This window comes from Myzus persicae, unplaced genomic scaffold (genome assembly GCF_001856785.1).
Source record: "Myzus persicae strain clone G006 unplaced genomic scaffold, MPER_G0061.0, whole genome shotgun sequence".
Classification (NCBI taxonomy): domain Eukaryota; kingdom Metazoa; phylum Arthropoda; class Insecta; order Hemiptera; family Aphididae; genus Myzus; species Myzus persicae.
The window spans coordinates 507,314-651,492 of record NW_019104278.1 but is presented as its reverse complement, the minus strand read 5'-3'; the positions used below and the strand labels follow the sequence as shown (position 1 = coordinate 651,492).

Below are 144,179 nucleotides of genomic sequence, written 5' to 3'. Positions count from 1 at the left end.
TGTTTTTTTTTTTTTAAATAGTAATTACGTAAATATAAAAAAAGAAATATATACTTAAGGTATGGATATATTTTAAGCATATTATTAATTTATTGTAAAACAAATAATTTTAGTGTATAATAGTTAGGTAGTTAGGTCTTAAGAGAAGATCTCATAATATTGTCTTTGTCTATTGAATATTTGTTTTCTCTCTGATCCACATGCAATATAGGCAAAAAACCGCATTCACGCAATATCGGTTTTTGGAATGGTTATGAGTAGTCTTAAAGTAAAATCACAGATTAAAAAAACTGTCGATGATAATATTTTATAGGGTTTTATGTATTGTTTTTGTGTTTTATTTTTCATTTGACTAAAGCAATCAACATTTTTTCGTAATTTTAAATGGACCTTAAATTTGTTGAGACTAAATACCCAAAATTATGTCAAAACCTTAAAAATTTATTATTTTTAAATTTTCCAATCATTTTACTCTAGGATCACTGAAAAAAAAAATAAACAACGATTTTGCATGAATGCGTGTTTTGCCATGTTGCTCGTGGTTTAGAGTGGTGTTTCTTAACCTGTGTTCCGCGGAACGCTAGGGTTCCGCGATTTTCACTTAGGGGTTCCACGAAAGCACTTTATCTACATCATCTATCATTTATACTTTTTTAAAGATAATTTTCATAGGGCTTCCGCATAAAAACAATATATTTGTTTGGTGTTCCGTGATATCAAAAAGGTTAGGAAACACTGGTTTAGAGAGAAAAAACCAATTATGTTCTGCTAACATAATCTAAAATTACCTACTTTTTATATATTTTTATTAAAAAAAAGACTGAGACTGGCTAATATACAGAGACTTATTAATTTACATATTTTATTCAATATATGTATTCAACTCAAGTGCCTTTAATTAATAATTGATTTATACAGTTAGCAGTTTTATTTTTAATTTTGACATCACCTAAATTCTGATAAAGATAAAAACCTCACACAAATAGTTAATAAATAATAAGAGACATTTTAATAATATAGAATATAGGTATATAAAATTAATACTTTTATGATTGTTACTATTCAAACATTAAAAAAAATATTTAATTATACATCTTTTTTTGCTGTTGAAAGCCACCGCTAAAATTGTGGGTATTTAAAGATAATTAGAAAAAGAATAAATGATGGCTATAAAAGTATTGTTTTATTCACAAATTAAAAAGTATCTTTTAAGTAAAATTACTTTCCTATAGTTATTTATTGTATGATTGTTTATTTACCTTTATGTGGTATCCTTTTAAACAGTCTTACTCAAATGTAGAACATGCACATTGCACACTTTATCCTCTATCGACTCTTCATACAAAATGAGTAATTGTTTAGTACCATAGTTGAGTTCTCTCTCTCTCTCTCTCTGTCTCTCTCTCCGGCAAAAAAAATTAAAATATGAATACCTACCATATGTGAAAATATTTATATATAATTCATGATTAAATATTAGGTAATCATAGTTTGAAAATGTTGTTTAAATTGAATGTACATTAATATTTAATTACATAAGTATATTATATAAAATGCTTTAGATAGGTACCAAAATTGGTTATAATCATTAAAATATTTAATTAAATATGAAATTATATAATTTAATTGATTTAAAAATGTATAAAGTGGTTATTCAATGATTATTATATTTCTAAATTCATGTTAATGATTACAATCAATTTTGGTTTAGATAACTATTTTGGTACCTATCTAAAGCATTTTATAAATACCTACTTATGTAGAATACTTGAATGTTGGATTCACAATATAATGTATTGTACCTATGCATTTTTTTTTCAGTGGATCCACTTCAGACATTGGATATTTGCCATGAGATTGTCAACATGACGTTTTGTTCATCAGACAGACCTTTTACCTTAAAAAAATGTACAAAAAAAAGATGTGTTGATAGGTATGATAGCTCCGAAAGTTCAGACAGGTATGTAACTCATTTACAACTATTATTTTAGTTTGGTTAGCTTAAAATTTAAATAAATATTGTACACTCAATTGTTATATTATAACAGAAGTTCAGAAACTTTGAATACTAAAATAATTAAGAAGATACTATAATGTTTACAATAGGTTTAATAATAGTTACCTACTCATATAACATCTATTAAACATTCAAGAGGTTAATTTTTTTATTTATGATCTTTTCTTATTTATTTATGGTTAAAACTTCTAATCATGGTATTAGTGCCACTATGAGTATTAGATATGATGTACTCAATTTTAAACAGATTATGTTTATATTAATTTATGTTTTTGATATATACTCTAACTTTCATTGGCATCAAGGGCTATAATACTTGGTACCTCTATTAAACATTTGTCACCCCCTATTCAAGGCTCTGCACATACTGCTTACATAAAAATAAAATAAATAAGTTATATCTTATGCATTTACTTGAAATTTACAAAAATTCTTTATCTTAAGAAATGATTTATAAAAAATACTAGATATTCAAAAAGGGTTCATAATATTGAATCAATAACCACAGGACTAATGGAATATTGAGTATATATGCAGTGGCGTCATTTTGTCCCTACTGGGGTGGCAAGGTAGGCATTTGTCACTGTCTGATTTTAGAAGTGGCATGTTGGGCTGATGTCTAGTTGTTTTTGTTTGTCCATTATTATATTTTATTAACTCAAAAACACACCTATTTTTATTATATTTTGAAAAAATATTATATTGTGTACTAAAAAATTGTCTTCACGTAATGATAATTTGGCAATTACTAATTTATAGTTGGAACATATTTATATTTAGACACGTGCGGGGATGTGTATGAAAGTTGGTAATTGGTATTACATGTGTGTTTTATGAAGGAAAAGGTACATAAAGGTCTTTGCAAGCTGTTTTTTTAAGTTACACTTTTGGGCTGGTCAAAACTTTTGCCACCCTCTATTAAAAACTGAAATGACGCCACTGTAAATGTGATCAGCATACAATAGGTCACTAACTATTGGGTTGACTATTCCAAATATTTAGTAGATTTATTTTTTATTATTGTATAAACTTTATGCATTTTATTATACAACATGTAATAAAACATACATCAAACATTTTGGTACCATATAATACAATGCACGTATATTAAAAAGTTAATATATAATAATTTTACGTTTCAGTTAGATTTTAAGATAAAAATAAAATTTTAATTTTTTGAAACATCCACATTTTTATATTAATTTTAATTTTAATTTTTTTATAGTTGAATATTGTTGTATGGGTTTTTATAAGTATCCTTTAAAGCAGAGAGTCTCACCCTTTTTTACTCTAATCCTCATTTTTAGATATATAAAAATTCCCTACCTTCTTATTATAAATCAATTTATGTGACTTTTGGTAATACTTGGAATTGAGTTGGTGATTAACATTTTTTTAACAAAAGAAAAAAAAATATTTTTACTGATATTCTATTTGCAGGTACATTTTCAATTATTTTTTGTATAATGATAATTAAAAATATTTTTTGAGAAATTACATTTCACCTCGAAAATTCTGTATGGTCTCCTCTTGTGTAGGAAAAACTGCTTTAAATAGTCAATAAATAGTCTTTAATTATTCTATTTGTTTGTTTTGTACTCATGTATAATTTCTTTACACTATTTTCAAATGCAGTAAATTGTTTGTTTATGGTAGTAATGGGATAATTCTTTAAAAAAATTAAGTTTTCAAGTTCCAGTGCATTGTTTTCAAAATTAACTATAATTAACTATATTTGGTGCTTAACAGTAAGTTATATTTATGAAAATTTAATTGCAATCAATTGCATTCAACAAAACATTCAACAATAGTGAACAATAAAAAAATAAAATTAATAAAATTAAGTACATTTAGTACACACCATAATCAACTAAGGCATGTACAAGACGTGTTGTGTACACATACAGTACAGACACTTTCACAGTCAGACAATTGGAGAATTAGGTGCAGGATTTTGGGAATAGATATGGACATATTGTAATAACACATTGGGCAGCCAAATAACTAAGCCCAGACCATAATACTGTCAATATGGTGAAAGTTATTTTTTGCATGTGCATTTCATACATTTTTAAAAACATTATATACTGAATTGCTGCATTTTCTAATAAAGAATAGAATAATTATAAAAATAACTGTTCAGAGAAATACTGAGCTCTGTATAAGTCTCACAATATATTGTATACTTAATCTTAATTTATTATTTGATCTTATGTCTTAAATATTGTACTTTTATCTAAAAGTTATTGAAAATATAAAATCCGTGACATTTATTTCTTTGATAAAAATACAATGACTTTTTCTACTTCAATTTTTACTTAAAATATCTTTTATATATTATGATAAACTTGTCCAAAAAAAATTCAGACTCATATAAAAAATAAGAATTTAGTTCTCATTCAAGTTCATTCTTAGAAAATGTGTTCATTTGTAGTTCATAGAAAATGCACACCATCTTTTACTTCACTGGTTTTTGAGATATTGATTTATAAGTTAAATCTAATTCAATTTGTCCCAAAAATATTACAAAGTTCATAATGCATTAAAGTATTAAACTGTATGCATTTAATACAGCGTTTCCCAAAGTGTTTTCCGCGGAACCTTAGGGTTTTTTATTGAAATAATAAATAATAATCTATTATTCTCTAATAATTTTTGATAGAAAATTTTTTTTTTAAACTAGGTTTGATAATGAAAAGTCATTAACAGTATCGTTAAAATATTATTTAGATTTGAGAGTTTAGAAAATTGGTTTATTTAGAAAAATTGTAGTAGAGTTGGATTTGACATTGGGGTTCCTCGAAACTCAAACAAATTTTTTAGGGTGCCGTGGCCTTAAAAGTTTAGGAACCACTAATTTAATATATCAGCGATCAGCCACTGTTACTCTTGGCATAAAAGTTCCAATAGCTGTTATCTCTCTGGTCTTAATGTAAAAACTTAAAAAGCTCAAAAATAAAAACACAAATAGAATACAATTTAAATAGAAATATTTTAATTAATTTAATTCATGAATTAAATTTATCTTTTTATTGATCTTCAACTAAGGTATGGTATGAAAGTTGAAAAAGCTGTGTTGAAACATTTTTGTGTAACAATATTTATTTATTTATTATGTTTCTTAATACATTTTTGACTAGAAATTAAAATATAATTTTTCAGTGGTGTTGCAACATTTATTACTGAACTTGGATCACCTTTGACTCCAGATAGTCGGGTTAGTGAGTATTCTATTCCTTCTCCAGATGAATGTGAACCCATAATGGCACCCCCACCACCTTTAGCAAATTCTGCTGATGAAATTGATTTAGCATGTTGGCCATGGAGTGAAGAATGGGTAGCTGATTGTTCTAATATTGAATTATTTTCTGATGCCTGTGATACTACTGATTATTGCAAGACAGATACAAACATTTCCAATATTGAACTTGATCAAAATGTAATTGAGGATGAGTCATGTAATGACAAATTAAACATTTTTCAAAATTCATCGAAAATAAATGACTTGTTTAATTCATTACCATTAGCTCAATGTAAACTTATAGAGTCTTCCGATATCAAATCCGAGTGTGACTTTGTTCCTGCTAAAAAGTTTCTTGTGTCTGATGAAGAATCGCCAACAAAATTTACACTTCGTAGTTCTGATGAACATTTTTCTAATGACATCATTACTTCTCTACAATCCAATATTTTAGATAATAAATGTTTATTAAAAGATGAAGACTCATTATTATCTTTACAATTTCCATCTTGTACCCCCTCAACGTGTTCAGATAGTTTTGATGAGACTGATTTTAAACTGTGTGAAGATCATATGGAAAACAGTATTTCAATCAAATTCATAAAAGATGAAGGTGAAAAATCAATGTGTGGAGGTTTAATTGATACATCTTCAACGAAAAATTTCAAATTAAATAACAATATTTCTGATGATGAAAGTGACTCTAGTAGTCCGCATAAAAAGTTATGTGTAGATCAGACAATTAAACTACCAAATAAGGGTAGGTATTTTATGAGATCATCTTCTGGTTCTTCTCATGATTTATTCAAATCTAAAATTCCTCACTTGTTGGACCAAAATAAAAACGTACAAGATAATTTAAAATCATCACCAACAAGATTGAAATGTTCTCTTCGAAATCCAATCAATAAACATCAGCAATGTGACATAAATGGTTCAATAAGAAATAACGAACAACTTAATTATTCCACAACTGAATTAACTTCAGTTGGTTTCAATTCTAATAAAATTAGATTTCCAAAGTTAGATAGTCATTGGATTTCATTGAGAGGAAATATCATGTGTCGCTGGAGTAATTGTGATAGTCATTTTACTGCTACTGCTAAGCTCATTGAACATCTGCAGGTTTGTAGACATTTTATTTAAATGTTTTTTGAATTATTATTTCATAATACATTTTTTACTATCTTAAAGAAAATAGTGCTAAATAGTCTATGCTAATAGCAAAATAAATAAGATTTATGTAAACTGCCGCCGTAAGCCAACAGAGAATGATTTTGAGAAAAACTAGTTTTTGTCGCTCAATTTTCAATGATTTACTGCGTTTCAATTATTTGATTATTGCTTTTGCTTATAATATATTTTTGGAGTAATATTTTAGACCTACAGCGTATTGATCTACCCAAGCCAAATTTCACTATAATTTTTTTTTGTTTTTAACTGGTTTTTTTAAAATTTATTTAACTGACAGTGTTTTTGCTTATGACGGCAGTATAACTCCAAAGTATTTTGTTTTTATTTCGTACTACCATAATTTAATTTAATACATTTCTTTCAGGTAAAACATGTGAATTCCCAGACTTTCAGTGAAAGTTTTGTGTGTTTATGGTCAGACTGCAAAGTGTTTAATAAGCCATCTTGTTCACGTTCATGGCTTGAGCGTCATGTGTTAAGTCATGGGGGCAACAAACCGTTGCAATGCATCGTTCAGAAGTGCAGACAACGTTTTAGTTCTCAAGTAATTATAATTTATAATTGGAAACTAGAAATAGTTTTCAACTCTTTTTTATTTATAGAATTTTAGGTACCCATCTATAATACTTAGCATTTTTATAGAGATTTTTTGTGCACAAACTGTTGAACTTCAAGGTTTGAAGAATAGATCTTTATATTTTATGTTATCCTTATAGACAGTTTAATTTATCTTGCTTGGAAAGATTAATACAATTAATTAGTTAAATTTAGCTATACATTTTATATTGTTTCATAAATAATATATATTCATGTCCCATTTTTAGTATTATAGTGGACTTTCGATAATCAGACAGATATCAAATCAGAAGACTGTCGGATTAACGAAAACGACAGATTAATGGAGCTTCATAAAAAAAACACATTTTTACTTATTGAAAAACATTAATTTATTTTATTAGAAAATTAATTTTTTATTAAAAATGATGATTTTAAGATTTTTTCTTGTAGTAATTTAAGTACCTATCCAATGGGTGTTACTGGGTATTTAAAAATAAAAATAAAATACAGCCAGATTACTGAACGTACCAGATTACCGAGTCTGCTGTGTATTGATATGGAAATTTAAGATACTCGTCTTTTTTTTAAAAATAATTAGTACAATTTCAATACATTTATTTATTCTAAAATGTTTGTGGCTATAAGATTTTTAAATTCATAATTGATAAGATAAAGATAAATGAATTTTTTTCTGTAGATAATGCTTGAAAGGCATGTGAATCAACATTTTAAGTCTTCTAATAATAAAGAAGAAGAAGGTCTAAATGGTAAATTAATAAGAAGAAAGGGAAAGAAATTACGTCTTCGTAGGCAACCATTCACTGGTAAATTTTAATCAATTTTCAAGAAGTATGATTAATTAACCTTTGCCTAACTGTAAGAATCATTTTTTTCAGCAAGAAAATTTGATTACTTTGACCAAGCTACAATGATGGAATTACAAAACCAGTTATTTTTAAGTACACAGAATAGTCAACAAGATTTTATTGATTACAGTCGAAGAGCCATTAAATTTCAACCTAATGTAAGATTATTTGATCAGTACTATAAATCTGTATGAGGATAATTTTTTCAAAATTATATAAATATTGCACTATTGAAAATGTTAAATCCATTGTTGATATGTTTACATGTGTAAAAAAAGCAAAGAAATCCTATAATTTTGACAATACTTTTAAATTGTGTTTAAAATATTTATTACAATAAAGGAATATTGAAAGTAATTTTTTTAACACTATCCAATATCCATAGCTAGCACTTAGAATTCAACACCTAGACCAGGTACAACATAAGTGAAGTTTAATATAAGTTTAAAAATTTCAAACCTAATTAAATTAAGAAATATTAACTATCTGCCGCTTACCTAGAATTTTTTAAGGGGTATGTTTCAAATTTGAATATAACTTCTGGTGGGTTCAGACACTCTATTGTAGTCTACAGTCTTCATAATATTATCATCAAATATAAAATAGAACCACATGACTACATATTTGTTGTACATCTGAAGCACTTATTTAGTAAATATATTTTTGTATGGAAATTAAATACGGCCGAGGGAATATATTACAACCCTCTTGCTACGCCACGGATAATAAATAATAAATTGTATTTGTATATTTTTATTATATTGACATTATAAGTCATTAATCATTATAAATACACATATTTACATATTTACTATTTTTTAGGTCATTGCTAGAAGAATATTGGAAGGAAGTAAAAAACAAGAAGTGCTGATGCGATGGTTTCCTCCTAACATGTATGTTTTTACCAAAATCCATTTATTAATTTTTTTTAAATATTAATGTTAAATTGTTTAACCATAGTTAAATACTATTATTATTACTATAATATGATAATTTTTCATCTTTCGTAAAATAAGATATTTTCTAGTCCTCTTGAGTACTATGGAAACATTAAATATTGACGTCCACACGGTTGTTACTCTTAGGGTCTAAACAGATGACTGGATTTATCCGGTCAAAAACTAAACCATAGCTTGCAAACTGTTGGCTGACAAAAATATCACCATCTGTGTGCAATGAATGTCTTCTCTTCCACCATACTTTTTGAGTTCATTATGTAATTAAAAATAAATAGCTATTATAGAAATGTGTGAAATTTTTCAATTTGTCTTTAAAGTATTTTTACATTTGTATAATTGAGTAAAAGTTAACTAACCTTCAAGAACTCCCCACAATTATTTCATCCTTGGTCCCCCTATTCACTGTCATTCCCATTTCTCAAAACTATAGAGATGATCATGGTGTTGCTGCTATATACGCAATGGACCTTAGAGCTGTAACTGACCAGTAATCTTCCATTTAGTTAACAGGAAAAACCGTACAATATTAAGGTTGACTCTTTTTCTCTAAAGTAAATAAAATAATATGTGATAAACTTAGGGTAAATATCCACTTCCGATCATTTATCTGATAGGGGTCAAATGATGACTCGTACTCAAACACAAGGCAATAACCAATTGTTTTGTGCTTAAATAGGTAGTTAAGATTTACAAATTATATAATGTATTATTATAGTCACTTATAGAACATTATAATTTATAAATAATATTTAACTACAAATGCACGCTGTATGTTAATTGCACATTTCTACAATTTCTTTTTCACATCACGATTGATTGTTATTGTTTGGTGTTATATTTATTATCACAGATGAAGGTATTAATTATTATAATAGTCGGCAACAGACATTAGGCATTATACTTAAATAGGGGATATCGGCATTATATGCCTTAACTGGCATTAAATGTATATGTGAATTATAGTGGTGTACCGATTACTGGTTGACAGCTGATATAAATTTATGTTTTATCATGTAAATCACTATGATATAACAAATACAATAATAGATCTCCGGCCAGAAGAAATCTTCAGTTATGAACTTCAATAACAGTGTTACATTGTTATTGTCGCTGTCAATAAAGCAAAAGTTTTTTGCCTCTTAAAGTCTTGAGTTCTGAATATCGTAGATCAATAGCAGTTGTTGAAATAATTGGTAACATTTTTTAAAATCAACCAAAAGTGGTGATTTTTGTATATCACTGTTAATAACTTACAATGTTGTGTAATAATATTTGTTTTGATACTATATTTAATTATAACATACATTTTTAATGTTCTTATAGATTAGAAGATGAATGGATCACTTGTGATAAAAAAACAAATTTCAATGTGATTGAACGTGTTGTACCTATTATGTCAATGAGCACAGAAAATCGAGATTCAATTACTAAACTGTTCGGTAATATTTTTCCACCTTCATCTCGACGTTCACGTAAATGAACATTTTAATATTGCTACTCTTTTGCAAAGAAAGCTGCTTTACAAAAGATGTTCTTAGTTTTTATTCTTCAAAAATTCTTGTGATATTTTAATGTAGTACCTAAGTAATAATTTTAATTTACCTATGTGTCTTGGTTTATACAAATTATATAGATAAATAATGGTACAAATAAGTGCCTCGAAATAGTAACTATTAAGTGAAGCAAATGTATTATCACCATAAATGAATTGTCTATAAATAATAGTTTGTTCAACACTATACATATCATTGTGGTCAGTTAGGCAAATCATTAGCATATTATATTATACAACCAGTACATGCAGAGTACTAACATTTATTTTTACTTTAAAACGTGTATTATATTAGTCATTTTGTTTTGTAAATACTAGTCTAAATGTCCTCTGCAGTAAAAGGTTTACATTGTTATATTCCATGCATTTGTCTACAAAGGTGAAACATGCAAAAAGAGTGACCATAAATGAATCAAGATATATACTAATTTTGTACTTTAATAATTATTGATACTATCTTGTTACTCAAACCTTCTGTTATCTAGAATCATATTTTTATAAAGATATTTAAATATATATTTTTTTCTAAAATCATAAGAAAATAATTACAGACTAAATATTTAAACGTGGTACTGACTTTTAAGTGCCATTTAAATTTCAATGACTGATGGAACTATTTCTTAGACATTTACACAGTGAAATTATAATCCATTTTCAAGTATTTTTCTTATTCAGATGAGGACATTTTTATATTTATTTATTTTTCTGTTAGAAGAACATTGTATTACTAATTTATAATTATTTGTTCAAATAAATAAATAATATTTCATGACAGATCTCAATTAATTGTATTTGAAGTAGTATTAATAAAACAATTACTCATCAATAATTTCAAAAGTTTATTATACCATGTGTTTTATAATTTGCTTTTTAAAATAATTGATTTTAAACATAAAATACAATACGTACCTAACACAAATCAGATTTTTACTAATAGTATTATTGTTTATTTTTTTACATAATATTTTTCTTTTCACTCTAAACTACATAATTAATGTGTACATTGTAGGTAAATAATTTTGTTATTGGTTAATTAGAAAATGATTTTACATTAAAAATGATATATAATATGTATAATATATGCGGTTAAAATTGTTTACTGGGATCTAGACCAATTTAGTTACATTAAATGATAACATTTTAGCCATACAACTATAAATGAAATAATAATAATTATGCAATATGTAAAGGCTATATTTAATTAACATAATAATATAATATGTATTTAAGAAAAAAATATATAATATAATCATTAAATACAAAATTGGGATTAGTTCATTTGTTGATCATTTGTTCACTATTTTAGTCACAATTTTACAAGACTGCAAAATGTTTCTTATCACACTAATCTCATTGTAAACATTATCAAATAAATCAATTTTAGCCGTGTACTCTATATATATAATAATAATTACTCTGCAACATTTTTAGGATTTTATTTAATTTAAACATTTTGTATACCATTTTTGTATTCATAAAAAAATTTATTCTGAGTATTAATTTATTTTACCAACAAATACAACATCACATTATTATCATTTATCATTTGTAATTTTAAAATATTGATTCTATATCAAACTTTTGTTGGCTGCTAAACTTTTATAGGATAAAATTATGAAAATGTGTATTTATTTATTTGTTAAATTTTAGCGATTTTTTAAATTTTTTCCATCGTAAACATTGTAATGTAAAAAATTTTAATTTAATTACTCTTTAATCTTATTATTTTTAGATGTAATTGCCAAAATGTATTACCATATGATTGTTTTCATTGAGCAATAGATTATTATTTATGTGGAGGCTTTCTGGTCAATTCCAACACCAATAATATATAACAAATGGTTACAAAAATGTATTAAAGTATTCTTGCAACATAAAACAATAATAATGAAAATACATCAATTACAAAAAATTTATTTTTAATAATTTTTTGTAAGAAAGGCCTCCAAAACACATATTATGCACAATGTTGTTGAAATGAAAATAATGATTATTTTTATATATATATATTTTTTCATGATTTATGATTTTTGCATTTACCTTATTTTGAGTTAGTTATTTTAATTAATATTAATAGCTTTTAAAATTGAATTTATTATTTGAAATGCATGGTGTATTCAATTTACCAACTTTTCTATGGCCAAATGTGATGTTCATATTATAAGGCCACGAGTAATAAAAATAATTTTTAAATGTATTATTTAAATTATATAATTATATTTAAGAAAAAAATTATTGAATTAGGTTAATATTTATATATAAAATACTAAAATTGTATGTTTTGAGTCCTTTTGAATTACTAAAATAATTTTAACTTTAATACTGTTTTGAGTGAATTTAGTGAATTATAATTATTTAATTTAATTTTTAAGTATCCAGTGTTTAGGTGATTTTAGTTTATTTTCGTTTCTTAAATCTCTATACTTTTTCTGTATTTTTGTTTTTGTTTTTTCCCACTTTTTTTTGTAGCGTTTATTTTATTTAATCTATTTATTTTTGTATTACATTAAACTATAATTCTAGTCTTAGTTAAAATTGTAATTTAATTTAATTTCTTCTTCATTAGATATCTTTAAATTCTATACCTTTCAATAGTGTCATGCTTAACAACATTAATTATTAATGTTAATAATAACTTGTTGATATTCTTCTATAAAGTTAAAAAATACAATAATGACAAACTAACACAATTTTACCCATGTCCTACATTTTAATAAATAGTGTAATTTTACTATTTATACTTAAAGACTGAATAACACTGCCAAATTTGTTAAAGATCTTTAACGTAGCTTAATTCAATATAGTTATAAAACTATACTAAAATACATTTTATTATGATTGAACGATAGACTCTACATTTTCTAAGGTGTTCATTTTTAGTACATCAAAATTATTTTTTAACATCTTAGTGTATACTAATTATTTAGATGATTAAAAAAATATATAATTTTGCATTAATTATTATAATTTTTTTTTAAGAAATTTAAGACTTACTATGAAAATTTTGAAGTATTACAAATTGGTATGAATATAATAAAAAGTGAATAAGTAAATTCATTTTGGAACAGGTTCTTATTATAATTTTATTTGTTCAAAATGTGATAAAATTACTTATTTATTATTATTTTTTTAAGCTTTAGCAAAAAGACATGTTACATCTGATATTATTTAACATATTGTATCCAACATTTTCTTCCTTTGTATAAAAAAAATTGTTTTTACATATTTTCACGAATACAAAGTTTTTTATTTTGTATTAAAATATATTTTTAAGCTGTGTGATTGTTTTATATACTTTTAAACAAATTATGGACTTATTATCAAAGTAGTAATATTAACATATAAGTAATGGTGTGATACATACTTTACTGATACTGATTGTATATAATTATATATAAATATTATACATGTATGTATTTGTATACATATTTAGGTAGTTGTGTTCAATAGTAACAGTAATTATTTTTATTTATAATTTGTAAGAACTTTATTAACATTAAACAAATACAAAATAAATAATGATAGATTTAGTTTGGTGTTTTTTTATGTTTTTAGAAATTCCTTTCTAATATGTTACATTTTATTAAGTTCTTAGTTTGATGTACAACATGTAAAAATAACTTTCAACCCTGCCAAAATAATTCTGTTTCACAGAATTATTATTTATTTAATTTGAATGAGCTTAAAAACCGCTATTGTATGTACTACTTTATTTAACCAATTTCATTTTATACAAAGATCTATTAATAAATACTAATACATAAGATTTGACTTTCTCATAAATATTTCAAAACCGTATCATCTTGTAAATATGTTATAACTGCTGACCTAGTCTCTCAAGATCTGGACTCAGGAGTTATAGAAGCACAAACAAATCTAAAAAATGAAAAATTATTTTTCCAAAATATATTTACTAATTAATTAATTATTTGTGATCATAGTTAGTATTATTAATACATTACCACATTAAATTAATTACAAATTAAAAAGAAACCTGAAGTGTAGGAAACTTACTACTAGTCAGTGGACAGCGATATAAAAAATATAAAAAATAATATTATATATAAAACTCCTGCTGAGCTCTACTAATGAGTAATGACAATTATTAATTACCAAATCCTAATTCTGCCTGATTAAATAGCCACACAAAAAGTTATTCAATTTATATAAAATAATATTTATACATTAGGCTGATATCTTGCTTGAGTCATTAATTGATTGTTTAGCAGATATTAAATGAAACAACTAATCAAAAAAATCCTTACATTATAAATGAATATTTTATAATTCAAAAAAGTAAAGGGTCTTAAATAAAGTTGAAAAACATATAGTATAAAGTAATAACCACAAAATAATAGTTGATAAAAAAATTGACACTGCAGAACTAGTAATATATGAAAAATAAAGAAGTAATCACCAATATAAAAAAAATATTGAGCTGTTTTTTTATATTTTCTGTCTTCAATTAAAATAAAATAACCAAATGTTCTGTCAATGTATGTATTTAAATACATATTTATTTATATCAATAATTTTTAAGTTACCTATGGATTTAAAAAAAATATATTTTCAACTTGATATAATTTAAAAAAAATTTTATAAGAAAAATAATGCAATTAATGATATGTGTGGTAAAATAGGGTTACCTACAATATCTTTGATCTAAATATAGTATACTTATAATTTAAAAGGAAAAGTTTGCACGTGTAAAAATCTAATAAATGTTTAAATTTCAGTTCATCCTCACAGTCATACTATGACTGCTACTGCTATTTAACACCCTACTGTAAAGCTTAACATTAACTAAATAGGCCTAGGTACCACAAAAATTTTGCACATAGTTTGACTTTCACCAAGCCCTGGTTCTAGGCCCTGGCTTAGAGACTACAAGAGTGATATCAAATTTGAATAAGGTAGAGTTTTATTGTAATAAATTAATGTATTTGACAAAATTAATGTTAGCTTTATAATATTAAATAACAATGCATGAATACTTAATAAGTAATACGTAATAACTATAAGTAGAGCTCAAAACTATACAAATAAATCAACAAAAAATTTAGTTTTTAAAAATTATTTTGAGCTACCTATACTAAAGATTAAATAATTATTTTTTATTGTGTGAAAATAGTCAAATATAATTAATGCTAATGTTTGAAGTTAAATCAAAAATCCTGTGGGGTCCAAAAAATATTATAGAAAAAAATTATTTTCATTAGTGTTAAAACCAGGTCTCGCAACTTTATGCATTAAAAAAATTATGTAATACTACTTATTTTTGATTTTCTTATTGCATATTGTGTATCTAGTATGTACATTTTTATTAATGCATACAGTTACCAGACCTTGTTTTAACACTAATGGAAATGATTTTTTTCTATAATACTTTTTGGCCCCCACATTTACAAATTAACAACAAGGTATGATTAGAGTTAGGATGTTGATGACCTAAAAAACATACAAAAATGCCCTAAAAAAACTACAAAAGATGGCCTAAAATAATGCTCATATTGCATTGTTGCACTGTACAATTAGAATGTGTCTGAAGTTTTCAAACAAAAGATGGCAATGTTGATTAGTTATAAATGTTTTAAATGTTTTAAAATCAAAAATTTGAGAAAAATACCCCCCTCATTATACAAAAACTACAAAAAATATAAAATAAAATTAGAATATTATCAAGAGAGCATGAAACAAATTTTTAGCTAAGATAGCATTGTGTAGAATCAACAAAAAAATGTTACATCCTTACTCTAGTAATGACAAATGGGGAACATAGTATTAAATGTTTCAGCGTTTTGACTAACCAAATAATTTATACCTATAATAGCGATTTATAAACAGAGGTTACACAACAATGGCTGTCATATAGTATGCGGTCTACCGGTGAATTTACGAGTATAGTATGCGGTCTACCGGTGATTTACGAATATAGTATGCGGTATACCGTGAATAAATAAATTTAAAATACCATAATATTATAGTATAATTTATTGTAGTAGTAATGTCTAGTAAAAAATTAATAATTAAAAATTTGTTAGTCAAAAAATTTGTTGTCAATGAATATAAATAAATATAATATAATACGTTATACAAAAACTTCCGCCATATCTCTTAAAAATGCATTAAATAAATCTGATTTATTTATTCCTCGCCACCATGTTTCCATGAGATACCTGCAATAATATGTATACTATTACATTAAATTTATTAAACATAACTTATAATATTTTTACCTTGGAAGGAGATCAGGACTTGTACCACACATATTTTTAACTACTTTTAAGCGTAATGGTCTCCATAAACTTTCGATCCTCTGAGTGTGCGCTTGTGTTAGTGGATCAACAAAATTTTCGCTGTGGTTAATTTTCTCACCTTAAGCTTTGTGTTGTTTGACATCCCTTTCTCTTACAACGTAAAACTCTCCTTTCCTTACCTCTCTCCTTACGTAGGTATAAATTCATTCCACTTCCACACTTTAAACATTCGGTATTTTCATTATTTGCCACAAGATTTTTGCTGATTAAAAAGTTTGTGGTTGATTCGTCACTACTAATTATTGAATAAAAGTCTTTTGCCAACATATTGGGTGTATAAAATATGGTGTTAAAATGTGGTGTCGCGCAATAAATGACATACTGAGCAACTGAGCTATTGGGCCAATACTTTTACAAAATGTTGAAGTATTGTTATCTGTGTATAATGCAATTAAGATAAAGTATATCTAAAAGATAGAAAAAGATTGCGGGTAAAACCGTAGGTAGACCGCATCTTACAGCGGCCGGTAGAACGCATTTGCCGGTAGACCGCATACTATATGACAGCCCACAACAATTATTTTAAAATTTTCGTATTTTTTTTTTCTAGATTATTTCAATAAGTACCAAGAATTTTTAATTTTGCCTTCTCAAAAGTACCTACAATATTATCCAATTTTCTACCAGAAAGTAGAAACCTCCATCGAAGTTGATGATAAAGCATTTTTCATACTAGAAAAAAAAATATCTATAGACCTAACCTTAGGCCTATACTTATGAGCACAACACATAAGACACTTCATTGTAAAATCAATACAAGCATCGCTAAATACAGTTAAATCTAAAATAGTACCGGATTCCGCCCAAAGAATTGTGTCTATGCTTTATTGCTTTTGCTGCAGTCGCTTCTATGATAGCGCCGTACCGCTCGTTTTTTCCACGACGTGTCCAAGATTCCAAGACGGAATTCTGTGATTCCGATTGCCCGCTGATAACAGAAGGCGACAAGGCGTCACTGGTCGGAAACACAGTCGTCGGGCTTAATTATTTAATATTTACACAATAAAATTTAAATTAAACACAGTTGACCGAAAACCAGACAGCCGCAGACGTCGTCATGATCGGCGGTCTGTTTATGTATAATCACAAGGGTGAAGTGCTAATATCGCGAGTGTACCGCGATGACATCGGCCGCAACGCCGTGGATGCGTTCCGCGTGAACGTTATACATGCACGCCAGCAGGTCCGTTCGCCGGTAACTAACATCGCTCGCACTTCGTTCTTCCATATCCGACGGGCCAACATCTGGCTGGCCGCTGTCACCAAGCAGAATGTCAATGGTGCCATGGTATTCGAGTTCCTCATACGCTTCACGCAGGTCATGCAGTCGTACTTCGGCAAGATCAACGAGGAAAACATTAAGAACAACTTTGTGCTCATCTACGAGCTGCTCGACGAGATACTTGACTTTGGCTATCCGCAGAATTGTGACACAGGCGTGCTCAAGACGTTTATCACACAGACGGGCGTTAAATCACAGAGCAAGGAAGAGCAGATGCAGATCACGTCCCAGGTCACTGGTCAGATTGGCTGGCGACGCGAGGGCATAAAATATCGCCGTAACGAGCTGTTCCTTGATGTGCTGGAGTATGTTAATTTGCTCATGTCGCCTCAGGGTCAAGTGTTGTCAGCGCATGTTGCTGGCCGCATTCTCATGAAGTCTTACCTGAGCGGCATGCCTGAATGCAAGTTTGGCATCAATGATAAGATAGTCATGGAGTCCAAGGGCACCAAGATTCTTGATGACACAGGCTCGAGGACAGCTTCTGGCAAGCCAGTTGTCGTCATTGATGATTGTCAATTTCATCAGTGCGTGAAGCTTTCAAAATTTGAAACCGAACATTCCATAAGCTTCATTCCACCTGATGGTGAATTTGAGTTGATGCGTTACCGTACCACCAAAGATATATCATTGCCATTCAGAGTTATACCGTTGGTAAGAGAAGTAGGTCGTACTCGCATGGAAGTCAAAGCTGTATTGAAGTCTAATTTCAAACCCTCCTTGCTGGGACAAAAAATTGAAGTCAAGATTCCCACTCCCTTGAACACGGCTGGTGTTCAATTGTTATGCTTAAAAGGAAAAGCTAAGTATAAGGCTTCAGATAACGCAATTGTGTGGAAAATTAAGAGAATGGCAGGCATGAAAGAAACACAGCTATCAGCCGAAATCGATCTTTTGGAGACTGACACTAAGAAAAAATGGACTAGACCTCCAATTTCAATGAATTTTGAGGTACCATTTGCTCCTTCTGGATTCAAAGTCAGATATTTAAAGGTATTCGAGCCAAAGTTGAATTATTCTGATCATGATGTTGTCAAATGGGTTCGTTATATTGGGCGAAGTGGATTGTATGAAACTAGGTGTTAAGCAAATCAAACTATTAGATATACTTAATTTAATCGTTTCCCAAAATTCTACTCCAATATTTTTTATATATTAATTAATATAATATTAATTATTGTATCATATTTTTAATTTATAGTCCATTTAGTATATATATATATATATATATATTGTATTGTGTGATTAAATACATTTATTTATTTTTTAGGCTAGCCATTATGTTCATTTTATGTACATTTTAAATTATATTTACATCTCAATGTAATTAAATTAATGAAGTTGAATATTGGCCAATAAAATTTTTATTATTTTATATAATTTTTTTGTACTTAATTTGATCTGCATTATATTTTTAAATTACTAAAGCTAAATTAAATGTGTATTGCCGGGATTGCATTAACAATCACTTAACACTCAACAAATAAACAGTGAATTAATGTTTCCTTAAACACAATTTAGTGTCCTATGACTCATTAAATCTTATTGAACCATTATATTACCTAATATATTTATACAACCTAGCATAGGTATTATAGGTCAATTTTCATTATTTTAATAATTAAACATGTAACAGTTGGTCCATTACTTTACTGTAATAATATTGATTCTGTTCAGGAAAAAGAATACTTTTATTCTTGCTTTATTATGATATTTTATATTATAATTTATAAGTTATATCAATAATTGTGTATTGTTCCTTATTTATGTACATATTCTACTACTACGGAGTATTATTAGGCAGTTCATTGTTTAAAGTTAAAATTATTCGTATTACTGTCATCAGTCAAATACAAACAATTTTAAATGAACAGGAATTAATATTTTGTTGTCGCTTTTAAGGTTTTCAAATATATTTATATGCAATTTGTTTCATCCAGTGTGGAATAAATTGGTTGGTTTAATAGGAGTATAGTATTGCTTAGGTGTACATATTAACATAATATAATATAGCTTATGAGGTATTAAAATTTATATCTATAGAATTCAACTAATTACTTTTGAGTATAGGTTAAGATTTTATTAATTTGAAAATACACTATTAATCATAAATATTATACTATGTGCATTATACAACGTGTTAGATTGCAACATAATATATCTATATGTTTTCAAACAACTAAAATCGAACGGTGGTCTAGTACGCTATTTTGCTAATAGAACTCTGGGCCGGACCCATTAATTATTAATTTAACTTATGGGAGAAATCCATAACATTAAAAATTAGAACTTTTCAGAATTCATATTTCAATATTTGATAAATTAATTATCAAATAGGTAATAGTAAAAATAAAATATATTTAATACTAAGATGGAACTAATACTTAAAAGTAGGGCGTTTCCTTACAATTGTGTTCATTTTAATAAAATATAATGAATTTACTACAACGTTACTACAAAAGTAATTTATTACAGTACCTAATTCGTAATATGCCTAATGTTACTCAACAATACAAGACTGCAAATAATCATATTAATTGAAGATAATTTTTAAAAAAAATGTCGAAGTTGCTCTGCTGTACCTATAGGTGTTGACTGTTGAGAACTAGAGTGCAACTCATAACTGAATACTCAGGTAACTGTAATAGATATGTTAAATTTGAATTCAATGATATAAGGTCTACACACTGCAGCAGTAGTGGTAAAATGAGTCTGGACACAATTTACCAGCACCGCCAAGACAAAAGAATTTTAACCGAACTGCTCCAGTGTGTGTGTGGACCTTCATATATCTATATTGTACTTATCTTGAACTCATTTTTAACAAATTCATTGTACCAATGTATTATATTGTATCATATAAAATGATTATACACTTATAACTTGAAGTTGATAGATACTGAAGTTTTGTTTATGGTGAAAGAAGTTTCATAGTATACACAGCTTAAAATTAGTCTTAATATTTTTTAAATGCAATGCTGGTGGTAAACTAATTAGAAAGGTAGAATTTACTTTTAAGTTTTAACTTAACTAGTTACTTTGTGTGATAGGTTTTTTTGAGTTGTAAGTTGTTTGTAAATACCGAGTAACTTGACTAGTTATTTTTAAAAAAAGTTATTAAGTTATTCAAAGTGTTTTTAATAAACTATTTTTAAATAATGAACTACATTTTTCGATTTTCATACAATAAACTTACTTCGAAATAACAAAAATAAAACCCTCCAAGATGCCTTAGGTAATATTCTTGCCTTTAAATTTCATAAGAAGTAATTTTACTCTAATTTAAAATGAATTTTCGTTCACTAGTTGCAATAGTGTGCAGTTACTTTTGATGTTACAGTGAATCGATTATTATCATATTTTAATTTTTTAGTGAATTATGGGCATTTTTAAATATAAACACTTTACATACTCATAATTTACCAAAAATTAAAATACCAATAAAAAGAAGTGAGAGAATACAGATAATGTTTTTAATTAAAAGTTTGATGATAGGTCTATTCACCCTAATATCAAAATGAATAGCTCACTTTTGAAACTAGTGAACGAACATTTGCCTTGTTATATGTGTGTAAGACAGAAACAACATATATATAGTTGACGCCTCTTATCAGAACATTTAATAAGTAGTATACTAGTATGATACTCTAATTTCAATGTTTGGAGTAGTGGATAGTTTATATACATATGAATCGGGACAGCGGGAACTCGACTCAAGTTCTCAGTCAAATTACACATACTCATCACAATATATGATTAATAGTAATTCACATTGTGAATTATGACGAGCATCAGTAGTTGTAGCATCAGAATTCCAATGAGATCCTCTGGAGAAGTTCTCATTGGCGTAACATGTTTAATCAGTAAAGATCATAGAGTTACTTCATCATATGAAATGTAATGGTTAAGTTGTAACCACTACTGATGCTAATTGTGCACTGGTCGCCAGGATACTTAAGCACCAATATTCCAAAGGTTCACACCAGTCTTGCGTTCTGACCGTGGCCACGTTGGCGGCCATAACGGGCTGACATACGGTGGCCAGTGACCCGGCGGATCGGCAAGACGTCCAAAGTTGTACTGGTGGCGGGTATAAGGGGATGGCCTGCGATCGGAGTTCCGAAACTTCCGCTGACGCTTCGCGCTCGACGGCCGTCGATACACCATTGTCAATAAACGCTATCTATCGGCATCGATAACTATCGCGTCGTTCAAGATTGTTCAAGACGGCGAGTAGACGCCACCGTGGCGCGCTCTAGTACTCACTACTCGATGTGCGATATTGTCATTATTAAAAGTTCGCGAAATGCAAATACTCATTTTCGAATGAAAAAAGAATCGATTCCAAAATATTCGAATCAAATTTATAATCGCGGTGAACATCTTTTCATTTTAGTGAGACAATGAAACACTCAATCGTTATTTTTATTTTTGGTATAATAATAATATTATTGGCTATTGCTGTTTGCATAACAACCTACTTGTCTTATTGTTCTCAAAATTCTAATAGACAAAAACTCAAAACCGATACTTGGATTCGTTTTGTACTACCAAGTACCAATAGTAACTTTGGACGATTCTGTGATTGCTGAACTTTTAATATTATATCTGATTTGATTCTACTTTAAAATACTGTTTTTGAACGTCTTATCACACATTCACACTCGAATGTTGTGTTATTGTCTTTTGTCACCGTCTTATGAACGCTTCCACCGGGTACCATATTGCAAATTTTCAGCGTTCTGAAGAACTAACATTATTTTGTTATCTTTGATATTAGAGTCAATCGAGTAGGTACTATACTAGGTATCTGGTACCTATTAAAAGCAATATAAACTTTAAAGTAAAAAGCATTATATGTGTTTTTACGATGATGCTTTACGATATTTACATTTTTAAGTAGGTTATGAAAAATTTCACATTACATAGGTACTGAGCGAAGCAATGAATGTATAGGTTTAATAATGTGTTTTTTTATAAATTTAGTTTTGTGCCTGTCATATTTTGAATATAATTATTGAATATAGTTAATATTTTGAAGAAGTTCAAAAGTAGGAAATTCTGACTAGGTACTTTTTAAAATAATTGAGTAAAACTAAAAAACAATTTGTGGGATAAACGATGATACCTAACGAACAAGGAAATGAAAATAAACACATCAAACACTCGAACTCGGTGAACTAAAAAAGTGAATCCGTAATACCAAATTTGAGAAAAATGTCAAAAGTAACATTAATACTCCCCTTTACCACGGCTTCTTGAGAATGATCCTTTTCCGGTATGCGGAGGATTAAAACATGGCTTATATCGTCTATGGAGCAAAATCGTTTTGATGGCTTCATAGTTCATGTATTGTTGAAAGTTTGAAAAATATATTCTTAATGATTTAAATAAAGAAAATAATGCTGATAAATTTAGAATAAATTAAGATTACGAAAAACATTTTACTGTTAGAATTATAAGAATTAGTACCTATTTATATACAACAAAATATATTGCAATTAGTTAACAAATATAGGTACATATATACATATTATATTATTCTATTTAGTAAATGTATGGTACCTATGAAATATTTCTTGAAGCTTTAGCACCTTCTGTATTACGCCCCTGCTGACTTCACTAATTGAATATGAAATATTCAAATATTTATGTATTATGAATTTATGACTAAACACATATAATTTGTTCTATGTAGTGTCAGGTACACTATTTACTATTTAAACGCAGACATGCAATTGGATTGATTACGATTACAATGACTTATGTTTTATAATCTGGTATGTGAAATACCTATTATAAATATTATTTTCTCTTGTGAATATTATCATTTTAATTTATTTTTAATTTTTTAAATATGTATTTTTTTTACTTCAGTGTATAAAATAATGAATAACTAATAATCATACATAATACATCATGCATTCATTAATAACTCAATATAAAACAATTTATAATTAAAAATTATAACTTATAACACAATATATTATGGTATACGCGTATTCATTCTTAAATTAAAATTTTTTAGTTTCGTAGGCTTTATTTGTGAGGCCTTTTTTCCGTGTTGTGTTTATTTTTTTGGGCTTTTTTTCCGCGATTCTCCTACTATTATATTAGCGATCCGCAACCAGCTAGGCGTATGAGGCCCTCATAGTCAGTCGCGAATCAAAGGAGGGAATCGTGTTATTCACATATTTTATTAAGGCAGTTTTTAAATCCTGTTCTGCAGCACATATCCACGATTACTTATTAGTTATTAATAATTGTATGGTTTGGCGCTTTGTTTCAGAGTTCTAAACGTATAAAATATATACCTATTTATGTTTGTAAGGTATTATGTAACTGTTATTAAATCGTATCAATTTTTTTATAGTGTTGAGGTATTTAGAAAAGAAAGCCCTCCGCCCCTTCCACAATAATTGTGCACAATTTCCTCTTAAGCCATCCACCTCAAGTTGGGACACAGACCCGTGTCGCATGACAGTCGACGTCCCACATAATATAGGTTGATCTATTCACTATTGCGTTAAGATAATAATAAATTATTACATTTTATTACGAATCACGTAGTATACCGTTAATGTGCGTCGTGCCGCCAAAGAGGTCGACAGGCGGGCGGCGACCTCGCAACCCCATGCTTTATTTACACATGACTTGCTGGGCGCCGCGAAAATAACTCCGTACCGCCACCGCCCCTTTGAGAGACCGTGTGCGTATGCGCCACTGCTGGGCGTGAGCGCGTGCGTACTTTGTCTACGTGAACCTTGCGGCGGCGCGCCGACGATTTGTTATTTACGTTTCGCGCGTCCACAGTCGTTGGCTGAGACTGTTATCGCCAAAAACAGAATTTTTGAAAGCAAAAAATAAAATCAGTACGACGCTGAGAGCCGTATACGTCGCGGCCGCTTTATAGTTTATATTATATTATTTATATTCGTACGACACTTTGCTTACGGCGCCGTAAGTTGTAGTGAGAAAAAGTATCACGCTGGTCGGTGACAATATAATATTGTAATACACCTCTGACCTCTATCCGGTGATAACCCCGTTTTGTTGTTGTTCCTTACTCGCTCTCGCCGGGCTGCTCTCTCTCACTCACTCACTCTCGCTCTTCCCCTCGCCGCTTTCCGTTCACACTCACACACATACAACTACGAGCGGAAACACTTGCGCACGCGCACGCATCGGCGCACACGTACGCGACGTCGACTGATGACGTATAAACCGAGGCGACCGCTTTTCCTATGATAATACGATATTGTTTTTAAGCGCACACGCACGCACACGCATAACGCGTAATATTGTACATGACTTTTTTTTCTTCTTTTCTCTCTTAACCCCTAACGTGTCGCACCGTTCGTCACCCGGTTATCGGGCGCCCCCACATCGGCCGATAGCGCGACCGCGATGCGTATGACCCGTCGTCGACCGTCCGTCGCCGACGCCGCCACCGCCGTCGTCGTCGTTTCTTCCGTCGCCTTCGCTGTTGCCGTCGACATCGTCGTCGCCGTCGCCCCCGTTACCGCCTTCGCTGCCAACGAGTTCGTAGTAGTGTAAACTAACGGTTACGGGGAAGAAGCTTCGCGCGGACACCGCCTCAGCTGACGTCGCAGCCATCGCCGCCGCCGCCTCACTCCCGGAAACTCCGTCGACTTCCGATGTGTCGCCATCCCCCATCCGCACCATCGAACTGATGCGCGTCCATCGCCCGTCGAAAACGATGATCCGTTCGCGTTGAAAACGTCGAACTTCACTACTGTTGCTACAAGGTACGTGTACGCTGGTGTCCATCTTCTACTCGTTTTACCGACTGTGATCTGTTCGCGTTTTAGGCGTAGCCCGACGCCGACGGCCAACAGTGGGTGTCGTATATGCATTGGCTTATGATAACGCCGTCTTATTAATCAGTTCGGTTGTCCATTGTTTCGGCATCCTGTCCCACTGTCCGGTGGATGCTGTGGCCTGTCCACAATAATCCCTTTGCTCAGAGCTTGCACCCCGGGACTGCACTTTCTTATCTGTGTACATTTCGCATGTCACTTGTCCTGGTTCTAATACTCTATGTGTGTCTATTTTTAGACCAATCACTCAACATACCCTTAATGACATCAACTACCTAGACATTTGTAGTCTGTTCATTTTTACAGTCCACTGACATGGTGATGGATCTTAATATTTTCTTAGTCTAAGTGGCAAGAGGTTCTCTCCGATTTCCAAAGACATATTTATAATCTAGGTCTCTTGAGGGGATCAGTATTTGTGTCCCTTGTTTATATTATTACCTACAAGTCTAAGAACCTGATCTACCTCAAATCAGCTGCCTAGGTTTCATTTTTCCTACAGTAGGTAGGCAAGTAAATGGTTATTTTTATAAATTTCAAATTTAGTCCTATTTTTAACTATATAACCTAGCCTATTTTAATTTGTTGTTATAAGTTCTATCAGACATATTGCTATAGAAATTATTGCAAAGGAAATATGGCCAGATAGGTGAGTTGGCATAGGCCAACTGAATCCTAGAGTAGTTGGGCCCTAATGCTGTCTTGATTTATGAAAATATGTATAAAAAGTCATAAAAATTGTCTTTTAAAACTTAAGTTTATTTTTTTCTCCTTTTACTAAAAATTAAACAATGATTTTTAATTCAATTTTGCATTAGTAGCCAGTAATACCATGTATGTAGGTATTAGTATTAGTCATTAATGCATTACCGCCTTACTTAATTAAGTATTTATGTCCATATTATTTATAAACTAAAAAGATAAATTGTAACAACACACATACGAATAATGAAAGCCACAGTACAACTAAAGTTGTAGATATTTTGGGTATTCATACTTTCTAATCTGGTTAACAGTAAGTTAGGTATCTCAACTTCGGTTCTTTAGAACTAGGTAGATAAAAAATTTTGGAGGCCAAAAAACACTATATTATTTATGCTTGAATCATGCGTTGAACATAATAATTTGGACATGATTTTAACTGCTGTAAATTAGATTGGTACCTATGCATAAACATAAATATTTAAATATCATGATTGTAATATCTGTAAAATATGATCATTGGTGGAACTATGCTCTTAGAATGTAAATATGTAACATTAATTTTATAATTATTAACTTCAAAAAACATTGATATCTAATTTATTCTATTGATTTACAATCAAGCCGGTGGTTGCTATTTGACATTGTTATTCTTCAGAATTTTGTCCGAATTTACCTACATATACTTTCTTTTATGATTTTATTAAAAAAATCAACTAAATAATATTTAGAAAAATAGGTAAGTAAAAATGTTAAATGTCTTATTTTATTATCTTATATACCTAGGTGAATAGGCAACTAATATAATTTCATATATAGCAGTACCTATCTATTTTCATTATTATTTAATTTTATGTAAATAGAAATCTAGTTGCATTATTCATTGTTATTTATATTTGTGGCCAATTACCTACATCACCCCAAATGTGATCAATTTATTTTTGATTCAGTTTTTTAATAACCAAACATACTTTGTTGAATATGCAGATGGATAGTCTAAATCTTGTTTGACATTTATTTATTTACTATCTTTCTTTTAATTTTTTCATAAACATTTTTTTGGTTAGATAGGTACCTAGGTATTTTTTGATTGTTTTGGTACTCTTTGAATTTGTGAGCTATTTTAAATTCTTCTGGTCAAAACAATCTTTTTATTAATTGTTAGTTACTCATGCTTACATAGAACATTGTATCTCAGAAATTATGGTAAAGAATGTGCTATGTGGACCAATAAGTAAGGAGTGCTGAGTCATTTAAAAAATTAGTTCATCAGTTTAATATGGTCATCAATTGTTTAGTATAACACCTACATAAGTAAAATACTAAAATATATTGAAAATTAAATGTTTAAAAGTAGGTACCTAAATCAATTGTATCTAGTACCTGCCTATCTAAGTATGTATACAATTATGCGTAGGTAATATTATACTTAGTACCTATAATATCTACAATGTAGTTGTGGAATATGACAATATAAACGTATGGGCTTATAATTTTTATAAAACTCTTATAATGAATTAATATTATTACAATTTTTCTTGATTGTATAAACTTAAAATATTACTTGATCATTAGTTTGTAAGATTCTTATCTATTATTTTATTATATATTTAATAACTTAATTTTTTTTTTTAAATGTGATTTCAGGCGTTTTAAGTGTCAAATTATCAATGAGTAATCAGCTGGTCGACTCATGTTTGTAAGTAAATTTTAATGGAGATGGTCTTTATTTTAGTCATCATTTATTTTATATGACTATTTTAGGTCCTATGATGCTTAAAAATGTGTAACATATTTCATGTTGATAATTAAAAAGAGCTTATTATTAACTAATTTTTATAAATTATTAACATAAATAATTTGCTTACATAATAATAGCTGTATTCTAAAATGATATTTGCTTTATTACATGGTATTATACATACCTACACCATCATATTATATATTATTTAATGTATAATTTATAATTACTCTGATTGTTACCTACTGTAACCTAGTTATACTGTTCAACAATTTTATATGAATATTATTAATGTTATATTATACATGATTTAATTGATTTATCATTATGAAATTAAGCAAGTATAATGTAATTTCTATTTCATGGTTTATGTAGGTACAATTAAAATATAAACTTAAAATATAAATTATTTGTGTTTGCTAATGTAGAAGTGTAGGAAATCATATTTTTATGAACACTTTTCAATGTTTTTTATTAACAATAACAATTAGCTTTTATCAAATAAATTGAGTTTTATCTGATAAAATAATTAATATTTGATGAGAATATTAACTATTTATATACTCCGACCAGTGAGAGAACGCATTGATTCTGTAAATCTTTATGCGACATCCCACCATAGTGGGTCCTGTCTCGATGTCTGGGTGTCGCTCAATATAACAAATTTTTGTTGGATCACTATGCGTTATCTTGCTGGACAGACTGAGATAAATGCAATGATGTTGAATTGGCTTGTGTAAATATAATAAACATATTTGTTTCAAATTTGCTTGGGTGACAGGTTGGTGAACAGAAGGGTGGAGAAGCTTCAAGAGCAAAGCTTCACTTGCACTGAGATTACACAGAGGTATATTTTTTGACTTATAAAAATTGCCATAATTTCATGTCAATTTTTAATTATTACCTTTTTGGCTTCTCTACATGCTTTGTTTAGACATGTCATGTGATTGTTTTTTTTTTTTTTAGTCTTAAATAATGGTATTAGGTACTGTGTATTATTTTAGTTTTTATTGCCTTATTCATGGTAGATAATAAATTCAGTATTCATTATTGTTAATAATTATATATTGTTTAAAGTTGTATGAATTATAAAAATTAGTATGTGCATGATATTTAAAGAGACACCTATTTAATAATATCCTATTGTATTTATACATTTACTAATACTTGCCTTTGAGACTGTTATTTTTATGCGCTAGCTTGCTTTTTTTAAATCAAAGTATTAAAGAATAACCATAAACCATGAAAAAAATGTATTTATTTTTCAATCGGTTTAAAGGGCATTATGCTAATGACAAATATTTGCTATAAGTAGGTATACAAAAAATACAGGTATTTGTTTCTAATGAAGTATTTTGTTGGTCGTTAGTAAATGTTAGGTAGATGGTCATTAATTTAACTTGAAGATGAATATTCAAAGAGCATACAGATTAATGCAAACAAAAATTAAAACTAAACAGATTGAAATAAATTAAAACAATTTTTTCGAATAAATTTAATTTTAAATATGATTGGTTGTAATCAACAATTAAATTGTTTCTGAATATAACAATTTTTATATTTATTGAATTTAAATGTACCTAATATTCGATTTGGATAATACTAATGTTGTTAATTCCAAATAGTATGTACAATATTACCATTGATAATAAAATATAAATACTAGTAAGTAGTAGTAATCTATGGTATAATATATAATTATTATTATTGATAGTATTACTCAATTTGTATTTATTAATTTTTTTTTAATATACTACCACAGATGTTATGCTCTTCAGTCTTCACTATTGATGTTACTGACTCTATACACTAAACAATTTGTTAAGCATTCTAGACATGTGCCGATTACTGATTATATTTCGATGCCCATCTTTTTAAGGAGTTTGGTATAGGCAATTTTTCAAGTGTCTACGTATTTTGCTAATGTGTGAGTAGTGCCGTTGTAACTGATTATTAGTGTGAGTAACAATATAGTTTCAAAGAAATACCGGGGCACTCTCACACGTGCACGCACATGCCAATAATTTGCCGTCGCATGCTATTCTCGTATTATATATTTTGGTTTTCTTTTCTTAAAGTCAATATTTTTCCAAATTCTACTGACTTATCTAATTAACTGAAAAAAATTATGAAACCGAATTTAAATTCGTCATGAAGTTTACTTAAAAACTGCGTTTTTACAGTTTTAAATTAATTTCTTGGTTTTAAAATTATTATTATTTTTTCGAAATTTTTAATATTCAACGGTTTTATCAGTTTATATTCAAAAATGTTTTCAGAAGTCTGTTTATCTCGATAGTTGAGTACATATATCATAATATAGGACAGGGGTCGGGAACCTGCGGCTCTTTAATATGCAACCTGCGGCTCTTTAAAAATTCCTACTAATATTAAGTAGATACGTTTTTTTGTGTGTTATTGTATTTAATTTTATTAATATTATATTTGTATAAACAATAATAATAATAATGAATTAATGAAATAAAGTTTTTCTATATTTTCTAAATTTAAGACGTATTATGTTTTTAGTGCCTATCAATTTTTCAATGAAATAATAATACTATCCTTATTCTAATATTCTGTAATATATTGTCTATACTAATAACTAAAACTAAAAAAAAGGTTGTACAAACCTGTGCGGCTCCCTGGACATCATGGTTTTGTAATTTTTCCAAAAAATGGCTCTTTCTTACTAAAAGGTTCTCGACCCCTGTATAGGATTACATCCCACATATTTTGGTAGTAAACACAGCCGGAATTAAATCCTCTTGAAAGGTTATATGTACTCAAAAATGTATATTTGTGATTCATTTTAATTGAAGAATTAAAAAATCGTACATTTCTTCTTCATTTAAGTGTTCCATAACATTAAACATTTTTATGCGATAGAAAAAGTATGTTTGACCACGACAATAATACAAGTTGATTAATACTTCATCGTACTAAATCGTTCGATAAGGTCGATTTATTTGTCCATAATTATTAATACCGCTTTATTAGGAGTTAGCACTAACACTATTGCAACTCGGCCGTATGAATCATTGATGTATGATATGAAACTGGCATACTTATTATTTGTTGGAAAATATTTATCAGACAGTATGTTTTGTTGAAAAGATTTAAGTGTGTACATAGTAGTTGGAATATGCGGTGAATGCCGTAAAAATTGTGAAAATGCTCTTTAAATTAAAAAATATCAAAATACTCACGAAAAATAGCCATATTTAGATTTATGATCAATTTATTTCGTTTATTGAAAGAAAAATATTTTTTTAGTCGTGTTACAATTTGAACTAAGTACTATTTGTCAATTTCAAGTCTTAATAGTTATATTTCTTGAATGGACTTGAACAAAATTTATGATACGTGTCACGTACTAATTGTTATATCCGACCTATGGTGTTATGCATTCTTAATGAAACTTTAGATTGAAAACCGGCTGTTTTTAAATATATTATCTATTTTCGCTTAAACGCACCGATTTATTTATGGGCGTAGTTAGGTTTTATGAAAATATATTAGAACTTCTCACATCTCTTATTTTAAACGACTATAAACTTTTTACTTATTTCAATATCACAATTAACTACATATTATTTAAGAAACGTAAAAATTCATGAATATTCTATTGCGGATTACACTAATTAAAAATAGAACAATGAATAAAAGTTGAATTAATGTCGTCGTTATCGAGTAAACATAATGAGGAGTTCTAATTATTTCCAGTATCCTTATCGTTTTCATGTGTGGGAGTGGTACATACGGGTGAGTCACTCACTAATGATCGTTTACTACGTACACGCTAGCAATGCACGCATACACATACTTGAGATATTGCCTATCTTGATTAACCTCGCGGTGGTTCCATAAAAACGCTCAGCTGGCAATAGTTATAACTTATAACTTATAACACATCTTCCTTAGTATCGTAAATACAACTAAATATTGAAATTTACAAGAATTTATAATAACTAAACTAAAATAATTAAGTTGTTAGCATATTTGCCATTCTTAATTTTCTGACAATTAGGCGTTTATTAATTTATTACATTGTTTATTAACTATTAGTTTTTTACCAATTTATTGATACATAATATATATGCAATTGTAACGTCAACTTCTCTATCTCCCCGACATTCGTTCTTGCTCTAGTGTATAAGTTGCTATATTTTTATTAACAACGCCTTGGTGATAAAATTTCTTTATTATTGAATATTATGAATGGGTTACCTTATGGAATGCATTGAACTATCTTTATATATTTATGCGATGTATAATATTAACCTTTTATTAATAACTTAATAGTAAATACTAATCAATAATTTTATCATAATATTATAATACACTTTATATTACGATGTCTTCTTTGTGAGTTGGGTGGTGCTCTCTCGTCTAGCACTCACTTTTGCACTGTACTTCATGGCCATCATTAAATGTAATGTTTTGTTGTATTCATAGATATTTTAAAATATTGTATTATTATTGGTGAAAATGTAAAGAAATAGGAATTTTAACTTTCATTTACATAGATGTACAGCAATTAATTAATTTAATTTTTATATAATACATTTAAAAATATCTAATTGTGAAATTAAATACAATTTTAAATATTTTAAACTAATTTTATTTATTGTTTATATTCTCTACATCTCTATATATTTTTTTAAACTAACATATGAAATTTTTTTTATGGACCTTGGTCATTTCTATCAAATATTTTTTTATAATTTTTTTTCTCCAAATTATCAGCCCCACATACCTATCTCAAAATGTAGCTTTCTTCACATTTATTTTGACCAATATTTTTTCTCTTATATAAGATGACCTTTTTCCTTAATCTGTGTGATTAAATTTGCTATAAATCCTCTTGTAAAATAGCGGGTAATTTTGCATGTGCCTATTGAATTTAATTTTCGTATTTCTGTTATTATTATAGAATGGCTTAAATTTCACCAAATAATCACAATATTATTAATAGAATCAAACTTTCAGCTATGTACCAAATTAAAACAAGTGTACTGCATTGAATAATAGTTTTAAAAATGTAACAAATTGTACTGTTAGCTTTAATATTAGATAAAATTTACTTAAAATCAATTTTGAGTATTATCTGTGTCTGAATGTTTTTTTTGTATATCTTAAAGAGTGTTATGGGTATGTAAAATACTTAAAAATTTAGTAAAAAACCAATGTACATGCACATCTAATGTTCTGATCTTTAAATTTGATATTAGGTTAATTCAATAAAAATTAATATATTTAATATATATATAAATTTAATATTATGTAATATTATATTATTTATATATATTTAATTAATATTATATAGCTAAGAAAATTGTAATTCAACTAAATCAAAATTTACTATGTTGTATTTTGCAAATCAGAGACAACACATGGGGATGTCCTTTCATAAATTTAAATACTATTTTTACATTTTTTTACATTTCTTAAATACAAATGCATCTTATTTTGTGAATAAAGGCTGTACAGTTAATTAGTTATAATATTATATCTACATCAAAAACTATTTTTATGAGTATAATATATTATAAAATAAACCATTTAGGAAATAATATAGTGGATTCAGTAATAATTGAGTATTATTATTTACTCGTAGCTGGAATTTGGTATTAACTATTAAGTACTCTTATTTGCAATTGATTTTTATAACTAGGTAATACATTTGTATGCAATGCAGAATTTTTTTTAAATGTATAGGTGAACAGATAGTTTAATTCAAGATTTTAATCAGTTTGATCCAGCAGGTCATACATTTTGTATTTTAGCTCTTAAAACTTAAGAAAAAAAATGTAATTTTCTTATCTGCTTGGTTTCTTGCTTGGTGAAGCTGTGTGATTTTTTTCCAATTTTTTTTTCTTATTTCATATAATTAAATTGTAGTTCGAGTTAAATCTCATGTTTATTATTTTTAGTTTATGTTGTTTTTCTTATAATATTAGTTGACTTTTAGTTGGTACAATTTCTTAAGTAAATTTTTTATAATGATCATATCTATGTGTTGAACACATTTAAAAACTTTCATGTAACTGACATGCATTTACTTTTACATTAAATATGACCAGAATGTATTTTATAAAGCCCTCAGTCTAGTACACTATTTTTAAGATTGAAATTAGAAAATAGTGATAAATTATAATAAAAATATATTTTGTTTAAACCAATGTGTCAAGATTTAATTGTTGGCTATTATTATTTTTTAAACTTAATTATTTAAAGGTTTGATATGTGTTAAATAATAACTATTAAATTCGGTACACTTTTTAATAATTGTATTCATTGAAAACTAATAAGTGCTATTGAAAACATCAATCTAAAAATATTTTGCCTTACAAAAAAAATAAATATAAAATAACCATTAGCTGCAATTGCGTAAAATAAATCTACTAACCATAATTTACAAAATGTACAAAATCAACTTTTGTGTTGTACAACAGGGTGGGAAACAGTGGACGTCTTACATTCTTAAAAAATAAAAACCATTTAATTGCATAGAACTCACAGCTATGAATTTGATTACATTATTAGTAAATTTTAATAGGTAAATATATTTTCATAGATACCTAACATTTTCCAATTATTTTTTTAGAGCTCAGTCAGACCTCTCTCAAAATAATTCTTACCCAAATGATATTGCATATTCAAACAACGGCCTTCAAGAAAATCATTCATCTAATTCATCTGCTCAATGTAGTGAAAAACCTGTATTAGTATCCCAAACAAAGAAACATCAAACAACACAACAAGTAATTATTATTTTATATTTTTGATTGAATAAAACTTGTATTTTAAATGAATTTAAATGCTAAATTTAAAAATATTAATTTTATTTTAGGTCACAACTGTGACAAAGGTTGTTCGAGAAGTTCATCATATGATTCCTAATGGTCATTCATTAGATTACATCCCATACACATTAGGAGTGTCATCTTCATCAACTTCATCAACTCAACCAAATAATCCCGCTCATATGTCAGAATCTGGTTTGTGCATATTTTATTTTTTTAATTATGTAAAGTGAACTAATATTATTTGACTAATAAAAGTTATTCTGAGCAGTTTCAGTTTACTTAAGTTTTGTAAGTCTGTTAAGGAAAAAAACGAAAATTATTTTTGATATTTTTTAGAGCTCAGTCATACCTTAAATTATTATAAAAATAAACCATAGCAATATTTTTTAATTAATTACCATGAAAATATTGTTATACATAAAATCTTAAAATAAAAAAAGTTAAATCTTGAAAAGGTTTTATTTTTATTGTTAATTTTAGAAAATGATCACTAATCCATTACATAGTAATATATTTGTTCCATTTATGAGTTTATAGATTTGGAATTTTTTTGATTTCTTCTAAACATACATAACAAAAAATACATCATTGTTAAATCAATAGATTTGTTACTTATTAAAAATCTTAAATTTAAATGCTTATCCAGTTCTGTACATTAATAAAATTAATAAATATTTATTTGTATGTACGTTTTATTTTGTTTAGGACATTATAATAATGACTACCAGAATTACAATCCAGGTTGTCAGGATTATGACCATTATGTTGGCGTACATCCTGGACTTTCGTATTATAGTTCCAACAATATACCTGGCCAGCAAGGTGCTAAAATAGATGGAAATGCATACCATGTATACGACACAGGATCATCCCCTAACCAACTGGGGCATGAATATAATGAAACGATACCCACACCACCAAGTCCTAGTGCGTGCAGTGAATCTCCTCCACCACAACAGCTCATGGCTCAAGGTAATTACATTTTTATGTATGCATATTTTTAAAATATTAATATTTAGAACAAATTAATGTAACATGTGGCTTAATCTTTTGAAATCATTTTTTTTTAGAATACATGAGAAAAGGATTACCATATCCACCTTCTGGTTATGAAGAACTTGATGCAACTCAATTGCATCCAAATCATGACCATTATCACCGAATTACACCATCACCTGGTGATTGTTATGGTTAGTACCAGTTTCTTATTTTATACACTTTCATAATACTTTTCTGTTCCTTAGTCCGTCCCATCCTTGAGTATAGATCTATCCTCTGGGACCCATCCACCATTTCTGCTTGTAGCATGATTGAAAGGGTTCAAAGAAAATTCCTCCGTCACGCTGCTTATAAATTAAACATATTCTGTCCACCTTACGATTACTCGCCAATTCAATGCCTTTTTTCCTTAGAAAGTCTCACTAATCGCCATCACTCGGCAAACATATCATTTCTATCTAATCTACTCTCCTCTAAAATTGACAATCCAGAATCACTATCTCGTATTTCCTTTAAAGTCCCCTCCCGTCGTACCCGTTCATTTGTTCCATTCCATATACCATTCTCTTCCTCAAACTACTATTTTAACTCACCGATTATCCGTCTTATGCGTATTGCCAATACCAACCCTTCATTCCCCCTCTAAATTTGAGCCTTGTTTCCACAAAGCTAATTACTATTACTTATTATATTATATTCATATATTTAAAGATTTCGTCCCGTAATGTAATATAAAAAATAATAATAATAAAAAAAAATATTATGTATGTTTTAAACAAAAATAATACTTTAAATTTTATTTATTTAGATCAAATGAGTGGATCATGGAATATGGATGAATGTGGAGATCAAATGGCACAAGGTACTTTTTGGTTTAAGTGGTTCTATAATAACAGGTTTTTATAATTTTTTGAACTAATTTTTTTTTTAGGTCTTAGATGGAGGGATCCTAATTTGCCCGAAGTTATAACATTTTTGGCTAACCCAAATAATTTAATTAAAGCAAATGCTGCTGCTTATTTACAACATTTATGTTATATGGATGATCCAAATAAACAAAAAACTAGAACATTAGGCGGAATACAGGCTTTAGCAAAGCTCTTAAATCATGATTGTCCAGATGTTTACAGAAATGCATGTGGTGCCCTTAGGTATATATTTAATCATATTTTTTATTTGTATAGAAATTCAGTAAAATTATTTTTTTTTCTAGAAATTTATCATATGGAAGACAAAATGATGAAAACAAACGAGCCATTAAAGATGCTGGTGGAATACCATTATTAATCAATTTACTGCATAAATCAGCTGATGCAGAAGTTAAAGAACTTGTTACTGGGGTTTTATGGAACTTATCATCATGCGAAGTATTTACTATAAAAACTAGTTATGGTTTCAAACTTATTTCATATTTGTTTATTATAAAAGGATTTGAAAAAATCAATTATTGATGATGGTCTTTCTACTATTGTGAATCATATTTTACTACCTCATTCAGGATGGAGTCCTACTGCTTGCAGTGATATTTGTTGGTCTACTGTATTTAGAAATACTTCTGGAGTATTGAGGTATAAATGATTCTAAATGTTTGATGGCAATATTTAAAATCTTATTTAATATCAATTTTTGTAATTTAGGAATATAAGTTCAGCTGGTGAATATGCACGAAAAAAGTTACGTGAATGTGAACATTTGATTGATTCACTTCTTTATGTAATTTCAACTGCTATTGAAAAGTCAAATATTGGAAATAAGAGTGTTGAAAATTGTGTCTGCATACTACGAAACTTGTCATATAGGTGTCAAGAAGTTGAAGATCCAAATTATGATAAACACCCTTTACCAACTCAAAGTAGAGTTGGTCCTCAGCCAAAAGGTTAGTTAAAAGAATATTCATTAAATATTTAATACATTATATTTATATTCCTGTTTCTGTTTCAGCAGAAAACTTAGGCTGTTTTGGAGCTAGTAAAAAGAAAAAAGATATCCAAGTGGTTTCACCCAAGGAAAACCCTAGTAGTCGTATAATTCCTAGATCAGAACCAGCTAAAGGAATGGAACTTTTGTGGCAACCAGAAGTATTAATTTGCATTGTTACTTTGTTTAAAATCTAATCCTTCTAAACAATTTTTTTAGGTTGTTCAATCATACCTAGCGCTGCTACAGAGTTGTTCAAATCCAGAAACGCTTGAAGCTGCTGCAGGTGCAATTCAAAATTTAGCTGCTTGTTATTGGCAACCTAGTATTGAGATTAGAGCTGCTGTTCGGAAAGAAAAAGGTCTCCCTATTCTTGTGGAGCTCTTACGAATGGAAGTTGATCGTGTAGTATGTGCTGTTGCCACCGCGTTAAGGAATTTGGCTATTGATCAAAGAAATAAAGAACTTATTGGTTTGTTATAATTGTTTTAAAATATTATTAAATTGTTTAAGTAAATATTTTAAAATTCTATATTAAGGCAAATATGCAATGAGGGACTTAGTGCAAAAGTTACCGTCAGGGAATGCTCAACACGATCAAGGAACTTCTGATGATACTATAGCAGCAGTGTTGGCTACACTGAACGAAGTCATCAAGAAAAATGCTGAATTTGCTAGGTATTTACAGTAGTGTAGACGAATTTAATATTATGACCTGTGTTCTATAATCACATTTATAAGGTTTTGTATGGTATTAATAAATATTAATATATTTGTGTTATGAATCATGTATAAAATATACTGCATTTATTTTAAAATTTTATATATTTATAATAATATATATTTGTATAGGTCACTACTGGATTCAAGTGGAGTGGAAAGATTAATGAACATAATTAGACAGCGTCAGAAATATACATCTAGAGTTTTGAAATTTGCCAGCCAAGTTTTGTTTGCTATGTGGCAGCATCAAGAGTTGAGAGATGCATACAAAAAGCACGGTTGGAGAGAACAAGACTTTGTTACAAAAACTATTGCAGCCAGAAATGCAGCGGGTGGAGTGAATTCGCCAAATAATGCAAACAGTACACTTAATCGCCCTATGGCAAGTCAAGGTGGGACTCGGTATGAAGATCGAACGATACAAAGACAAAATCCAAATGTGTCGCAAATGAATCATTCACTATCAAACTCTAACACAAATTCTACTTATCAGGCTGTAAGTTAAAAGATGACAAATATTGTGAATATACAGAGTCACCCAAATTGTTAGTTACAAGACTGGTGAGGATTAGCAATCTATGCAACCTTGTCACTTCTGTAACACATTGTGGATGAATCTAATATTTTTATAAATAAGAATACTTTGTTTTTTAAGTATATTTTAAATTTTACTCTTTGAATATTAAAGTATTGTATGTGTCAAAATCGCTAGTAGAAGGTGATTTTATCGATAGTTTTTTTTTTTTGATTTTAATCGTAAATAATTTTACATTAAAAATTAAACTTAGTATACAATGGTTTTTGATGATGATCTTATTCATACACCTATGTTACAATGATTTCAGATAACTGGTGTGTATTAAATTTATTAAATTTACCTTTATATATTTTCATGTAACTTTAAATGATAATTAATAATAAATTGAATATTATAAATAAATCATATTATCCAGTGAATATTGTAAATCTCATTTCACAACTTCTATGCTATGATGTTAATGTTAGTAACTAAAAATGTATGACAACTAATTGTAAAAATATGTTATTTTGCTGTAATTCAAATAAGTATTATTTATTTTAATTTTATAAATTTATTAATTATCGAGACCAATTGTTTTTTCAAAATCTAATAATAATAAAAAACAAATTTCATGTTAATTTTTATACTTTTAATAATGTTATGCAGTTTTATTCCATTACCATTGTTTCAACTACTTATTAGGTTTTACTTCAAAAGACACTACCCATGCATTTGTTATTTGTTTTCTTTTACATAACATGCTAATTTTTATATTCTAATTTTAAATACAGCATTGTTATTCTTAATATATAAACTAAAAGATGACATTTTCTATGCTCTCTTGTCAGTTTTTTTCAAAACTTAAAAATGAGATATAGTAGATAAAATAAATTATTTAAAAAAAAAAATTATTATTAACTTAAAAATTAAAATGTTGAATAAAGCTTTATGTTTGGTAATGGGTTAATTGTATTAATAAAAGTACTAGACAATATGCATAATGTAAATTTGGTGTGTGTTAGACAGAGACATCAAATGCAATGATAGCATGCTTCCATCATTTTATTTATTTGGGCATTGAAGTTAATTTTATGAGAAAAAAATATATTAAAATTCTCATTTCATAAAACATTTACAATATTCACCTTTAAATATATAATTTATATAATTAATAATAATTATTTTCTCATTTAAAATATATTATAGTAGTGTGTACATTTAGTTATATTATTAAATAAACAGATTTCATAATATTTGAATTAAAAAGTCTTATTATTTCGGTTAGTTCTTTATTTTATTTATGTACTTGATATTTTCAGAATGAAGATATTCCATTAGCTGATATGCCATATCCCGAAGTGTCTAATCATACCCCTCCAGCTGGTGGAGTATTAATATATCCTCCTGGACATGTGAGTAGATTGTGTGTTGGTAATTCATCAGTATTGTTTTCACATTTTATATGTAATATTCAAAGTTACACAACAAGTAGTTTATTTAGTTAGATTATTAATTTATTTGACGCACCTAATTTCTGCTCATATTATGTAACCTATGCATATTTTGATAGTATCAATTAATAGAAGTGATAGAACAATGATTAAGAAATACACCTATATTTTTAATTAAGTTTATCTAATAAAAATCTAATTGTGTTTAATAATTTATAAGTAATATCATTTCAATTTATCTCTATAATACAATACAATATTGTTAACTTTAGTCATATTCAGGTATAGTTATTGAATTTTAAAATTATGCATAACGTGAAAGAATCAACTATCAATTATTTTTGGTAGTTCTATTTGTAGTTAAATCATTCATAATTGTCAATTATAAACCTCATAATAGTAAAATGGATAGTTCAGTGAATATATTTTATACTTACATTTTTATTTTAATTATTCATTCTAGATTTAATTTATTTATTATTTAAATTTATGATAGTAAATAAATTATTAATTAAAGAAGTTTTAATATTGAAGATTTAAGTATTTAACTAGGTGCATTGATTTGATTTTCAACGTGTTAACATGGGGGCTCAAGTGATAAGGACTCCTTAACATTAACATCAACTCCTTAACTAGTTAACATTGATTGTGTTCAAGTTATATTCAAACTCTTATTGAATTTGGTATATTTTATTAAGACACTACATTTTCAAGAAATATACTTCATTCAAGTAGATATTTGTAATATAAAATGCTATTAGTTTTTATAATTATTAAAGTTTGAAATATTGTCAATCATATTTTGTTTTCCATGTTAGCTTATTTGCTTACCTATAAATATTTTGTTTAGTTAAAAAAAAAACTGAAAATGAGTATTAATTAAATGTAGAAATTAATTGTTTATTCATTAATATTTTTTATTTAAAATGTTTTAGGGTGTCCAAAAAAAAATATGATTTACTATTTTGAATTCTTTATTAGACGTTTGCTCAATTTAGGTCTTAAGTGTAGAAATGTAGTTTTAAACTATGCAAAATACTATAAATATAAATACTAATTGGTAGTTGCCTAAAATTCTCATAAAATTCTCAATATCACAAGGATTTTTGTTCAATTTTATATATTTTTTTTTAGCCATTAAGACCAGGTGAACCACTTTATGCTCAAGTTAACCGAGAAAAAAAGAAGAATAAACAATATGACCCATCGTGTTCAATGGGTGAAATGTGGAATTATAATGAACAAGCGCAACCAAAAGTATCATCTGTTGATGTCTCTACCGCCCAAGGTGGTGATTCGTGGGTATAAAAACCATTTGGCTGACTTTATTCGCAATTTTTTTTTGTATCTTTAAATATACAATGTAAGTATTTGTTATTATGACGAGGTGATATTATTATTATTTCCGCATTTGTGACACAAAACCATTTTTATATTATAATTAGTTAATAAGGACGTGTTAGTTTTTAATAATTTATAAAATGTAAATTATAACATTCATATTTATCCATTACACACACACATAACACATTTATAATTTATTATTTTATGTACAACTAAATGCACACAATATTTGGAGATAATGTTTATGTGCCAATAATATAATAATGATAATTTTAGACTTAGTATTATATCAGTTTATACTTGAATATTATTAAGTGGGGCTCACATATCTTTTCTTACATACTGATTTGTATTTATGTTATACAAATAATAACTTTGGTTCACTTTTGTTGTTCAGCTAATGAAAATAAATACTGACAAAAAAAGGTTTAGATTTGGAGAATTTTGTGTTAGAAATACTCTGTGTTAATATTGGAATATATATGTAATAAAAGAAATGTTAACTTTGCTTAAAGTAAGTCAATTTGAAACCATTATGTGCAATGATTGTTTGTATTTATCATTTGTTTAAAAAGTAAGGCAATATAGTTACATGAAGTAACCAAATATATATACATATAACATATTATATATTTACCTTTTTTTGGGATATTTTATATCTACTAAGTATTCGGTAATAATTTACCCCAGTCTTTTGGCAGTCTTGATAAATATATTATGTAAGAAAAAAATAGTGTCTAACTTAAATTGATATCCACATATTTGTAGATTGAGTTAAAGAATTATTTTCAGGTTGTCATATTATGATACAGATGGTAGAGGGGAGAAACAATGACACCAAAGTGAAAACAGTAGTAGATATAAAATGTCCTGAAAAATAATTGTAAAAACATTGTAAAATTAAAATGTTTATTCTATGATAATCTGTTTGAAAACCGAAAAGTTTTTTTTCGTATTGTTAGAAGAAGAAGAATAAATGGCAACCAAATAGTTGTAAGTGCTTTTATGTTCCTGACTTTAATATTTTTGTTATACATACTTATTGTGGAAATTTTTTTACATACATACATTTATATACTATTATATAACATACTATTAAAATAAATTTAAGATACTTATACAATATTCCCTATAAAAATTCCAATTAAAAGTATATACATATATTTATGTACCCTTATTAGTCAATATACCTTTTGTCAAATCATTGGATAACTATTATTGATGAGTTTATATTATATTCTCATTGGCTTCATTACTATATTATAAGATATATTTTGAATGTTTTGGTGTCTCTTTTGGTTTGTAACTTTACCAGTAAAATACAATTTAATTTAAACTCATGTTTTTTTGAAATACTTAAATTAAATTTAAAACTTTTTTAACAACAATATTGTTAGTTTTCAGACGTAGAAAAAAAAATGTTTAAAAAGGCCAAAGTGTCATATCTGTGTTAATTATTATTATTAGGAATAATATTCTTTATAAATATTAAATATAAATAATATGTCAAACAAAATCAATAAAGTAGTCTGTATAGTGTCTGCAATCTGGGTTTTTTTATTTTACAAACCTCTAGGATGAATAAAACTTTTCATAGTTTTAAAAACTAAAATATCCATGATTGGTAATGAACTTAACTATAAAATACCAAGTCAACCTTTTTAGCCGGTAGTAATTGGATTATTTGTACACATTTAGTTATTTGCAATTATATTGCCGTAGTTTTTCTGTTAAAGGTGTTTATCATTATGAATGGGTTTCTTATTTGTTAGGTGAGCTACCTTGGCACCACCACTTACTAAATGTTTGCCTGGCGGTACTGTGATCACCTTAATCATTGCGCTATTATAAAAGTTTGACTTTCAGATTACTGAAACCTAGTGAAAAAATGTAATATCATTTGTTATCATTTTTAACCACTAAAAAATGATTTCTAACCCACCTACAACCTTTCAAAACAAAGATATCCCAGTAACTCTTTGACATGCCAATAACTCTGTTTTCCAAATATTGTCTTTATCTGGACGTAACTAAATTGCCATCTGTTTTCAATAATAAATACTTACCTATGTTGTATTTTGTATTATTTGTTTTTATTATTTTTTTTAATTCTATAAAATAAAGACCTACCTACATTAATTATTTTTACTTTTATATTATATTGTTGTTACCTATATTATATTATATACTTTTTATTTATGTTATCAAACCCATAGTGCATTTAGTGTATTTATTTACCTTATATTTTGTTTTTAATCAAAGGAGAGTACTTGAAATCTATAAAATTAATTATCACTTCATCAAAATAAGGACATTGCAATACCCATAATCCAAAGTACTTTCATAAACAAGTTTTTTAGTGATTTGACATTTAACAACACTCATTAGACACTATATGCATATTGTATTATTAATATTTCATACACAATTTTTAAACCTCATAGGCCTAAACAATTCATCTTAATACATTGTGTAAGTTCAGTTTTTAAAAGCTTAAATTATTATTAGTAACTTTATCTTATGGTACCTATGTAGGGATCTTAACATTTATATGGTTTTTTGTTTACTATTTAATACAATGTTAAATGATTTTGTTGTTAACATTATTAATTAATCAATAGAATTAGGTGCTTACAATCTACCTCTTAATATGTTTTCATAAGCCATGATTGATCAATGTAGATAAAATAGTTTCTGTAAAGAATTAAAGAAAGTCGATACTTATGCTTCTGTAGCTTTAAATCAATCTTAAAGCAAGTCAAATTATGCAAGTCTTGTACTTTATTTAATTTAAAATTGTTATGATAATAAAAAAATACAGTACATTAGCAATAACATCCACCTCCACTATTGATCAATTACCATAGCTATTACAGAAAATGTCTGGTAGTGAAAAATGTTAATTTAATGCCATTGTTCATAGGCTTTTGAAATATATTGCAATCTTACTTGTTGACAGGGTGGCTGTGGCTGACAATGTTAAACTCCTATCAGATTTGGTATGTCCATTGTCCATTCATCGCTAAGGACCTTCAACATACTTCTTTAAATTCATCTGCATCTCTACTTCTAGTACTTTTTATATTTGTCAATAACCGTTCAACCCTGTTTTTTGAGCCATCAATCCCTCTTGTGCCACCTAATGTTAATCATAACTTTTGTAACAAAATTTAAATTTAAACATACAAACCTATTTTATCAAAATATGTTTTGCCTTACTTTACTTAACTGATTAATCTTAGAAGCTTTCTTTATTTATTTCTTCCATGCGACATTGTTATCCTTATTGAAACAAGGCTATCTCCTATTCCCTTAATATACTTAGTTCTGAACTTGGTTTTTGGCGATTTTCGTATATTCAGACTTGATAGGAATTCTCTGAACAGTAAACATTTCGCATTAATAGGTATTAAAAATAGAACATCTACATCATAATACCTACTCTCTAATCCTAAAAACACCCACACTCCATCGGTTTTTTTGAACATAATATAATTTATTTATTATTTTAACAATGATTCGATATGATTGCATATTATTATTTAAACATTTTTTTGTGATCATAAATAATAAAAAAAAAAATAAAAAAAATTGTTGCTTGTCTTTAAATAACTTATAAGGTTTCAAAATATTTTTAAAATTGTAATGTTATAGGAAATTTTAATATTTGGTAAAAATTTCTAGTACGTAACTACAGTTATTTGTTTTTGAATTACCTACAACAAAATGAGAAAATAGATTTAATTGAAAACTAGTTTAGAGTCCCAAATCCAAATTAAAAATTCTCAGCCATTTTTAAAAGCACTAGGGGAAAAAAAAGTAAGGAAAAACTAGAATTTTTACCAAAATTGGGTTTTGACAAATTCGACTTTGGTTTTTGGTGTAACTTAAAAAAAATCACCGTAGATATATACATTTTTCATTGAATGTATAAATTGTTATTTTTTATACACCATACTATTTTCAAAATATTTTGATTTGTTTTGAGTTGTTTACGGACGTTTTTCAATTTTTTTAGATTTTTTTCTATAAATGTCAAAATATTTTATTTGTTGGGTCAAAAAAATTGAAAATTGAATACTTGCCTAATATATTGTTACAACAGTAATTGAAAAATTTTAAAAATGCATAGGCACGATTTTGTTTTATAAGCATTTAAAGCTCAAATTTTGACAAAATTTACAAGCTATTTTGTAGTTAAATATTTATAAAATGTTCCAATTTTTCAATTAAGGATTGAAAATTTAAGACAAGGTTACGCACAAGTAGTTAATACTGTAAACAAAAAATCCCAAAAATATATAGACCGAGTTATTTTTTATAGTTCTTCTAAGTTCAAACTATTAAACATATTAAATCTAAGAATAACAATGCTAGTTATTTTGTTGTAATTTAAAAATATTGTTCTTGGGAAACTTGAAACTGTTAAGAGTACTAGAGTAGGTAGGTATATTATTATATTTTATACACATAATGAATTTAACCTACTGTAGTACTAATGCCTAATGGGTAATAGTAAAATAAATTACATTAATCACAATAATATTATAAAATATCTCAAGTAATATATTATATAATAGGCTGACTGTCAGAATCGTTTTTTGTGTACAATGATTTTATATCATTGAATTCAAATTTAACACCATCTATTACAGTTACCCACTTGTAACCTACTGTAGCCTGTAGGTACAGCAGAGTGACATCCACTTACCCAGTTTTTTCTACTTTATATCTATCTTACAAATTACAATGTACATCATTATAAAATCAATACACTTTGCTTAGAATTTAAAATGTAGTGAATAAAACTCATTAAGAGTGTTTAAGTTCCCTAAAAGTAGTTTTAATGTATATTTTTGTATAAATGATGTATCATTGTTGTTATGATTATATAAAAGTAATACAACATTAATTTCAATAATCGAATGCTCAATTTAAGAAAAAATCACTCATTAGTTATAAATTGTTTAACTATGCGAAAGACATGATGAGAAAAATGTCAAGTCGATTATTTTCATCACTTACTAGTAATTCATTCATTGCTCTACGTTTTTAACTCAACATTCAATCAAACGCCAGCTAGCACACTGTTTGTTTTTTCTTTCTGACCCTCGTGCAATATTGTACCCAGGTACTACATAAAAATTGAAATATTATAAAACAGCCAACGTATGAACACAGATAATGTTATACTAACTTTAAGTTTGATAATAGGTCAATCCACTCTAATAATAGAGCTAACAACACAAGATTGGTTCTGCTGAACGCAAATTTGTTATGTTGGCATGTTATGAGTGGGTCAAAGAGAGATAACAAATAGTGCGCTGACATAACTACTCTTAATAATCAAAAATATGAAATGTGTTATATTAATATACCTACCTATTTTATAGCGATTGTAACGGACCCACTCAACAGGCAGTACTTACTTGTTCCACACTTAAAAATCCTTTTGTTGTCATAATAATAACATTTCATATTTGTATACATAGGTACCTACCGTCTATTATAAATATCGATTACTACCGAACAACATTTTAGTCAATTGTACTCCTACAAGTATGAGAAATTGGAAATTAAATCACAACATGAGTTAACCTAACATATTGTGGGGCATGTAAGGATGCATTTAAAAGTTTAAAAAATAATTCTAAAGAATAAACGAACCCCTTGTGAAGTAGCGAAGGAGCGAAGCAATAAAAATGTATAATTTGACAATTATGTTATTTTTTTTTGTTCTTCTCATAACCTTCTCATAACCTTTTGGAGCAGTAAAAATGCTTTAATTTATAACTGATAGAGTGGATTTTGGTAGAAAATTGGATCTAGTTGGTACTTGGGAGGGGGGGGGGGGTGTCAAAAGTACAAAAATCCCTGTAGGTAATTTTCAAAATAATCGGGAAAAACAAAAAAATTGAGGAAAAAGGTAAACGAATAAATTTAAACTAAAAATATTTTTAGTTTTTTATCTATGTACGTCAATAATAAATTTTAGCTAGGTCAAATAACCTACAGATTTTTAAATAATGACAGGTATTAAATCCACCTAATTCTATGTTACATATTTTTTTCAGTTCAGCACTTAGCAATAGTTAAACAAATTTCAATGGTGACCGTGACTTCAACCATATTTTCTGAATATATATTTTGGCATGTATAAATTTAATTGCATTTGAACAGCTCGTGGTCAAGATGTGTACCTTTTATGTGAGCTGCAAAAAGTTAATATATTTTTGCGGTTGTTCTGCTGAAAGGTGTATATGAATCTTTATGAACTAAAAAATACGAATCATGAATCATTAATTGACACGAAATAGCGTTACTTGCAAATGTTAAGAAACGATGAATTTATACGAACCATGATTCATGAAAAACACATGTAAATTGAGCACATGACCAGTGGGGTAAATATGGTTAAAAGACTAGGAGGCTAAAAATATCAATTAACACGTATCAATATAATTTGTAATGGATATATATATATATATAAATATATTTTTTTTTTTTGGGAAAGGGGGGTCAGAAGCTTTTTGGGTGGAAAGAGCTCTATGTACCTGAGAATTGTTCTTAAAAATAAATTAGTGTTTTTTCTCCTTATTTGATAAACAATTGATAATGGCCTAAATCCCAGTTCGAGAACTACTGTGTGCACTGTGTACAGACTTGCAAAGCATCTATTTATAAATGTATATATTTGTATTATAGTAATATGTTATCGTAATAAATTGTCAGTAGTAGTATACTAGAATATCCGGGACTGAGGATACACTGCGTGGCCGCGTATGGCCCGTGTAAGTGAGTCTTCTCTCGACCGTCGACCGTTGCCGGGCCATACTACCCACTCATCGCTACAGATTTGATAATAATAATTTTGCGCTTGATTGTCAGGTTGATTATTAGTTATTAATTATTATTACAATATTACATAATATGTATTTTAGATTCTGATGGGAGCAGTGAATGTATTAAAAAAAAAAAATTATGAATGTCAATTATCATATTATGCTGTTAATTTGGTGATCAATGCAAGAATAAAGCAAAACTTTTCAAAATAATCCAGAAAACCTAACAAAATACGATACCTATTTAAATTTTAAATGAAAAATAACTATATTTTTTGATGAAAATTTTTTAGTTATTTTGTTACGATTATAATTCAAAAAATATTAATCATAAAGACTTGAAACAGTTGAAACTATTCTCCATTATTACGTCCCCGTATGTAATTATTTTCAAAACAAAATTAAATTTTTTAATGTTAAGACTATTTTAAAGCCATTCATATGATTAACTTTTCACAGTGTTCCATAAGAGGTATACGTTGGTATTTACTTATAAAAAGTTAATAACAATAATATAGTTATATAAGTAGGTAGGTATTCAATATTATTGACAACAATATTAGTTTAACCTATCGTATTACTAATGTCTAATGCCTAATAGTAAAATAAATAAATTGTAAAATATTCTCAAAAATAGAGTCTGACACCGTCCTTGTTAAGATTCAATTTTCGATTCTATTTATCATTGAATTCAAATTTAACACATCCAGTGACCTACTCAATGACGAGGTAGGTACACTCGTAAGTTGTGGCCTATACTATACAACTGAATGACTTCACCAGTTTTGCTATTTTATTTTTGAGACATTGATTTTTGTATTGTGTGCAGTATAAAATACATTAACCTAGCTGAAACCATTTCACATTGTTATTTTCTTAAAAGTGCTATAAATCCTCGACTCCTTTACTTGATAGAAATGGTATTTAAGTACTATTATTATTATCAGGTAATTTTTTTATTCGTGTATTATATTGATCGATTTGATCGTTGTTGTGGTAATTTGTTATGGGTTCTATATTATGTTCAAAATTAAGGTTCACTTATAATGGATACGTAGTTACAACAATTAATTCTAAGAAACACGTTCATTTATGGATAAAATTATGCGGTCATAACTTTTTGTGAGCACATCTAGGTCATAATATATTAATACAACCTATATGTAGGTACTTTTTTCCATGTTTGATTTTTCCAAGCTTAGAGGATATTAGAGGATATTGACGCGATACTATTTATTCGCTTACCTATGTAGGTAATTTTGCTTTATTCTGATTTTTGAGTGTCATTAAAATTAATGGTCTTAAATTTTTGAAAATTGTTTGAATATAAATGTAGTTACATATAAAAGTATAAAAGTAATAAATATGAATAATTGAAAATATATTCACAATATTGTACTTGTTAGAATTATTTTGGTTTCATAAATACTCTAAATACTTTCTGCCATTATTATTAATATTTATCATATTATATTGGTGAGCTGGCCGGTGTCCTAAGGTCAGTCAATGAAAATCAGTTGTATAAATTATAACCTAGGTACCTGGTACATTATGATTACTCAACTATAGAATGCGAATTTGAGTATTAGAATTGGCATATTAGTATATTACCCTACTGATTCACGGTCACAGATACCATTTTTTCCAATTTTTTCCTCTATTGTGGTTTCATGATTTGTTATAGACTTATAGTACACATTGTGCCTTCATATTACAAATTATATAATTACATTTATTATCGTCATTATACACTGTCAAGTATCAAAGGTTTCACAGTGAAATTGTAGGGCCAGTTGTTACTATCCATCCTCCTAAAGTCCTTACCACGGTTTCATGAGTTTTTTCATTGCATAAGTATTTATATAATAGCACTTAGGTCTATTTGCGTATTGTCATTTTCTTTTTATTATTATTAACAATAAATTGTCATCTTACATAAGTGTCTGTTAATCCAATTTACGAGTATATCTCAATAGTATAGTATCCAGTATAGTACTCAATATTAACTTGTACCAATACAGAAATATTATTATTATAATTATGTAGATAAAATATAATAATTTATATTTATTATTATAATAATATTCTTCTTAATATTCTTAATGTTAACCACCACCGATGGTGTGTGGCGTGGGAGCGTCATGTAATACTTAGCGGCGACGGAACAATATTAGCTACGCTTTCATTTTAAACAACATTTTAGTTATAATTAAATTATATTTTGAATTATTATATTGACTATAACGACTATTGACGTGGAATTGTGTAAAAGTTTCAAATTAATATAATAGACGGTGATGTTTATTTATACTGACACCAAAAGTATCTACCGAGCAACCGAGCTAATCCTCCAAAGGTCTTGTAGAAATAAATAGTTATTTTCATATTTACACGTTGATCAATTAATGAAATATTCAAATATTATAAAATAATTATGTGCATTTAGTAATGGTATTATCACTATTATAGATGTTATTATATATTATATATACCTATCTGGCTATTTATTCATAATCATAAATTTCATGCCCATTATTGAAGTACCTACCTACTTACGTAGTACGTATACCTAAGCATAATCTAACTACCTACTCACTTGTCTGAATTATATTTAGTTCGAGAATATTGAAAATAATACGCAATAGTAAAGTATACACAGTATTCTTGCATAGTGATCTTGAACCGAATATAAATGTACATAGATTGACAAGTGTATATTATTAGAAGTATATATTGGCAGCCATTGTAATGAGTTTACTTGACAAATTCACATTGTGCATTTTTGATATCGTATTGCATTCATACTTTTACCTCATGTAATATATCATTTACTAAAATCTATATAAGGTATTATGTTTATAATGAAAAAAAATTATCTATAATTTTTTTTATATAGTTGTTCACATAGCGTCTACTAATTTAAGTTAGTATTTTGGCTAGGCACCTACCAGCTATTTCATATGATATTTATTTTATTTATATACGTCTACCTAATAGTGTAACACTATACGTAAGTCATATTTATTCAAAATAATTAAAATACAAAAAGGTATTTAAATAGGTAAGTTTAACAAGTAGAACCCATCGTAAGGTATAGTTATGAAAATAATAATAACTGTATGTACAAAATAAAGTCAATTTAAATTTATTTGTTTAATTTCGTTACTTTTCTTTTATTTTTGATTTATGTATGCATAAAATAAATGCGTAATATCAAATATTCTTACCAATATCAAGAGCTGTATACCTACCTCCTATGTTGTATTGTTATCTCCACGATGAATTTTTTTTGTGATTGACGTCGAATATTGATTTTTGTGTGTTGTACTTACATTAATTGTGCTTGCCTGCTGTTGTATTTGTCATATTTCACTTCACTAAATAAAATAAATAGTCTGTGGGTTGCCGATGACGAGTATTGCGTAATATTATTTGTGGCTGTTTAGACTTTATTATCGTAGAGCTGTATATCCTTGAATATAGGATTATTCAACCATCATATTGTATTTAAACAACATTTGTGATATATTTTTTATGTTTACAAAGGTATATATGTAAAATTATTTTATTTTATTTAGGTATTATCTGAAACTATCTATATTTGTGTAAATAAGTTAAGACCAGATATGAATGTATGGTTTATAAGTATTGAGTTCTTTTGTTTGAATATTATTTGCAGTTTTTTACGGTTTCTTTGAAAATGACTGAAAATTCAAAAGTTACCTCTTTAAAGAAACGCTTGTAATAACTATTTCCAATCTCGAGAGCTCAAGGGCTTTACTGTCCCGAAAAGTGGTTAAACAAAGAAAATAACAAATCACCTTAAGCACAATATCATTTCTCGTTCTACTAACTACTTCAAATGTAAATAACTTATTTATAATATAAAATGCTTTATTTATGAGTTTGATAAAACCATTTGTAACGATTAAATTATCCCCTTGCAAAAAAAGGTAAATCATGATAAAGTGCATTTTTAACAACCGAATATCAGCGATGTCATTTGGATTTTATTTTTGATACGCACATTGTCGTGCGGGAACTTTGAACATGCGCCACAGATGAATTAAGGCGAAATAATTTATTCATTTTACAACCATGTATTATGTTTATATGCATATGCATTGTTTTATGTGTACACGTACATTTGTGCACCTAGGAAGAAGCTAAAAACCTATTTTTATTGTTGGCTTTGAAATGAAACAAGTGTCACAAAAATATCTACATTTTTATACGCTTGGTGAATTATTATAGTATTACAGTGCTAAAATATGTGACCAAATTACTGAAATAAAAATGTGTTGATACCTATACACTTTACCTTACAAAGTTACATATTATCCTAAATTACAATACTGATGAATATTCTTAATATTTCATGGTATTTATAAAAATACGTGTTTATTTACTATAGATGGTGTTTACTAAATATATATGATTTTTGGGAAACTGCTGTGTTTGACAAAATATTTTGGGATTTGGCAATCGTTGATGCCTCAATTGCAAATTTTCATGCACTTAATTTTGCACCTCTGCTATTAGTTTGTCAAGAAAATCCTGCTTGTAGATAGTTAAATGATTCGTAGCTATATTTGAACACATATTGCTATTATTAATAAAAGTTTGCATAAAAATGAGGTAGGTGTATGTACAGTGTACAAGTTTATAATAATTATTATTATACACTCGTTTTTACCCGGCTTGGCATCTAGATAGGTCACCATTTTTCAAACATTTATCTATTTATATCGATTCATTTTGAATCTGTCAAAAAGTAAAACACTGCAGTTACAATAATCAAGTAAAGGTGCTAATGTAGGTATGTAACTCAACTTATTTAATGACGAATTACACTACCTATGGCTATTTATATAAAATTCGACTAATGATGACAAATGGATTACAGTTTAAATTTAGAATAAATTGATTTTAATAAACAAATGTGATGCTAGGTACGAACTGAAAATTGCTTAACATATTTAAAGCAACAAAATCAAAATTTGTACTGACTTTTATGAAGAACGATAAGACATAGAATTGAATTATCGTTAGGGCAAATATAGTATACATTTTAGTCATATTTTTCGTCATAATATTGTTACATTTTTTAAAAGTTCAGTTCAGTTCGTATTCGATATTTTGATAATGTGATGTTATATTTAAATTGTTTTTAATTAGTTTGGTTTGAGTTAAAAAATTGCAATTTCAGTTCGGATCAAGTTTGATATATGTATAAAAATTTCGGTCGGTTCGTCAATTCGTGGGTTAGTCCTACCCAATAATCAAGTTTCTCAACATCATTATAAAATTGATTTACAATTGAATTTACGAGATATTGTAAATTACTGCTTCTTTTTAGTCCAATAATTACTAGAGGATTGAGAAATAAATCTCCTATGAGATGAATTCCTCTTTTTGGATAATACTGCAACATATTATATATGTTGCTGAGACAATTATGATCAAAAATATATATATATTTTGAACGTCTAAAATAATTTTCGTTACACTCAATTGAAGTCGACATAATCGTCCATAAGTTCTAAATTAAATTGTAATTAAATCAAAATAACATATTAAGCAATTATTATTTTTCATGTAATTTTCTATTTAATCTTGTATGTCATTCTGTTTGTAATTTAATTCCGAAGGAAGAGTTTTTCATATTTTATTTATCTGTTAGTCCTTTTATTTCATAGGGTTTACAAAGTATTGACATTTTTCTTAATTTTTATTCCCGACTATCATTCTTGACCTATATCCTTCGGGTCTTTTCTTATTTGACTAAACTATTATACCTGTACAACGAGAACACTTATCTTATTATAGTTTGTATTTTTAATTCAAAATTCCATAGAATCCTTCCACTTATATTATATTCAAGTGTCTGCATCGACATGCGCTCTATCATCTAGTTATTTCCTAAAAATGATATTTAACTATTGTTATTATATACATATAATATAATACATACATTTACTAAAAGGTATGATATACCTAATGTAGGTAGGTACACCGAAAAACTATAATAGCGTCAGTTTTATAGCTTTATAGCTATATTATTATATCAAGAAAATTTGTGTTTAAGGAGTACTACTGTACTAGTGTATTACTAAGTCATACTTCACGAATGTTTAATTGTATTACTGTTGCTATTTATTATTACCTATCTAGGTACCTATCAATTTGCTATCCATATTTTCTTCTTTTTTTTATTCATTTTATACTATCCACAGAAACTTAATAAAATAACATCGTACTTACACATTTTATCGTCTGTATGCTCATAGCACACAGATTAAATTTTCCATCATGAAATATAGAAACCTATATTTCAGATTCTGAGCGGAGCGATGAATGTATTGATTTTACAATGATGTGTGTTTTTTTATTTAAAAAATATTTATTTTTGTGTCTGTTATCATGGTTTGGGACAGTAAAGTTGCTTCGATTTTCTTTAACAGTATTTTTTCTGGTAGGAAAGTGAATTTAGTTGGTGTCAAAATTTGAAATTTCCAATAGTTTTAAAAAGCGACAAGAAAAACAAACAAAAATTAAGGAAAACCGGAATTTTTAAGTAAAACCAGTTTTAAAAAAAATTGATTTTGGTTGGTTTTAAGTATAACATAAAAAAAATGACCATGGATGCATAAAATGTTCACTGAATGTTTGGGTTAGTATTTTATACACAACATACAATTTTCAAAGTATTTTGACTCGTGTTGAACTGAACTATTTATAGGCATATGAAATTGTCGATTTTATTTGTTTTTTTAAACTTCTATCGATAAAAATTTTTTCGCTTGGTCAAAACACTTGAAAATTTAATACAGATCCCTCGTAAGTTATTGTTATTGAAAATTAAAAAGAAATAATCTTAAATGCCCTATAAATTTTTATGAGCGTTTGAATTTAGTTTTTGACAAAATTCGTAAAAATCACGAAAATAGCAAATTGTTTTGAGTTAGAAACACATGAAGTTTTTTCTTTTATATCTTTTTTTTTTTTAAATTTAATACAAGATTCTTTTTATTTCTTTTTATATGCATTCAAATTTTGACAATATGTATCAAATTGAAAATTGAAAAATGATTTTGTAGTTAAATATTTATTAAATGTTTAACTTTTATAGTTAAGGATTGAAAATTTACAACAAGGTTCTTCGTAAATAGTTAATTCTGTAACCAAAAAATCTAAAAATAAACATAAACACAGCTTTTTTATTGTTATTTTAAGTTCAAATGTAGATGAAACTACATATTACCACAAAAAATAATAATTTTTTTATTTTGTTGAATAATATTAATTCAACTTACTGGCTACTGTATTATTAATTATAAGTAATAACAATATAAAATATCCTAGACTGACATTCCGTCTCCGCCCAGAAACGTTTCTCGTATACAATGATATCATTGAAATTCAAATTTAATACTATTCATTACAGTGACCTTCTAGACATCTAATGTACAGCAGAGCAACATCCACTTACCCGTTTTTTTATTATACTGGTATATATATTATTATCATATCATAAATAGTAAATTATAGGATAGATTAGGTACACATGTTTGTGTTGATTTATTCTTCAAAAATAATTACAAATAAATTGTATACGTAAGTTGTTAAATTGAAATTGTCAAGACTATTTAATACAAAGCTGCAAGGATACTAAGAATTTTTAAATAGTTGCTGATGTAGATGCAAATCCACTATACACTCATACATATAAAGACATTAGGTAAATTGATAAAATATGTGAGCATGTCACATGTCACATGTATTGATGTATACCATCCTAGTAGCTACTATACTGAATTAATTTTCACTTTTCGAACATAGTATAAAATATAAATATTAAATACATTTACAAAATAAATGTACCATGAAATAAATTTCAGAAAAATGACTCGCCTCCCTTAAATATTTTGACACATTTTAAATTCAATATAGTTTTAAACAGAAAAAAAATATTTGAAAATACTTTTATGCTTATTCAATAATATATAATATAATGTTTAATGAGGAGTTTGGAGTTTTTTAAATAATTTAATGACATCGTTCTATATTGTCATAAAATATCAAACACAGAGTAGGAAAAAAAACTTTTTATACAATTATTTAATCAACCAAGTTTTAATTTTTCGACTTTATATTCAGCTACCTGATGACGGAAAGTTAACGTTGCGGCCTGTAAAGTTGAACAGCACTGACATTTTAGTAGCCTCTCAAAATGTATATCTTGTTGTATAATTTATAAAATAATTCATCAAAAGTGTACTGGCAGGAAAAAAAGTTTTGTTATTATTTATTTTTAACTTAAGTAAATAAATAAAAAAGGCTTACAAATATGTTTGCACACGGAAAAACAATTTTTATCGCTGGCTAGGTTTTTAATATTTTAATTTACTACCTACTATGTAAGTATTATGTAGGGTTAAACTGTAATTAATTCATTTAAATACCATTGTATTATGTGATACTTTAACAGTTTTTTTTAAATTTAACACTGACTAATCCCAAATTAAAAATATTAAGTGGATTGGGCTGTTTGGGGTCGGTGGTATAGCTACTATGATAGGTTCTTAATTAATTAAATTGAGTTACCTATTTTATTATTAAAAGTTATTATTAATAATTATCTACTGTAACAACATACAATCTAAAATAATTAAAAATTAAAGCGTTTATAAGTTATAACTACTCAGTGACAAAAAATATAATATGTGATTTTCCATATTATTGATAAGTATACCATTTATATATATTAATATACACGTTGAACCTACATAAAAATTATTCAACAGACTGTTATTTTATACTCATAATACCTATTCTTTAAAATATAAATGATGTATTTATATTATATATTTATTATATTATATTATTTGTATTACAGGTTTTTATCAAACTGAAATTGATGTCTAGGTAGATGTGTAATAATTTTCTTTACTGAAGCTAAATGTCTGTATTGTTTCAGACGTTTCAGTAACAATATAGGAACTATAAAATTGAAATTCATAAGAATTGAAAATTGATAATCAATTAAAAAAAATTAAGTGTCAATTATTTTTAAATTCAAAAACGCTATGAAAGTTTTAATAATTACCTATTTTATGTTAACGCGGATCGTGGTAGGTACTTAACATGTTTGGGATAGAATATAGTGCACAAACAATGATATATGATAAAGCCTTATCACTCACCAGTAAAAAATCAGTTAACTATAATACTTTATAAAGGTATATTTTTTTTCCAATTTTCAGAAATATCCGAGAAATGTCAGATACATAAAAAAAAAATGTTAGGGTAAGTGGATGTTGCTTTGCTGTACAGTAGGTTATAAGTGGGTCACTGCAATGGATGGTGTTAAATTTGGATTCAATGAAATAAAAACATTGTACCTATACGAAAAACGATTTTTAGCGAAGACGGTCTGTTAGCCTATAATATTACTTAGTAGCTTAGTATGTTTGATGATATTATTGTGATTAAACTATTAAAGTAATTTATTTTACTACTAAACATTAGTGCTACTGTAGATTAAATTAATTTTTGCCAAAAAATACATTTGAAAAGTCATTGAGTGTATAAAATATAATAATATACTCTAAAAGTTTCAAGTACCTACGAATAATATTTTTAAATTACAACAAAATAACTTATATCATTATCCTTGGTTATATAATTTCGTCCACGTTTGATTGTTTGAACACAAAATAACCAAAAAAAAAAAATGTGCTTATATACTTTTATATTTTTTGGATTGTTTGGTTACAAAATATACTACTTACGTGGAACCTTGTTTTAAATTTTCAACCCTTAGCTATAAAAGTAGAAAATCTTAAATATTTTTAACAATACAATTTTTCGTAAACTTTGAATGATATAAATGTTGTCAAAATTTGAACTTCAAATGCTTATAAGAAAAAATTGTGACTATACATTTTTAATATTTTTCAATTGATATTGTGAAAATAAATCAGGAGCCTTGTATTAAATTTTCAAGCTTTTTGATCCAACAAATAAAATTTATTGACATTTATAAAAACTGTGAGTTACGAAAACCACTGTTCAAACATATTATATATTTTGTCCGAAATGAAAAATTATGTTAATTATCTAGATAACTACTTAGAAAAGTATAAAAATATTAATTTTAGAATCTAATTTTATTTAGACTTGAACAAATTTTCTAATATCTAAAATCCTTATTTTATTTTAATTATTTTTAACAAAATTTAATAAAATAATGACCATAGTAAACGGAGACTTACGGAGTCACCCAGAATCGTTTTTGTTATGTGATATAACACTCACACACATTCATATATATTTAGTTGGTTTCAAATTTAATATGATGGCTGGAACAAATCTTTCCAGGTTCTTGGAAACATCCAACATTGCAGTGGTCAATAATGCGTGAAGGAAGTCAACTTCATTTGTTTTTATTTTGTTCGGTGCAATATTATTTTAAAGTGTCTCTGAAAACTATAAACAACGCTCTTAACATTTTCGGAATTCCTTAGCGCGAGGGAAATGGAAAAAAAACAAAACCGCGAAACGAAAACAAACGGTTCTTATACAACCACGTGCCGCATGGTTAACGCATTACTGAAAACTGATTAATTTTGTAGCAAAGTCCCTCTAGCGATAATCGTGCTCCCACAATGTTTAATTTTGTTTCCTGGGCCGTTGGTATTTTTGAGACTGTCATATATTGGACATTTTACGGTCGAGTCGATTATTGTACGCTCAGTGCACACGCATAATATTATTATGTGTGTATAATGTATAATATTTATTGATACCTACTCGTATGTGTCTACCAGGTACCTATATATATCGTAAAATAAATATACGTCATTGGCATCGTGGGATAAGGTACACTTCGGTGTCAAATCTAACCAATAAATAAGTTCTTCGCCCACCTAGCTGTTGGTCAATACCTACTCAATTACATAAGCATTACACATAAACTATCAAAGGTTGTTGTTGTCCATACTTACTTAATGTGATCAAATAATAAGCTGCGCTCGAATCCAATAACACACAGACCACGCGGGATTGTAGGTACCTATATAATGACACGGGATCGACCGGCTCTTGAACGATGTAGTTTACCTGTATAATATTATAATGCCACATGGCCCTGAACCATTTGATCAGAAATGATCCAATAAAATAATCTTCGAGAATTTTCACTTGAAAGGAAACATGCAGAGGTATAGAAAATAACATCGTTTCAGGAATTTTTTTTTTTATTAAAACGAAATAACCACTTCTAAATTCGCATTTTTAAAAACAATCTATACCATTTAGCTGTTGTATAATATGTTTTATAAACAATTTGTAATTTGCTTATTTATAAAAACCGTTTTTTATTTCATTTAGTTGTTTACCATGCTTAAACAAATTGAATGTAATACAAACGACTATATTGATGAAAAATAATCAAAATGGTCCGAAAAGATGACAGACAAATGTATCTGACACAATTTGATAAATTTACCCATCATTAATAATAATAATAATAATAATAATAAGCTGTACATTTTATCAAATTATATAAATTAAAAATATTAAAACAGTTTTATTATCAGTTATTTGATTTAATTTATTAATAACACACATTAGATGTCGAATGTGAAATCTTTTCGGGCCAAGCTGACAAATGTTTCTGACAATCCTGGCCAAACTATACATGAATACAAGTTAATTTATCAAGAAATTATTAGGCTTGAAAAAAAATATCTGCTATGAATATCTATTCAAATATTTTTATAAAGGTGTAATGCAAGAAGCTAAGCGAACGTTATCGTAGAAAAGTAAATTACAGGTATCTTACACTCAAATTGCACATATAATGTATAGTATAGCCAGTATTAATAGGTATATATTATACACACACACACACATATTATATATAAACAAAAGGAAAAAAATGATTTTATTTACGAAAACATATAGTAGGTATGTAATAAACTGAGTTGGATAGCGTGATAACACGTTTTGTTCGATAGGTATTTGATATCAAGTGAAAATTCACAAAATGATTTATATAGATGCTTTTAAAACCGATGCTGTTAAATAATTTGGCCAGAATATCCCAAAACACCCTGATATAGTAATAGTAATAATAATAATAATAATAATAATAATAATAATAATAATAATAATAATAATAATAATAAATATAATTAATTTTAACATTAATAAATTTGTTCATCTTTCTAATATTGTTCAAAACATAAATGCATCAATATTATCTGTTAACAATAATAATTATAATAATGAATGCGCTGTTAAAATTAAATACTTTGCTTTCTTTAACTGTTTTTACATGTTATAGGCATATAATAATAGTTATTCAAGACCTATTATTAAATTATTTTATTAATACAAATCTAAAAAAGTTTAACAAATATGACCTAAAAGATGTTCAATTTATGAGACAATGGAAAACACACCTGTTGGTTGTTACACGTGTAAACTGTTTAATGATCCAGGTGATCTATGACTAAATAGTATCTATCTATAATACATTAATTTTAAGTATTATTCATATTAATATATATTTTTATCTACCCGAGAGTTAGCGCAAGTAATAAAAAATACTAATAAGAAAAAACTAATGATTTTAAACAAGAACGATGACAATTATTATGATATATATGATATAAAGTGTTTGTTATGAATAGTATTATATTTATTTCGATGGTTTAATTGAATTTCATACAATATAATAATATATAATTTATAATAATGACCCTTTTAAGATCTAGAAGACTCAAATATATCGTACAACAAACTCGTAGATATGGACAGATAGAAGTTACGTTCAATATCAATAGTAAATTAATAATTTTAAAAAAAAGAGAGATTTAGAATATTTTCATTTAAACGCTTATTTAACTACAGACATGCTTCGGCACAATTATAGATGTTTAAAAAGATCGTTTATAGTTTTGGATCCAATTAAATTGTTACGCAGCGTCGTTATATTTTATTCTAATAATATGATTGTGTTATTCTATATCAATTCGTATTGTAAGTGTTCTTTCACGTAAAATGTTTCGTTTTCTTTAGAAATAGGTAGTTTTTTTGGTTTTTTTTTACACATTCGTGTACATTTTTTTTAGCAATAAATTAGCCACTAATTAAAAATAAATATACCTCTAGTATTACTGTTCGATATGATCAAAACATGGTGTTTTTAATTTGTCATTTTTGAGACATATTATATTGACATTTAATAATTAGTATAATTTATAACCATCATTTTGACCTATGTGTTTAGGGAGAAATTTCTAATACGTACAAAAAGTAGAGCATGTATTATATTATTTTGTTACATTAGATTATATCTCGAGTTTTAAACACATTTTATATTATACGATATACCTAACTAATATTAAATAATTACAATTTTTTTAATTACAAAATTTGAGTAATTTGTTGATTCTATAATAGACGAAAATGTTATATACTATTCTCAATTAAGATATTATAGTTATGAAGTAAACGTTTTATTGTGAATCTATTATTTATTATAGTTATAATATGACGACTGTACAGACTTACACATAAAATAAATTATTATTATTAGGTTTGAATGTAGGTTGGTATAGTATAAAATATATGTTACAAAAGTTTGGTGAATATGTAGGAACAGCTATCGGTAGGTATGATCAAAATATTATGATAATAAATATATGCCTTAATAATGTCGAGAACAAATAGGTCGAATGATGCTTTTGCAGTCTTTCGCAATTTACTATAAAAAATCTTTCACTTTTGACAAACCCAAAGTACCATCTGGGTACAATGTCAAATCAATAAACAATAAACAATGAACATAGGTACATGCAATTTATGGAGCTTTAATAAAAAGAAAGTTTTTTCGAAAAAAACAACATAATTGTAAAACTAATAGCTTCTTTGCTTCCGCTCAGGATCTATAATAAAGATAATTGATGGTTTGTATGAAATCGACTTTGCATTTCTCGCACAGTCGTAATAATTTAATTTATAAATAAAGTAATAAAAAAACAATAGTCATAATAATATATTTACAAATTATGGACAGCCTAGTATTGTAACTGAAATATAATATAACTGGTGCCCAGAGTCCTTGGCGAGAACAGGTGTTACATAGGATAAGTAAAGTAAATTAAAATATGCACATCGTGGGCAATGTGCCAGTACACCACATTGTTTTGGAATTCGTCCCAATTTTTCACTCAAGTCAATAACATTTCGTGGGTCAAGTATAAAAAATATAAAAAGGGTTCTAAATCGATTTTGGTATATCTAGAAGAGCATTTTTTAAAATTGATCATACATATAGCCATATAGGTAGTAAGTACTATGTTTATAAAGTCAAATTTTCTTACAATATACCATTATTGAAGGAACATGTCGTTTTTAGTTTATACACACTCTATACTCAAACTATGACTCCAGGTCTTGTTGGATCAGCTTATCCACAGAAGCCTCAAAGAAATTTAAATTACAATTTATTTGATGTAGATTTCAAAAATGGACGGAGAAAAATAATTCCTCTGTATGTTAAACGTTTGGACAAAAATATTTTATAAAAGTTTAATTAAGTTTAGTCTAATCTGTTTTTTTTAAGTTACCAATATGTAAAAAAATATATTACTACACATTCAACATGTAAAAGTCAAGGTTTTAATAACAATTGAAAATAAATATTATTTCTGATCAGTGTTATATTTTAGATATCGCCGAAATTTTACTGTCACTAAAAAAAACAACGCTATGTATTATTATTTAGTAATATCACTACTTTTTTTTAGTATTTATTGAACTGTTGGTACCTATTTGGCTATTTATCATGATAAGTTATATTTAATTTTAGTAAAGTAACTGCAATGTAAGTAAAACCTAAACTGATTGTCCAACAACTTAAGACTTTTAAGTATGTAGACACTTAATCTATAATTGATTAATATTGTGTAGTTGAATACACTTTTACAATTCACAGAAATCAATCTTAAGCTGCAAAATACTAAAGAAAAACTTACTAATGAATTTTAAAAACGTTTAATTTAAAAATGTGCATTTTCGAAACACATCGATTTAGAACCACATAACTATAGACCCACGATTAAATCAGATTAAAAAAAAAAAATGTTCATAGCTATTAATTCATATAGTACTTATGTAATTCTGGACTCTTTATAAATCTAGGTCTTTTGAAAATAAAAACCAAACGTATAGATGCCATCCGTTTCTTGACAACTCACGGTATGTGGAGCACTTTACATTCACTAGTCGCCTCTGAAATAACCTTAACAAAATCCATCGTCACCCACTGTGACATGGAAACTAGCTTTTAAATTACACTTTACAGAAATTATATTTACACTTTATAAACTGTTGCATAATATTATGATTTATGACGTGGACTTGGTTGCTTTATGATCTTGCTTATTGGACTGCGCATATTATACCTTTGAGTACCTATTATACGTTACACAACAACAGTCAAAAGTGTCTACACCTTTTCAATGTACGTTTTACAATCACGAGAGTTTAATCTATGGGAGTCATCTAAGTACAAGATTTGTATCTTTAAAAGGAGCGCGAGAGCTGATTTAAGAGGCTGAATGGAAAGACAAATTAAATCGTTCGATATTTTACTGGTATTATACTGGTAAGGTGTAGAGTAGAGGCAGAAAAATATAAAATCGCTCCTACATATTTTGAGTCGTGTAACTGAAAAATACGAACAGATCTGATTTGACGAATTTGAAAATTGTTTTATGAACAAAATAATCGAACGAGGGAACTCGATAAACTGTAAGTGTACACTGATTAGTACATACCTAATCACAAGGTCGAAGAACGGAATTAAGGAATTATACCGGTGGAGACATTTCGAACACAGGGCATAATACTTAATAGATCGTTTTGTTTGAATGTATTGTTATGGTTTCTATACTATAATTTTGAATGAAAATCGTTATAACTATCCAAAGGGCTGTTTGTTGAATATGAAATCATCGATTTCTCCCGATTATAATGTTTGAAAAGATTTTTATTTGTTTGTTATAATATGGTATATATGTTTTTGAACAGGCTCTAATAAAGATTAAATATGTAATGACGTGGGGCAGTCCATCGACGGGTTTCAGATGTTACTCGACGTATTATTATTTCAATTCCCTCACATTACCAACACCACTCGAACTTTGCTCGATTAAAATTGCACGCACACAGAGCGAACGGTAATTGTTGATGTGACTGGGACCAAGTTCGATCAGACCACACATAATAGTTGTATATATTATATTCTACCTCCGTGTTTGGCGTATTCATTATTCGGTTTGTACATAAGCCGTATTATTATAATCACTGTTGTTATATGTTGAAAGGACAGTATTAAAGTCAGTAGGTACATAATCGTTAGTGGAGTTGGTTGGGGGGAGGGTGGTTGGGCCGTTGGCGCAACGAGTGACTTGACGCGACAAACCGTTGTTTGCCTGCGTGGGTGTTGAGTGTTGACTGGGTAGAATTTATGACGAGTGTAGGTGGCTACCGGTAGGCACTAGGTACACAAAAAGCAATGGCGTCATACAGTTTTTTTCTTATTAAAGAATTATTATCAACATAAATTATTATATTTCGACCATTATACAGAAAGAAAATACAGATTAAATGTGAAGCCCGATATTTTTTTTTAAAGTGTCACACGAGTCATACCTCTGCATAAGCCACGGCATATTATCATCATAACCGACGTCGTACAGGTCGTTGTAACGACGTGGGTATTGCACAATACACGTGTTTGGGAAATTGTTAATATTACGATTTTCGAATTTCGAATCGAATTCGATCGGAAACCACACAATCGCACGACCGTCGCTGGTACACGAATGTTCACAATCACAACGCCCAAACAGAACCTATCTACCTATACCTCAACTTGAGTGGGTATCGTTATTATCCCGGCGGCTGTGATGGTGTCGACGAAGAAGGTAGGTATAGGATGGGTACATCAAAACTGCAATTAACGAGAAACGTGAGCGTCCTCGACAGGACTGCAGGCCGGACTAACGACTTGGGGGACACACGAGCCTATAATATACTTAGGGTTAGCCTGCACGTTTATAATAATATAAACACAGTAGTAACAACGATAGTATCAATAATAATAATAATAATAATAATAATAATATTAATAATCGCGACTATCATTATTAATACTATCACGTCATCGTAAAATGTATATACTATAATAACGTAATATTATAGTAATGACAGAATAAGTCTATGCAACGAACAAATACGATACGACACGTGCAAAACTGCAAAAACGAAATGGAACAGTTATGTAACAATAAATATATTATGGTTCGGAGTCGGACGGCGGCTAGAGGAACGTGATGCGTACTTGCGGCTTGTCGTTGTTGGAGGACAGCGACGGGGACGGCGGGTACGAGGCCGACCCGTAGTCCATTTCCGAGTTTGGATAGGAAGTTGGAAGGTTGACGACGACGGACGACGTGCTCGAGTTGGGGTTGTTGGAGCCCTGCACGGACATGACGGAAGTGGATCCGCCGGCCGCCCCGCTGCCACCGCCGGCAGCGCCGCCGCAGCCGCTGCTGCTTCCGGCCACCGCAGTGGTCGCGGCCGCCGAAGCGGACGCCGAGGACGGCGAGCCCGCGGCCGACGACTTGTGGCCCGCCGACGCGGACGGCATGTCGCAACTGTTGTAGTCGAGTGAGTTGCTCGACTTGCCGCCGCCGGGCGCCGCGGCCGCCGACGTGTGACGCTGCTTCATCTGCACCTCGATCAGCTCCTCCTCGTTGATGGGTTCGCCTATCGAGTCCGGCGAGCTCTCTCGCTTGTGCTTCTGAAACATCAATACGCGATCCGATCGTGTTAAATACCACATATTATACAAGTGTGGGCGAGGCACGACGTGGATAATAATAATAATAATAATATATTATACATTATAAGTACCGTGGATTTGGTACCTGGTGTCGTGTTAGGTATAATATAGCGTGCATCTACTGATCTACCAATTATCAAACATAGAAAAATTCTATAATATTATCATCTACACGATAAAGTATTAATAATTATACGAATAACAGAAAAAAAATATTTAAGCGCATGTTATTTACAATTTATATATAAATCGACACTTAACGTATCTGATATATATATATATATATATGTGTGCTCGTTTACCCACATTTCTGGCCACTAAATTGTATTTTACTTAGAACCTTGATAAACATATATTCATGTGCGTCCGCATTAGATATAGGCCGTAATACTATTATTGTCGAGGTCTTGCATGTTGAAATTGAAATAAATAGGTACCTAACTGAATTGGTTTATTGTGTATGTATAAGAAGCAATTGTAAATTACAAACGTACGTAATCGTATTTTATACTCGCTAATAAATTAAAAATATTATTTTTTTGAGCGATGAAACACAATTCGAATTTCCGGATTAAAATAATAAATGAAAATGAATTATAATATTCGGAATAGATATAGGTACTTATCAGTAATTTATTACGAATATGAGCTGCACTAAGGGCGGGACAAAACGTCACTTTATACATTATATTATTGTAGGTTTCAGCGTGGGTGCGAAACGAACAGCGGAGAGATGTCTTTTTTTTATATGCTTGTCTGTATACCGTGGTGTAGTTCAAAGTTCTTAAATAAATATTGTTTCTAGCAAATGGAGAATTCGATTTTTTCCGATCGTTACGTATACCATACAATGTGTGCACTGTACAATACATATAGCTATTAAATTATATAATATGTTATCCTAACACGAATCGATCGGGCCGTGCTCTTCCGTGGCGGGATCAGCGTTGGAGTTTTTTTTTTTATTTTGCCGACGTGCGATATTGTTGGCAAGTCAAAAGTTAAGATTCCGACTGGCGCCGCACGTTTATAATAATAATATATACACAACTCGACAGGTCTGCTAATGCACACCCGTAATTACGCCAACACCTGTGCACGGCCATGGCGTATACAGGTATATATGTATTGTATGTACAAACGAGTGGTCTTATATATATATATATATATATAAGCGAGTGGTCTTATTTATATGTACATATTAGGTATATATATATATACCAGCGGTCATGTTTATATATATTATTCGCTTGTCAACGAGACTCGTGTACTCTTATATCATGTCCGCGTTACCGTGGGCCTTTCCCCGCTTTTGTTTGTGACCTTTTTTTTCCACCGTCGAATATGTATATATATAGATATTCGCCACACTTTTTAACGTGAGCTATAATACATAATAATATCATAACTTCACGCCTCCGGGCCTTAGGACCCGAAGTCACGCCGTGCGACGGGTTGTTTCTTTTTAATCCGAGTTTTCTAGTTTTTTGCAGACCGTTAGTGGTGTAAATAGTTATTACTACGTAGGTACTACGGGTTTTTTCACGTTGTAAAAATATTACTTTGACCATGACGTAATATGTATTTGTCGAAAGAATTTTCTCCGTTACAATACACGTCGTTTTTTAATTAGAGCGGTTATAGAATAATAACCTTTATCATGTAGGTATCTACATTAATAACATGTATGCAGACTACATAATTATGTAGCTCATGTTGTAGGTACATGTAAATTTCAGAACATGATATGGAAAACAACAAAATCAACATCTACACATTCTTAGAATGTATAATGTGAAGTAATCAACAGTAGAAAAATGTACTTAATTTACATCATATGGAAGATGATTATAATATTTAATAGTAGTTGGTGTTTTATGTTAATTTAAAATACCTTTATATTTATTGCCATTACTACATGGCAGCTACAAATGCATTTAGTAAGTTAAATTCCTAAATAACGTCAAGTTATTGCTATTCATAATTTCTGATTTTGTATTTCATTATGTGGTAGGTACCATAATCATCACTGTTGGAGGTATCTCCTACCCATTTAGTATTTTTGTCATTTTTACTTTACAAAGCCATAAGGCTTGTAATATACTATGTTTGTACCATATATTATATTTTAATAAAATTACTTTGTTTTCAAATATTAAAATAAAAAAATACATTTTCTTTCATTCAATAATAAATTTAGGTATAATTTATATACCTATTAATATTACTCACTCGTCGTAAACTTAAACGTTTATGACTATGATTGTATATATATTTTTTTAAATTTAGTGTAAGGCTCTTATTACAAAAATAATTTTTATTATATAGGTAGCTAATTTTTTGTTCACTAATTTAATTAAGTTAATAAGATAAAAATGTGAATAATTTTGTAACCATTTTAGACGTTAATTAAATCGTTTATCGATGTCTTATAAAAAAATAAATTTGTTACTAAAATGTGACTTTAGGTACCTATTTTTAGTATGATGGTCGTTTATAATTACACTACAAAAGTATATAAACTATTATAGGTAGTGTTTGAGTAAAAAAAAAATTCTACTTTATTTTTAAAATTGTCTATAAGCTATGTATTAGGATATTATTTAAAACATGCAAACGTTTTTTAAAAGTACCTACATTTATAAATAATTTTTCAGGCCCAAATAAGTATAGTTATTTAGCTCTAAAAAAATTTACTACTTCAATTTTTTCAGGAAAAACTACTAATTACAAATAATACTTTAACTACCTATAATTACATATTAAAATCTACATTATCTGATGTAATTTATTACTAAGTAGGTACCTACCTATTCATAATAACGTAAATACCATTTGATTTTGTATAGTATTTTACGTTACACTATAAATTTGTCTTATAGTGTCTACAAATGTCAAATATATCTACTTTTATATTTATATTTCATTGCTAGGAATTTCTAACATAGCATCAAATAGCATGTGTAATGTGCACTGTTGTCAAAACCATAGTTTCCCAAACTTTGTGTGGTATGAAACAAATTGGAAAATTTTTAAATATTGGCCACCCACCAAAATATAAAATGATTAATAAAATGCATCTTTTTTTGTTAATATTTAATATATATATATAATTTATGATTTATGTTATACTAAATAAATAATGTAAAAAAAATAATTATGATTGTTTACTATTTATTAGTTAAATGTGAATGGTGTACTTGTTTTATAGATTTTTCTATTTTCAATTTATTATTAAATATTGATCCTATTTCGCATACATTTAATATTTTTGGAAAAATTAACGGACATCAACGAAAGTACCTATACCGAAATGGTGAAATATATTGCTACACATTATTTTACACAAAATATATTATTTTTGTGAAAATAATTTATTATTTAAATATATATTTATATTTTATAAATATCTAATATTCTAATTATAATATTTAAGAAATTAATAACATGAATATTTTAAGTGACCCACAGTTTGGGAACCTCTGGTTCAAACTAATTTAATAAATTGTAAATGAACTTTAATATCTAAAAATTTTAATAATTCTACGTTTTTGATGATCATCGACATTCAAATGAAATTTTTACTATAGATTTACCTAGTATTAATGAAATAGAAACTATCAAACCTGATACCGTTGATTACAGCATCTTGTACAGCATGAGCTTAAGAAGTTCACCCTGCTTAATGCCGAATGGCTAGGGCTCAGTAGGGGAGACGGTGAGCATGGCCTTTTTGATTGACCATTATATGGCACTTCGAGCTCCACAAACTCTCTATCCTAACATAAAAAAAAAATTAATTCTAAAAATAATTTCTCATTTGAAAAAAAAAAAATCGATGGCTAAAAGAATAGGTACAATAGAAGAATGATAATAGAGAAATATCGAGTATGAATAATATTGCAAGTATAATTAAACACCTAGTTATAACATATATTCAATAGAATTAATTAAAAAGTTATATTTTGTTATAATTAGTTATCAAAGAATTGTAGTGTATACAAAACTATTAAATCTATGATATTGTTATGCTGCCTTTACAGTTTAGTATTAGATAGGTAGGCACATACAAATATTGAAAATGAAGGACTTATATTTTGTAAGTATACTAAATTTATTATTAATTTAATTTAAGATCTAAAAACGTACAATATTTTCTTTCCGTATAAAAAATAAGTTATAATAGTAAAGGTGCATTATATACATTTATACATATATGATATGTGCATGTATGTAATATATATATATATAATACCTATGTAAAACAAGATTATGTAGTTTATGTTTATACTATTTAAATTTATTAATACTATAGAAACGTATTACTTTAATTTGTAAGTAAAAAATGTACCTACATTTAGAATACGGTTGAAACAATATTCTTTTCTTTTTAAAATCGAGTGATTAAAAATTAAAATTGTATTCCATGATAAATGGAATCTGTACATCCACAGAAAAGCTTATTGTATTAATTTAATATACATTTCAGGTGTTAAAAGCATTGCCAATATTATATTAGAAATTGGAAAAATATAGTTAGTTAATACATAATAATAAAATAAATCTTAGAATAAACGTTGTTACTTTCATTTGCCGTAGAGAATCTATTCTGTGATCATAATTATTATTCATAAGTATAGTATGTAGGTACAATCATTGATGAACAACTATTGTAATATAATACAACACCATACACAAAGTACGGTGCACAGTTGTACCTACATATTATAATATATGCAATATATAGGTAAGGCCGTATAGGTTAGGGTTTTAATGGAAAACTCATAGTTTTCAATTGGATATCACTCTGCACCCTGGTACTGGTTGTTGGAATGGTAGTGAACTAGTGATTAGTGTCAATAATTTTTTGGATAAAAAATTTCTAACCTATCATCTCATCTAGATAAATATTGTGGAACTTATCTATTGGTTATCTTGGATAACAAATTTCCTTATCTATAACTTATAAGTAGATAGATTTAATTTTAATCTCCCACAGGCCACAGCAATAAAATATTCATTTCTCATGAATAATATTAGTTTTTTTAATTAAAATTTTTATTTCATAAGGCTATTCAATTGATACATGTACCTACCCATTTTCTACTAGAAAATGTTATATTGTTTGTTGCTACTTTTGATACGTCATTTTATGAATTTTAGAAAGTTAACTAAATCTACCAGCGGATTTATATGAAGCATCCGTCCGCGGCTTACATAAATTCCAGAAAAGCACAAACATCTCCAGAATGTGATTTTTCAAACATGATAAATATATTTTTTTAATTTGTCATGTGATAAGATGAGCTTTATTTTGGTAAAATGAAAAATACAACTTTAAACCAAATATACTTGTTGTGTTATTCTTATTTAAAATTCATGCGTTTCTCGCTGTGGAATCTGTATAGTATATACAATATACATTTAGGTATACGTTTTACAACATTAATATTTATGTAGGTATTAATAACCTTTTGTACAGAAAGAATTTTCAGTATTATATATTACAACGATTGTAAAACGAGTATTTTAATTTAAATATTAAAGTTCTTGTAGCTCCTGACCCAATATATTTTAACATACAACAGTAATTTGTAGGTAGTGTATTCAGTTTCTTATACATAGAAGAAATAGCTGAGTGAAAGTTCTATAGTTAAATTAACTTAAGGACATTAGGCATAATTTTTAAATCACATTACTAGGGGGGGGAGGGGGGATAAATAAGTTATTAAAATGTACTAAACAATTTTAATAATAAAAGTTGGTACCTAAACCTTTTAGAAATAATGTGAAAACCAAAGAATTTGTAATCATTAAATTGTTAATAGGTACTTATAACTAAAACCATGTGATTTTCACACACTCAGGAACTTCAGACTTAACATAATTTATTAGTTTAATGTCGGAAAGCGTTCAACCAACAACCTAAATAAATTACATACGTACGCGTGTCTTTAATTATTTAAATAAAATTAAAGTTAAAAATATTATGACACCATTTAAAAATAAAGACAATAGTGAAAAAATATTTGTATAAAGTGAACAATTATTTTGATTACGTAGCATATTTAACAACAATAACTCGATAGACCGAGTTAAGATCACACAATATCGTTTCACTTTTTTTTTTTATAAAATTATAAAAGACGTTACTTGCGTTATCAGCGACTTGTTCCTCAACACGTGTTGAGGGCACTCAATCATTTTTTAAGCTTTTTAATTGTAAATCTAAATACCTTTATTTTGTATCCTGATTAAGATAAAGACGTCTGAGTTGAAATTTATTAGCATGAGATGAAAGAAAAATAATTGTATCTAGATATTTCATATCACAGTTAATATATTTGCCAGAATTGTGAACTATGAAACATTAAACATCTGCTCAGTTTACAAAATTAACAAACCACCAGATTATCCCACAAACTGTGCAAAAAAAAACTGCTGTTAATAAATTGATTAATTACACAACTAGAATGTAAAACATGAATAAAAACCATTCTAAATGTAAATTCTCAATAACATACAATTATTAATAAAATAATAAATTGACCTGATTATTAGTGATTCCTATTCATATGTTCTCTTTACATAAAATTACGTTATCTACCATCAATAAATACATTTTTCTCAGATTCGTTTTTGTTTATTATAATCTATTTTAATGAAACAGTGTTATATGTTATTAAAAATTACATTATACATAGACCTACAACAAATTTTGTAGTAATAAGTCAAATACTGTTTTTAATAAGCTCGACATTAGCGTGGATATTTTTTATAAGAATGATGTGAAAGAATGATATGAAAGAATAGGTATTATGTTGTATACGTTTATACTATTTTAAATTAATGAATTATTATAATGATTTAAGTTCGTCATAATCCATAGTTGAAATACTCATTGAATGATTTGTTTAAATATCATCCGTGCAAATTCCAATTGATAGGGGGCTAAATGAAACTAGTGGAATACTGGAGTCGTACTTCTTCTATCCAAAAGTGCATATAGGTAAGCTGTACTCATAAAAAATACACATAACAATAAAATCAATCTTTTTTTATGTCGATAACTTTGAAACGTTGATAACTATTTTGACTGGATGACTGGATACAATCTTTGTTCTTTTTCACTAATTTTAATTGTTATTGTTTCATAACCTTGTAAGCACATGGATTTTGTTCGTATATCATATAATAAGACAGAATCTTATTAATTCTTGTTTTAAACCAAATTTGTATTCAGTACATTTTAAGCTGTCAATGTAAAATAGTGCTTGCTGGGTATGGTTTTAAAGTTATTATATTATTATATATAGCATAGTTTCGCTGACACACCAAGTTTGAAGATCACGAGTTGAAAGCTATTAGGTTATTTCACAAACATCAGAAAACAGAAAAAACACAGACGCCAAGCCACTAAATTAGGTGGTAAAATTATTAAATATAGCTGATTATAGCATGTCAAAAATAAATTCTAATATGCTATCATGGGGTAAAACTAGTTTTTAAAAAATATTATAATGCTCCTTTTAAAATATAAATATAAGAATATCCGGATTACTTACATATTATTTGGCTATGAAGTAAAATGTTGCATATCTATGACGGGACTATAAACTTTAAATACCTAGGTAATTAGAACATTTAATTGTAATAAGTTATAAAATTAAAAGCTCAAGAAATTTTTTATGGCTAAAATTTCTTTATTAACTGATTATTAAATACAAAATTATTTTTTCTTAATATTGATCTTTGCATAAGTAAATAGTATAGTTGCAGTAGTTTTTAATAATAAATTTTCAATTAATATAATACAGAATCATTTTTTTGTTGAAATATGCTGGTTAATTGTTGTATAATTATTAATAAGTAATAACTAAGGATAATATGAAAAAGCCGAATAGCACGAGATCATATTATAAATTTATGACAAATTATGTTTCAGGAGTCAATCTTTTGTGGATATATTTTCTTAATAATTTATATATATTTTTAATTTAAATGGCGATAGACTAGTTAAATGCAGCAGCATTAATAATTCTAAGGTTAAAAATTGTCCTACTATTCTTAATATTGATATAACAAAATAAAGAGGTGGCATTAAAGCACTGCCACAAGGGATGGACGCAAGCCCATGATATATAATTTATTTATTTATGATGGATACATATTTGATACTATTAGAAACTTTTTTTAAAAATATTTATCTTCTCTTGACACAATTAAAAAAAAAAAAAGTTTGTATTTTAAAAAATAATAATAATAAAAACTGCCAAGTATAAATAAATAAATATAATATAATATTTAGAGTTTAGATTTAAAGGAGAATAAGGATTAAAGAATACGTTGGTTTTTGTGGGTATTTGAAGCAATAAAAGTCGTTTAAAGTTTCATGTATACTCTTTAAATCGACAATTGGAAACAGATGGTACATAAAAGTATTGCAAAATATAGGTACCTAGTCTTAGAGAATATTTATTCGTAAGACTGCGATATTTCCTATATCAAGAATTTAATATAGAAAAAGAGAGGGACAAAAGTTTATTAGATTAATATGCATAATCGTTATTTTTTGTTTTGGAATCAAAAAATGCATGTTAAATAAAATACTTTAATTTTTATATTGTTTTTTCAGTTGTTACGCTTTACTAAGAAAATACTGAGAATTTGTAAAATTGATTCATTTAAGTAAAATACATATTTTGCAAAGCATTCTATAAATATAGTCTTTTATTCACTATTATAATTATATAAGTGCTATATTATAAGATACTTAAGTAAAACTTAAAAATATGTTCTTATTGATGACAACTGTTAGACAAAAAAAGTTTTAACTACCTACTTATACCTACTTTATGTTTTAGATTTAGAGTGAAGCTGTGGTATATACGTTGAATGTATAATTATGTGTTCTTATTTTTTATCGTAATTATTTTTTGAATAAAATAATTTAAAAATAGTGATAACAAGTTTCACGTGATTCCACATTTCAATTGGTAAAATTTTAAAATCTTTTTTTAGTTCACAATTTATAAAATTCACATCATTATAATTTAAATGATCAAAAATGTTGGAATTTTATGTCGACCATTATAATTAAAGAATCTCTGAAATCATAAATTAACATGATATTATAACATGAAATTTATTTACAATTTAAAAATTATAAGACTTATTTTTTTTTTTTTTTATTGTTCTATTTGTAGCTTTATGCTTTAATACAACAAAATGTATATATATTTATTAAAATGTTTTTTAATTCATGCAGTTGGTACCAAACTTCACTCAGAATTGCTTTTTCTTTGACTGAGATTTATTATTGAATTTAAAGTGTTTTATTACCATGGCATCTGTATCATTTTTGATATGGAGTTTTTTACAAAAAATTTTAGTTATTGGATAGTTTCAAATAATTAGGTTTGTCTAATGATATTATTTATTTAGTTTTCATAATACATGGTTGAAGTATAACAAAGTATAACAAAGTATAAATAATTTAAAGCTTATATTTTTATAAATTATCTTTGGCTAAATATTATTATTTATGGTAGGTATAACAGATGTTAAAACCATAGGTATGGGTACTTAATTCAAGAAAAACAAACTGATAGTCATAGTGATGATGTTAATCATTAATAACAGTTGTTATTCTACTATATAACCCACACATACCTACAGCTATAACCTTTAGAATCCTAAATAAACATTGCTATAAAATAGCTGGAACATGGCTCAACAAACACATACAATAAAATAAAAAGTAGAATAAAAATAGATTTTACTTGCATTTTATACAATAATTGTCAGACTGGATAGTAAAAAATAAGCCGTTAATGACCTTACATATTTTTTCTATACCAAAAAATGTACTAATATGAATTAGATAAATTGCATTTTTGATTTATTTTAAAACATTACTTCTTTATTACGTTGTTTACAAAATTAAATGTACATGGATAATTTATTATAAAGTATTTTTATTTATTTTGGATAGTATACAATAAAGTATAAACAATATACAGTGTTTCGTAAAAAGACATTTTCGTTTTGAAAATATCTTTAGGGAAATCATATAATTTGCACAGTAGAATGAGCATCTTAAATCATGAAATGAATCGTCATTGGTAATTTGAACTTTCGTGATCAAAATTTATGTTGAAGGGATGAAAGTGTCAGATAACAAAAATGTGTGCCGAATCATTAATGAAATTGTTTATTTTTAATGCTGGAACCCATATTGAGAAATGAGAACTTTTCGTAAATTATACGAGGCATAGATTAATGTCATTATATAATTTATCGATATATCATTAATGCCATATTCGTTTATGCGTTTTTGAGTTATAATTAATTAAGTTATATATATATATATGTTTCTATAGTACAGCATTCATGAATACTAAGTCCTGAAAGATATTACTACCTACCATAATCCTTTATAAATCTACCATAATAATACGATTATTTTAGGATACAGTAATTCCTAGTTAATTTAAATCAAATAATTAATTCTTAACATGTCTGTACATATTATTATGACTAATAATATGGATTCTAGAGTATTAAAATATAAAACAATTATTTATTTTTTTTAAACAATTTTCAGTTATTTAGTACATTAATTAAACAACTAAACATAGTACGGTAATTACGTACGGCAATGAAAATATAATACCTAGACATTTTCCTACTTGAGAGCTATTTGCAGGATGTTTTAAAATTCATAAAAAGTAAGGTAAAACGTTAATTTGAATACTTTTGATTTTTATATTTGCTAAATATTATACTTCTTATGCATTTTTATTCTGATATAATTTTATATTTATACTTCGAAATATTTTAAATAATTAAGCATTGATATCTTAAAACATTATTTACCTAAAGTTATATTTTCTTTGTTTTAAATCAACGTAGGTAATTTAAAGTTTCAAAATAAACTTGGTGGATGAAAACCTTTGTTGTTCCGTATTGTATTCTATCAAAGACAACTATGAGCACAGTATATAGTTGTGGCTTTATACTTATTGACAATCTATACGACCTGTAGAACTTGGAACAATGTGTGATAGAGGGAAATGTAATAATCTTTTAATTTAATTATTTTTCTTTAATCTTTATAAGCTGTGAGAGTAATTTTCGTTTGGTAATTATTCTTGTTAACTTTTCATTATTTTGACACCAAAATACTAGTACTTTAATTTGCATTTATACAACATAGAAGTCTAAAGTAAAGATGAATATATTTTTAGATAAGATAAACTTAAAAATTATACGTTTTCATCATTGAATGTCTGAATGTCAATCACTAAATGAAATAATTTTCTATAGATTTTATTATATTAATAAAAATAACAATTTGGTTATGATCGAAAAATGTTTAGATGCCATGATTTTTAATATTAGAAGTTGTGAATTTTCGCATAAATTATAATTACGGATGTCATCATTAAAAATATTTTTTCAAGAATAGTTTTAGTAAAATATAGCACAATTATTCTCATAAATTTAGTGTTTTTATATTTAAGGTTTAAGATTTAAAAACAATCAAGGAAACATGTAATGAGAAGTCATAAATAAGATTTAATATTAAATTATTTTAACACTCAAATGAAAAAAACTATTTATTTCCTACGGGGGTTTTTAAACAATTTATTTCTATTAGTCTTATGTATTTAAAAAAAAGCGATTAAAATGTATTGACCAATAGATTCATCTAAAAAAAAAAATCTTTTTTATGGTATTTATGTAAGACAAACAAACTCATCTGTGTATAGGAAAAATTTAAAAAGAATAATGAGTGGAGACGAAGAGTAAAGGAAAAAATAAACACTATTCAATTTACTTACAGTCGTTTTTTCCAAACATCGAAGCAAATGATGATGCTGCAGTTCAAATATGTCTTCTTCTCTGTAATTTTCATCAAGCTCTAGCCCAGATTCTTGAGCCGCCATCCTGGCTTCAGCCGCTTTTTTTTTGCTTACAAATGCGGCACCCGAAGAGGCCTTTGCTATCCTTATCCTAGCTAGCCGTGCTTTCTGTGAAACACCAAATTAATGTGATTAGTATAACGAAACAAATACAGATAAATAATATTTTTTAAGAGCCTAGAACACACGTTTTTTTACATTAATATACCACATTAGGTACTACCCTTGACTGGTTTATTTTATTATTTAGTATAGATAAAATGAAAAAATGAATTAATTTCATAAATTATAAGAGCACTAAGTACCTACTTATGACATTAACAGTAATTTGTTATAAGTTAGCTTTTATTAGCTAATAAAGCCAGGTATATATTATTATTGTATACTGTAGAGTAAAGACGTTAAATTAAAAGTTTATAACTCACATGTTAATCTTAATAACATATTCAGTGCCTACTTATTGGTTATTGTATGTACCTGAGTATAGTATTGATACTTGAATGTGACTGATACAATTTCGTTTAGTTATTTATTAATGATTAATAATTAAAAATTATTCGATAAATATCGATTAGTTATTAGTTTAGCTATACATTATACAGATGTGTGCCTGTGTTTATACTGTCTTCAGACGTTATATTTTCTAGATAAAATTAAATCATAAGTAAATAACTGGTCGAATTGAAAACTAAAAAAAACCAAAACATTTCTATACAAAGAATAATTTTAAATTCTGAACGGGGGCGAAAAATAGCTATTGGTTTTAGGTTTTATGTTATTTTTTTATTTAGCAGTTTTCGGGTAAGTAAAAATATGTTCAAAAATCGAATGCGTCATACCATCATATCATTCGATTGGAAGTATATATTTACACTGTATAGACATTTCCATCATAACATTTTTTTTAAATCGCGCCAACTACCACAGTATTTTATTATTACGAATCCATCATATTTTGCGTAACAACAACTCTGCTTTATATTCGATTTTAATAATGATCTACATGCAATTATTTTTCGAGATTCAAATAAAAAATAATTTGTAAGTACATTTTGTTTTCCTCCAAAATGTAATAATATGTACCCGATATAATGAACACATGCAGTCCCTCCTTTTCTCACTCACTTATTATTTTAATAATCATTGTCAAATGCATAATATGACAACATACATTTATTATATACACATGTATGATAACAAAATGTAGTAAATACTTGTACTAAGTATCTTAGTACTTAAAATATATTTTTTTTTTGAGGGTCATTATAACTAGGTAGGAAGATAAAAATCAATATGTGCTCATATTTATAAATTGTTTAATTTAAATTTGATTCTATATTTGTCTATACTTCTACAGAATATTTCGATCTTTTTAAGATGTATTAGAATCAAAGACGTTAATAGAGTTTTGACCCCATGCAAAAACTTATTGGATGCTGCTCCTATATTCTCACCACCTATTTACAAAATGAACTGCCGACACATATTTGGGTAAACAATTGTTTGAAAAATATTTTACAAGAACTTACAAACACTCATCATTTCATACATATACTACTGAAATGTTCACGTTTCTTTCTCATAAAATAATGTTCTAGTTTCTAATTTCTGTTTGGAAGTTCTCGATATAAAAAGTGGATTTTTTTAAATTGTTGTCTATGACCAATTTTCTAGAAGCTAAGTTGGTAAGTACATTATTTAGTTTAATTAATTTGTCACTCGTTTTTATATGCCATTGTTCGTATAATAATAAAACAACTATAAGTTTATATCAACTTAAGTACAACACAATGAATACAACAAACTATAGCTATTAAGTATAAACTATGAGCCATAACAAAACTGAAAATATAAATAAAAAATAACATTAAAAAAATTTAATTAGTTAGGTACTCAATTATTATGTTCTATCGGCAACGTTGTCGTAAGGGATTTTATTTTCTGGCAATTATTTTTAGGGTTCCAAACAAAAAAACAAAATAATAGTTAGAAATAATTTATTAGAATGTACTTTATTAAATATTAATTAATCAAAAAACATTGTTAAACTAAAATATATAGTAAGGTTAAGATACGGTTACAATTGACAGTAAAATAATAGGGAATGGACCAGTTGCACCTAAAACGATGTATTTTGTATTTTAGGATCAGAGTACCAATTGCTCTTGCCTTTTAGTAACATCTATACGGTTGTGGATGTGTTTTTGTTTGATTATCAAACATAAACTGTGCATATTAAGTAATTGAGAATAAAAAACGTATATGTTTATTGTAAATTGCAGATTACTGAGTTAATAGTTAGAAAAATATCTTATCATTTGTGTGTACAAAAAAAGAGGGAAAGTGAGTAGTCTAGTTGTTCTACAGTTGGTGTCGAGTATTCGAGTGTAACTAGTCATTCTAGAGTACCTAAGTCACTATAGGTTAGATTAGTGTTAATGTATATTGTGCTAAATTTGAGTTCTATGTTAAAATCATTGCAAATGAAAAACGATTAAGACTTTAGAGTAAAGTCTCTTCATTGCCTATACGACTATATTACTAATTATAGGTGTTTTATGATATTATTGCTATTAAAATAATTTATTTTACTATTAGTATAATAGTAAGTTGAATTTATATTTGCCAAAAACATTGAATTTAAAAATTTTATTGTGTGTATAAAATATAGTAGTATACATAAAAGTTTTAAGTACCTACAAATAATATTTTTTAATTATATCGTAAGTAACTAAATCATTATCTTTGTTATCATTATTCTTCGTTTAAAATAATATCTAATTTCGTCTAAATTTGAACACAAAACCACCCCCTCCCTAAATAGGTACATATCGAGAAGTAAATTAGTGAAAAAGTATTATGATTAAGGTGGCAAAAATTATATAAAATATAATTTTAAAATTTCGTAGAATTGTGGAAAATTGGAAAAACTGGCACCGACACCTTTACCTAAAAGTTGATTTGCAGTCAATATTCAATATCCTGACTTTTAAAAAACATCATTATCATTAACCTACTCACGTAGAAATGTATGGATTCGAATGATAGATACAAATATGAAATAAGTTATCATTATCGTTAATTGTTTATCTATCACCCTAAAATATAACTTTGTGGTATTTCACAAGTAATTTAAAATCTTGAATTTGTGGTAAACAATTTAAGATTACTAGTATGGTGTCCATTTAAGCATTAAATTCTAAATCAATGTCATACGATTTGCTGCTATTGACATATTATTAATCTCATAGCGATGACCTAATCGCATATTCACGTGATTGCCGTAGTGACCGGTGGTTGGCAGTAGATCTGCAGGGACTGTTAAGTAGGTCGTTAAAAACAATTTGTCAAACAAACAAAAACCTATATAGAATACTGTTTATGACATATATTATTTAATACCTATTTAATTTACTAACAAAAAAATGTAAAATAATCAAGTAGAAATGAATTATGATCATATAATATATTGTACATATTTTATTTAATTATATATACTAATATACATTTAAATATAGATAATTTGATTTTCGAGCAACACGACAGTAGAAGTGTAATTGATATTAACCATATCACAATTGAAATAAAATTATTATTTATTATTTTTGACCATATGAATAATATTGTAATACCTAATATTCATAAAGTGCGATACCAAAAATAAAATGATTAAAACTTGACTTTTACATATAATTGCGATATGATAGTTGTTCATATGCCATGGTTGATGAATAATTACGACGGACGTTGGATGTATACTGTGGACAGTGATGTTGCCGCCCTTAAATCGCTACTAAAATTACTGCATTGTTGCTTAGTTTGATGGTAACTCCTTCAACCCCTCTAAGTACGTCCCTGATTAGAATTCAGTAAGTATTGAAAGAACATATACCACTATAATACTCATGAACCACTACAATATTGTGCACTAATTATTACACAATTATATACAATTACATTAGTTAACTCCATAGTTATATTTTTATGTTTAAGAATACCATTTCAATTTTAAAGAATTTAAAAGTATATGTAATTTATAAGCCTTTATAACTTTAAAATTTAAACCAAAATTTTAGGTAAAATCCACTTAAAAGTTTTATTTCATTCAGATGTACCTAATATTCCATAAACTTTTCAAAAGGTTTCTTAATAGAATTTTGTAATTCATCATGAATTATTTATTATTCATAAAATCATAACTTATAACAGTCAATGAATAATAATGATTATATTCCATATTTATTTAGAATTTAATTTATAAAAGAAAAATAGAACTTACTCTTTGAGCTTTTCTTTTATCTGCTCTCTGATTTTGATGGTAAATGCGACTGAAATTAGACACAATTACTGGTACAGGTAATGCAATGACAAGCACTCCGCTTAGTGAACACACTCCACCGACAATTTTTCCAGCAATTGTTTCTGGTACCATGTCGCCATACCTGTACAAATAAATGTATGATTTTTAGTTTTTAAAATTTAAAGATTGTTCAATATTATATAAATACATTATTAATAATTATTTTTAACACTCCTTTACAAATGATTGAATATTTAAACTACAGTAGGTATGTACCTACATGCAAGTGAAGTATAAAATATAATAACTGTGTAAATATATATGATTTTCTTTGGGAAAAATAAACTCAATAGACTTTATCGTATGGGTAATATGTCATAGTCATAATTAAAATTACTTAATAATTAAGTACCTATATTGAAATAATGGACTTTGTGCTAATAATTATAAATTATGAAGTAGTCACACTTAAAATTAATTATAATTTCAACACCCTAATTATATTATAAGCATGGCAATAATATAATTATGCACCTACCTAATAGTATTATACGATAAAATATTCTGAACAAGTATATGTAAAAATAAGTTCTTAGAAAAGTTTAATATACCTGTTGTTCAAAGTTTAAAACATTTTATAATTATGTATTTTTAAGTTTAAAATTAAGTACCTTAAACATTTTTAAAATCGTTTTCAATTAAAAAAAAACTAATTTTACAGTCGAAATAATTTTAATCATGTACTTAAGAGTAATGTTAATAAAAAAAAAAAATGAAAAGTTTTTATAAAATAATCTGTTTTTTATTTTCCAATCTATTTGTATTTAATTTTTAATTTTTAATCTACAATTTTATGTTAGTATTCCATACATACGTTAGATACAGTATTTTATGAGGTTGAATTAAATAAGTATTTTATTGTTTTACATTTTTTTCAATATTATAGATTATATAAGTAAATTTCTTTTTAATGATTTTAAAGTCTAAAACTCCAAAGTACCCTATATAATATATTTTATTTTACATTTAACTATTTATTTAAAGACAATCAAATGTATTTAACAAATAAAATAAAAAAGAAATTTGATGGAATTAGTTACATTATTCTTCGGTATTTGGAGTCTTTAAAAGAATCTTTGAAGGTGAATCGTTTTTACGAATGTGTTTCAAAGTTTTACTAGATTATTGATTTGATAATAGTTTATACTTTTTGAATAAAGTTTATAAAATTTGATCTTCTCAAAACTTTATACGGCGTGTACTATAAATTATCTATAGTAGCTTGTACTCATTATATTTGTATTCATTAAAATGATTCTTTTATATTGCAACGTTATTTCGTATTATGTATTATATCAAGTTAAAAAATATGTTAATATACTGACGAGTTGAATTTTCATAAAATCTAGAAAGGAAATTATAAGATTAAGTATTCAATTATCAATAAGCTTGTATTATATCATAATATAAATTACCTAAACATTTTTTTCGATATAGATGTACGTTATTAATCTTTTATTCATCTCCATTATAACACTTACAATATTATACGTAAATGCACATTGTGTAATATTCCTTCATAAAGCCATGACGTGTAGTTTAATTTATAATTGTATTCTCATAATTATTTCACAAAATAGGTTATACTCTTTATGGTACATCACCATTTGATTTGTAAATATACATATATTTCGTATGATAAGTCAGAGTAGATGTGAATAATTTCCAATTACATAGTAATTTTTAGATTATTGTATCACTTATATTACCATCACAAATGTTCAATCAAATATCAACAGGTCATTGGTAAAGTTAATTGGAGTATCAATTATTTCTCAGCTAAGTATAGATTAGCAATATTCATACACGTATGTGATGTGTGGGTTGTGGTCTACATTTCAAATAGATACCCACTCACGTTTACTCTTTAGCAAACTGTTTACCTTGTTCGGTTAAAATCTGTCACTGATACATTAATAATTCAGAACCAGATACCAACTAAAGGCTAGACAGACAAGTTATATGATTGCGATTGGGTAACAGATACTAACAGTTAAAGCCATGTAAACATTAATTAAACAACATTTTGAACATCAACAACTTCATATGTAAATCAAATGTGAAGTGTTTATTTTATATTAATACGTTGAAGTTAATCATTTTCCTTGTATTAAGATAAACGGATATATAATAATATGGTGTTCAAAATATAAAGTATATAATTTATTCAGTAGTATAAATAGGTATAGTATTCGATGTTTATAGAATTAAAAACAGTTTTACTTTAAATAATTTAATTATAAAATAAAAGGACTATACAACATTAGGCTTTACGTTGATACTGTTGAATGATTGTCATATTCCACTAACTTTGGCACCTACAATAGTTTGTTTTAAAACAATGTTAAAAGCTATGATTAGGTACTCAATTATTGCATAAAAAAAAATAATAGGCACCAAGTGAAATATGTTAATTAATATTATTTAATATCCTTTCAGTTTTTAGAGTGATAATATAAATATATGACTGTAATTGTCGATATTTTTATAAGGCATATCAGTAGTTTGAATATGACACCAATACTTTTTATTTTATATTGGAATTGGAAATGTTCGTCTAAGCCCTATAAAGTATTAAAGTGTATATATATTTTTTTAAACACATAACTTTGAAATCTTTTGTTAATTGTCTGTGTATTTTTTATTAACCCTTGAAAATTATAATTATTATCATTGATATACTGTTAATATTTTAGAGTGCCATTAATGTTTAATTTCTAGCAGATAAAACAGCCACGAGAGCTATTTTATGAATCTTTTTGATCACTTATTCTACTCAGAAAACTGTTTTATACAGTCTCAAAATAAATACATTATTGTTACCTAAATACAATGACTTCATCGTTCCATTATCTAAATATAACTATGTAACTATAATATGATGTAGAGATTGCTTGTTAGTTGTTTCACTGACAATTATATTTTATAAAACGTTTACATTTCAGTAAATATAGAAATATAGTTACAGGCAGGGCTCAAATAAGCTAGCGGCCAAAAATAAACGACCAATTGTATAAAAAAAATCTATTTGTTTTAAAAAACTATTTTTATAATAAAAGTTCTATGTAAAAAAAATTACAATTAAAACATTTCGATGTTTCTCCTGGGTTGTGACGAAGAAAATTCTTTAATTATATATTATCATAATTGATGGTGGAGATTACTGATTAGAATACTTCCGATGTTTACTACGGCTAACTGATACAAAATATAATATTTAAAGTAGGGAATAAGCGAATGAAGTTGTAAGTGGATTACAGTAATGACAATTAAAAATAATATTAGAGCCTCCTCAAACCACCCACCCAGGACAGCCTCCTGTTGCCACCCTTAAATACAGCTACGGTTACAAGCTACATAATTATTCTGCCTGTAGTCTACCTATAATAATTAAATAATAATAAATCTACCTTGCCGGGAATGTTAGTATAGGTATATTATGTATATTGATATTTATATATAAGTACTGTTTAAAAAAAAATTAATCAATAAGAAAAAACTTGTTAATATTAAATTTAAATATGTTTCGATAAAAAAAAGCATGATTAAGAAAACATAACAAAGTGTGATATTGTATTCATAAATGAAAATAACACACGAATTTTCTCGGTAAGCTCCAATATTTATTTTTTAGAAATTAATTAAAAGAAAAAATTGGTTTTGCAATAAAATTTTTTCTCTGTGAAAAAAATATTTCAGTTTAAAATTGGTAACTAATTAAAATTATTATTGGAACCTGTGTTAACTTTTGAATATAATTAAAAATGTAAATACAAAATAAACATTATTAAATAATATTATCAAATAAACTAGCCGTTATAAATATATAAAACTGTTGGTGCTTTTTTATATAAATATTTTAATTTTTAAAAATTAATTTAGTACATCTTAGTAATTACCTGAACAATAATTAAAAATTAGTATATTGTTTTAATACGATTAAAATCCTTTTTTATATTGAACTTATAGGTTAACTGTAATGATAAAAATATACCCACACGTGTCAATAAATTGGTTACTTGACTACGTGCGAAGAAAATATTGACGTAGGTAAGTTTTTCCTTGATTTTAGATTTTGTACATAAAGAGATACGACTTACAGTGATTTTTTTACTAGTTTTATTAGAAAACACTTTTTGAGCCAGTAAGAAATATGAAAAAAATGTTTTGATGGATAAGTTATAAGTACGAAAATAACTGTACTGAGAAAAACGATAACCAGCGGAATTACAGTAATTTTGTTTTAAGGGAAATGGATGCGGTGGTTATTTGTCTTTGTCGAACATACAAGCAACATAGGAATTTCGACTGTCCTATTTCCAACGTTAGAATTCGACAAAAACATTTTAAATTGTCGTTAAGTATACTTGAGATCAATTTCTACTCTTTGTAATCTTTGATTAAAATTTTTGAAGAAATTAAAATCAAAAATCCTATCACCTTGCAAAATGTCAAAATTTATTCAGAATATACTACCTACTAAATTGTAATTGGAGAACTTGAACTACTTTTTAGGTATAAATAATATTTAGTTAAAATTTGTTAAGCAATAATTTTCTGAGCAATCTAATATTAATGTAGTACTTACCTATGGGCTATGACCTATCTACCCAAACACGTTTTAATGACACTTGTTCACCGAGACCAAGCTAGTATACAGTTAATTGTAACGGTCAATAAAAAATGTATCTAGTTTAATAGTAAATTAGTAAAGTATGAACAAACTAATTAAGGTATATTAGAAGTTAGTGAGTAACTGACATACCTACCAAACTACAAATAATCTAATGACTAATTAGTTAGCATACCATTCTGTCAATTTATCTGAAATAAATACAATACAGTAAAACAAAAATCAACAATTTAATTGATTACCATAATTATGCTAAAATTTAAGCTTTTTATGAGTAGGTACAAGGAAAATAATTAAGTTATCATCACTTGTATTTTAAGCTGTGTAGTTACCTAGTACAATTAAATGAAAAATAATGTAAAAAAATTTCTATATTAAAGAATTATTGCATTCATATTTTGAATGGGAAACAATTTTTCAAACTGTCAAAAAGTTCAATAAATACAGATACTAAAACTACATTTTGTCAAATCGTATATATAAATACAATTTAATCGGATGTGCGTAAAATAGTCTTATACATGGATTATAATAACACCAAATATAATATTGTATATACAAATAAATTAAATGTACACGTAGGTATCATAAATATGGAAGGTCACAATTTGGGCGTGTTTCATTACGGGGATATACCGATTATCTATATTAGACACGAATAAAATAAAGGGTGTCGACCATTATGTGTTGACCAACTATGTCTTCACTCTTCAGTGGTAAATTTTTTTTATAACGTGTGTAAAATTGTGATCCGTTTAGTTTACTACTAAATAGATAAATAATTATGATGAAAAAACTTATTTATTATTTAATTTTAATTAAAAGCTTATGAAACGCGCCTGTTGGAAACGACAGTTCGCTTACTACAAAAAAAATATGTAGAATGGAGAGCGAAGTTTGTTATTCACTTCTCCCTTTCCATCCCACATACTTGATTGACGTTTCAATGAATACAACAACAAAAACAGCTAAATAAGAATTTAATTTTTCTGATTTATTAAAAAAAATGTTATTATTATTATCTTACAAAGTAAAGAAATTATGATGTAGTTAAATGATAAAATTTTAATAATTAATGCTTTTTAACTTATAGGTATAAATATATGGTATACAAAATATATCAATAATGCCATACAAATAAAAATTTATATTTTTGTTTTTCAAAAATAATCTTAATTTTTGAGACGGTTGACTAATAATAGAAGTTTATACATATATGATTAATATATGTTATATATTATACATATATTAATAGTTTACTTTAAATTTTTGTATAAATAAAGTTCAGGTAGCTACGTGTAGAATTATAGCTTCAAATTTTTAAGCTTTGTGTAAACTGTGTAAACTACTATTATATGTTTAGTGAGTCTAGATTGTATTCTATAAATTATAATTATTAATACCTCTGAATAAATATAATGTAATACTTAATATTTATTAATTTTTCATTATATATATTATATATATTATTAGACTGTCACTGGACTGCCCCCCTTCTCATACTATGTCATCGACCATCGAGTAAATTATTCTCCATTATATCATAATAGCTTAATGTACCCAGCTACAGATTGTACAATTTCTATTTTAATGAAAAGTGTTAAACTAGGTCTTACTTATATAAAACGATAAAAATAATATTCATTATATCATTTTCTTGTGTCCTCAATTTTCAAATGATGACAAAATTTAAAAATATTTTAAGCATTATACAACAAATTTAAGTTTTCACTGATCAATTAATAAATAATAATAATAACAACAAAAGAATAATAGGTAGGTAATTTGAATAAAACATAATTTATGTTTTTAATTACCTAACATAATAAGTACTCACTAGTCACTTGTATACTATATTCGATTCAATAAAATATCATGCATACGTACTGCGTTTAATGACAAAATAATTAAAATTATGCACCTATATATTTATTATTAATTAATGTAATACAAAAAATTCAGGTTCTTATTAAATACGAGAATGAAATGGTTTGATAATAATTAATATTTTATGTTTTTTTGTCGTTGAACATCTTCAATCTAAATACCTATGTATTATATTCAATTTTATTGGATACATGAATACAACTATCATAACTTAGGTATGTATTATATTCACTATTTAATATTATTAGAAAATGACCTAATAAAAGAATATCAAAACAATTAAAATGACGCATAATATACAATAATAATAGTACCTATATAATATTCAATTTTACTGAAAACATGAATACTACTGCCATCACTTATATTATATTATATTTTGAATTTTCTATTTAATATTAATTGAAAATGTCGTAGTTAAAGAATATAAAAACTATATTAACACAATTAACATGACAAATAAACGTATAATATACAATAATAATAGTAATATATAGTATAACCCAAACACTGCAGCAAAAGCTGATGATTTATATAGATGGTTGTCAAATGATTGGGGGACCAGTGGTTCATTGCCAAAAAAGTATATAATAGCATACAACTATAATTTAATAAGCGACTTTAATCTTTGGGCGCTAGTCATAAATCTGCAAGAATACATAGTTTTCTTACAATAAATTATTATCTGCAGGAACTATAATCGTACGTTTAGCCTGATTCAGGGACTAGGGCTCAAAGAAGTAATTTTTTCTCAAGGTTGGCATAGCATTTTAAGAAAATTGAAGGTGGAAAAATGAAATAAAAAATATCGGTAAAAATGAGCTGCATTCAGAGGTTTGCTCTAGGGTAGAAAATATTCAACGACGGGCTTGCATACGTTATATAATATGATGAAGTATTTTTTTTTTTTGTAATTTGTCCGTCTTCCAAAAAAATGGAAATCATCAAAATAGTATAATCAATTATTAGAAATTATTATAAAAGAAATTAGCCCCACTTACCTACCTATTTTGGTTATAACTTGTAAGTATAACATAGTTTGAGGCAATCATAATATAAATAGGTATACTAATAAGAATATCATGTTGAAATACTTCTGATGTGACTAGCTACGGTAATTTACATAACATGATAAGTTCGCTCAACTTGGTACCTACATCTATAAAGTGTTTTTTTTTAAACGCGATTCGGTCGATATATTTTACAATATTTATATAATTTCAAAATCAAAAATTTAAGATGTACATACAAATTTTACAAACCGAAATTTGTTCAGCATAAATGGTTTAGCAATAGAAAAGTTGATTACAGCTAAAAACTCGATAAAAAAGAAAGTGGGTGAACATTTTCGGGACTAGTTTCTGGACATGCCGATGCAATGGATATTTAAGTTTTAAATAATATGTATTATTCGAAAAATCAACTAAACGTCATACTGTAGTCGTCATTTATGCGTCGAGACTGTTTAAAAACTTATTAGACTTTTAAAAAAATCTCAATAGTTTCTTATTTTCCGAAAACGTATTGGGGTGTCTTGAAGTTTTTATTTTTAGGGCGTAGGCCGTAGGGTATAGGTAATTGCAGGTACACTAACTATACACCGTCCGACAACGTTTCCATACACCCTCAGCGTATAGCGTTTGTTCAGCGTATTTTACGACGAACATGGTGACCCATATATAGTATTATACACACACACGCTAATTTATATTATACCAGTATAATACGTATGTGGTATGTGACACAAAACTATTTGCAAGGGGGCCTCGTGGTGGAACTATAGGTACCTACGAGGAACACGCTGCCTCAGCGGTATAATGCACATCAGCGAGGTAGGTAAAATAATGTATTGAATTCGAAGAAATTCACATATATATATATATATATGTATAGTATATATGTATACTGTATAGGTAATATGTCGGCCGGGCGAGCGTGTTCTCTGGGTGATTTTCCAATTTAAAGTTAACGAGGTAATGGCGCGGATGTTTAATAAACCGAATACGTGTATAAGCTGAGGTGTGTGTGTGTGTGTGTGTGTGTGTGTGTGTGTGTGTGTGTGTGTGTGTGTGTGTGTGTGTGTGTGTGTGAGTGTGTAATTGCATATCATGTACAACCGGGCTGGAATTCCAACACGAGAAACAATTGGGGTGTATACATAATGTATATAAAACTCGATACGGCGCACAAGACCTGCGACATGCAAGACTGCAAGAGTATATCACGCGACGGAAAGAGGGTGAAACGTCGGCCGCTGAGTGTGTGTATGTTGTATATATTCACTTAAGATAACCCGAGCGGGGGCCGTATTATGTTACGAGCGCGGCGTTTGAGTGCGTGCGCGTGTGCGTGTGCGTGTGTGTGTGCGTGTGTGTGCGCGTGTGTGTGCGCGTGTGTGCGTGTGTGTGCGTGTGTGTGCAGTGCATGTGTGTGTGCGTGTGTGGGTTAACCACGCCAATCGCTGTAGCAGCCAGCAGGCTCGGTTCGAAACCGTTGGACCGTGAATATATTAGTTACACGACCGGCGGCGGCGGCGGCTCTTTATTTCACATAGTATTATACCACAGCGCACATTAGCCGCTCGGTTCGCCGCCCGCATAGCTCACGGTGAAACACTATCGAGTTGCGCGTCATCCCCACATAGGGCCGGGAAACGACCCCGCGATATAACTCCACCGACATTGCCGTGAACCAGGGTTTTACTGTTTACCTATACCTCGCCCGAACCGTTAAAGCAATTATACAGTGCAGTAGACAGGAACTTGATATGGAGGAGGGGTTTATCGTAATAATTACATGGTATGTAATAATTATCATAATTAATAAATAAATAAATACTTTTATATGCTTTCCATGTTGTAAGGGGAGGGGGGGATCGAACCCCCTCACTGTGTCTACTACCTCGAAATTATAGGCGATAGCAGACGCCGTGACGTAATTTTATAATGTTTAAAGGTACATCTTTAATGCAGTAATCAGTAGTACCATTCCATAGTATAGTGACTAATGAGATATTTAATAGGTCGGAGAGAGGTATAAATAATCAAAAATAAAGTTTAGATTCAATTTTGATCTAAAAATTCTTACAAAATAAAAATTAATCAATCGATTAAATAAACAGATGAGTATTGTTCAAGATTCAAGAAGATGTAGCTTATTAAGTTTTATATTATTTCCAGTAGCTATACAGTTACACTTACAAGGTCAATCTACTCATTTGAACTTAACCAACACAGTCTGTTCAAAAATATCTAGGTACCTCTTCGTGTTAACGAGTTTTATTTTTGTTATTCGCGAAATATACGTTTGGAGTACCTATAGCTGGTACTTATGGTTTTTCAACAAAATATTGAGAGCATGGGGCGTATTTTATGTAGGAGATTTTACCAGGGACGGACTGGGAATAAAAATCGGCAACGGGTAGACAAAAAATTCGACCCGAATTGTGGGCTAATAATATTATTTAATTTTATTTTTGGCCCAAACTTATTCAAGCATTCCAGATTTTCACAGACTCTGCAAGTGTGGTCCGCCCGCCTTAGCTAGTCCGCTCCTGTATTCTAACTTATGAAAACACCACTGTTACAATATTACTACGATTTCCTATTGACTAAACATGGCATTCATAATAAGTAATTACGTTCATAAACAAACCCGATTGAAACAGGCAAAAGGGATTAATTAAGACATTGTAGGTATACACACACACACACCTATGAGTGTTTCTCGATATGGCAGAGGCACGGGAAATTCAAACTCTTTTAACCAAAGCCCACAGGAATGGCTGTTAAAAAACACGCCTAATAATAATAACTCAAATTAATTTGTTTTTAAATATTTTTGTGGGAATATAGTAATATACATCTTTTAATGCCATAAAAGTATTAATCGTTTGGGCTGCATAGAGGAATGTGTTTTCCTCGGACACTTTTAGTCACTTATGATAACAACAATGTGGCACGAGCAAACCAAGTTTGGGAACCACTGTATTGTAAACACGCGTGCAGAGATCCAGATATAGACTTTATTTCGTGGACAGTGCCGTATGATAAATTATCATCAACAACGTTTCATATAAAGCGTACACACGCGTGTTCACGCGAATAATAATAAATAATATGTTTGCAGTTTGTTCGTCTTTACACGTCACGTGTACGTGTCTTGGCGGTGGCGGCATCGGAGGAGGCAGTTATGAACTTTTGCGCGGAATTGACGAACTACCCGCCACACGCAGTTCGTCATAAACTTTCACTGCGCGGTTTATTTCGCGTGTGCACGGTGCGCACGCGCCGCGGCCGGGTCGACGAGGCACACAATCGACAAACGACAACCGTTTTTTTTTCGTCTAAACGTCCTTTTCTCTCTCTCTCTCTCTCTCGCATTTTATTTTTTTCGCCCTACAAAGGACGCCGAACCTGCGGCACGTCCGTTGCGGTATTGTTTTAGTTTTCAGCGTTGCTGTACGATGGACCGGTACCGTCACTAATCATCGCTCGGGCACAAGCGGCGGCAGCGGCGGCGGTTTTTTTTGCGCCCGTATAGGGTGCAATGGAGGTGGTTTCGGACTTCTTTATGCCGGAGAGGAGGAACCCGAAGCGAGAGTTTATTACTATATACACGTTTTATATATGTATTATGTGTAGTAGATATTTATAATATTATCTGTACACGCGACCACTCGCGTGAAATACTAAATTATATATTATCGTCCTTCGTCCTCCATCAGTCCACGTGAGGTTTTACAGGGTATCATAATAATATGTTCTCCGAGTCAGCTGTGTAATACACACATAATATATATTAATGCATATTAATATTGTGTCGTGAGTGTTGCCCAATGGCCTATTATATGTCACCGCGGAAATAAAGATAAAAATAAAAATATATATTCCAAAAATCTAGATATAGGTGTAGCGCACTTAAACATATAGCTGCCTCGAGTACATCCCACGACGTTTGTACCACGACAGCTCACCCTGTATACGTAACCTCGGTATATGGCTATTAATAATACTATATACATATATATATGTTTATCATAATATATACGCATAACGCGTATTACATTACGACTGATGGTCGTGGATCGTTGTACAGCAGCTAACGACTTATACGGCGTGGTATATATGTATAGGGTTGTATATTATATTACACGGATTGTAGGTACCTGTGTTACGAGGTTATATATTATGTGTGCGGGTATGCTTTCGTTGGTGTACTGGCCCGGTTACACGCTCGTTTAAAAACCACAATTTTTAAATATTATAAACAACGTACCTTATTTTTTTTTTTCATAAACACAGTATATATATGTACTGCAGTGTACGCGTATGATAAATAGAGCCGTATATCTTACACATCGTTATTCGTCGAGTATAATGTACACTATATATACCTACTCAGTACGCTGTGTTTTTAATTAATATCCGTGCAGGAACAAAGCGTGTACGTTTCGATTAAATTAAAAATAACACTAGTCATCACTTTGTTATAGATTGTTTTTTTTTTTTGATTTCTCATAAATTACTCTAATCACCTATTTTTTTCAACATAAATAATTGCAAATATTTATAATTTGTTTATTTCTGATGGATACGATTATTTGAAACACAATAACACCATTTTAGTATTTATTTTGCTCAGTCTTATGGTGGTTAAATCATAAATGCGGAATCTTTATTTTCCATAATTTAACCATCCAGTAACGTAAATCAAGTCAATCAAACAACAATTGTAATACATTTAACTGGACTAAATTAACTTATTTCGTTCAAAATATTTTGCACTCAACAACTCTCCGAAAAAAATATTACCTGGTATTTTAGATGATCTGAGTAGATGTTAAAAATATTTTTCTATTCTCTAAAATTCTCTATGCCATAATTCCCTTCAGTTAGTAAAGGATTGTGTATTATCTATTGAATACCCTGCAGCTAGTTTTGATACTATCTGCCTTTTTATAAGGTCATTTAGAAACTGCAGTTTTTAAAACTCAGTACAACTCTGCTGACTTGTGAAATAGAAATATTTATGTAATGAAGTTAAATTCCACATCAGTAAAATACATATAGTAATGTACCACTTTTGCCTACACGTTACGCCGTACAGTATAAATGTATAGACAAAACTGGAAATTCGAATTTGTTAAATAGTAAGTTTTGAGTGTTCCACATAATGCCTGTGTAGGAAATGGTTGTGTTAAATTTATACATTTTATGTTTAAAAACTTGTTTACTGAAAAGTAATTCAAGGTATAGATGGAACAGCATCTATTTTTAAGAATAGATTATGTTATACATTATGATATAATCTTCATAATTTAGTAGGTTGAACTAATTTTTGAAAAAATGCTATCTATACTACCTTTTAAGTCATTACCAATTTAATGTAGAATAGCTTGAATATAATATAGTGGTAAAAATATCTTTTAGAGAAAATATTTTGAAAATGCCATCGAGTATAGAATATAATAATATATCTACGTAATGGTGAAATTCGGACTTCAATCGCTAAAAACTTGTGACAATGTATTTTTTTGTTATTTTTTACTGTTACACTAAGAACTAACTATAAAGAACTTTGTGATCAATTTCAAGCTTTTTAACCAAAAAACAAAAGTTGTATAAACACGGTTAGAAAAAAAGTTATAAAGTCAACAATTTAAAATTCAAATAAATACACAAAGTACAAACATAGAAAATATGAAAAATATTTTGAAAATAATATCATCATGTATATAAATTTACATTATAATTGATTGCGGAAAAATTAAAGTCCCTGCTATGATTATAAGTTTCTGAATTAAGTATAACAAAAAACAGTGAATCGATTTTGTCGAAAAACTGGTGTTGAGTAAATAATTTCGTTTCCCCAACTGTTACTAGGGATTTCATACTTTTGATTGTAAAAGTAGCAATAAGATTATATTTTTTACCAGTGAGTTTTACTACTTCGTTAGTTTTGAAAAATAAACAAATTTTCTGTTCTCACTTCGCAGGCGTGATATTTGACAGAAAAACTTCATCAATACATTATTGTGAAACCATTATATTTCTCTCTTCGCTCACAATCTAAAATTGATCTGCAGGTGTTGGAAACTCATATAAATTTGATTGTATCAGTGAATATTGCAATGGTGGTTTTAAAATTATCAATTTATATAAATCATCAAAAAATATGGTTATAAGTGGAGCTTGACTCACTATAGTATTTGTGGAATGTATACATATAAATATATAATAGAATACAAAAAAAATATGATTGATGTTTTCAATAAATTCAATAAACTATAGAACCATTAACTCAAAAGATTAAGTCTTAATATTATCCAAAGCCATAAATGTTATTAAAAGAAATTTAAAAAAAATAACATCATCATAAATAATCGATGGTATTCTAACTTTCACGAAAATGTTGATTTATGATTTGACATTTATTATATAATACTCAAATAAACTAATAACTGGTAATAGTTGTATGTTTTTAGGATAATTCATTTTTGTAACCATACCTAAATCAATTTAGTTGAAAACGGATATGGTGCAGTAAATTTAATAACTTTTTTTACAATTTTTCATTAATTTTAACTTAAACGTTTAGGAAAACTACTTTGATAATTAACAAAAATGCTTTTTAGTACTCAATTTACAGTATTGACGAAACAAGTAGAAAACTTGAAACATTTTTAGCACATTTTTTACTAAAAAAAAAATTATGTAACAGAACTTTATCATACAGAAAATAATTAGCCGTATACTGATAAAATATTTTAAATGTGATGGATTTAGTATTTTCACACATTAATAGCTATTTTTATTTTTTTTTTAATAAAATAAAGATTAATTTAAATTCGGATAACAGTTTTAAAAATGGTAGTAAGTGGACGTCAGAATAATTCATTTGTTATAATTTTTTTTTAAATTATAACTCTTGTTAATTTCATAAAACTGTTAACGGTTTGTGTAGGGTGGTACGGCATGGCGGCCATATAAACCTAAATTTACGATTTGACTTCTGCAACAATTAGAAAAGCTACTACACTAGAATTAATTTGTAAATACCAAAAAAAACAACAACAATAAATTCTATATATAAATATGAACAAAAACAGGTCGTCTGAAATAAAGGGATTTGTGTTTTTTGTTTGATCGGAATCGCATTTTTTATTCCGAAAAAAAAAATATAAAAAAAAACACAGCTTACCGCGCATTAATCCCTGTAATATAGGTGTATAATAATGCGTTTGAGATCGGAAGTCAACTCTGAATACTACTGGGACATTTAATTTTTATTTTTGCTCCGATAAAATGTAAGCCTGGCGATTTGGCATTTGCTATTATGTTTTTTTTATTTATGGTGGAAAAAAAAATATGGTTTCATCTCGTATATTTTAATTGGTACTTATTACTCTGCCGCAAACATTTCAACAATATGTTTCGACCGTATTGGGTATTGTGATTAGCGTTTTCAACATTAATAATTCTGTTACGGTTCGAGCGGCAGTAACACGATGATGCGATGCGTACACAAATTGCCAATCCGGACTCTCGTCGAATAGGGGAATGCAAAACGCCAATTCATTAAGTCCACCTTGACTCTCCGGTTTACTGCTCGTCGATAGCTGTGGGCCGACTCGTCACACGATCGCTTTTTATCGATTTATCCTGCTTCCGCAGAGTCTTGTAAATACTAATTTATTGTAATTTTTCATGCTTGTTTTATCTATATAATCTAAATAACTTATAATTTAGTGCTCATTCCGTCATTCTTGTGAAAAATGTAAAAAAAAAATGAGTGTATTGAGTGCCGATGAAAGATTTAATTGAGAAAATAAGACTTATTACTTTCCCCACGGTTTTGTGAAAATAGTTCATATTCGCATACACTGCTCGATATGCATCCTGTGAGGATGAGTTTTGCATTAAACCAAGTAGCTGGTGAGCTAGTTTGCCAAATAAAAATATATTTTGGTCATCTAGAAATTTTTGTATGGGTCGCCTAGCAGAAGACGTGTCTAATAGTGGGTTGCCACATAAAAAGATTGAGAAACACTGGGCTAGAGAGTAACAGCCACCTTGACTTTTTTCGTGGGGGACACTGCTGGCAAGCGGAGGTACCATATATGGGTACTGAGTATCTACACTGTATAAAATATATTATATTTATTTACAATACATTTTTCAAAAGAACACGCGTTCTTATATTCCGGAAGGACCGGGAAAAGTATACTGGAACTGAAGGCTTTTGTAGTTGGTGAGTGTATATTTTCAATAATTCCTTGTAACAATTAGAATTTTTAATATTAATACCACAATTATTATTACTCTGCAGTATTGAAAAACATTAATTTTGGTTAGACGACAAGGAGAATACCATAATGGCAATGAAAATCATAATTTTATAAACCATTACAAGTTTTCCGAATAAATTATCTTAAGTTAAAGTTTTGAGAAAAACCATTACAAATTTGTAGTCACCGATATTTATAGATGACTGATTGTATATGTATATGATATAGTGGTTGTATGAATGAATATAAATACTCCACTGCTACTTCCAGCACATAGAATTTAAAAAAATCTTTTTAAAAATCGGGCAAAGTCCTTATGATGTAGGTATTCCAATGTTTAATTGTTTGCATCGAGTAAGAAATCAAATATTTTAAAAACTCATAATACTATTTCATAATTTAAAATCTCAGTAAAGACAAATAAAAAACTACACTTTACTTTCAAGAATCAAAACAATTCTTTAAAATTAGACTTCATTGTCATTTGTATACACTTTGAATTAAAATCAAAAAGTCTACTGTTCACATACGGAATACTCTAGAGATTGACAAAATCAGACAATGATGTACATAATTTAGTTTGGATCTTAAATCTTACTGACATATCACGTAAGTGCCTAATAATTATTGTCGCATGAACTAAATGTAATGGCATAGAATAATTAATAATTAGCTATGCGTTATTGCGTTATGGTACTCGGAAATTTGGCCCCCAAAAGTACAAATATTTTCCACCCCCCTCCAAGTCATGCACTAGATAATATATATATTTTTTAAAATTGTTATAGTTCAACTATTGAATAGAACACTTTTAATCTGCTGAAGGCTATATTAGAACTATAGATCAGGTACTCTTATGGGTTAATACTTGCCCTCCAAAACTGTTACGTACCGCCTGTTACCAAGTTTACAATGACAGCTAGAAACTTAACACTTATCAAAGCTTTGCATCCAAAAGGAGTTAACCAGAATGTATCTAATTAAATAGAAACATTGTTTATACATTATTTATTTATGAATCTCAAATTCCAAAATAAAAAAAAATAAAAAATGTGGGTAAGTGTTCTGCTGTTATAGCGTTCTGCTGGACAATACTCATCTGGGATCACTTTAATGGATTCTGAGTGAAGATGATCTGTCAGCCTATATCATTAAGTATATTTTATGATATTATTATTGCTATAAAAGTAATTTATTTTACTATTATTAATAAAGTAGATTGAATTAATTTTTACGGAAATCAATGAATTTGAAAATGTCATTGTGTGTTTAAAATATAATAATGTACTTATATACTTTAAACGTTTTAAGTATCCACGGTTAATATTTTTAAATTGCAACAAAATTACTAAAATATGTTATTCTTTGTTTAATATTTAATTTCGTTCAAATTTGAAATTTTTTATATTTTTTAGGTAGGTACTATATGAATTATTTATGAAAACTTCATGGTTTTTAACTACAAAATAATTTTCAAATTTTCATGATTCTTGTGAACCTTATTAAAATTTGAATTTTAAATATTAAATGTAAAAAATTATGCATATGTAGGTATCTTTAATATTTTCTAACTACTATTACTCAACTTCAAAGAACCTTGTACAACATTTTTTACCGGTGTTTATAGAAAAATTGAAAAATAAAAATCTCTATACATTATTCAAAATGATTTAAAATATTTTGAAAGTTTTATATTTTACGAAAAATGGCCTTTGTTTTTAAGTTACTACAAAAATTTAAATCAATTAAACAGGTTTTAATTAAAAATTTTCGTTCTTTTCAAAACTTTATTTTTATTTTTCTTGGCACATTTAGTAGTAGTTATAGATGTATTATTTAGATGTAATAATTCATGAGTTACAGGCAACAATAATGTAAAATGTCTTATTCTTGCAAAAACGACTCCTTTCGAAAATTAGGTATTATAGACACGATAATTGGATTTCAAAGGTAAATCATAAATAATAATAGCAATGTACATGTCGAGAACATGCATTTACAGTTTTTAATTAACTAAAATAAATTTTCAACTGTCATATCTTGGTGTTTTTGTACTGGATTGTAAGAATAACAAATATTTATTAAGCAAATACAGTGTTGTTAATTCACTAGAAAAGTAAAAAAAAATATTTTGCTTACAATTAATAAAATTGAAAATATAGGCTTTGGAAAAATAGTTTATGTACTTATACAACAATTATATTATGTTAAATTAGTTGTACCATTAACTATTAACAGGGTTTTATCGTTCGTTCATTTACTGGTGTTTAAATTTAAATATAAAAGAATTAAAAAACGAAATGGCACAATACATTTTTTTTGATACTTAAAATTTAAATACAGCAAAACAAGACTAGAAAAGGAAATCATTGCAGTTCAACAAAAATAAATCTGAATTTCCTCTACTATCTCAATGCCTTATTATATCTTTTAACCAAGTCACTGACGCCTGACGGTCTCCATCATTAATAAAATAAAATTATCCATGTATAGATGGATTATTTGGATTTCTGCTTGCAAATTGCAACGAATAAAACCGTTGTTAGAGTATGAGACACCGATACGGACTCGGATGAAACAAGCAGCGACAACTGATGACTAATTAAGGAAAACATCGTGGTTACTTACACACCTTGGATATACGTATACCTTATACTAAGTTTACTGTAGTTTCCGGAGTACGGAGAGCCACGGGTTAAAAGGTTAGAACATGAGTATTTTGGAGTTATTATGGAATATATTATACCTAATATTATTTATGGAATTCATAGACCGACGTATTCGGGAACTTTTCACCGACACATTTATTGGTGAAATTCCGCGAAATTCTAAAACCACGTGGTCTGGCCTAATAGTAGAGGCGCTATTTCACTTCTGCCATGTTCATGTAACCGTGTCAAATGATACTCCCTGATCTGTCAATTTATGTTATTTATAAATTGATATCACAGGTCACTTATCACCATGAAGCTGAATCAGCTCGATCGTACGTAGTATGGTCACAGCGTCTACTAATAACTCATGTTAATCAATTGTCACCGATACCAAATTCTGATTCCCTATACTAAGGAAAACGATATGCGTCGTTTAGGAGGAATATCGTTTTCACATTAACACATATTGATAACGGTACTCGTACCGAGCATTTAACTGTGATTTTACTCGTCGGTCAGTCTTATGAAACAGTCATTGCGTTTTTTCCTCGATTCACGATTGGCATCTTTTGAGGTTTTTACTTTGTTGTTGTTTTTTTTTTTAATCCACAAGTGCGTATGTTGTATTGTACAGTATGATACTGTGATGAATTCTAACTAAGATTCTCGATCCATGCAGTCGTGTGTGTCGTTTTGGTGTTATAAGTTATAACACCTAAACTATTATATTGTTATGGTAGCTGAGGCTGTTGCAGGCTGTAGTTGTCTCTAATTGATCAATGGACAGACGCTTTATTTTAATAAAATATGATATATTTATGTATGGATTAAATATTGATACGTATATAAATTAATTAATTGTTATACGCCAACAAAGACTTACGACCTTTAAGCGGTGGCGGTGGCAGCGGGGAGAAAGGCGGTAAATACTCAACAAAAATATGTGTTTATACATTATATTTAATTTAGTTTATTAATTACATTGGAATAACTATTTTATCAATACCATTTTGAATGATAAATAATAATAAAAAAATTATTTTTAATACGCAATGCAAGTACGTAAGTGTATACAAAAAAAGTGCATCACTTTCAACATAATATGGCGGACGCAACTAGTTTATACACAGAAAGTAGGTACATATATATATGATTAAAAAACTAAGATTAAATTGGATCTATAAAATTAAAAAAAGGGTTGATTAAATATATAATTATATTTTCTCAGTTGATGGTGAATTGTATATTATATACATATTTAGTTACCATCATATTATAATGTTATACTTTAACGTCTATTAAACTTTTTAGTAAACTTAACCGATCTAAAAGGTCCACATCCGTTAAATATATTGTATGCAATTTTGGATTTTAAGTAAATGCAAAGAATCTACTAGTTTTGAAGTAAGGTATTTTTTTATTCATGTGTCTACGGTTATGGATTCTAACCAAAAAATGCATTGGATTGATCACCTCTCGGCTCTCGTGCTTATCGTGTTACCGGCAGCGAATTGGATGTAAATTGTACTTTAAGGAGGCAATATTTTGATTTTATCTCGTTTTCGTAAAATGCATACTTCCCTAAGAAAAACTTGCTGAGAACCGCTGAAAAATGCTCCAATTTACGACACCCCAATATTCATAATACTATTATTGATTTCAGTTTTTTTGTTAAATTAAAAAATGATCAATGCTAGAGACTTGAAACTCTCACTAATAGCGTCATTAAATTAATAGGGTTCATAAAAAAAATCAATTGTTGTATATGTGTATTTTAAATAATTCAAATTACTTACTCAAATTTTTCAACAAAGTACACGAAGAATAGTTTTTTTTGAACAACGTTTTTAAGAAACATTTTTGTATTTTAAAAATACATATTTGTTTATACTTCTGGAATAATGTCGTCAACATTAGCCTTAATTCTACAGTGAATAAATTAACTATGGTAATTTGAAATTTATATAACAGCAGGTGGTATGGGGAAGGGTCGACATGACATTGTCTTGTTTATTTTTACATTGTCCCACACTACTAACCTCGTATTAGCTTTAAGCAGGGTTTATTAATATATCATTGATTTGCTACCTATTTAATTTATATACCTACATATTGAACGTAGCAAATTTATTTATTTGAATTTCAAACAAAAAGCTTCTGTTATGATAAAAAAAAATAGAAGACAACTGTATTAGAACCTATAAAAGATATTCCGAAAAGCTTTATCACTTGATGGAAAATAGAATAATAATTGTTTACAAAAAATTCAGTAGATAAAAACTAAATTTAATTTTTTTAAATTTTTCTTCTTGTTCACAAAAATTGTAGATCACTACATATATAGCTACTCTTTTTTGTTTTATACTGTAGGTACTGCACATAATATGTAATTTAGTTTGTTGTAATCAAAAAGAAAGATTTTCTTCCTCTGTAGTGGTTAGTAAATCCTACCTCATTTGGATTCATATGGTGGTCGGAATACTTAACTATTATAGCTGGGCGTTTATCATTTATTATTTATTAAGTTACTATAATGATGTTGAATTTATATTTACTTGCTATATTTTTTCTTCAATGTATCGAGATGTCGATATTAGATGAAAATAAAATAAAAATTATCTCCAATAGATTTCTAATTTCTGTAATGTTAAATCTGATTCAACGAAATAATATTGTCGTTGTACAAACAATTAAACTATTTATTGATATAACTTAAAAATATAATTATTAAAATATGTCATACAAAATGTATGTTAGGTAAAATGTATTGCTAATTTAATCTTTGACGTTACATTTTGTTTTTCATTAATTAGTTAATTTTTTCTTTTATTTTACATATTTTTGTTTTAACCGCAGAAGTTATTAGCTAAAATGTCCCAGATTTTTTTATAGTAGATCTTCAATTTGTAGTTATCATAATTTACATATTTTTATTAATAAAATAATTGGCGACAGTTTTAAACTAGGAAGTTCTTAAATAAATACTGATCTCAATATATTATTTAAATTGTGAGCACAAATTTGAAATGATATAAAACCTGGTATAAAACCATAACTGCTCAATCTTGAATTGCCGAATTTTTAATGTTTTAAAATGCAAATTACATACTTGCACACTACACAATATAGATTTTACTCCCTTTTTAAAGTTTGCATTTTTAGTAAGTACCTACCTATTGTTAATATTGTATTTTATATCGTTCTTTAATTATTCATACAGAAATATCAAATGATTATTTTAACAATAATAGGTACATACTCATTATTTCGAATAATTTTTCTTTTTAGAAATTTTAAGATACCTTATTTTTTTAACTAGTAACAAATTAATTTATATACTTTTGTTTTATTAATAGAAGCCCATATTTTTAATTTCAATATCTGAAACAGAACACTTGTATGGACATTTTGATGTACAAACAATGAATATTAAATATTGAAATAATACTTTTTATTAGAATTTAAATTTTAGATAAATAGTGAGTAATGAGTAATGAGCAATAAAACATTTTTAATTTTATAAATTAAAAGACCTCTAGAATAATATTATATTTTTGGTTAGTTATTAAAAGTATAAGTTATTAGAATAAATAAGAATAAGAAATCATAATAATTGATAAATAAATAAGCCAATAAACCAATGAAAAAAGTAAGGACAAATTTTAAACAGCTTTACATGTTCTAAGAAGAAAATATTGAAAAACGTTAGAAGACTTATTGAAATACCTACTTAAAGTGTTTACAAAATAATCACTCTTAAGAGGTATTTCGTATGTATATTATTTTAACTACATACAAATAATTCGTTTAAACTTTTTTTTCATATAGGTATGTTAAATAAATGCGAGTATCAATATATATATACCTAGGTATACATTTATTATTTACCTATATTAAAAAAAAAGTATTAACATTAAATTATTTTACTAAACACAAGTGTAGAACTTTAAACATATGTAAACATTATTAAGTAAATTGGTCAGTGGTAGTTTGAAAATTAAATATCTTAAAGTTTTTATTGTTTATAAACAATTTTAGGATCCATATAATTATCCACGTATAATTAATCAAATCATGAACTTTGAATTATTATATTGTTTGAGTTGCAAGTATGGTAAAATCAGTTAACTATTATCAAATAGGTAATTATTCATCATGTATATAATTAATTTGAAACGTTTATAATTTATACGGGTATGCATTATTTCACACAAGTGTCTTAAAGAACGATTAAATCTCTAAGTGAACCAAATAATAATAATTTAGTATGGTCGCTTTTGAGTGTGAAAATTTGTGGAATGAAATAAAAAAAAAAATATTTTTAATGGTTAATGTTTCAATGGATTATTTTGTTGAAATTACAATATTTATTCATTAAAATTAATTATATTACAAATTGATAAAACCTACTATAACAGAATAAAGTTAGTGTGTAAATGTAAAAATAAGATACACCACAAACATGTAGGTTGCTATAAAAATCAATGTATTATTTATCCAATTACTTTATTGTGGTTATCTTGTGCTGTATACAAATAAGTACAGATTTTCTATAAATGTTAGGTACCTACAAAGTTAGATACAAGTGCACAATTTCATAGTATTAACAGATAACATTAATTTAACTATTTATTATTCCTTAATATTTTTATTGGAACTAATACAAAGTATCTTGTTTATGTACATATATTTTTAATATGTTTTACCTACATAATTTTATGAACTTCGATAAAAAGATTCTTTAGAATGTTTATTCAGAAATTGTAGGCATTTAGCAAGTCAAAATTTTTAATTAGACATTTTTACCAATAATAGTATTTTAATAAATAACAATATCAGTTAGACACGTTGTGAAAAGTAAAAGCTAGCATTTTTTTATTGTGTTACTCAAGTTAACTTTATATGTGTGTTTAATCGACTCAAAGTTTTTCGAACTTGGATTTAGTTTTTAGACATTCATGAACTTACCTAAATCCGTAACTAGTGGTACATTTATCTAAAGTATTTTTTTACAGATAAAATATATATTTAAACCTTTATAGTGTAACTAATTTAATGAGTGTTTTTAAGAAGAAACTGGATTTCTTGATGTCACAGTCGATTGATTATGTTGACTGTACACATGTGGTGTTTGTGCCTCCACCAATAAATCTAAATATAAATCAAAATCCTTTATATACCTAAATTTTGAAACCGTATAAAGAATATCGCTCAATCAACGTCTAACAAGAATAGGTATCGACTATCGATTTATGTATCATTATAGTGTTGTAGGTAAGCCTGCCTTTATAGTATATATGTAGACACATTAAATAGGCAGTGACATAGTGTAATATAAAATTGATGTATGATATAAATTATGTTTATATATGCTATATGTATGTATTTTAATTGCTTAGTTGTTATGTATACTTTTCAAGTTGTATACGAATATAATAATAGATTGTATAATTGTTTAATGTATATATTTGTGCATAATATTATTGTCTATATGTATGATCATGGTATATTTAAAATATATTACTAGCTGAACCTACACTGCGTTACCTGTAACAAATTAAATAATGTCAGTGGATTTATCTTGTCTTAAACTCTTTTGAATATAAACGACGTATATTTTTAACACAGTAATTTGGATGGTTTTCACCAAATAAAATAATATATGCAGGTCTAAAATTAAATACAATTATAATAACTTTTTTATTTTATGTAACTAATGTCAACCCTAAACAAACAAAAAATGTTCGTTCTCCGTGAGCCAACAAATCCCTCTTTAAAATGCAAAATTTTTAAAACTAGCTCTGAAGTACACATCCTCGGGTATAGGATTACCTATGTACCACATTTCAGAACCTTGAGTGCAATAGACTTGGCTGTAGATCGCTTATACACACACACACACAAACATTGCTTTTTTATTGATATAGATATTTTTAATAAAGTTGTGAATTGAATTTTAAAATAAAAACAACTAAATGAGAACGAATTACTTTTGTTCAGACGTCCAGCATTCCCCAGTTCTTCACACAAACAATTTAAATATTTTTTTCAGAATACTATAGTACCTATAACTATATGCATTAGGTACCTATCATACAATTTGTTAATTATTAGATAACATTTTTCGTGTAGAATAATTAAATTCAGTAGACTCATAATATATTATTTGTTCATTTAATTATTTTAAGCTATAGTTATAGAGGTATAATTATTATATTAATCACACAGAGGTTAAAGCTGGTGTTTAAATCAAACAATAGTTTTTTTGAGTGGACCACAGAAGTGGCTGTATTGTGTTTGATGTTAACATAATTTTAAAATGGTCATGAGTGTTGCATTTTTCACATAATAAAAACTATTATGCTGAATTACAAACTTTGAAAAAAACCTACGTATAATGTGTGTAGTGTCCACCTATTTTTACAAAAAAAAAAAACAATTAAAAGTACAATTGATTTTCAATATTTGATAGATACCTACCTACATTGTACATAAATACAAATTTATTTTAAATATGCTATCACCTCAAGTTGAAATTTGAAACAGGTAGATAAAATAGTGTTATTAAGTTACTGTATCTTTTTATTTAAATATTAAATTTATGCTAAATCTTTAGGTTCGAAATGACATAGTCTGAGCAGGAAATATAATATGTTTTAAATATAAGTCATTAAAACCGTAATTAAGATTTAATACCGTATCCTAGTATTTTAAATGTTAAATTTACTTATGCAAGAATTCATACTTTATACTTTAGCATGATAACATATTAAACTTGTAATGAACTATAAAGAGATAAGAAAACTAAGAAATATAGAGAATTTCAGAAGTTGCCACACATTCATTGATTCATTAATCATTGATACATATAATTTAAATATTATAATGTATGTATTCAAATATATTGAATAACTTTAAAGGGAAAAATATAAAGAACGAAAAACTATGAATCAAATAATTTAATTGGTTGTGGTAAATTGTTACCTATCGATATAATTATATTAACATGTTTCATATCTATATACATGTTAACTTAAATAAATATGTGGCTAATTTAGATAGTTTAAATCAATTTATTTTTATTTTTATGTTACAGTTTTAAAAATTATAGGTTTGTTGATTAAAATTCAAGGCCCAATATCGATATCTTATTATCTGGACCGACGCGATTCTTACGAATAACGGAAAAACGAAAACATGTTCAATCCATTAACAATCTGAAAATAAGAATTCACATAACTCCAAATATTATACTGAACTGCAGGATTAAAAGCATAAATCAGGTGGTAGTCCTTATTGAAAAATAATATGTTAAATCAGTGAGTACATGCAAGATTCGGAAGAACTGTTTTACATAATGCTATGTAAATTAAGTTTAACTCTAACGTGGAGTTATGGACACATATGATTGTGCCTATGATTGTATCGATTCGGAACATACTACAAGTTAGACAGTTAGTAATTAGATTATAAAAACGTGTATATTCTTTATTAAATGTGACCTTAGAATAACTTACATTTCTAATTTAGAATAGTTAATTGTAAGAATATATTTGCAATCAAAGTACCAATTAACAACTAAAATAAATGTAAAAATGGACAAATTTATTCATTTATAAATATCAAATGTAAACTAAATATTATTAAAATAGTTAAATCTCTCTGTTGCTTATTGGCTTGCCAATTATACAAGTAAACGAGGTACCTACCTCATATTAAGCAAAAATATAAAAATATTTTAAATTTTAGGTAAACGAATCGAAATACATCTGTGTTGTTTGTTAGTATCAAGTAATGATTTTTTCAAAATGTTTACATAATTTTAAGTATATTACAGAATTTAGTCACTTGTAATAGGTAAGTGGGTTTAATTATATACTCGTATTTCTGATGTTTTAGTGTGTTTTTTATGCATCGGAATTAAAAATAAGAAAACAATATGAGAAGTCTGTACAGTTTTTTGTTGTGTTAATTAAAAGTTGGAAAATGTAGGGATTCGATCACTTTTCAGTTGTTCATTTTCGGCTCCATCGACATAAATATAATTTAAATGAAGGTATTTTAATTGGTATTTTTAACTGACAACCACCTAATTGTCATTTAATTTTTACCATTATTTTCTTAGGAAAACGGGCAATGGGTTATATTTTTAATTATCAATAGTAAGTATTTAAAAATATGAACATGAACAGAAATATAAAATTATTGTTAGTGTCAAATTATATTGGGCTTTTAATTCATACATTTTATTTGATATTGATATCGATAATTATTTACGTTTTTTTTTCGATATTTAGTGTCCAAGTGTCCAACGCACGAAGCGTGCAAAGCAAATATTATGATAACACATAGGGGAGTTAAAACAATATAGGTACCCATCGGCATATTATTTTACGATGTTTTCTTAAGCTACTGTTACCCAACATAACAATATATAACAATGTTTGTTTAGATAATACGTTTCTAATTTATATTGTTTTTAATCAGCTTCATAACTTATTGTAAAAGGTCAAGTTGGCCCAACCTTAATAATTATACATTTTCCAAGACTCACCCACCAGGTAGCTCTAAAAAAAAAGTTTAACTTTTAAAAAATTGTTCATTCTCCACTTAATAAGAATTATAATTTAAAGTATATCATCATATACAATAATAATAAAAACTACTATGGTTTAAAGTAAAATAGGTATATTAAGAAAATCGATTGTGTAATTTGTATTTAATGTAGCTACTATTTATTATTTATATGCAATTAGATACATTGCACTTACTGTTATAATTTTATTGTGTTGACAAAATAAAAATATCATTACGAATTGGTTTAACTTTATTAATTTAAGCTTCATTAGAATAAAATAAAATATAATTATAAAATAAGTTTTAAAAAGAAAACTTATACAAAGAGTACAAAAAGAATCAAGGTCACCAAAAGTTATTTCTTCAGTGTGGCATTGGGTAGGTACTTCTTATGTAGGTAGTCGTAAAATTACACTATTATGGAAGGTAATGAAAATAGTATGAGTATGCGTCATTATAATTAAATACAAATAGTAAGTTAGGTTAGGTTAGGCTAAAATAGTATGAGTATGCGTCATTATAATTAAATACAAATAGTAAGTTAGGTTAGGTTAGGCTAAAATAGTATGAGTATGCGTCATTATAATTAAATACAAATAGTAAGTTAGGTTAGGCTAGGCTAGTATTGCATTTATGCAATTTGTATAATTACATTTAAAATGTTCTTTATTTTTAATTAGGACAAAATGCAACAAAATCTCGTCTTTAATTTAGTAATACCTGCATGAATAATAAGTAGAGGTCGGATTTATATTCTATTAAGATCCTTAAAATATGATGTTTTTATGTCACAAAAATAAGCAATATATTCTCTTAATATTCCTTTAAAATACCATATATATGATGTTTTATGTCTTTAAGTATGCAAAATATTATTTTAATATTAAAAAAAAATTCAGTTAAAATTTATTTTTGATTAATTTGGTTTTAAATATATTTAATTAAATTAATTTTACAATAACAATTAATAACTATATATTGTTTGATGGATAGTCGTGACAGCAACGAATAACCGATGTGGTATCGCAATCGATAAGGAATACCTGGAGATTAATTTTTATTAAAACCCAGAAATAAATCATTTAGTGAACATTGTATTTATCCAAGTTTTGATAAACATGAAATATGTTCATTATATGCCAGATATTATAAAAATATTCTCAAATATTCTCTAACGTGTTAAATATTCTCTAGCCCCGAAATATGATTTTTATGCAAAATAAATTTTTTCCTATGAAATCTGTGTTTCGTGATTCTTAAAGATTTCTCACTCAAATTTAACTGTATAGATTAGAAACAAATATGTAAAACCATAAAAATCCAACCTCTAAAATTATAAGTAAACATTTTAATAGCTTGCACAATAATTTGTACATAGTACATCGTAACCAATAAATAATTGGTACCTATTGATAGGTTAATAAAATATAGAAAGAAGTTAAATTTTAACCGTTTGTTTAAAATAATAGATCTGTCTTTGAAAAATAAAATAAAGTAAGAATATAACAAAAATATTCGTTTTAAATTATAATTTATAATTAATATACGAGCTTTTGCAAAATACCAATGTGAACGCGGATAATTTAATTCGAATAGTACAATTTAATATATTTACTTTAAATGTTAAGCGAGGGATCAATTTAACTTCAAGTAACAATTAAGTGATAATTATGTGCTGAATATACGTAAAATCAAACCCCATACAAAAAAAATCATATCCTTGTTGAAAGATACGAAAATTTACTGAACATGCAAAAAAATCTATACAAAGTATATATATGGTTAACTAATATATGCTACGTTATTAAGGTCAAAATGCTTGAGGAAACAAATTCGATTTGCATGGATTTATATTTTGACCTGAAGCCGTTGAAAGTAATATATTGTATAAGTTTATTTTTTCGAATTTAAAAGTAATTTATCTTCTGTATCATCGGTGTGTTAATGGAAGTAATAATAATACTAATAGTTAGGTATAAATATATACATACATATATTATTATAACATTAATAATAAATAATGCATGACACATTGTGTTGTGGATATGATATGAAGGTAGGTTAGGTATTATTTTAAAATTAAAAATTTAATTTAAACTTAAAAGAAAATTTAAAACCTTATAATGTGTTAAAATGTATAATAGTGAATTATAGTTTGTAAATGGCAGTTATTTTATATATTTAATTATTTTTTTTTTTTTTTTAATTGGTCTTTACTTTGTTTCGACCATAAGCTGCATATATATAAACATTATTGCAATTATCTACTTCGTGTTTATACATTTAAGAAATACATTTTTTTCTGATGGCCATAAAAAATATACTAAGCATTTAAGACAGTGTCTCTATACTAGTGTCATTAGTAGGTAATAACTTATAGTAAATTCTTATACGTTGAAATGTTTAAACAATAGTTCAAATTGTAAAAAGATAATTTTGTTTTCTGTTTACTGAGTCTAGTAAATCAAAATAGCATATATGACAAGTAGTATTGAACTATTGAATCATTGTTAATAATTTGATTAAACACAAGAATACCGGTAAAAACGATAGCAACATTATATAATAATAAATACAAGTTTATTCATATAAGGTCCATAGTTAATAGTTGTTACTATAGGAGTTATAACAATTTATATAGTGTGACTGCTCAAGTCTAAGTTAGAAAGTTTGATTAGCCCTGTAAAATGTAAGGATAAATATAATTAATAGGCATATTATGATAACGTTTGAGCAGTTCGACTGTATAAAAATTTAAAATGTGGTTTTATCGTAGATTTCGTTTCTACACAAGTTTATATTTGCATAAACCGAATATTTTTTATGCGAGACTATAACTCTTATCCTTGTCAGATATAATCTTATCCTGCCAAGGAATAAATTAAAACTTTCACACGTTTAGTTTGGAAATATGAGCCGCCTTACTGTTGGTATAGTTAAGTTGTTTGAGATAAAAATGTGTTTTCAATATTAAGTTTAAAGTGTAAACTTAAAATGAAAAAATTAAAACCTTTTTAGAAAAAATATTGAATTTCATAAGTTAAATTAATTTATAACCTATAATAAATTAGGTAGCTATATCATATGTCTTAGTTTATTTATGAAATTATTTAACATATGAAGAACCAATTTTAATAAATATCAGAATATTATATAGTGTAAACATATTTTCTACCTAATCTATACGAGTTATTACATTTTAATAGTTTTTAAATGTTAACAATTATAAAGATGTTAGGGATTCATGATAACTATTTTATACATTTGTAAGTTTTTCGTACACTTATAATGCAAGAATATTTTAATCATTTTTTATTATATTGTGAAATGTTCATACTTGATCACAATTTATATAATATATGTCATTTATATTATACTTACCTATCAATAGAAATTTATTTTTATTTTCATTAAATTGAAAAACTACTTTAGTATTTATAAATACATATTGTACCTGAGTAAATATACAGTATGTAGGTACTTATTATGAGTTTCTATGCACATGTTCATAATAATATACCTACACACAAATTTAGTACCTATAAAATTCTAAGTCCTAAAAGTATTGTTCTTAAAATATGATATTGTGTGTACCTATGTGTACACTGTACACGATTTATAGTCGAAAAAATGCATTTAAACGTCACTGATATAAAAGTGAATCTAGTTGGTTTTTCGCAGAGGAAAAAAAGTAAAAATTCCTAGTATTTTTCAAAATATCCAGGAAAAAAAATTACTTAAAATCGGTATTTTTCACGCAAATTAACTTTTTAACAAGATCAATTTCGTTTTTTTGTTGTAACTCAAAAATGAATAAATGTAAGGACTACATTATCACCGATTATTTATAAGCGAACTAATAGGTATACAATAATTTTCAAAATATACATTCAAGATACATAATATTTTAGATTATTCTGTGGTATTCATATGTGTAGTACAATAAAATAATTTTCAACTTTTTAAATTTTTTCTGAAGTTTTATGTATGATAAAATTTCTTCGTTCATATGAAAAGCTTGAAAGTGTAATACAAGGTTTTTCATAAACTTTTCATATACTTATTAAAACATATCAAAATTACATAGTCACGATATTTTTTTATGAGCGTTTAAAGTTCAAATTATTACAAAATTCATAAAAATTATCCAAATGTTCAAATTATTTTGTAATACAAAATATTAATAAAATATTAATACCTAATATTTGAAAATTTAATAAAATGTTCCTTGTAAGTTTTTATTACTGGAATTTAAAAATAAAGTTGAGTGTGATTCCACGAAGTGGAAATCAGAAACTTCCTTCTGAAGTTTAAACGTTGATGAAATTGGATATTCACGCGTAAAATAACGATTTCTCATCAAATGATTTTATTATTTTGTTGAAATTCAAAAACGAATAACCATGACAAAGGTACGATTTTCCTTCAAATTGTCATTTAAAATTGTTTTTCTAGATTTATTGGTAACAGTTTTTCTTAGGTAAAAAAGTTATACAATTTAACACAAGGCTTCTCATAAGTTATCATTGTAGCTATTTCAAAATATTAAAGATACATAGTTACGAATTTTTTTTATAAACATCTCAAGTTCAAATTTGGACGAAATAAGATACCATATAATTAAACGAAGAATACCTATTTTAATTATTTTGTTGTAATTAAGAATTTCTTTCGTAGAGTGTTTCAAACTTTTACGTGCTATATAATTATATTTTTTATACATAATTGTATTTTAAAACATTTATATTAATTATAACCTCGCCTATTTATACAAAAATACTAAAAATCTGTTAACACAGTTATATCATAAGTCTGTTTTGACTCAAAACAATAATAGATGATATACATATTTATAATTATAATAATTAAATATTAATAATAAAAAAAATGCAATGCTTTCGGCAACCACGAATTCAATTACCGTATAATGCCAATAGCAAAAATAAATATCAATGTCACATAAAATATACTAAGTAGGTAATATAGTTATTCGTATACAACGATTTATCATCGAATTCAATTACACATACATTTAACACAATAGTGACTTACTCAATGACTAAGTACAATTTACACTTAGGTACTACTGCAGAGCGGTTACCTACTTCCTCCTTTTTTTGATCTAAATTTTATAGTTCTACTGTAATTTTGAGTTTGCCACACTCTAAATTATAATGAAAAAAATATTGTTTTATGAAATGTACATTTATAGACGATTTTTCACATTTTAGACGATTATGGTAAGCTTATAATCTTGAGGCTTTAATGCAATATTATACTATTTAAATTTCCAATCAATTGGTTACACAAAACGTAAACATTTAAGCACATTAAAACCCTCAATAGCATTTCCAGAAAAAAAACTATATCGTAAAACCAATAGTCTTTCCGCTTCACCCTACAGGATCTAAAATGGTCTCGGTGGGTATTACTCATAATATGAATAGATTCCACAATTTAATGTAATAATAGTGCCAAAACTATTTTAAACTTCTTCTTTTTTAAGAACAACATGTATTTTATATATAAAAAAATAAGTAATTTTTAGCTTTTATAAAATGTCTGTATTAATTCACTTATCATAATTGAGTTTTTATTTAAACTTACATAAAATACATGTACTACGATTATTGTGGTTACTAGGCACTACTAGTTAACGAGTATTGACTTATATTTTCTAATATATTTAGTAAGACTCAATTAAAATTATTAATATGTACTGGATACTATAGTCATTTAAATAACCTTAATGAAATATTATAATATTATTTTGTAAGATTTAAATTGTATAATAATAATTTTGAATGTCTCAAAATTATATTATGTAGTTTAATTTAAAGTTTTAGTAAAAATTGTAAATATATAATTTGCTTGTATTAATATTATAATATTTTTTTAAACAGTAGTTTTAAGATTAACATAAATTAAAAAGATTGATTTTCACTACCATTTATATTGGATTAAAGTTCATACGCGCGTGGCAATAAAATAACCCATGTCCCATATGAGTCAAGTGACTTCGTGAGAGAGTGAGACTCAGGTGCATAAATTAATTAAGTTTAAATTTAACGATACACTTATGTTATTATTAACAGTTACGTTACTTAAAGATCACAGGGACCTTAGGTATTCAACAAGAAACACTGTGTATATTGAAGATGACGTAAAACAATACTGCTATAATTAACAACGGTACAATTTCATCAAAGGAGTGTCAAACTATTACATAACCATACATTCAATTTAAATGTTGTTTAAATAATATTTAAATTATTCAACAAATATGACGTAGATGTGGTATTGTAGATATATATTAATCGAAAGCTCTTTATAACTGTTCATGTATTCGTATAGTTAGTGCAAATTCAAATACATTTCAAATTAATGTTAATATAGGTATTGAATTCTTGGTTTTCATCTGAACTTTGGTAGATGGTGGAAATGTTATAAATAAGGCATGGATGTTGAAGCATTATTTTTTTTTATTGTTCAGTTTTGTTTCACTTATGCAAGCACAAATTAATATTTAATAATTGTTGGTGCAAATTTTCAGCATATTTTTATCATCATTGCAAATGTTGGTAATATTTCACATTTATAGCACTGTTTTTGGTAAAACAAAAAACACATTAAATATAATTGTTTATTGTTGCTAATATTGTTTATTATTTTGTAAATGTAAATATAGCTATAATTATAAAAATTAAGTCTATTATTACAAAATACAAAATATAAGGTATAAGAAAATACATTTAAGGATTCGGTGATGAGAACGTTTTTTCATGTTACGAATAGGAGCTTTTCTGTAAGTTATGTGAAACTAAAGTAATAGTGCTGAACGGTGTAATCATATATATTGAAACTGACAAATATAAACAGGTGGTTAATCGAAAAAAAATACTACCAAAACGTCTACATTCTGCCAATATTTCGTTACATGAAATTAATAAGAGAAAATATAAATAAATATAATAAATAAAATTTGGCCTTCAACAATTGAAATCATGGATATTGATGTGGGATTATATGAGACTAATGTCGTGATTGAAACACTTGAAACTAACCATCCAGGAAAGGTGTATATGTGTTAAATACACTATATTGAAATTATTGATAATGCGAATAATTCAACAATTACAAAATTATTTAATCAATCAATGACCAATATGTTCCTTCTTTGGCCTGACGATATTCGTTATGATGGCGTGTACAAATATTTTTTACTGACGCAGCTTCATATAATATGGTAAAATTATTTGAGGTAATTACTCTATTCAAAAAATGGTCTATAAAACATGTTTGGTATGTGGTATTATACTATTATGCGCCCTATAGATGATTCAAGAGGACAATTTCTTGAAATAGACAAGTTCATTGCTAAACTGAAGGTTTGAGGTGACGTCTTTCTATTGCAAATATTTTTAAAAAAGGAAGAGTTGTGCAAGAAGTTGATCCCAATGAAGGAGTTTCAATAAAAATGTCACAAACTATTTTTTTCTAGACTTTAACTGGAGCCGATTTCCCGGATATTTCTCGGACACGGTTTTAAAATTAGAAAAAGAAAGAATTTCCATTAATAAAAGCCATTGAGATAATGATAAAATAAAATACAAAATAAATTGGACAATGTTTTTTGTGAAATCAGAATCTCAGCACACTAAAAGTTATAGATAGTTTTGAAAACATACGCAAAATAAATTATAATATACTACTAAAGAAAAATAAATGTAAGATTATTTAATTGAAGAGTTAATAATAATTATAAATTATAATAATGCTATAACTAATCAAGTGTATTATGAAGTAAATAATTGAAATTATTTTTTATAACACTATTTCCGATTTCGTATGACTGAATACGATTAATGTGCACACAGTAAAATAAAATTTAAAAAAAAATTCTGTTTGAATCAAATATATTAAAATATAATATATAAATATTTTATTAATTAAAAAGAAGATACTATATTCCGTATTTAGTTTCGAGCAGTCTGAACTCAGAGTACCTAAGGTATTGATTTTGCAGTTACAGTATTTAGTTTGGTAATCAATTTTAAAAGAAGTCTAAACCTAATATATTTTCATGTATTACATTTAGAATCATGAAAGCACACGATTCTAAATTAATCACGAGTTGGTAGGTAATGAGCACTTTAATTTTCAAATCTTCTATTAGTTTTGAATACATTAATAAAAAATTAAAAATAATGGCGACAAATTTCAAACAATGTACGTAAGAATTCGTCTAATGTTAAACGAAATCATGAAAATTAGTAAGTAAGTACTTAATTCATGATTTATTGTTGTTTTCGAATTTAAACATACCTACCCAGTGGCCAACATAGATTTTCAAATAACATTTCATTTTTTTCAGATCTTAAGTAGATATAAAACAAAACTGTGCTAAAAAAAAAATTAAAAATAGTTAGAATTAGACACCAGCAACCTCGTGGCTCGTACATATAATAAACGTTAAGTCTTAAAAACTTAAGATATAAAAGTACAAAAATAAAACTATATAAAAACTAAACAAATCTTTTAAACTATTCTCTAATGTATACATGATGTCTGTTGCGGTGTTTGGCCCCATAAATAACTTTTTTTCTAACAAATTTGATTAAAGCATAATTTTTTTATTAATTATTACTATTACAGACCGCCAGATAACATTGTTTTTTATATTATGTGAATATGGTTAAACAAAAAAATGTATGAAATATCAAAAATATTACTTATATTTTTCTATTTAATATATAAGAAATAAATACAATTAAATATTTATTACATATAAATTACATTATGTATGAATACTTAAGATTTTAGTGTTAATTTAAAAATATGCAGTGAGCGAGTGAGCCAAATTATTATTTTTTAAACCATTTACTAATAATTTTTTTTAATTTTTGAAGCAACATTTGTTTGTTTTAAAGTTAAGCTAAGGTAGCAAAATTCTTATCATTATCCTTATCACTAACTAACCTAAAATTTACCCCCAAAAGCGTAAAAAGTTGAACATCAAAGCAATTTTATCTTCTATAGATACATATTATGTATACACACAAAACAAACACACAATATCAAATATCATTATAAAATTGAATTGGCTTCTATTGAATAATACTGAAAATTACTGAAATTATGTAAAAAAAATTGTTTTCTATAAAAGTAGGTCCATGAACTTTTAAACACTAAATCTCATGGTTCGAAATTTGAGTAGTTATTATAATGAAATTGGATCTGAACAATCAATAGAACTTTTATAATAAAGTGTTCGTATATGTGTTGGTACGCGCGTCAGAATACATTTTTAAGTAGTAAAAATGTTCTTGAAGTATCAGATTGACTTTTTATTACTTGGAAATTAGATATAACTTAAAGTTTTTAAACGTCAAAGTTGCAAGTTTCTGATAGTATTTGTAAAAATCACAAAAAGTGACATTTTTAACTTATGGGAAAGTAGTTTTAAAGGTACTTACCAACCTAACCTACCAAAATATTTATTTTGTTTTAAATATGAATTATAATTTTAAAGATTTGATATTTGATCTGCAGAGATTTTTTCAAAATACTCACTCTGAAGATAACCTGTACAAGATTTTAGATTGTTGAAAGTTAATACGTTTATTAATTATTATAGTCCTATGACAATGCATATTATATATTGTGAGGATAATTGAAATATTGAATAATAGAAATTTTATATTTTATTAATAATTTTATAATTTTATATTCTTAACCTAACTAATTTCGATTTGACCATATATAAATTATTATATAGATTACAATACATTTATACAGCGTAAGTTTCTGTTTCAGGAGTTGCACAAAATCGGTGGGTTTTAATTTTAAAGTGACTATAATGTCGCTTATTAAGTGTCGGTATTTTAAAAATACCTTTTACTGAAATTCAATTATTACTACCTACCTATAGGTTATAAATAATTTCAGGTTATGACTTTTTGGATATCTAAAATATAAATCGAATTAAAATTTATAAATGTAGGTTGTATACTTGTATGATATATATTGTACTCAGGCATTTTAAATGTAAATATTTATATTATTTTATGCCTACTTTAAATCTCATTTGGATTAGTTTGGTAATTGAATACGAAAAAAAAAATATCGAAAACTGTTTTGATATGTATTATGTTCATATTTTATGCAGGGTTTCTCACTGTTTTAACTTCAGCAACAACATTTTCCATCTCAATATTGTTAATCTTATTCTTAAAAATCATTACTGAATTGGAAGGTCATAAATTACAATTATGTATTTTCTTTTGTTATTTGAAGGAAAAATTTAATTTAATTTTTTTTGTATTATTAAACATTTTAGTCAATTTGCAGAGAATTATTTTTGTTATGTATTTACTTATATAGTTTTATATATATATACACGATATAGGTACATATAGTCTATTGGTATATATTTTTGAATTGTCTTAGTAAAATTAGAAATGTATTCACATTGTATAATTAACTTTGTACATATGACTGATATAAGGTAAATGAAACATGTACTTAAAATTAAGGTTAGGTTATAGACATGAAGTATAACCAAAAAAAAAAAAAAAATTATTTCACTTTTAATTTACGCTAGGCTAATGACCAGTGATGTTGAAGCCTTATTTCTAATAAAAAAAAATTAGCCATCTGGCAATTCATCAATAATTTGGAAAATCGGAATTTTAAAAATTGGGTTAGAAAAATAATCTAGACAAGAATACTAGCTATTATTATATAATTTTACATACATTTTAAAACTAATTTTCCATATGGTGTAATGTATTTGTAACTTATATGAGAAAACAATGTTTAAGGATAATACCATATTTCATTTAGAATCATAATATAATTTTAATTCAAAAGTTATAAAACAACAAAATAAGTGTATGAGTGAGATTTTTGAAAATTATTTTTAAAGCTGAATATTTAGTTAGTCTTATGATTCTTTAATCTTAAAAAATTTTTAATTTTTATTATCTCAAATAACAATATCCAGAATATTTATTTGAAACAAATTCAGTTTTCTGAGTCAAGTTTTAGTAACATTCGGTTACATTCAGTTTTAATTATTCGTTGTTTGTAAGTTAATAAAGTTACCTTCCTAAATCGTTTTATTCTTATACACATTTGAAATATAAATGAATTTTGTTTTACATATTGTTGTAGTTGGATTTAGGAATAGTAATAGGTACTTATAATTTTTTTATTTATTACCTATTTCGGTATTAAATATTATCACTTGATATAAATACTTCATTAAATCTTCACAGTTTAAGAATAAGATAAATAAATTCTAACATCAGATTTAATTATTGCATACAGATTGTAAAAATATAAATGTTGTCATATTTAACGTTATACTATAATAGGAATAAAAGAATTATATTCAAAATTAATATTATTTGAAATAAAGGGATACAGTGTATCGTGTACTATGTTTTATATATTCAACCATTAAGGTTTTAAATTGCATGTAACTGGGTTATAACTTTATAGGAGTATATTTCGATTATTATTTCATATTTTTTTATGGTTTTTTTTATTGTAAACTCTAGTAAATGATCGATTGATAATTTGTTTTAAATTTAGCTCTAATTAAAAAAAAACTTTATTGAATACAAATAAAATCGAAAACATTTCATTAGGGCGAGGTGCTAATTTTTACCATTTATGTGTACCTATAAATGGCTATAATACACAGTATTTTTTAAATATTATAACTGTAAGATATAAGTTATAAATTAAGGTTGGATTTAGTTTAAAAAAATTGTTGATTTCTATTTTGACGATTGTTTTTATAGTGCATTAACTATCTCTTATTATTACATACATGCTTGAAGATAAACTACCGTCTCCCACAAACTCAATTATTGCTTTATTTTAGTTGAATAAATAAACTAGTTTGAATATTAATATAAATATATAATATTTAATTTGATTTATACATTTTAATACTATTACTTGTACAGTTATCTCAAATTATATTATATGAATAACTACATTACCGTATAATGGAGTTCAGATAATTAGATTAAAATATTTAACCTAGGTGTGTATAATATTGTATGCGGTATAGTAGTTGAACATTAACAACGGTCGTGTTGATGTACGTATTTTATTTTATAATTTTAAGCTACATTTAGGTAGAATTAATCACTAAAGTTTAATCCGATACTAGGAACCCACAATAATTATACATGTAATTCGGATTTAGTATCTTTTCATTGTATCTATATAATTGTCATTACACAAGCAGAAGGATAATATATTAATCCTCTGTCATCAGATGGACTTTAGTAGAGGATTTGAAACATTTTTAAAATTATTTTTAATAATATATACTACAATTTCAATTTGAATGGGAAATATTTCCATTAAATAGAAAAGTATTTCATAACAATTTAGATGGAATTTTTATTGTTTAATAATTGAAAATCATATTTTATTAATTTAATGAACTCAACAATTTCAATGAGTAAATAGTAAGGTACACCGTTTACATATTTTTTTTTTTTAAATAAAATAATTAATAAAAAAAAATATTATAAGAGCTGTAAGCATTGATCACGATTTATTTTAACAAGTTACTTTTAAAATAAAAATATGATATTATTATTTTTAACAAAAACTATTCTCGTTCTAAATTTAATTTATTCTGCATTAGTCCAGGCAATAGTTTTAATATATATTCCAATATTCGTAACAAATATAATTTACAGTTTTAAGAAATGTCTGTATTTATCAAGAGTAAATAAAGGTTATGAAAAATTATCTCTTGAATACGTTTAATTTAATTCGATTACGGTATTATAGTATAATTTGTGTTCAAAAACTTTATTTTAATTGATTTTATTTTATTTTTGACATCAACAGACTTAAACTATAAGCAAAAGTTATATTTTTAAATTAAATTTGTAGTGCAGTTATAAATGTTAATTAGTATTTTAATTTGAACAAAATTCGTTAAAAACTCACATTTTAAGTACCTATTTAATTACATGATTATATGATGCTATTATAAGTAATATAAAGGTATAAAAGAAATACATAATTTATCTAAAGTTCAAACTAATATAAGTATGAGCCCATACCTATCTTAACTAAAAAAATGTTTGTCTATTCAAATAACAAGTATTGGTATTAATATCAGACACAAATACACGATTGTCTGTTTTAAATACATTTGTAATTAATGTAAGTAATACATACAGCAGACAGCCATTTGAAGTTTCAGACGTTGTAATGATGCCAATTACCAAGTGCGATGTACCATATTCAAAAAAATTATATTTTTTTTCGACGAAATAAGAAACCACACTCTTCGAAAACGAATACATAGGTACTATAATCTTATTTAATAAATAGGTTCTAGAAATGTCTTTTAAAATAAAAAAAGTACCGTTACTTGTAACACGATACATAAGTAAATTATTTAGGTCGATATTAAGGGTGATTTGTTGTACAGTAAGTTTCTGACAAAACTGTCAAATAACTTTGTTATGGACATTGTTGAAAATAGTAACTTGTGAACAGAAAATCGCTTTAATCGTAATAGGCAAAAGTCCGCAAAACTTTCATTAGGTACCTGCAACTTTAGCCTGATTTCAAGTGGTAACTATTTACTAAGTTTACCTGGTTAAATTCGTCAATTTTAATTTAAAAATAGTAACCCCCATGCATGACATTGCAATTGTTTGTTTCATAATATCAATTTTTAAGTTGATAGGTAATTAATTTTTTTTAAATACGTATTTATAATTTAATTATTTTTTCAATTAGTTTTTACGAACCTTTTTATTTCAATAAAAACAGATTGGTGATGGGTCACGGGTGCTTGCTTTTATAGCAAAATACTATTCAACTATAAGTTGTGAATTATAATACAATAAGAACTATACATTTTGTCTTAATATTATTTTGTTATTAATTTAATATTCGGTGTTAAGTACAATTTATTTTATTAAAATATAAAAAATTATTAATAATATTATATTTTACTAATTTCATTGATTGCTTAGCTAAAAGATATATGAGTACCTATCATTTTAGTAACATTGATCTCCATAGTTTTAAAAATTTCAAATATTAGCCATGTAATACCTACCAAATATAATTAGTTTAAGTTGGATTATAAAGGGATTACCAACATCTTCCTTACATATTTTTTAAACCTTTTTAAAATTATTAGTTTAAATAAGAATGAAAACAAATCTACTTATTTTTAAGTAGATACTTTATGTAGTACTATAAAGATTCAACTGGGAAGTGAGTTCAATATAGGGAATTTATATTATGAAACATATATAATAAGTGTATCATAATATCAGGGAATATTTACGAAGATTTTCTTCAATATTGTGCAATAAAGATCATTATTGATGATTTGAAAAACATATGTTGAAATACTTATAATTCGATTTGGAGTATCATTTAAAAAAAAATTCTTTGATAATATATTTTTGATAATGCGTTTTCTTTATACGTTTCTTGATGATACAGTCTAATGTTAACACAAATTTCACATATTTTACCGTAGCAAAATATCAAAAATCAATTTTCCCATATTATTCTGAAGTCCTGTGGTTAACATATAAAAGGCCACAACATATTTTACTAAGAAATTTTCTAATCTAACAACCAAACTACCTCATGATGTATAAGTATGAAACACTTTGTCCCGTAAGGACTTACTAATTTTAAGTGGTGAGGTTATAATGCAAATTTCACTACCTCACTTTTATATAAAATACAATCGGTGTAGGAAATACAACTTTAAATACAGACAAAAAAAATAAATAAAAACAAATATAATTTTAACAAACACATTTTTTCTATGCCTTTTAATATCACTATCAGTTGGATCCATTATCGATGTTTGCTACTACCTATTTGTTATTATTTATTGAATATTGAATTATAAAAATGATTGAGAGTTGAGTTCATTTAGAAATAATACTAACCCTCGAATCGTATTTTTTCCTTAAAATTAAAAAATTTAATAGAACTTAAAAATTGAAATAATCAAAACATTATTTTATTTTAAATTTTAAATGTTAATAATTACCGTGGTTAATGGTCAGTAAATGTATTCATAATAATTACGCTGGATATTTTTCTCTACTTTTGCAACAATTTATATTAAACATTCTGCCATTTTCAAAATTACAAAGCAAATACCGTGTAATATTAAACCATCCGCTGTAAACACTAATCGGTGTAATAGGGTGAATAGGTATTGTGGAATGGGATGCTTGGGATGTGCAATTTATTGCAATGCTAAATATTTATAACATATATTATGCTTTTAATGTCTTAATAACATGTATATAATGTATTACAATAGTTGCTTAATTGTTTGAATATTTAAAACATTGAGATACCACAAGTAACTATGTATAGGTAGTGTAATAAAACGACTATTCATTATATTTACTTGAATTTTCTAAATTTAAATTATGCTTTTATGAAATAGTATTAAAAACGAAAATACCTAATAAAATAAAGAATTTGAGTTTTATATCTGTATATATTATAGACATGAAATACTAATAACACAGTTGGCTATTGGAATATCGTTCAGCCAATGGCTCGATTCCAAAGTAGCGTCTATGATTGTTATAAAATACATTAACAGATTTATCGAGTAATAAAATCAATACACACACACATACTACACTAAAACATACAAACTATATGCTAATATATATGTTACACATTTTCAGTTTTCAGACATAGTAATGTATGCCCATGATTTACGTAAGACACTTATGCTATATAAAAAAACCGTTTTTATGATTTAAATTTAAAACTTCGTTTAATTTTGAACTTTAAAGTTTAAATATAACTCAGTTAGGTTAAGTTAGATTAAATTAATAAAAAAAATGTTGTTTTTATTTGTGAAATGTTGTTACTTGTTCATTATTATTGTCAAATACTTCAATAACATGTTACATGGTATTATATTACGTTTTAGTATTTTTTTATTGACTTTGATGAAAAAAAAATTTGGGCCTAAATATAGGTATAAAATTTGTATACTATATTTTTATTCATTGTTAAAAATTAATAATTTTATTAATTGCGCCTTTTAACAATGACTAGAAACATAATATTCTACTCATGCTAATTTGATGTGAAATGAATGGATTTATTACGTTCGTACCAAGTTAGTGAAAAGAATTCGAGGTTCCTATGATTCTGGAAAATAATTCATTTAGTACAAACAAAAAATTGAATGAACGTATAGAATCAAAACGAGCTGCAAAAGAACAGGAAATCATCGTAAGGCAGAAAACTTTCAGGACGTGACTGCAAATCGTAGACACATGTGTACAACCCTCTTCAACTGGTGAGAGCCGGCATTCGTATGAAAATCTAAATAACGAACCGTACTCGAGAACAGGTCTCACTAATACGCAGTAAAGGGATTTAAATGATGTGGGATAGCTTATAGACTCACCTGCTGCTCGCCATGTAAAACGTTTTTACTTGTTAGGGAGTTGAAACGAACAAATAGCAAGGAAACTGCAGTTTAAAGTAGAGTACGTTTTGAGACAAAAAATTGGTTGAATTTTCGGCTTAAAAATATTGTCAAAATACGGCTTTAAAGAGCCGGTTTTAAGAATCAAATCAAAACCACCATGGTAAAACCGTTAAACCGTCTATATACATCAGGCACTTCGAACGTGCATTTAGACTACATATAGTTACGTTCATATTATGCGTCCGTTTATCATTTCAGACGGGACAGTATTTGAATTTTATTATTAGCGAAGTATAGCACAACATCATATAACGCGTTCTCTTAGAATTTAACTGTTTTACTGTAAAACGTAATTAATCGCACAGTACGGCACACAATACAATTAAAATGTATTCAGGGTTGGTTTGGAGTTGATTCCACACACGGTAATGTATATTATGCAGACCGCTGACTGAACTGATTAAACGCTCTTACCCCAACGTGGTCATGGTGACGATGGTGTACCAAAAGGCGGCCGGAATGGACGTGAAGTTCGTGCCGTCCACGTTCTTTTCAGCGTAAAACATGACGGTGGCGAATATGATGATAGCCATGGCCAAGGAGAACACCAAGAACCCGAGTTCGGAAGCGCACGACTTGAGCGTATAGCCGAGTATGCGGAGCCCTTGCGAGTGCCGGGAGAACTTGAATATCCGGAACACCCTGAACACGCGGAGGGTGACGAACGCGCCTGACACGTCGTCGTTGTCTGTGATGCCTAGGCCGATGTAGTAAGGCAGGATGGCCACCACGTCGATGATGCTCATGACGCTGCGCATGAACTTGCACCGGTCCGGGGCGGCGAACAACCGCAGCAGATACTCGGTGGTGAATATCATCACGCAGGCCGTGTCCAGGCAGAAGAACACGATCTTGTAGCGTTCGCCGCATGGCAGTGTGCCCACCCGACCGGGCCGGTGGCCGCATGGCACAGTCTCCACCACGTTGGCCATGACGGACACGGCGATGAAGAAGCCGGTGACGTAGTAGAAGACGAGCGCCGCGGTGGACGTGTGTGGATTGCCGAACGCCCGCCACATCTTCTGCCTGATGTTGGTGAGCTGTGGCAGGTTCTGGTCGCCGTTCTCCGACAGCTTGTCGTCCATCAGCCGCTCAGCGTTCTCTCGCTTCCGGTCCCGGTAGTCCTCGTAGCAGCAGTCGCCGATGACATCTGGCAATATGCCGAAGAACGCCAGCTCCTCGTCGTAGCTGGTCAGGCACTCGTGCTTCGGGTAGTGCAGCTTGCCGGTACGGTAGTAGTTGAGTATGTGCCGGAATATGTCCGGGTCCCGGTCGAAGAAGTACTCCTTGCAGTCTTCGTCGTAGAAGAACTCCCGTTCGTTGGACCCGAGCAACGTGTCCGGATACTTTTCCACCGTGTTCCGCCATGTCTCAAACCGGCGCCCCGAGACGTTGATCAGTAGCTTCTCATCGTCTATTCTCCGTCGGTCCTTTGGCACCGGCGGCGGCGGCAATGGGTGCGTGGCGATCGGCACCCAACCGATGGCCGCCGCCCGGGCGAACGGCAGCCAAGCGGCGACCGAGGCCATGCTGTGCGGTGGAATGACAGTATCACCGGCGGCGCCGCCGGTCCAGTTGTTCTCGTATAAATAGCATACTCACGCGTCGCTGTACACGCCGCCGCAGTCGCCACTATTGTACTGTCGTCGTCGTCTTTGATTGCCGGCACCGATACGTCAAAGCGTGCACGGCTGTCGTCGTCGTCGTCTCTCCCCCTCCCCCGAACGATCGCAAAACAAAATATTATGCTGCAAAACCGTGCGACGACGAATTCAAGCCGCCTCGGTCTACATGGGTTTTTATTTTTATTTTTATAATCATTCAATTTTTGTATTATATTTCCCTTTTATTTAAATTTTTTTTATTACTCGTGTACTCGAAAATCCCGTCCGTTCACGCCGTGGCGCCCATCTCGGTGTAATTTTACTACTACTACTATTATTATTATTATATTTGCGTTTGCTACACACCGGTGACCGCTCGCGCACACGCACAACCCTCCACGCGTACGCGAAGCACACGATCGTACACACACACACGCGCACACTCACTCACCCACACTCAGTAGCCACCACTGTAGTCGTGAACGCGTGCTATCGCGGATTTCGGCGGTAGCGACCACCAGACACCCGGCCGACTCGTGACAAGCAGCTACACTGAAGGATGACTGTGCGCGGCGGCGACTCGGCGAACTGCAGCCAGTATAGCACCGCGGCGGCGGCGGCGGCGGTTTTCGCTCGGTCGAGTGTTTTATTTTGTTTTTTTTTTTATTTTTATTTTTATCAAAACGCCGCCACCGTCATCGTGCTCCGTCGCCGCCGCCGCCGCCGTCATCATACCCCGTCGCTATGTAGTTTATATTGTATATACAGTGTATGCTATACAGTTGCAGCGCGTAAAACTAATGACCCAAGCGCAAGCGCTCGCGGCCCGCTCGCAATCGATTTGCGTTGTATCCGTGGCGCGCCTCCCCGTTCAGGCGTTTCGTTTTCCCGGCACGGACTCGCCCGACACACGCTATATGCCGCCGCGGCCAGCGCGCGGGCGCGACAGTCGTCGTACCGCAGCTCGCTAACTCGCTCTGCTCGATCGGTCGCTCGCTCGCCGGCTAGCTCACCGTCGAGCACAGCACGCACAAGCGGCCTGACTGCAGCGGACGTCTCGAAAACGCGGCATTATAGCATACATATTTCCTTATACAATATTATACGCTCATATGACGCGATATGCGCGATATAGAGCGAGGCGGGCCGTCAAGGCCGTGTACTAGCGTTCGGCAGCAAATGCGTTCCCCAGGCAACGCGCCGCCGTTATTTACACGCCGCCAGCCCGCGCGTATACACGGTTGTAAAACGCACACGCACACGGTAGCAGCGGCTGGCGGCGGCGGCGTGTATTATTATTATACGACGGTGCTCACCACGCACACGTCCCGCGTACGACCGCCGTGTGCCGTGTATACGTATATTATTTTACGTGCGTGTGCGTAAAATGTATATCGCACACGCCCCCGCACACTACGCGTATCGCACGCCATCGTATTAGCATGTGCCGATAACAGAAGAAGTGGTGGCAGTCGCTTCTTCTCCGCGGCCGCTACCTATACAAACGCGACGCCATACAAGACTCAGCTCCTCCGCGGTACGACCCGCGCCACCGCGTGCCATCGTGGCGACAATATAATATTTTATCGCCGTATACCCGTTGTCGTGGTGCGGCGCTGCGGGCCGCGGACGCATTTAATTCGTCAGGAGTCACCGCGCCGACGGACGGGCGGGCGGACGGACGGCGTTATTTACGACTGTTAAAAGTCGAATTGGCGCGCGCGGTCGTCGTCATCGTTATCGCTATTATTACTATTTACGGGGTGGCTTATTGTACGGTAGTGTGTTTTATTTATTAGCATTGGTCGTATAATAAATATATTATATGTATACCCACAACCCATAATACCTATACTGCTGCAGCGGCTGTATAGTATAACCGCACGCCACCCACACGGCCAACGACAGTAAACACAGTAAAACGCGTTATCCGCACTGCGGCTTTATGTATGTATATATATATGTATGCGCTATTATGTTATTACAGCAGTAAGTAGCCCTCAATCTCCCCCCAACCCGTTCCCCGCACGCACCACCGTCCACCTCACACGACCCCCCAACCACCGGCGATCGCCCCCCCCCCCCGATTTTGTCATACATCACGCAGACGTGTTATATATATTAGCGGTGAGCGCCTATCGTTGACGCCGCCGCATCACGTTCACGGCACATGACCACGTTAGTAAAATAATATTGTTATTAAGCAGCAACTCCGATTTTGGTAAAAATTTGACTTTAATAGAAACGTTTAAACTTATTTTAAATCCAATTTTCTTATGAAAAAAAAAAAATAGCAAATCCTAATACCCATTCATTTTACATTTAAAATATGAAAATAAGAAGTAAGCGGGTACTGAAAATAATTGTCTACAATAAATTACGAGCAAATAATAAGTAAATCAAATTCAGACAGAAAATACGGTAATAGTAGTGACATACCCAATATTATTGTACACTGTGTTAACTTTTCTCATGCCCACTCATTGTAGGTCTACTGTCCCTGTGTAGTTGGTGTACCTAGCATAAATGGTTGTAAATAATATAGGTACTGATACGTGCAGGCTCTCGTTAACAAAATGCGGTGGACTGTTTTTCGTAATCTGCATCATAAGACCTCGTCGTCCGGTGGATTGACAGATCGTGGCTCAGTAATAAGGACAAATCGACCAGTTTTGAGACATTCAAACACGTTTTATTACGTTTACAATCGTTTGATAACGTTTTTGCGTAACTTTTCGATAACGTTCACGGGAGTGGATCGAGATAGAGCTTCTGCTCGAAATACCGTACACTTGACGGCGATGAATCACGTGTATAATTACTGTACGTACCTATGCATATACTTTTAACATCGTCGTTATTTTCATTTGAAATTGTCCCCTGGTTGTCAAACACTTAAGTGTTTCTACTTACGGAAAAATATTGATGCCAATGTAGTGTAGTGTGTGTGTGCGTGTGTGTTCAGCTTAAAACTGAACAAGTGTTAAGAGCATATACATCATTTTATTATTAGCGATGACGAAGTAGGTTTTCGTGTCACCACAATTCGTTCAAAATTTCAATTTTTTTTTAAACATTAAAATATGTACCATAATTCGTTTTAATTTTTACAAACTATGTTACCAGTATATTTGGAATTTTGAATATTGTTGTATCCCCAGAGAACCTACCTGCAATGACTCACAGACGAATATTGAATTGGAAATACAATTTGATCTAGACATCTAATATTGAGTGTTTAGAACAATATTTTTCAAAGTAAGTAGGTATGAATGTATGATTAAAAATTTATTTTCAATACATGCTTATTTTAAATAGGTACTATTATTATTATTTTTTTTTTTTATTGTTACAGCATCAATTACATATTTATTTTCAATTTCGTATGTGTAATAAATATCTATCAAATATGCAAATTCATATCATAAATATGCAAAACATATGCAAAATGTTTTTTTTTTACAAAAATACAACACAATCTAAATATATGTACCTACAAAAAGCTTATAAAAAAAATTAAAAATAACGTTTTTTAATGACAGCGCGTAAGTAAAAAGTGTTATAAATTCATTAAAGTATTAAGCATAAAATTATTATTTTAAAATTCAGATTAACATTATTTTTATGAAGTTGTGTTTAAAAGTATTATATTAGTTAAATTAAATTATGATTATGGGAAGAGTATCACAATGAAGTAATAAAAATCGATTTTAAGTTTTCGAATTGATAATTTCTACGATTATCTCGAAGCATACTTTTGTACTTAGAAAAACTTCTTTCCACATCACAAAATATAATTGGTGCATTTTTAAAACCAAATAAATCTTCAACTGACAGTTCCTTGTCTTCGTCACATTATACTATCGGTTTTTTTCAATGTAGAATAACCACGATTTTAGGTATTTATACAGACGTAATGGATGAACAAAAATATGACAAAAATGATTATTTTTTATTATTATTGTAGAACGTGCAACATTTATGCAACTATCCAGAAATATGCAGTTAACAGTTAGTAATAGTAAATTATTATTTATTAATAAGTAATAACTTTTGTATTTATTCTTAAGCAAGCAACAAAACACACTTATCTACTGTAAACGTATTTTAAACAATTTCATATATTTTGTTATAACTAAAAATATTTTGATTTTTTTTATAATGAACTGTGGATATGTAAACTTTTGTTCAAATGTTAGTACCTACCTATTTCATTTTTTGATTTAAGACTAAAAAAAAGTAATGTATTTACTAATGTTGAAAAACAATTTGTTCTCTACATTTTTTATATTTTGTATTTGCTTACTGAATGTTGATGCATGTTTTTATATTTACATTTTTTACATTTTAAAAAGTATTTCGTCCATTCCACCGCATAGGTATATTGATGTATAATCTGACATAGAAATAAATGGTTTTGTTGTTCGTCGTATGAAAACATCAGCTCCGTTGAACGGAGACAAATGTATGACCGTACGAGTAAATAACGGCGAAGGTCACAGTTTCTGAAAATGTTTCTTTAAATGGAAGATTTTCTTTATATATAATAATATGATATGTATATATAAAAAAATGTATTCTGTATAATATATATGGTAGAAATCTAGCGCAGTGCAGTTGTAGCGTGTCGCGGTAAGTCGTGATGTGGTTGTAAACAAAATCCCATTTATAGCGTTTATAATATATATTATATATATATATATTAGGAACGTAAAGGGTTAGTATTTGTAGTCTGAAAGTTAAGTTACAGCGGGCATTGGATAAAAATGATTGCCTCTAAAAATGTCTGAATTCCCTGGCAGAATCTACATAGAGGTATACTTATTACATACAAAACCGTATACATTATACCGTCCGATAGCCGAAACCTCTTTTTATATCTATATTCCCGTCGGGTGTGTGTGGTATTAGGAAGTGTAACTATATGGCTGCAGGTCGTCTTAGTGTTTTATCATTTATACCAAATTTCAGCTAGACATTTTGGTCCTTTTTTGTGTGTAGAAAATGAGTAAAGTCGAATGTCGTGTTTGAGTGTTTTTTCTTTTTTCATTTAGTCATTTACTGTGTAAATCAGGAGTGTACTCAAGGCGGGTGTCATACTCCGCCTTTGGCTTATTTTTGTTATAAACAATATTATAAAGCAATGAATGTATGTATAACGTTGTCTGTGAATAGTCAAAAATTTATATCCCCGCCCCCTCTCAAAAAAGCTGAGAACACCACTGGTGTAAATCGATGACAGACTGGGCAATTTACCTGTGGTGGATTTGATACGGTGTCAGTGCAATTGGTTTGAAGACACTTTAAGTGTAAATCAATCAAGTAAGAACACGTAGGTAAGCAACCCGACTACTTTGGATGACTCTAGCTTCTGGGCCTGTCTATTTTTTTTTTACATATAACAAATCTAAAATCAAAAGCTAGTTTGAGTTCCTTGTTATCACTTATCTGGCACCGTTGGTAAAAATCGATAGATGGTTGTTATAGAAGTTACAGAAGATAAATAATTCGTTTACATATTTTCTAATTTCTTATTATTTCTTGTTTAAAAATTATAGAACATAAAACATAAATACATTATTTTCTAGTCCAGAACTGACTACAGGAGTAACCCAGTAGATCTAAGTGTTGGTGACTAATCATGAATGACTATTATTTAATCATTATTAGTTATTACTACATGTAGAACAATATTATATCATATAATATGTACTGACAATGTTTTTGAACGCCTAAAATAATATAAGCACAACAATAAATATGTATATGAGTTAAATGTCACGAAATTCGACATCCTCATATATTTTGCACCTTAATAATTATCTCTTAAAACCATGTAATCTATCTCAGTAAATTTCATAAAATATTTTCTCTCCCATAATGATCATTATTTATTATTTATTTATTATTGTCATCACAATTATAATTACTATCTTGTGCATGTCATTTTCCAAACGCTTCCTTCCAGCCCTGGGGACCAGACATGCGTATCACGCACCTAATTATCAACCGATATTTGTTATCAACCATCGATACCGTCTTATTATTAGATCATATGAATATATGATCTAAGATCTTGTAGGGCACCACACATTTACATCTGTAGCGCATATCAATAATGAACCTAATTATGTGTTATCCCATACGACAACCGATACTGATCACCACCACTTTAACTACCTACCTTAGTATAATCACGTCACCCGAGCCAAAGACATCAACGCTATTCGACGTAATGACTTTCTACTTTTTTTTGCCTTTGAGCCACAACATTGGTGGATTGAAATTTGTCAGGGGGTAAATAAAGGTCAAATATTTGTATGCAACATGTTTGCATTAAAATTGTTGTTTAATGTACTTTACGAGATATAGTTGTTTAATTTTATAAAAAAATTATGAACTGTATCAAGTTAAAATTCGGTGATTTGGCATATCTATGCCATTGTGTGTATGTGGAGATGGAAATTTGATATAATATACAATATATATTTTTTATGTACTACATAATATTATATATTACATATTTATTTATTTTTATTTTATTTCTCCAAAGAGAATGTGGGGCCCTACTCAGTATTTACGGTTGCCTACATATAAGTGGTACATTGTAGGTACATGTATATTAAATTGAGTTTTTATATCTAAATATTTCAGTGTAAATACTTATAAGCAACTATATCTATGCAATTATATTTTGCATAATTTATGAACATTTAAAAAACATCTTTTCTTTATTTCACTATTGTTGAGTTATATTCTTCACCGTACAGATTGTAGACAAATAATGTTTGTACTTACTGGGTATATTTATAAAATTAAAAAAAAATTATTTTTCGCTTAGGGGCCGCTGTTAGTATTTTTATATTGATGTGTGCATTTCCCCAGAAACTATTGTTCCTTTAAAGGACCAACTTAAAAATGTATGCATACGTTTATTCATAATTTGATTTCAAAATGAAATATACTAAATCTGAAGGTTGTACTGCTGATTTTCCATCATGCATTACCTACATCAATTTCACTCACGAATAGTCACCATTTTCTATATTAAACTGGTCAAATATTAAATATTATAATATAATGTAAACCACCCTCAAAGTTGAAGATTGAACCATTTCTACTTCTTTAAAGATGATAAAAATAAAAGAAAAAACTTTCGTGAAACCAATAAAGTCATTAGAACAATCAAAACCTAAAATACCTCAAGAAAAACATAATTTTGTATTTTTTAATAATTTGCAAAAAAAATAAAAATAGACAGTTAAATCACATTACAGGTAGTAAAAATATTCTTATGTTTCAATTTCAAGCTGCAAAATCAATAATTATTAACATGAAATATATTATAATTGAACTGTGGAACAATTAACTCAAATGTAAGTAGTTAATAGAAATCTATCTGTGACTGAAATAGCTAATTAATAATAGAATTCAATTAGCCTTTGGGGCATATAATTATAAGCATGCACACAGAAAATCTTAAATTAATTCATCACAATCTAATATCAAATACAAATAATAATAATAATCATTACATAACTATGTAATAATAATATCTGTTCTCGGACATTTAGAATAATAATAATTTATTTATAATATTATTAAGTATACATAGGTCCAAATTTCAGGATAATTTTGAAATACAATTAACCTGGAACTGACGGAATAATTTACCTATTAAATACTGGGTACCTACTGAAGTTTTATTTTTTATATTTTAATAATTATTCTTAATTATTTTTAAATATATTTTAAATAACCCTGCATGGTAAATAATAAATATTACGTACTAGAAAATTACTACTTAATAGTAAAAAGTAGGTAGTATCTATAATAACTAATAAACAATCGTATATTCGTATGCTTCGAATCACTTAAATTCTTCAACATCATTGATAAACAATATTTTTCACTTAAAAAATAATATCTTCTTCAAATAAAATAATAATCACCTAATATTTAACATCCATACATTTAACATTTATGATATTTCAGAATTGTCATTCTTAAATTTAAATATACCTATTGAGTTTTTTTTATAGTTATTTAAATTTGCTTACTGTTGAATACAGTCAAACCTTCACCAATTGACATCTCTAAATATCAGACACCTCTAAAAAACGAACGTGGTTTTTGGAATAAACTACAAACGTTCTACAAATTGCAGAATTCTCTGAGAAACGGACAACATTTCAGAGACCAAGAATATCCGGTAATTACCTTTAGAGATTTCACTCATTACTCAATATTAAAGAAGTATTTTAAGTTGCAGAATCAATTTAAAAACTAAATTTTTATTTTTTAAAGTCAATTTTATAATATATTTAAGAAACATGTACAGACTTACAGTGGGGTAAATATCTTCTTGAAGAATAAACAAAAATAGAATGTTCGTTTAAATCAACTACTCTAAATTCTTCTATCTTAATATTATTTTTGATGGTCGCACGATATTGATTTTTGACTTTATAAAATAACTACGCAAATTAAGAAGAATTAACCAATGTAACTCATTTATGTCTTATGTTTTAATCTAAGGTTTATATGCACTCTCGTCTCTTACTTTGGTTCTGGTTGATCATATTTTGTGTAGCAAATTTTTTATTTAGTGTATTCCAAATGTGTATTTATTAATACATAATACATAGATATTTTTAAATTTTTTTTAGACGTATTAACTAGTGTTTATTTTTGTTCTTTTTAAATTATGTGTTACTTTGTATTATAGATAAAGGGAACATTTTAAAAAGATAACGTTTTGTTATTTCATTAATTATGCAGAATTTATTTAATTTAAAATATTTCAAAAATATTAATTTTATTTCAAAAATAAAATCTCTATTTCGGGACACAATTAGTAAAGCAAAAATATTTATAACAATATTAGAGTGTATATTTTAGTATACAATTATTTTCACACGCGAAGAGTTGTCATTGATATAATCCTTGTTTTTGTTGTTATTATTACTTTAGCCAGTCTACAGTCTAGACATTTGTGTTTAGAATCAGCCCCTTCTCTCTATCCTTGGAAGTGTGTTGAAGAATAGTAGTGATATTGATTACTTTATTTGGGGTGTATTTCTTTTCAATGCTTAGTAGCTAGTTGATCTACTGTTTCAATTTTTTAATCGTTTTGAAATGTGGTGTTGGATAATAATGTTAAAATTCATAATAGTTCGGAATAACCATAATTTGTATTGCAAATCGCGATAGATCATATTATAGATGCTCATAATATGCTAAATATTGTAATCCACAAAATCATAATTTTACTCGAAACACTTGTGTTCAATATGATGTCTACCGACTACCAACATTAACGTTTTTAATCTAATAAGTGATTTGTTTTATTCCGTAAAGTTAAGGAATCAATAATAATCATAATAATTCAGTATTTATAAATTAAATTATATCATAACAGTTTTATGTGGATTACAGTTTACAAATTACCTATAGCATTTTTCATTATTTAGATACATTTAGATACAATATTCAAATAAAAGATAAATGGAAAAATTAAATGTCATAGAAATCATATTACCTATGGGGTAACACTAGGTTAAAACACTAAAAAATTATATTTAATTTAATATTTCGTTAAAATCACATTTTTAACCAAACTTTAAGGGTTATCTACAGTTGTCTACGACAGTTGATTTTGGTATTTTAAATAAAACAATTAAAACAATTTAAAACAAATAAAAATTAGAATATATTTAAGCCCATAGTATGGGTTATAACTTATATAGAAACAGATGCCTTCGTCTCCAAAATCATGATTCATTCTTATAATATAGATAATTCATATTATGTTTTTTATATATTTATAAATATTATACCATCTCAAGTATAATATATTAAAAAGTTTATAATTATTACTTAACATTATTAAGTTCTTTGATTAAATTGATAGATATTTAACTGTTATATTGTTTGAATTATTTGTTTATAATTGTAAGTGAAGATTTAATAAAGTATAACAATAAAAGTTTAACAGTTCAGTAAAGTTTATGAGTTCAAAATTAATTTTATTGATTTTCAGTAATGCTTTCAAACTAGGTATTGCATAAAAAAATTAAAATAAGTGCGCCAAATAAATACGTATATTTTACCTTTAGTGGACATATTCGAACTAAGTCTTTCTTTGAAAAATAGTCATATCCGTTTTTAATTTATAGCTATTTATATTTCTGCAACCTAACTTTTTCAAAAATTTACCCCCAGTGAATCTGTCTTCTGCTCATTTTATGTGCACTCTCCTTTATGCCAATTCACTGTACCCAACTTTTGCATATATTATTTCATCCCATCCATCTACCCATCCGTGTCTTTTAATCTCATGTTGAACCATTGGTTTCTCTGGGCTTTCATAATATTAGTTATCTTCGGTATTCTACTCCTGTCAACCCCATCCTCTCCGGATCTCTTTGTTTTTATACTATACCAGCATTCATATGAGTGAAAAGAGAAGCATCCAAAGAAATATAATAGGTCATAATACTCAAAACGTTACTAACTTATTTTACCATTACTATAGGTCACTACTAATTCTATTTACTATAAGTCAACTTATAACCTCGTAATATGAAGACAACTGGAGATGTATAAAAATATAGCCAAAAAAAGTAAGCACTCCAAACACATCAAACACATAGACATTAAGTATCATTTTATACAAGAACAGATCGCAGCAAAATAATTGAACTTAAGTACCTGTATAAGCCGACATTTTTACAAAGTCTTTACCAAATTATAAATTCAACTACTTGAGAAGACGGAACTCCAAACTGATAGCTGACACTACTCGCAGAAGAAGTATCCTAAAGTTAAATAATATGCGCATGTACAATAGAAGCAGTAGTGGATTATTGTACAGTGCACAAATGACAAATGTACAATTGTACAGTGCACCTAATGAAATAGTTTTCAAAATTATGTTTTTGTTTGTTGTGCCTTAAATGTAACCAAAGCGTGTTAAAGTTACTAGTTACTATGTGTTTTTATTCGCAATTGCTGTTGTTTCATATAACAGCAGTTAATATTATATTCCAAGCATTTTTCTCGTTAATCGTGTTTTAACGTTTAATTCATTAATATATTTGTATTCATGTACTGCCGTACTGGATTAAACACTGACAAACAGTAACACAAATATATTACACGAACACAGTGTTAATTTACTGGAAAAGTAAAAAAAATTATTTTGCTCAAAGCTAACAATATAAATTATAATATATTATATGGTTGAATAAAAATAATAAGTATGTAATAATAATTTATGTTTCAAATGAGTTGTTACAGTAAGTTAACAGATTTTTATCGTTCGTTTATTTACTGGTGTTTCAATGTGAACCGTAGTGAATGAACATTACAAATAAAAAAGTATGCTTTAAGCTACGTATTAATTAATAATTCGGTATCAATAAATTTAATATTTGGAATTCTGAGCGAAGAGATGAATGTATTGATTTTACAACGATGTGTGAGTGTGTGTTTTTTTTAAAAATATTATTTGTGTATGTGTAAAAGATAAGCAGTGGAAATTAAAAAAAAAGTTGTTCTTAAATCGACAATAATTTATTATGAACTTCTAGAGTTCAATTTTTGACAAAATTCGTAAGAATCACAAAAAAATCATAAATTATTGTGAGGTAGAAATTCATACAAAATTTTCTTTTTATATCTAAGATTTTAAAATGTAATATTAAATTCTTCATAAAATATTTCTACCTAAAAAAAAAATTTCTGCTGGAAAGTTAAATTAAATTTTTATGAGTGTTTGAAATTCAATTTTCTACGGCATTTTGTATTCACTCAATTTCTCATAGGACGATTTTCTTAATTTATTGTAATTATTAAGAAACAAATAACCGTAGATGCAAAAAAATTTTGATTCATCTTGAGCTGTTTACAGACATTTTTAGTATAATTTTTAACATTTTTTTTTATAAATGTCAATTAAATTTTGTTCATTTTGTCACATAAAATGTATTGCTGTATAACTAGAAAAAAAATATGACAGAAATGTATATTTTTATAATATGAAAACTTTTGTAAGCCAATTTCTGAAGTATATGTGGGTCTTATGAATAATCATTTTTCAAAGGTCAATTTACAAATTTTTGTCATAATTGTAGACTTTATTGTCATTTTAAGTTGAAGAATAATTTATGAACGGATGAAGTACCTAATAATAAAAAAAAAATCGGAGTTTAAATTTATAAATTCACACCACTACGTTATTCGCCACATAATCGTGTAACTTGTGCACAAACTTTATTAAGCTATACATTATAAATTATAGTGTTTCAATAAACAAAAGTGATACAAATTTAAAGTAGGTGCCTACTGTTAATGGATTAGTTTGGCTTAGTTCAAACACAATAATTTCAAAATTAATTAAGAATTATAATCAATGTATGTATGTACAATGTACGTTGTATATTATACAATAATGTACCTACCACATTACAACCTAAGGATATTTTATATTTTAGGTAATTTATCAAATTATTTTTTCTAAGAACAAAATATGTATTTATTAAAATAAACAACTCATAACAATACGAGTACATATTCGAATTGTATTTGATCACTTCAACTTTTTAATATTTTATAACTATTATTTTTTTACCACCCGCTTTGTTTAAAGTCTTAAAATAAATTTATTTCCAGAACTCAAGTATCTTTTTGAATTTTTTATTATTATTACTCTAATTATTACTATTATCAAGTGTATAATTTATATTGTAGTTACATAATTCGAGTAGCTGTATATTTTTATTTGTAGTAAATATAGAATAGTAATGATTTATTAATTATAAAAGGTAAGCATATAAAACTAGTGACTGCTGACTACTTATATACTTCTATATTATATATTATGATTATCTACCTATATGTATACCTATCTATTAATTTATTGTCTATTAATTTTGTTAGTGTCATAAATTGAAAAATAAATTACAGTTTTCCGAATGCTATAACCTAAATTATATACGATATACATGTACATTGTACATGTTTAATATTAAGATGTATAATATATAATAACCAAATGAACAATTAAACATTGAACGATCGATTGATGCTATTTTAAAAGTCTGTTGGTTAGGTTAGCGATAGTCGATAAACATAGAGTATAATTACAATAACCTTTTAAAATAATTAACAATAGATTATTTTCAACATAAATAGCTGAACTATAAAATTCTGATGATAACTAAATTGTTTCGTTTATAATTATTAGATATAATACTGGTATCTAAATATCTAATATATAATTTCCAATAATTACCAATAATTATTGCACATTTCATATTAAATATTGAACACGTAAACATTGTCATAAACTGCATTGTATTTAAATCACTAACAGTATTTCATTGAATGTTTGATAAAATTTAAAAATGTCAATACAAATAATATATAACTATATTTCGCATCCATTTTATAAAATATAAAACGTATGCATCCGTTTCACAAAATGAAACCTCGGTTGCTCCTCTTCGCGTAATTACGCAATATGGTCAATATGGATAACATTTTGCGAAATGAATGCCTAAACTACGGTAAACGGAATTGTTCCATCGTTTTGATGCCCACACATCTAAAAAATTCACCTTAGTTCTTTTTAAATACATTTTCTTTTTAAAAATCTAATTTATTTGACCATCTATTATTATTAATTGGACACATTTTTAATTATTCCTAAGAAAACATTTGTTTTTAAAAACATTTTACTACTGTTAATTAATAAAATATGTACATACCTATATTATTATTTAATCACACAAGCCACGAAAATATTAACAGAAGCAACTAACCCATATAGAAGATATGAATTATATATAACAAAACAAAGAAATGTATAGTCAATTGGACTACAATTTGTTCGATTTCAATATAATATATAAAGCTAAAGCCTTTATTTGTGAATGATCCGAAAAGCGGATTAACTTTTTCCAATTAACCTTTAGAAATGCTATATAATTTGTAACGGAATAAGATTTAAGCTTAGCTTAAGTTAAAATTAAGAATAAACAATAACTAGGGAAACTCGCTTTTTTGTTTGGAAATGAAACTTACACAGAGAGACACTCAAAACAGTCAAAACCCACAATTCACAAAAGTAGTTTTATACGATTTGTGTGAGAATAGAGAGAAATAACGACATCTAACTATCAACAATTAGAATACAAAAGAAAGTTAAGAAAGTATTACAACTAAAATAAAGGCTAACTAAAGGTAAAAAATGCCCAATCTTATTGACACAGTGGCCAGCAGCAAGTCACTGTGTCGTAATTCTGATTTCAAAGGTGAATAATATAAAGAGAGTAGGTACTAAACCTATAGATCCAGCTTGAGCTAGGTAACAATATTACCATAGTGATAATCAAACAGAAAGCTTATCTAAACCATTTAGAAACTGAATAAGACATTATAATGTGTTAAAATGTTGTAAGGAGTATATAACCGACCACATAAAATTCCAATAATATTAGTATAGTATAAGTATAATCAAGCAAAAGAAATGTTACTAAGGGATATTATGTATTCTTTAACAGGGGGTCAAGGCTTTTTTAACTGTTATTGTAAGAGAAAATGTCAAACTAAGAAATGTACATGTCTTAAGGCTAATTAAAAATATAATCCAAATCGTCATAATTGTAAATAAAATGATATCTTATTAATACAAAAATAAAAAAAGTCATAAAATATCTTATTGATACTAGTTAAACAAACTTAATTTTTTTCAAGTATATATTTGATTAAATTGAGTTGAGATTTTGAAAAGCTACTTGAATGTATCACCCTGTGATGAAAAAACGAAATTACCTACCTACTTGCCATAAGAAAATATTATAAAACCACAAATCCTGTAGGCCATAGACCATAGTATTAAGTATTGACATTTAATAGGTCTTGTTATATTTTAATTAACATTAAAGTTTAGTGGTTAACAAGCAGTATTTATGCAAATTTAAGGCATCAGTTCCAGGCGTCCAGCCATAAGTAATAATAGCATTAAGCATATTATGTAAAAACTTATTTTATGCCACTTGTATTACTTAAAAGTATTTTCCCTCAAATAAGTTAAATACAATTTTTATGGAAACATGAAGTATTAATTAAAATATTTAACAGTTTTATAAAAAATAATGGATTAAGGTAGATACAACAACATTTTTAATTTAATAAATATAGATTGAAGAAAAGGTATAAAATGCTTTTGAAATAATTCATAATTATCATTTTATTAATTTATCATTAATATTGTTTAAAATATTTAGGTTGGATTAAGGCTTCATTATTCCATTGTCAAATCCGTTATATCAGACTATTACTTGTAATATGACCAGTGCTCGAATTTTGATAAATTTAAATAGGGGGACGCTGTTTATTTAAAAAAAAAGGCCCATCACTTGTTCAATGCTATTGAGCCGTAAGGGCTATCCCCCACACCCCCTAATACCCATATTTAAATCACATCAAAAATATTTATAAATAATTAATTTAAAAATAAGATAAAAATAAACATAATAGGGAATTAGTAACTATTGTACAGAATATTATATTACATTATTTATAAATAATATCAAACTCAAAATGATAATAAAAGTAAATAAATTAATAGTTTAGTAATAACTAGTTAATATTAACTAAATTGTAGATCCACAGTTATGAAATAATGCATAGATAAGACAAATTATGATGGTATCTCTCTCATTTTGACAAATGCATCCCATGCGTTCTCCTTAAAAACAATAGTAAGAATACTCTAAAATATCTGAAAAATGAGTTGGGGTACTCCGTTCTCTTGCGTCTACCCCTAAGTCGAGGACTGAATATGAAAAAACTTACAATTCATCGATGGAAACAATAATCTGAT

General features: G+C 27.8%; 4 protein-coding genes and 1 long non-coding RNA gene across 14 annotated transcripts in view; 3 read left to right on the top strand and 2 right to left on the bottom strand.

The window, feature by feature from the left end:
- Positions 1-11,136, top strand: part of LOC111040817 (zinc finger protein jing) — a 12,408-nt gene extending 1,272 nt beyond the window's left edge. The window contains exons 2-8 of the mRNA XM_022324863.1: positions 1,822-1,960; positions 5,180-6,383; positions 6,817-6,996; positions 7,708-7,834; positions 7,907-8,034; positions 8,699-8,769; positions 10,159-11,136. Of these exons, the coding sequence (XP_022180555.1) occupies positions 1,822-1,960; positions 5,180-6,383; positions 6,817-6,996; positions 7,708-7,834; positions 7,907-8,034; positions 8,699-8,769; positions 10,159-10,315 (2,006 nt within the window). The 3' untranslated portion in view covers positions 10,316-11,136. The remainder of the gene's footprint in view (positions 1-1,821; positions 1,961-5,179; positions 6,384-6,816; positions 6,997-7,707; positions 7,835-7,906; positions 8,035-8,698; positions 8,770-10,158) is intronic.
- Positions 11,137-17,627: 6,491 nt separating this feature from the next.
- Positions 17,628-19,136, top strand: LOC111040832 (AP-2 complex subunit mu). The gene has a single exon (XM_022324885.1). It carries the CDS (start codon positions 17,762-17,764, stop codon positions 19,070-19,072), a length of 1,311 nt encoding a protein of 436 aa, XP_022180577.1. The 5' UTR covers positions 17,628-17,761; the 3' UTR covers positions 19,073-19,136.
- Positions 19,137-25,029: 5,893 nt separating this feature from the next.
- Positions 25,030-42,124, top strand: LOC111040795 (catenin delta-2). Of its 4 annotated transcripts, none has more exons than XM_022324807.1 (18): positions 25,030-25,755; positions 28,177-28,228; positions 29,052-29,117; positions 34,881-35,037; positions 35,127-35,274; positions 35,788-36,054; positions 36,153-36,272; positions 36,890-36,943; positions 37,013-37,232; positions 37,295-37,448; positions 37,510-37,649; positions 37,719-37,957; positions 38,023-38,159; positions 38,218-38,470; positions 38,538-38,676; positions 38,851-39,217; positions 40,561-40,653; positions 41,827-42,124. In XM_022324807.1, the coding sequence occupies exons 2-18, from the start codon at positions 28,200-28,202 to the stop codon at positions 41,998-42,000; spliced, it is 2,757 nt and encodes a 918-aa protein (XP_022180499.1). In that variant the 5' UTR covers positions 25,030-25,755; positions 28,177-28,199; the 3' UTR covers positions 42,001-42,124. The 4 variants fall into 4 exon arrangements, with proteins under 4 accessions (XP_022180499.1, XP_022180500.1, XP_022180501.1 ...); XM_022324808.1 differs by having other exon boundaries at positions 25,031-25,755; positions 38,026-38,159; XM_022324809.1 differs by lacking the exon at positions 29,052-29,117 and having other exon boundaries at positions 25,033-25,755.
- A 2,046-nt stretch (positions 42,125-44,170) lies between these two features.
- LOC111040794 lies at positions 44,171-52,340 on the bottom strand. 3 transcript variants are annotated; one of them, XR_002605242.1, is made up of 4 exons: positions 47,234-47,354; positions 47,062-47,170; positions 45,256-45,414; positions 44,171-45,175 (listed from the first exon to the last, which is right to left on the bottom strand). It is a non-coding gene; the product is annotated as an uncharacterized LOC111040794 (long non-coding RNA). The 3 variants fall into 3 exon arrangements; XR_002605243.1 differs by lacking the exons at positions 47,062-47,170; positions 47,234-47,354 and adding an exon at positions 52,130-52,340; XR_002605241.1 differs by having other exon boundaries at positions 47,062-47,351.
- Positions 52,341-61,783: 9,443 nt separating this feature from the next.
- On the bottom strand, positions 61,784-128,872 carry LOC111040796 (potassium voltage-gated channel protein Shal). Of its 5 annotated transcripts, none has more exons than XM_022324813.1 (5): positions 127,098-128,872; positions 83,011-83,173; positions 78,651-78,839; positions 70,431-70,583; positions 61,784-66,759 (listed from the first exon to the last, which is right to left on the bottom strand). In XM_022324813.1, exons 1-5 carry the CDS (start codon positions 128,210-128,212, stop codon positions 66,280-66,282), a joined length of 2,100 nt encoding a protein of 699 aa, XP_022180505.1. In that variant the 5' UTR covers positions 128,213-128,872; the 3' UTR covers positions 61,784-66,279. The 5 variants fall into 5 exon arrangements, with proteins under 5 accessions (XP_022180505.1, XP_022180503.1, XP_022180506.1 ...); XM_022324811.1 differs by having other exon boundaries at positions 61,784-66,762; positions 127,098-128,871; XM_022324815.1 differs by lacking the exon at positions 61,784-66,759 and adding an exon at positions 74,370-74,431 and having other exon boundaries at positions 70,505-70,583; positions 127,098-128,870.
- Positions 128,873-144,179: the final 15,307 nt, after the last annotated feature.

Coding starts and splice junctions, on each gene's coding strand:
- LOC111040832 (XM_022324885.1), top strand. CDS start 17,762: ATGATCGGCGGTCTGTTTATGTATAATCACAAGGGTGAAGTGCTAATA.
- LOC111040796 (XM_022324811.1), bottom strand. CDS start 128,212: ATGGCCTCGGTCGCCGCTTGGCTGCCGTTCGCCCGGGCGGCGGCCATC. Junction 83,174..127,097: donor GTCACCATGACCACGTTGGG/GTAAGAGCGTTT, acceptor TTATTTGTACAG/GTATGGCGACATGGTACCAG. Junction 70,584..78,650: donor GATGTTTGGAAAAAACGACT/GTAAGTAAATTG, acceptor TTTTTATGTTAG/GATAGAGAGTTTGTGGAGCT.
- LOC111040795 (XM_022324807.1), top strand. CDS start 28,200: ATGAGTAATCAGCTGGTCGACTCATGTTT. Junction 36,055..36,152: donor ACAACAGCTCATGGCTCAAG/GTAATTACATTT, acceptor ATTTTTTTTTAG/AATACATGAGAAAAGGATTA. Junction 39,218..40,560: donor CAAATTCTACTTATCAGGCT/GTAAGTTAAAAG, acceptor TGATATTTTCAG/AATGAAGATATTCCATTAGC.